At 42.2% G+C, this 121,896-nt stretch overlaps 1 protein-coding gene across 1 annotated transcript; it reads left to right on the top strand.

Moving 5' to 3' along the window:
* Positions 1-10,772: 10,772 nt before the first annotated feature.
* On the top strand, positions 10,773-54,366 carry LOC122557376 (tumor necrosis factor ligand superfamily member 13B). The gene is made up of 6 exons (XM_043705020.2): positions 10,773-11,137; positions 13,877-14,012; positions 20,206-20,262; positions 22,827-22,939; positions 38,853-39,003; positions 51,150-54,366. The coding sequence occupies exons 1-6, from the start codon at positions 10,892-10,894 to the stop codon at positions 51,263-51,265; spliced, it is 819 nt and encodes a 272-aa protein (XP_043560955.1). The 5' UTR covers positions 10,773-10,891; the 3' UTR covers positions 51,266-54,366.
* Positions 54,367-121,896: the final 67,530 nt, after the last annotated feature.

Below are 121,896 nucleotides of genomic sequence, written 5' to 3'. Positions count from 1 at the left end.
AGGGGGAAGGTGAGCAGCCAGAAATTGTGGTACATATTGGCACCAATGATATAGCCAGGAAGGGGATTGAGGATCTGAAAAGTGACTACAGAGAGTTAGGTTGGAAGCTGAAGAGCAGAATGAGTAGAGTAGTGATCTCAGTTTTGCGACCGGTGCCACGAGACAGCGAGGTGAGGAACAGTCAGCGAATGCAGCTTAACATGTAGCTGCTAGGCTGGTGCAGGAGGGAGGGTTTCAGATACCTAGACCATTGGGATATATTCTGGAGAAGGTGGGACCTGTACATTAAGGACGGGTTGCACCTGAACTGGAGGGACACAAATGTCCTGGGTGGGAGATTTGCTAGTGTGATTCAGGAGGGTTTAAACTAGTTTGGCAGGGGGGTAGGAATCAGAGCCACATGTCTGAGAGGGGGTCAGTTGCAGAAGGGATAGTGATAGGATGTATTGAATCTATCAGGAAGGTTTCTCATGCGATGAAACAAAGGGATCAGTTAAAGTGTGTCTGCTTTAATGCAAGGAGTGTCCGAAATAAGAGTGACGAACTTAGAGCATGGATCAGTACTTGGGGCTATGATGTTGTGGACATAACGGAGATGTGGGTTTCACAGGGGCAGGAATGATTGCTTGATGTTCCAGGGTATAGAACGTTTAAAAAGAACAGGGAGGGTGGAAAAAGAGGAGGGGGTGTAGCATTGCTAATCAGAGTTGTTGAGGAAGGTTTGTCTACTGAGTCAGTATGGGTGGAAGTTAGGAACGGCAAGGGAACAGCCACCGCATTGGGGATTTTCTACAGACCACCTAATATCAGTAGAGAGATTGACAATCTCATAGGCGGGCAGATTCTGGAAAAATGCAGAAGTAGCAGGGTTGTTGTTATGGGTGATTTCAACTTTCCCAATATCGACAGGAGCCGTTTTTGTCAGGTGTGTTTAGGAGAGTTTCCTTACTCAGTATGTCGACAAACCGGCGAGGGGAGAGGCCATTTTGAATTTGGTGCTCGGCAATGAGCCAGGACATATGTCAGATCTTGCGGTGGGAGAGCACTTTGGTGATTACAACTGCCTCACATTTAGCATAGCCTTGGAGAGTGAAAGGAGCAGTTACCGAGGGAAGATATTTAATTGGCGAAAAGGAAATTATGACGCTATCAGACAGGAGTTGGAAAGTACAGACTGGGAGCAATTGTTCCACAGAAAGGGCACAGCTGATATGTGGAGACTGTTTAAGAAGCAGTTGTTGCAAGTGATGCATGAATTTGTTCCTCTGAGACAGGTAAGAAGGGGTAAGATTAAGGAACCTTGGATGACGAGAACAAAGGAACTTCTCGTCAAAAGGAAGAAGGCAGCTTACATCAGGTGGAGGAAGCAAGGATCTAGCACAGCTTTAGAGGATTACAGGCTTGCTAGAAAGGAGCTCAGAAATGGACTGAGGAGAGCCAGGAGGGAGCATGAAAAAGGCTTGGCAAGAAGGATTAGGGAGAACCCAAAGGCATTTTACTCATATGTGAGGAATAAGAGGATGATCAGGGAGAGGGTAGAGCTGATCAGGAATAGCGGAGGGAACTTGTGCGTGGAGTCTGAGCAGATAGGGGAAGCCCTAAATGAGTATTTGCTTCGGTTTTCACCAAGGAAAGGGAACTTGTTGTAAATGGAAACTTAGAGGAGCTGGGATACAGTCTTGACCAGATCAAGAATGATGAAGTTGATGTGCTAGAAATATTGGAAAACATTAAGATTGATATGTCCCCAGGGCCAGACCAGATTTATCCTAGGCTGCTCTGGGGAGCGAGAAAGGAGGTTGCTAAGCCGCTGGCGAGGATATTTGCCTCCTCACTCTCCATGAGAGTCGTACCGGAGGATTGTAAGGAGGCGAATGTTGTTCCTCTTTTCAAGAAGGGCAATAGGGAAATCCCTGGCAATTACAGGCCAATTACAGTCTTATGTCTGTGGTCAGCAAAGGTTTGGAAAGAATTCTGAGGGATAGGATTTATGACTATTTGGCAAAGCATAGTGTGATTTAAGGCAGTCAGCATGGCTTTGTGAGGGGCAGGTCATGCCTCACAAATCTGAGTTCTTTGAGGAGATGTCAAGACAGGTTGACGACAGTCGAGCAGTGGATGTAGTGTATATGGATTTCAGCAAGGCATTTGATAAGGTTCCCCATGGTAGGCTCATTCATAAAGTCAGGAAGTATGGGATACAGGGAGATTTGGCTATCTGGATTCAGAATTGGCTGGCTGACAGAAGGCAGAGAGTAGTTGTAGATGGAAAGTATTCTGCCTGGATTCAGAATTGGCTGGCTGACAGAAGGCAGAGAGTGGTTGTAGATGGAAAGTATTCTGCCTGGAGGTCAGTGTTGAGTGGGGTCCCGCAGGGCTCTGTTCTTGGGCCTCTGCTCTTTGTAGTTTTTATATATGACTTTGATGAGGAGGTTGAAGGGTGGGTTAGTAAATTTGCAGATGAACAGAGGTTGGAGGTGTCGTTGATAGTATAGATGGCTATTGCAGGCTGCAGCACGACATAGACAGGATGCAGACCTGGACTGAGAAATGGCAGATGGAGTTCATCCTGGATAAATGTGAAGTGATGCATTTTGGAAGGTTGAACACGAATGCTGAATATAGGATTAAAGACAGGATTCTTGGCATGTGGAGTAACAGAGGGATCTGGGTGTGGAAGTACATAGATCCCTCAAAGTTGCCATCCAAGTGGATAGGGTTGTTAAAGCATATGGTGTTTTGGCTTTCATTAACAGGGGGAATCGAGTTTAAGAGCTGTGAGGTTTTGCTGCAGCTCTACAAGTCCCTGGTGAGACCACACTTGGAATATTGTGTCCAGTTCTGGTCGCCCTACTATAGGAAAGATACAGAGGCTTTGGAGTGGGTGCAGAGAAGGTTTACCAGGATGCTGCCTGGATTGGAGGGCTTGCCATATGAAGAAAGGTTGAATAAACTCGGACTTTTCTCTCTGGAGAGAAGAAGGAAGAGAGGAGACCTGATCATGGTATACAAGGTAATGAGAGGAATGGATAGAGTCAATAGCCAGAAACTTTTCCCCCAGGGCAGGATTGACTGGTATGAGGAGTCATAGTTTGGAGATATTAGGAGGAAGGTATAAAGGAGATGTCAGAGGTAGGTTCTTTTTGCAGAGAATTGTGAATGCATGGAATGCATTGCCAGCTGTGGTGGTGGAAGCAGAGTCATTGGGGACATTTAAGCGACTGCTGGACATGCACATGGAAAGCAGTGAGTTGAGGGGTGCGTAGGTTAAGTTACTATATTTTACATTAGGATTAAACCTCGGCACAACATCGTGGGCCAAAGGGCCTGTTCTGTGCTGTACTTTTCTATGTTCTATTATTCCACATTCAACCTCACATTATATTTGTTCAGTTTCCTTTGATTTCAGCAATGATCACATGCTGTTCTCTTTCAATACATAAGAAACAAACGACAGGCAAGAGTAGACATTGGGCCACTTCAAACTGATGCTGGAAGCCTCGTGATGGGAGATAAGGAAATAGCAGGAGAACTTAATAAATACTTTGCATCAGTCTTCACAGTGGGAGACATGAGTAATATCCCAACAATTAAAGGGACTCAGGGGGCTGAGTTGAGTATGGTTGCCATTACAAAAGAGAAAGTGCTAGAAAAGCTAAAAGGTCTTAAAATTGATAAATCTCCTGGCCCTGATGGGCTACATCCTAGAGTTCTGAGGGAGGTGGCTGAGGAAATAGCGGAGGCGTTGGTTGAGATCTTTCAAAAGTCACTGGAGTCAGCGAAAGTCCCGGATGATTGGAAGATCGCTGTTGCAACCCCCTTGTTCAAGAAAGGATCAAGGCAAAAGATGGAAAATTATAGGCCAATTAGCCTAACCTCGGTTGTTGGTAAAATTCTAGAATCCATCATTAAGGATTAGGTTTCTAAATTCTTGGAAGAGCAGGGTCGGATTAGAACAAGTCAACATGGATTTAGTAAGGGGAGGTCGTGCCTGACAAACCTGTTGGAGTTCTTTGAAGAGGTGACAAGTAGGTTAGACCAGGGAAACCCAGTGGACGTGGTCTACCTAGACTTCCAAAAGGCCTTTGATAAGGTGCCACACGGGAGGCTGCTGAGCAAGGTGAGGGCCCATGGTGTTCGAGGTGAGCTACTGGTATGGATTGAGGATTGGCTGTCTGACAGAAGTTGGGATAAAAGGTTCTTTTTTGGAATGGCAGCCGTTGACAAGCGGTGTCCCGCAGGGTTCAGCGTTGGGGCCGCAGCTGTTCACATTATATATTAATGATCTGGATGAAGGGACTGGGGGCATTCTAGCAAAGTTTGCCAATGATACAAAGTTAGGTGGACAGGCAGGTAGTACTGAGGAATTGGGAAGGCTGCAGAAGGATCTAGACAGTTTGGAAGAGAGGTCCAGGAAATGGCTGATGGAATTCAATGTGAGCAAATGCGAGGTCTTGCACTTTGGAAAAAAGAATACAAGCATGGACTACTTTTTAAACGGTGAGAAAATTCATAAAGCCAAAGGACAGAGGGATCTGGGAGTGCTAGTTGAGGATTCTCTAAAGGTTAACATGCAGGTTAAGTCAGTGATTAAGAAAGCGAATGCAATGTTGTCAATTATCTCAAGAGGGTTGGAATAGAAAAGCACTGTTGTGCTACTGAGACTTTATAAAGCTCTGGTTAGGCCCCATTTGGAGTACTGTGTCCAGTTTTGTTCCCCACACCTCAGGAAGGACATACTGGCACTGGAAAGTGTCCAGCGGAGATTCACACGGATGATCCCTGGAATGGTAGGCTTAACATATAATGGGCGGCACGGTGGCGCAGTGGTTAGCACTGCTGCCTCACAGCGCCAGAGACCCGGGTTCAATTCCCGACTCAGGCGACTGACTGTGTGGAGTTTGCACGTTCTCCCCGTGTCTGCGTGGGTTTCCTCCGGGTGCTCCGGTTTCCTCCCACAGTCACAAAGATGTGCGGGTCAGGTGAATTGGCCATGCTAAATTGCCCGTAGTGTTAGGTTAAAGGGGTAAATATAGGGGTATGGGTGGGTTGCGCTTCGGCGGGGCGGTGTGGACTTGTTGGGCCGAAGGGCCTGTTTCCACACTGTAAGTAATCTAATAATGAACGGCTGAGGATCCTAGGATTGTATTCATTGGAGTTTAGAAGATTAAGGGGAGATCTAATAGAAACTTACAAGATAATACATGGCTTGGAGAGGGTGGATGCTAGGAAATTGTTTCCATTAGGCGAGGAGACTAGGACCCGTGGACACAGCCTTAGAATTAGAGGGGGTAAATTCAGAACAGAAATACGGAGACATTTCTTCAGCCAGCGGGTGGTGGGCCTGTGGAATTCATTGCCGCAGAGTGCAGCGGAGGCTGGGACGCTAAATGTCTTCAAGGCAGAAATTGATAAATTCTTGATGTCACAAGGAATTAAGGGCTACGGGGAGAATATGGGTAAGTGGAGTTAAAATGCCCATCAGCCATGATTAAATGGCGGAGTGGACTCAATGGGCCGAATGGCTTTACTTCCACTCCTATGTCTTATGGTCTTATTCTTAACTGCAATAGTTGATCCGGTGGACCTAGGTCTTTTAAACTTTCCTAGTTTCTTTATCTTTTCACCCAGATGGAAAGAGATAGAGAGGGAAAGAAATATTCATTTCATAAGTTTTGGATGCCTCTGGCTGCCTTGTACCAACACAGATGTATCAAACTGCAGCTCAACTAATCTGAGGGCTGTCATCAAGCAGTCTTCCCTTACCTGGACTTAAATAAACAATCTCACGGCTGTAAAAAGTAACATTGCCTTGCACAGCTAAAAATGTTACTTGATTTGTACAAGTTGCAAAACTTTCCTGGTATTTAGCTGTACAGCAGCCTAACTTACTTTTCAGTTTATAGTCCCAAAAGGAAAAAGTATGAGGTTCCTAACATGCAGTTTTCTTATATTTTTCCCTTTTTAAAATATTGTTGGATATTGAATGCACTGAACCTTTAATTGCAGCAAGCATTTTCTTTTGAATAAAAAAATCAGAGATATAGCCAATGATGACTGCAGATGTAAATTCAGTGACTATCTGGGGAGAAACCCTGGAATGTCACACATGAAGGATGTGACTTGTAGACACAATCACCTGATGAAGGAGCAGCACTCTGAAAGTCAGTGCTTCCAAATAAACCTGTTGGACTATAGCCTGTTGTCGTGTGATTTTTAACTTTATACAAATGAAGGAATCAAAGAACCACAAAGAAACAAATGCAACCCAAATTGGACTTCAGTCTCCTATAAATATCTGAGACTGTGAATATACTGGGAGGAAAGCCTGAGTGAGAGACACTTTGTGTTTGTATCTTTCCATAATACATATGGACAGGGCTTAAAAGCCAGTCTCACCCCTTGGCTGTGCGTGTTAGTGTGCCAAAGTGCTTTTGTCTGAAGTGCTCATGTATTACCAGTCTGTACTTAAGTGATTGTGTGCTGTGAAAATTATTATTGAACAACCATCCATGAGTTATCCCCATGTTGAGGTAAAGGACACTTGCTCTGAATGCTAGAAGCCAGTCAGTTTCTAGGGAAACAGGACAAAATAATTTGAGCTAACTTGCAAAGTCAAGAATCTCAAACTCAATTGCTCAACTATCAATGTCACATTATACACTCTTCACTAATGACACAGCAACTGACCTGTATATCTTTTAACTTTTATCTTTTTTTTGGACTGCCCTCTCATTTCTAATCAGTAATGAGGTTAGGGCATATGTGTGTTGTGTTCCTATTTCTTCTCCTGTTTAGTAACTAATAAACTCATTCTTTCAGACTTTAGGCTGGGTTAAGACTGCCTTTGGTCTTAACCTCTTCAAAACCATGTTTCCAGAAGAAACCTTATTCCCCCTGGAATAGGGCACATCTACCTGAAACCTTTGTGCTTTTCATCATTTAAACAAATTCAGAAAATTCAGCCAACTACACCCACATGAATTCAAACGCCCACGGAAAGGACCTTCACTGGATACTGACCTTCTGGACTCAGCCAAAACAAATCATGTGGACAAATGTCCATATTCTTTTAACTTATTCCTAGTTGTAAATTTTGACTTAGTTTGTTTTCAGTTCCTTGTGCGTGTGGCTGCATCCATGTTGGGACCTTCATTCCCTGGGTTTGAATGCATGAATGAACCATATTTCTGTTTTACTCAGAAGTTTGCTGTACAGCATTTAATAATTAGACTTTCCAACCAGAGGATTTGGGCAGAACACACCAGAACCTATTATAGGGCAGAGGTTCCCCAATTTATTACGTTTTCAGACTTGATACCTACAAATTATCAGTTCCCAGGTGAGAAGAGGTAACTCCCCTCCTTTATTCATGTACCCCTTGATGGGTCACAACAAGGTTACTTACTTTTAAAAGAATCCCTCCCTTGTGGATTCCTTTACCCCAGACCAAATGAATTTATGTGATAAAAAGGGCCAATTTAATCAGGTTTTTAATCATTTTTATTTTGTATTCCTGATAAGATATGTCTCTTGTTTAGACTGACAATTTTTCTCCCATCATAGTAAGAGTCAGAGATAAATCACAGTTACAGTTTGTATTGCATTTCTCCCTTTTAAGTCCATAAGGACCATAAGACCATAAGACATAGGAGCAGAAATTAGGCCATTCAGCCCATCGAGTCTGCTCCACCACTCAATCATCGCTTATAAGTTTCTCAACCCCATTCTCCTGCTTTCTCCCTGTAACCCTTGATCCCGTTGATATTGAAGAACCTATCTATCTCTGTCTTTAATATACTTAATGACCTAGGCTCCACAGTCTTCTCTGGCAATGAATTCCATAGATTCACCACTCTCTGGCTGAAGATGTTTCTCCTTATCTCTGTTCTAAAAGGTCCTCCCTCGACTTTAAGGCTGTGCCCTTGGCTCCTAGTCCCTCCTTCCAATGGAAACATCTTCCAGCATCTAATCTATCCAGACCTTTCAGTATGTTTCAGTTAGATCCCCCCTCATCCTTCTAAACTCCGAGAATGGACACAGAGTCCTCAAACATTCATCACATGTTAAGCTTTTCATTCCTGGAACTATTTTCGTGAACCTCCTCTGAACACGCTGCAGGGCCAGCACATCCTTCATGGGATATGAGGCCTCAGAAGTACATCCCTGTTTTTATATTCAAATCCGCTCAAAATAAATGCCATCATTGCATTTGCTTTCTTAACTACTGACTCAATCTGCAAGTTTACCTTGAGAGAATCATAGACTAGAATTCCCATTCTGTTTGAAGTTTCCTTGACACATCATGAAGTGTGACATTCCACACATTGGAGTTAAAAGTTCATTATGTCCACAGATGATCCAGATTTGTAATTCATGGTCATGACAGACATTCCTTTAGTTTCTGCCAGCGCCATTTAGCTCGTAACCTCTTTACAGACTTATATCAAACATGGAGATAAGGGCTAAATACCTGGGGGAAAGTGAAAGTGATTGTCCTTGACATCAAAGGTACATTTGCCTGAGTGTGGTATTAAAAAACACTAAACTGGTCAATGGGAATTTAGGAAAACTCAGGGGAAAGTAGTTGCAGTTATTGGAACTGAATCATCTTAGTCCTAGGACATCTGTGCAGGAGTTCCTCAGATTGGTGCTCTAGGCCCAACTGGAATATGCTTCTTAACAGCGTACAAAAATGATTGACCACATTACCTATGACTTGATCATCAGAATTAAACAATTCTTCCTCCCTTACATTCCTTATACCATCACTCCCCTACCCTATTCTCACTTCACACTCAGCATTTTCACCTAAGAGAGACAAAAGAACAGAGGCAAAAATACAACAATAGGACTAAAAATAGCCTTTAAAATTCCTCTCCAAACTGCTAAGGTGATCAAAACAAGCCTAGGACCAATTGTTACTTGTCTTCCATACAATGCTACCTCCCCCAAATTCAAGCACATTAGCTCCCTTTTACAGGCATACAGACAGGCAGCACCCACTATCCTAGCTGGCAACATTTTCAGAGGCTCACTGCTCTCTAGAAAAGGAAATAACATCCAGACTCTTACATATTTTACCCATATGTGCCCCAGTCTTCCCCAATATATTCAAGGGAATAATTTGTCAGAAGAGATGCTACTCAGCCTTTTAACTAATTTGTTGCCCAATAAGTCTGCATTACTTTAAAATAAATGGGCCAAGGTCCTTCAACCTGTCTGAATGTTTCATTTAGCTCTGTAGGCCTTTTCTAAGGCCACTGAAATCACCCATCAACTGATGTGAGAACAGTCACCACAGGGATCCCAGGGTTGAAGAAGATTAATCCTTGCCAAGGATGTATTGAACTCTTTTTTTAATTCACTCTTGGGACGTGGACATCGCTGGCTGGTCAGCATTCTTTACCTGGCCATAGTTGCCCTTGAGAAGGTGGTAGAGAACTGCTTTCCTTGAACTGCTGCAATCCATATGCTGTAGGTAGACCCACAATGCCTTCAAGGAGGAAATTCCAGGTTTTTGACCCAGTGACAGTGAAGGAATGGTGATATATTTCCAAGTCAGAATGCTGGGTGGCTTGGAGATGACCTTGCAGGTGGTGGTGTTCACACATAGCTGCTGCCCTTGTCCTTCCAGATGGAAGTTGTCATGGGTTTGGAAGGTGCTGTCTCAAATTCTTTACTGGATTTCGACAGTGCATCTTGCAGATAGTACACACTGCTGCTGGAGTGTTAGTAGTGGAGAGAGTGGATGCTTGTGGATGTGATGCCAGTCAAGCTGCTTTGTCCTGGATGGTGTCAATTTCTTTGTGTGTTGTTGGAGTTGCACCCATCCAGGCAAGCAAAAAGTATTCCATCTCATTCCTAATTTGTTCCTTGTAGATGGTGGACAGGCTTTGGGAAGGCATGATGTGAGTTACTCACCATAGTATTCCTAGCTTCGGATTTGCTCCTGTAGCCATTATGTTTCTGTGGCAAGTCCAATTGAGTTCCTGATCAATGGTAACCCCCAGGATGCTGGTGGTGGGGGATTCACTGATGATAACATCATTGAATTTCAAGGGATGGAGGCTGGACTATCTCTTATTGGAGATGGTCATTGCCTGGCAATTGTATGGTGTGACTGTTACTTGCTACTTGTCAGCTTGAACCTGAATATTGCCCAGGTCTTGTTGCTTTTAGACACAGACTGCGTCAGTATCGGAGGAGTCACAAATAGTACTGAACATTGTGCAAACATCAACAAACGTCATGACTTCCGACCATATGATGGAAGGAATGTAATTGCTGAAGCAGTCTAAAGATGATTGGGCCTAGGACACTATTCTGAGGATCTCCTGCTGCTATGTCCCTGGAACTGAGATGACTGAACTCCAACAACCACAACCATCTTGCTATGAATGGACAATAATTGTCAACAACATCCAAATCCTGAGAATAAACTTTCAAAACTTTATGATCACCACTTCTGAAAGTGTAATGTCATTTTTTCAAAAAGTACGTTGCAATCTATGAAATAGTCGACAAGGAATCAAAGCTTCTTTGCTATATACTGTACATTACCTCTGAAGGAATGGCATTGAAAGGGAGGTTTAGAAATTTGAAAATTTACTTCTATTTAAAACAAACGAAAGAAAATTTTGTGGTGCAGGCGTATTGTTAAGTAACAGATTCATTATTGATTGATTGCCTATGTTTGATTTAGAACTAGAAATTATAGGCGACAATGCCCTTTTAACAAAGAAATGTAAATATGCAAATATTTATACAGCCATGCAATTTCCTGTTGCCATTTCAAAATAGCGTCTCTGGCATGTGAACTTCCTCTGTTGAGAAAAAGAATTGTATCTGAGTGACTTGGACTAAAAAAACATTATTTATTTAAGTAGCTATGCAAGCCAAATGTTGGATTAAATTACCAGACACAAAGACTAAATCTACCTCGAGAGGTCTGATTGGAACTGTTATCGTTCTCTTCTTCGCTGTGTTATGCTGTTTGTCACTGCTGGTTATTTTACTGCAGCAAATAAGAGACCTACGGAGTGAACTGGCAAAAGTCCACAAACAACTTCATGTTTTTAGCAAGAGGACAAGCGTAAATCTTGAGGATGATTCAGTGGAACATGAACAAGAAGTGGTAAGGAGACATTCCTCCTGCATTTGTCAGATTGTTTTCGTTTGCAGTAATAGAGAAGGTGTTGCAGAGGGGATAGTTCCGTCAGAAAGCAGACAGAGGAGGGTAAGATGTTTTTGGTGATGATGTCATTGCTTAGGTGGCTGAAAAGTCAGAGGCTGACCGTTTGAAAAGTGAAGACTGGTGGGGTAAAACATGAGGACAAGAGGAAGCTTATCATGGTTCTGGGAGGGAGAGGAAGGGCTAACAGCAGAGGTACAGGAAATGAGTTGGACATCATGGAGAGCACTGTCTGCCACAGATAGGGGTGACATCAGTTCTGGAAAAAGCAAGACATGTTGCAAATGTCATTTATGAAAGGTGGCATCATCCATACAGTTGTGACGGAGGAGGTAACGGAATGCAATTAAATCATTACAGAAAGCAGGGCATGTGGAGTATAGTTAAGTGGATGCAAGAACTAGTGGGCTTGTAATTTTGTGCAAAATCGCTTAAAGGCTCACCAATGTCAGAAGAACACCTTTCAAGATTGCATCAATTTATGACAGCATCTGCCAATTTAGTCCAAATATTTAGTGTATATATATCATGGACGCAAAGCATAAGGAAGTGAATTGAAACTTTTGAGTATAGATAGGATCCTAGGTCCAGTGATTTTCAGCTGCCTGAGCGATGACCTTCCCTACATCATAATATCAGAAGTAAGGACATTCGCTGATGTACAATATTATACTTATACTATTCATGATTCCTCAGATACTGAAGCAATCTACATCTGAATATGGCAATACTTGGATAATATCCAGGTTAAGGCTGACAATTAGCAAATAACAGTCACACCAAGCAAGTGCCAGGGAATAACCATCTCTAACAACAGATGATCTACCCATTGGCTTTCAATGGTATGACCATCACTTAACGTCCCACTATCAACATCCTGGGAGTTACCAGTGGCCAGAAACACAATTGGACGAGCTATTTCAATACATTGGCTACAACAGCAGGCCAGAGATGAGGACTCATACAGTCAATAAGTCATCTCCTGACTCTGCAAAGCCTGTACATCATCTACAAGGCATGAGCCAGGAGTGTGATGGAATACTCCCCGTTGCCTGGATGAATGCAGCATCAACAACACTCAAGATGCTGACAGAATACAAGACAAAGCAGCCCATTTGACTGGTATCACATCCACAAACATTCTTTCCTTCTACCATTGATGCTCAGTAGTAGAGATGTGTACTATCTACAAGATGCACAGCAAAAATTCACCCAGACTTCTCAGGCAGCAGCTTCCAAACTATGGTACTCCCACCTAGAAAGAAAAGGACAGTCACCTGCAAGCTGTCCTCCAAGCTACTTTCCATCCTGACTTGAAAAATATGTCACTGTTCCTTCAGTGTCGCTGAATCAAAATCCTGGAACTGTCTCCCTAACAGCCCTGAGGAGGGACTTATACAAAATGGACTGAACAGTTCAAGAAGGCAGTGAACACCAACTTCTCCAGAGCAATTAGGGATGGTGATAAGTATTGGCCCAGTCAGCACCTGAATCCCATGAATCAATGAAAAAAGACTATTTTTTTCCATTATTGTAGACAAGAGTGGAATCAAAATTCAAGAGATCAATATCAATGCTCCAAATACCCTGTCACCTAAAAACATGGCAGCATTAATATATTTACGGAGTAGTAAGGTAGCCCAAGAAAGGTTTGCACCATGCTGAGTAAAGATTTTTCTTTGTACTAATTGAGGAATCTCTCCAGATGACGAGAGGAAACAGTGAGCCTGTCATTTTTGTGCAACCTTCAGCATAGAACTGAAAAGGAGCATTGGCAGAGGGCTGGAAGCCTGTTCTGGAGAGCATCCGATGCTATTATAATCAGCACATCATCATTCCTTCTGAGAAAGAACATCGCGAGGTGTGGGAAAAGATGAAAAAGAGAAAGTCAAACGCATTCTTCAGAACATCCCTCCCCTCCCAAGTCTTGTTTTTACATAGCTAAGATTTAGGGTGGCATGGTGGTTCAGTGGTTAGCACTGCTGCCTCACAGCGCCAAGGACCCGGGTTTGATTCCGTCCTTGGGTGACTGTCCGTGTGGTGTTTGTATATTCTCCCCATGTCTGTGTGGATTTCCTCCAGGCGCTCCAGTTTCCTCTCACAGTCCAAAGATGAGCAGGTTTGATGGATTAGCCATACCAAATTGTCAATAGTGTCCAGTGATGTTAGGTGGATTAGCCATAGGAAATACAGGGTTCAAGGGATAAGGTAAGCAGGCTGGGTCTGGGTGGAATTCTCTTTGGAGGGTTGGTGTGAACTCGATGGACCAAATGGTCTGCTTCCCCACTGTAGGCATTCTATGAATTCAATGTAATGCCATTGTGAAACTGAGTCACATTTGATGTGCAGAATTAATAATTTGGGCTACAATTGGCCTCTGCAACCCAAAACTGCAATGGAAAATGCATGCATGTTTCCTCGATCTGTTTTTCATTGTGACTCTTTGGTAAATGCAAATGTTAGGCATTGACCAGATCAGGAGCAGCTCCAGGACTCCCATTGTAGATTAGTGTGTTAGCATTTAGTTAGTATCAATTTACCACATGTAGAATAGCTATGGGATAAGGCTTTTGAGAAATGCCATGATCTGTTCAACAACACATTAAGAATCAGAGCTTCTGGGAGATGAGAAAACAATGGGAAAAATGTTTCAAGACACATTTTGTTTATAATTGTCCATAGGAAGATCTGTCCGAAAATTTGAAAAATAGCTATAATGCCAAATCCCAAATAAAAGAGCAGTTAACTGGACTGAATGAGAAGATCTATGATCTCAGGAGCATTTCAAGGAAAAGGAGGGATGTAAGATCCTGTGGAAGTAAGTGACTGATTATAAATTATGTTCAAAATGAACTCAAAAATATTGTGGGTTTCAACACACTGGAATTCTAATACAAGGGGTAGGATTTTCTCTTTGGGTGCAGAAAACAAAGGTTTGGATTGTTTTTATGTCCCCTAGTGAAAACACTCATCGTTGCTGATTTTCACAAAAAACAAAACTATTTTAATTGCTTTGGTGAGTGGTTTGTCCCTTCACTTAAGAATGGCAGTTAAACATTCAAAGCTGGAAGGGAAAGCTGGCTTGGAAGAAACAACAGGCTGCAACAGGATGAAATAAAGGGAACGGTTGATTTGAAATGCAGGTATCCTCTCACTAACCTTTCTAAGAAACTAAAAATATGGATCTTGCAGCAACACCATCACTGTGTGGGGGAAACTCTGTAGAGGGTGGCCTGTGGCTGTTCATGTTGAGCAGTGAGGGTCTCTACACTACTATGAATCATGCCCCCACTTCTTCAACTCCTTGCTCAGTCTTTGACTGAGAGACAGGCTCCAGGCACTTAAACTGGCACTAGCCATGGTGGGGATTTGGAGGTCAACTGGAAATCTAACCCCACAGCCACCCACTGTGTCTCTCTAAGAACAGCTGAGGAGAGAGAATGAGTAGCGCTGTCATTCTGGCTGTGCAGATATAATAATCTCCTGCCTCTGACGACTGCTCCAATGGGGAATGATGCTTCAGCTCTTTGCTATGATGAAATGATTGAATATTTGCATAAATTCTACCACAGGCAAAAGTTCCTGATTCAGTTGGTACTTTCAGACACTTCCGGTGAGAGATGGCTAGGAAAGGCTGGGCACTTAGCCACAAAAAGGAAAACAGACAAGGCTGCTGTGAAGCAGCATCTTCCTATTAACTGTGAATTTTCAGTGACAAAAGTTAAAACTATTTGTCCTATGTATTTAAAAATCATCAAAACAATGCAGAAGCAAAATATAAAAATGCTAAATCTTTTCCAGCTTAATTTCCACCCTCAAAAACTGTTCTGCCTCTCTCTTGCACCTGCAAAGCTTGACCGTTCTGCATGCTGTAACCTCCTCCGGTCCTACAACTGAAGATAATCCACACTATTTGAATTCTGGACCTTTTACCATCCCTGATCTCAATTTGTCCATTAATACTAACAGAAAGTGCTGGAGAAATTCAGTTTATTTGAGATCTCCAGCATCCCCAGTGCTTTGCTTTTACTTAATTTCTCCACCATGGGAAGCCCTGTCATCAGTTGCTGAGGCTTAAACTATCGAATGATGGGCTTATGCCGATTCTCCTGTTCCCTGGATGCTGCCTGACCTGCTGCGCTTTTCCAGCAACACATTTTCAGCCTTAAACTATCGAATCCCATTCCTAATCATCTAGGACTTGTTAGCTCCATTTCCTCATTTAAAACTCTGCTTAAATCCTGTCTTCTTGAATAAACTATTTGTCTTGATATCTACTTATGCAACTTGCTGTAAAATTTTATTTGATAATGCTCCTCTGAAACATCTTAGGAGGTTTTATTGCATTACAAGTGTCATATGCATGCAAATTGTTGTTTGTGTAAATTCATTGCGTAATGTGCTATTGATCAAACTAAAAAAAACAAAGTTTTGATTGTGTGGTGATTTTAAGATGATTAACAATTAGCTTGAATGTTCCCAGACTGGAAAAAGGAAACTAAATTTCCTGCTCTCTGTTGAAGGAAACTTGTTGGGATGTGTATTCACACAGCTATCAGATGGTGTTCCTTAGATTATCTTAATAGGATAATAGGGTTGCCCTGAGACTGAGACTGGGTAAATAGACAATAGGTGCAGGAGTAGGCCTTTCTGCCCTTCGAGCCTGCACCACCATTCAATATGATCATGGCTGATCATCCTTAATCAGTATCCTGTTCCTGCCTTAAATTTGGCCTGTATTCTGGAGTTTAGAAGAATGAAAGGCAACCTCATGGAAGCATATATGATTCTGAAGAGACTTGGTGCCGTAAACACTGAGAGGTTGCTTCCCCTAGGTTCAGAAATCTGGAACATGGCTTCAGTTTAGGAGTTGATCCCTTGGGACTGAAATGAGGAAAAATTCTTCACTCAGATTGGTGAATCTTCAAATTCTCTATCTCAAAAAGTTGTGGATGCTACATCATTGAACATATTCAAGAATGTGACAGCCATCGCAGGAATTTGGGAAGTGGGCAAGAAAGCTGAGATCAGCTATGTTCAAGCTGGATGGCTGAGGAGGTTCAGAGGGGTTGGGCACATGGTCCATGCCAGCACCTGTTCCTTATATTCTTATATGTTCAGTTGTATGTCCCACAGGGAATATAATAGCAGTCACTATGCCAATATATGAGGATTAGGATATCCTATCGTTGTCCAAGCATGTTCTTTCTTAACTCCTTCAAGTTTCACTTACCTGCCAATAATACAGCAAGTCACTTTTCATGAAACTGGAAGAGTTATACTGGCATCCAGAAACACAAGCTCAAAAAGCAAAATTACAGCAAAAGCTATTCTGATGATGGAAGCTTATCCGATTCCAAACAAGTTGAGGTACACCAATACCCAAATCTCAGGTTTAGCTCTTCAGCTATCTCCACATAATAAGAAAAAGTTTAAGTCTTAAAGCCACAAAGTCCCATGAAGGTTTGGGTTGGGTAAGATGATAAAATGTTAAAAACCTGAAACGCAACTTCAATCTGCCCTCTTCCAGTTTTAACAGAGACAGGACAAAAATAAGCAGCCAATCCACTTCCAGAAGATAGGATTGGAAGTTAAATAAGCTGGTACACCTCGTATTTAACCATCATTTTAAATTTTATTCTAGCTGTTGAGTTTTCCAGTCTGCAGGAAAACTAGCAGCCAGAAGGGGCAAGGGTCTAGGTGATATCTACATACCTGCTGTATACAGTTTACTGCTCCAGCTCCCCACTATGATAAGCCAATTTCCAAGCCTTTTTCTAATCTGCTATCAACCCCCTTACTCTGGCCTTTCTGATATCCTCATAAAATGTCTGACCACCCTCAACTCTAATCCCCTATTCTATCCTCAGATCTCCATCACCATCCTGGTCTCCAATGTCACACCTGACCCATACCAAAATAATTCTTCTAATCTTACACCCCCATCCCAGACAGTCATAGGAACACAGGAAGAGGAATGGGAGTAGGCAATTCAGCCCTTTGAATCCACTTGTCCATTTAATATGATCATACCTGATCTTATCCTGGTCTCCACTCCACTTTCCTACCTGCTCTCCATAGCCATTTATTCCACTTTTCATCAGAAACTTATCTATTACTTTCTTGAACTTATTCATTGATTCTGCCTCCACTGCATTCTGAGACAGATTCATAACCCTCCAAGAGAAGAAGTTTCTCCTCATCTTAGTTTTGAACCTCCCTCATCTTGCTCTATATCAATGCTCTCTTGTTTAGGACTGTCCCATAAGGCACAATGTCCACCTTACTAATCCCCTTTAGCATTTTATATACCTCCATCAGATCCCCTTCATTCTTCTGAATTCCAGTGAGTACAAGCCGAAGGTATTCAACCACCCCTCAGACAACAGTCCTTTCATCCCTGGAATCAATCTAATGAGCCTCCTCTGCACTCCATCAGTGCCACCATAACCTTCTTCAAATAAGGAGACCAAAACTGGACACAATAATCCAGGCATGGTCACACAAACACCTTATCTAATTATAACAACACTTCTTTACTTTTATAATCCAGTCCTTTTGCAGTAAATGTCAGGATTCCATTTGCCTATCTTAGATGCTGCACCTGCATAGCCACTTTCTGTGATTCATGCACAAAGACACCCAGATCCCTCTGCACTGATGTACCTTAAATCTGCTTCCCATTTAAATAATAACTTGCCTTTTTATATTTCTGGGTAAAATGGACAACCTCACACTTCTCCAATTAAACTCCATCTCTGTTGGGTGGCAAGGTGACTCAATGCTTAGCACTGCTGTCTCACTGCGCTAGGGACCCGGGTTCAATTCCCTCCTCGGATGACTGCCTGTGTGCAGTTTGCACATTCTCCCCGTGTCTGCGTGGGTTTCCTCCAGGTGCTCCGTTTCCTCCCACAATTCAAAAGGTGCGCAGGTTAGCATGGATTGGCTAAATTGCCCGTGGTGTTAGGTTCATTAGTCAGGGGTAAATATAAGGGAGGGGAATGGGTCTGGGTGGGTTACTCTTTGGAGAGTCGTGTGGACTTGTTGGGCTGAAGGGCCTGTTTCCATACTGTAGGGAATCTAATCTGCCAGATTCTGACCCATTCTCTCAGCCTATCAATATCCATCTGTAAACTCCTTATCTCCTAATCACTGCCTCCATTCCCACCTATTTTAGTCTCATCCGCAAACCTTGCTATGTTACTCTCTATCCCTGCTTGCAGATCATTTATACAGATTGCAAATAGTTGAAATCTGAGAACTGAACCCTGCGGCACTCCACAGTTCACCATCCAAAGAAGGATCCATTTATCCTGACCCTCTGCTTTCTGTTAGTCAGCCAATCTTCTATCCAATACTCTACCTTTAAATCTCCTGGGATCTAACCTTATGGATCAGTCTTTTATGTGGCATCTTGTCAAATGCCTTCTGAATGTCAAGATATACTATATCCACCAGATCCCCATTAAATGTCTTGCTGGTTTCATCCTCAAAGAACCCCAGCAAGATTCTCAAGCACTCATGAAACTATGCTGACACTGGTGAATTGAGATTTGTTTTTCTAACTGTTCAGTTATCTCCTCCTTTATGATCGACTTCAGCAACTTCCGCATTACAGAAGGCAAACCAACTGGTCTACAATTTCCCACTTTTTTGCCTATCTTGAATAAGGGTGTACCCTCTCAAATTAGCATATACATTCCATTGGTACCTTTCCAGAATCCAGGGAATTTTGGAAAATCGTAACTAATATATCTACTATCTCTGCTGTCATCTCCTTTAATACCCTCGGGTGCAGGCCATCACACCCTGGGGACTTCTCTGCTTTTAATCCCATCAGTTTGCTTAATAACTTCACCCTAATTATAGTAATTTCATCAAGTTCCTTTCTATTAATGCAGTTTTCAGGAAGAAATTATTATCTTCCACTGTGAAAACAGAGACAAAATATTGGTTTAGTACCTCTGCCATTTTTGATTTTTCCATTATTAACACACCATTTTTATCCACTAAAGGGCCAACATTTACTTTCACTATTCTCTTCCTTTTTATATACTTATAGAAAATTTTTGGTTTCATTGCTTATGTTTTCTGCTAGTTTCGTTTTGTAGTTCATCTTAACTCTTTTGATTTCGTTTTTCATAATCCTTTGCTGACATTGAAAGTTTTCCCAATTCTCCAGAGTGCCACTAACACAATCCTGGCCTTTCCATCCTTATTTCTTTTCTCTCATCTCCACAACTACTGTCTAAAGCCAAACACTTACTTGTCCATTGTCCAACAGCCTCTCATGCACACACCTTCCCTCTCTGTTACTCCCTCAGAAGTTAATATTTCATTTTATTCTCTGCTCAATACTGCAAATCAGGCTAATAGCAATTAAGTAACCCATTTTGTACCATGTCATTATTTATTTCCAATGGTTTAGTTGAAAAGTAGATTATCAATTCACCCTCAATTCATATGTTGTAGTACTGGCAGTGGCCAATTTTATCATTGTGAGATGACACAAACCAGAAAGGAATAAACATAACGAAGAATTTAAAACATTTTATTCCTTTAGGTAAAATCCATCCTGAACATCATTTTGCCAATAAACAATGCAGATGTCGGGAGTTACTATAAAACTTTTCCAGATATGTTTTTTTCATTAATGCACATGCTTGGTCTCCAGCACACCAATATGGCACAATACTCTATCTATGCATGGCATACACAATGGAGGTCTTGTGGGGAGGGCAGATGATCCACTATGAAGATTGAGAGAGACCTGATTAAAGAAGAAAGCATTTTAGGGAAAGGTATGCAGAGAAAGACTCAGGTTCTATTGTTGGAGGGCATATTGCAAGGTTGGAATGGTTGGATCACGGCTACATTACGTAATAGTGGTTAACAAAAAGGGAAACTACAACACCCAGTTTAACTCAAAGCATTCAGAGTCATTATTTATCAGTGATGAATGTGATAATAAATTGCAAATAATGAAATATTAACCAATATTTTCTTTGCAGAACAACTATCATTCCTCCAGCTGATTCCTAATGCTAGGGAAAGCATAATTCTGCAAGGTAATTCAACAGGGCCTTTTCTGTGCTGTAAATACTGTATAATGCCCTGAAATACAATTTCTTTGGTCTCTACTTTTTTTAACTCCATTTCCTCTTTGGATCATTGGATATAATATGTGAAACCCTAATATTGTGCTTTAATCTTTAGCTTAGTTACATTCTCTAATACTTTTCCTTTAACTCATATTGTTTTCAGCATTTCAGGTGTTAATTCTTCCCTCGTGTCATTTTCTTCTGCAAACAGTGAAGCATAGGAATTCTTACGATTTTGTCAGTTTCTGTTTGTTTTCAATCTACTTACTCTCCTCCCTTCTCATAGCTGCCATTTCACACCTATCAATTAGGAATACTAAGCAAAATTTATATGAAACAATATACATAGATACATAAGATAAAATCTTGAGTCTGATCTTTGTTTTTGTGGCAAAGTGCAATCAGCATAACTTGCATTTCTCAGGCACATTTAAAATGAAAAATTTCTCACCATACTTCACCGATGCATAAGGAAAAACAACAGATTCTAAGACAAAGCAAAAACTAAGAAAGTTGACAAACCTGATGACAGAGTTTTAAGGTGCTCTAATCCTGACAAAGGGTTTAGGGAGAGATTACAGAGCATGGACTCTTTTAATGACATAGTTTTCCAAGATTTTCGAGTGTTATTAGAGTGGAAGATGCAGGCTGAGCATTTTCTACACTTGCAGCTCGTAAAGAACTATTCAGTCTAAACGTGACTAAGATTTCTCTGAACCAAGTCATATTTTATTTATTTGTTTCACATTTCTCCACCTACATTCACTCACCTTCAGCCAGTTTCATTTTTTAAATAAATACATGTTTTTTTTCCACACCAATGTGTTCAAGATCAGGAACACAAGGTGTCAAAGATAAAAGTGTGAACATACATTCCTGCCCTTGCTGACTATTCATTGACAATCTATCACGCCACCAATGATGCAGTGGCTTAAAATTATAAACATATCTTCTGTGACTTCCTCTCGTTGCAAAATTTGTTTGTCAGCTGAACACATTTGTTATTTGGATTTTACCTGTCAAATTATTCCCCAAGAATACTCTTCAATTAAAATTCTTTGATTGACAATAACAATCAGACAAAGCTATTTTCTAACCACCTTATCTGTACAAATAGTTATCTTTTATCCACATTTTTTACTTTCAGTTAACATTGCAATCATAATAAAGCTCTGAGTTATTTTGCATTTTACTGCCAGCATTGGCACACAATGATATGATGGCCTGAATTTTACTGGAAATCAGCTGTTTCAATTTTGGTGAGTTTCATGGAGAATTTCTATCCGTGAATCCTAGTAAGATTTTTCATACTATTTTAAGAAACTTAATGTCTTACCAATGTACCACACCTCTATGGTGCTCACTCTGCTCTCTTGACAGAGGTTGGAAGTATTCACCAATGCTGGTGCTTTCTTTAAAGTCCAGCTCTGCACCAGCTTAAGATCTGTCAATCTGCAACTGCCTTGCACAGCTCCTGTCAACCATCCAAGACATCTCGAACAAAGAGAAATTAGAGCCCAACTTTGCTGGCAGGTCTCTGGAGGTCCTGGAGGAAGGGAATGCATGCAATCACTGCCCATGAAGTGTGTCTTGATGATGTTGCTTCTTGTTGCTTACCAGTGAGAATCCCATCTTCCCATTCAACACTTAGTTGGAAATGGCACATTTTTCTCTCAGTGACATGGAATTTCTTCAGTGTCATACGCACATGATTTTGCCAACTTTCTCTTCAACACTCATGTTGTTCAATGGCTGGCAAAATTCAGCTTAATGCATTAATATCCTAGTACTCTCCCAATCAGAGGGTAGATTGTGAGATCTAATTATATTTCCCAAAATGTTCCAGAAAGTGATAGGGAATAGGTTTGGACAGGACAAAAGGAAATTTAAAGTTGCCAATCTCACATGTCTCACATGCCCAACAAGTCTCATATGCCCAACAAATCTTCCTCATCTCTTATTTGCATTAACAATGTTTGCCAGAGATAATATGCTTACAGTCACAGTGTCATACAGCACAGAAACAGACACTTTGGTCCAACCAGTCCATGCTGACCATAATCCCAAACTAAACTGGTCCCACTTGCCTGTGTATGGCTTATATCCCTCCAAACATTTCTTATTCATCTACTTATCTAAATGTCTTTTAAACAGTTGGAACTGGACCCACACCTATCACGTCCTCTGGAAGTCCATGTTTTCTTGTTTCATAAATAACAGCTCTATTTATTACTTAAAAATAAGATGAAAACATTAAAATGGAGTGAAATACAAATTAAAGAAGGTCAGTTACAATAATCAGATATTTCAAACTGTTTAAGTAAGCAATTAATAAGCATAAATGTAAATTCTTAGAAAATAGATTTGTATTCATGATGTACTTCCTTTTCATATTAGCATTGAATTAACTCAGACAGTATGTATTGCCTTTGGAAATCAAATTATAACAGTTTGTAATATATATGCAACTGCAATAATATCCTTGCTTTGTTGAAGTATTCTTCATTGCCACATTAATTTTATCCCAACAGAAGATTCGACCTTTATTCCTTGGATTGTGGCTTCCAGGAAGGGTGAGGCACTGAAGAAAATTTCCAATAAAATAGTTGTGAGAGAAAATGGCTATTACACTGTGTACAGTCAGGTAAGCATAACCTTATAGTAACTAGCGAGCTGTAGAGCTGGCTTCACAGTATAAATTGGGAATGTGAGGTTTCTCTTAATTGCCATATCCTGGAAGCATAAGTGTGGTTGCCAACCATAAACTGTGTTTGCCTTAGTGGAATGTTACAGTTTGGGCATTCTCCCAGTAATTTTCTGCTCAGGTCATAGTGAAAACTTGTTTCCATTAACATAACATAGATAGGAATGCCATCTCACAGGACTGCTGTGAAAATTCCAGGGAATAAACATGAACTTCTTCCTGATGAGCAATCTAAGAGAAAAATTGTAGGGTCATAAAAAAAAGTTTTTTTTCCTCTTCTTTTGAGCATATTTTTAAAAACAAGTTATAAACATTGTGCAGATAAAAATGTCTGTTTGGTTGTGCAAGATGGTTGTAGTCAGGCGATCGTATGATAAAACCTCTGGGAATATGTCCAAAAGAAGTTGGCAACCACTAGCTAGGATCTCTTTGGGATAAAAACCGAAAGCCCTGTGGATGCTGTAAATCAGAACCAAAAATAGAAGTTGCTGGAAAAGCTCAGCAGATCTGACAGCATCTGTGAGAGAAGTGAAAGTTAATGTTTCAGCTCTGGTGAACCTTCCTCAGAACTATCGAAACATTAACTTTGATTTCTCTTCACAGATGCTGCCAGATCTGCTGAGCTTTTCCAGCAACTTCTGTTTTTATATCTCTGGGATAGTTTGGCCAGGATTAATAAGTACCGCTTAATTGCAACAGCAAACACTGGAGACCATGTGAGATAGCCACAATATTGTTACTTTTCTTTTAAATGACAATAAATGTTTAATAATTTTATTTACAAAATAAACCTAATTGACGTAATTAGAGGTTAAATAATACATAATGTTAGAATGTCAGTTTTACAATGTGTTTGTTTTAACTGAAAAGTGTAGCACAGTCAAACAGCTCTGTTGAGCATTCCCAGCTGGATAGGAATGCACCATAATGAATTTTAGTGGACAGTCTATACAGTATTCTCTTCTGTCACAACATAAAACAAAGAACTGTTGATGCTGGAGCCCTGAAACTAAAATAGAAAATGCTGGAAAAACTCAGGTCTGGCAGCCTCTCTGGAGAGAAAAACAGTTAACATTTCAAGTCCACTGACCCTTCATCAGAACACATCCAGTTTTCTGCACACAGCCATGATTTGGGTTCAGGATAGACTAGGAGAAAGTGAGGACTGCAGATGCTGGAGATCAGAGCTGAAAAATGTGTTGCTGGAAAAGCGCAGCAGGTCAGGCAGCATCTAAGGAGCAGGAGAATCGCGTTTCGGGCATAAGCCCTTCTTCAGGAATGAGGAGGATGTGCCAAGCAGGCTAAGATAAAAGGTAGGGAGGAGGGACTTGGGGGAGGGGCATTGGAAATGCGATAGGTGGAAGGACGTTAAGGTGAGGGTGATAGGCCGGAGATGGGGTGGGGGCGGAGAGGTCGGGAAGAAGATTGCAGGTCAAGAAGGCGTTGCTGAGTCTGAGGGTTGGGACTGAGATAAGGTGGGGGGAGGGGAAATGAGAAAGCTGGAGAAATCTGCATTCATCCCTTGTGGTTGGAGGGTTCCTAGGCGGAAGATGAGGCGCTCTTCCTCCAGATGTCGCGTTGCCATGGTCTGGCGATGGAGGAGGCCAAGGACCTGCATGTCGTTGGCGGAGTGGGAGGGGGAGTTAAAGTGTTCAGCCACAGGGCGGTTGGGTTGGTTGGTGCGGGTGTCCCAGAGGTGTTCTCTGAAACGTTCCGCAAGTAGGCGGCCTGTCTCCCCAATGTACAGGAGGCAACATCGGGTGCAGCGGATGCAGTAAATGATGTGTGTGGAGGTGCAGGTGAGTTTGTGATGGATATGGAAGGATCCCTTGGGGCCTTGGAGGGAAGTGAGGGGGGAGATGTGGGCGCATGTTTTGCATTTCTTGCGGTTGCAGGGGAAGGTGCCGGGAGTGGAGTTTGGGTTGGTGGGGGGTATGGACCTGACGAGGGAGTCGCGGAGGGAGTGACCTTGCACCTTCAGACTTAAACTTCTTTAGAATTCTACTATTGCTTATTAATATCAAATACTCTCATACATGGTAATCTGAGATATATCAGGCTTTTATGTTACTATTACATTATGAAGAAACTACTCTCTGAGCACTATCTCTAATTTATCCAACTGACTCTACCCACATTGTGTAATTTATGCCCATTATGGAGCAGTTCTATCCTTAGCACAATTCTATAAGTTCAGTCATCAGGAGGATAAATCCCCTATGCTTTATTTATTTGTGCTGGTAGCAGATGAGGGATCTTTGTGGGTATAAAGACACAGACTGGTATGGCAATACATTTAAAAGTTAATTTATAAGGCCTTTCAAACTTTCCCAGTCCTGTATACTGACACTCTAAGATGTTTTTGCAGTGTTTGAGAGTTCCTATACTGTACATAGGAGGTTGAGGGCAAAAGATCGCTTCTTACTCATGAAAACGTTTGCAGGTCACTGATGATGTACACTTCCTTCAGATATGTGTGATCTCTGAGTGTCAGTACATTGTGCAATAACAGTTTAACTGTAGGTGTGGTGCCTCCATCTGCACACAGTCACTATAATATGTTCACTTTAACTAATGACAGTGCGTTATCTGAGATCACTGTGATGCTGGCATCAGCATCCAGCTAAAACTTGGATCACCTTTTATGTAGATGAATTTGTCAGGTTGACACCCAGTGACAGTTTAATTTCTCCTAGGGAAGGGTAATGTTAGTTTTCCAGAGACAGTTGTCACTCATATAGAGAAGTTTATTCCATTGTGTAATTGAGATGTTTTTCCAGGCTCTCGTCCAAGTCATGAGTGTACATGTCGCCTTGGTAACAATTTGGTTTGTTGCTTGCTTTGTTCTTTAGACTGTGGTGCCTCTTCAAGCAATGATCTCTTTTCCTACATTGAATACATTAATGGAATAAGATCAGCCAATATTTTCTTTGATGTGAAGATTTGAAACCATACCTGTTATAGGATACTCTAGCATTAGATTGTTTTAGAGTTCCCATTGAAGTTGTCACATGTGGTTTTATTGTTAATTGTAGGTCTGTCTTCCGTGGTTGAATGCTTTATTGTGCTTTAAGTAGTGCTATTTCGTAGGAAGAGTACAACTTTCTGTAGTGTGTTCTACATTTGCTGTATAATGCTTTTTAAACAATTATCTGAACTCTGTATCTACTGCATTTGGAATGCTTGTTCTCGAGCTGGGTCCTCTTTTGTTTGAAGATATTCAATATTGATTTGACAATAATAACATAGAAACGTAGAAGATAGGAGTAGGAGCAGACCATTTGACCTCTCAATCCTGCTCTGCCATTCATTGTGGTCATGGCTGAACAGCAAGCTCAATTCTCTAGCTTTTTTTTGGTTACTTACAGTGTGGAACCAAACAAGTCCACACCGACCCTCTGAAGAGCAACCCACCCAGACCCATTCCCCAACATTTACCCCTTCACCTAACACTAAGGGCAATTTAGCATGGCCAATTTACCCTAACCTGCACATTTTTTGGCCCTCTCGCCATATCCCTCGATCCCTTTAGCCACAAGAGTTATATCTACCTTTTTCTTGGAAACACATCATGTTTTGGCTTCAACTGCTTTCTGTGGTTGTGAATTGCCAGGCTTACCACTCTCTGGGTGAAGACATTTCTTCTCATTTCAATCCCAAAAGGTTCATTCCTTATCCTTAACCTATGACTCCTCGTTCAGGACTTTCCCACCACCAGGAATATCCTATCTAGTCCTTTTACAATTTTAGAGGTTTCTATGACATTTCCTCTTTCTTCTAAATTCCAGTGAATTAAATCCTAACCAATTCAATCTCTCCTCAATTCTACCATCCCAGGAATCAATTTGGTAAACCTTTGCTGTACTTCCTCCATAACAAGAATACACTTTCTCAGATTAAGAGACCAAAATGGCACAATATTCCAGATGTGGCCTTACCAATGCCCTGTATAATTGCAGTAGGATGTCCTTCTTCCTGGACTCGAATCCTCTCACTATGAAGGCCAACATATATTTGCCTTCTTCACTGCCTGCTGTACCTATATGGTTAGATTCAGTGAATGGTGCAGGAGGACAGCCAGGTCTCATTGAACATTCGCCTCTCTCAAATTACAGTCATCCAAACATTAATCTTCCTTCCCATTTTTGCTACCAACATGGATAATCTCACATCTACCCTGTATCTGCCATGCATTTGCCCACTTTCTCAGCCAAATCATGCAGTAGCATCTCTACATGCTCCACCCAGCTCACCCTAGTATGCTATGATACTGTCACCTAGGAGCTCCTGTTGTAAGTTTACACAGTTGCTTGTTTCTGACAGTACACACAGTTGTAAATGAACAGGTCTACAGACTTTCCTGGGAATTGATATATGCTATTGAAGCACAAGTTCACCAGTGTTTTATTTGTTCTTGAAGTGAAGTATTGATCAAAAGGCTCTTATGAGGGTATCAATGTAATTTGTTTGTCATTGATCTGTTTTCTGTATAATACATGCTCTTATGTTCTTCCCATACAGTGCAGAAGTCTGATAACCTGTTCTGCAGTTGATCTTGTGTCCAATCATTGGAAATGTTTGAAATGTTAGGGATTGTGCTTTCTACATTTGTCAAGTTGCTGACCAACAAATTAATCTAATAGCTTGATTTTTTTTTGTTAAAAAGATCAATACCTGTCAATTTTGCTGCTTTGGCTAATTTTCAAAAGCCTCTTGAAATGTTGAGCATATTCTTGATTTGGATGGTATCTGTTGGGATTCCAATGTCCTTGTATTATACTCATTTTGATGTCTTGCTGTAATCTGTGTTGGTTAAAGCTATTGTTGCTTTGTTGTTGTAAAGATTGATGTTCTAAAATTGAAAGCTATTGGTGTTTCTGCATTTTAAATGTTGTTTTCAGTGTTAGTCTAGCTTTTTTTCATGGCTGCTCATTCAGGAATTAGCCCCTTCACTGCAAGATGGCTTTTATTGCTGACACACCTTTCCTCACCCGCGCTAACTACATCCACTCCCCGCCCCCACCTCCCCACGCCCACCAAATCACTTCCCACCAATGCCTGAAAAGCTTGTTTTCCCAATTACTTGCTGCAAAATAACTTTATTCACTTACTGTTGTCTTTGATGATTTCTCTCCTGGAAATTTCTGTTCAGTGATTATTCCTTCAGTGTGGTTTTCAGCTCTGTGACCCTTCAGTTGCAAACCAGTCTTAAAACTACTTCAACAATTTCTTGAAAAAGTAATTTTCTTTTTAGTTATTCTCTTCTCCAAACAATTTCAGATGTTTTAAATATGTTCTGGGCTCCACACTACCTGAAGGATGTGGATGCTTTGGAGAGGATCCAGAAAAGGTTTACCAGGATGTTACCTGGTATGGAGGGATTTGACAGACTGTGTATGTTTTCACTGGAACACAGCAGGTTGGAGGGCGACCTGATAAAAGTTTATAAGACTGTGAGTAGCATGGATAGAGTGGAAAGTATGAAGCTTTTTCTCAGGGTGGAGGGGTCAGTTACTAGGGGACACAGGTTCAAGTTGCCGCGGCGGTGGGGGGATGTTCAAAAGAGATGTATGAGGCACGTTTTTCACACAAAGGATGGTGAGTGCCTGGAATGCGCTACCAGAGGAAGTGGTGGAAGCAGACACAACAGCAGCATTCAAGAAGCATCTGGATGAATGCATGAATAGGAAGGGAATAGAAAGGTACAGATCCTGTAAGTGAAGACAGTTTTAGAATGGAAGGTCAAAATACATCGGCACAGGCTTGGAAGGCTGAAGGGCCTTTTACTGTGCTGTTTTGTCCTTTGTTTTTTAAACATCAATGCTGCCACAATTTTCTAGGCAGTGGATCCCATCACTGGTAGTATTACGTGATGTGCCACTTGATTTTATGCTCATAATCATGAATTTAGGTTTTTGACAGATTGGTCAATGAGAAGGCAAGATCAAGAATCTCTGCTGACTTCGTCTGTGGGAACTGCACCCAACTCCAGCTCCTCGAGAACCGTGTTAGGGAACTGGAGCTGGAGCTGGATGAACTTCGGATCATTTGGGAGGCGGAGGGGGTTACTGAGAGAAGTTACAGGGAGGTAGTTATTCCACAGCCACATGAAGAAAGTAAATGGGTTACCGTCAGGGCTAGGAAAGGGAACCAGCAGGCAGTGCAGGGATCTCCTGAAGCTGTTCCCCTCAACAGCAAGTATACTGTTTTGGATACTGTTTGGGGAGATGACTTACCAGGAGTAAGCAATGGAGCACAGGTCTCTGGCGCAGAGTCTGTCCCTGTTGCTCCAAGGGGAAGGGGGAAGAGGAGCAGAGCTTTAGTCATTGGGGACTCCATTGTTAGGGGGACAGATAGGAGGTTTGATGGGAACAAGAGAGACACACAATTGGTGTGCTGCCTCCAAGGTGCCAGAGTTCATGATGTCTCTGATTGTGTTTTGGGGATCTTTGAGGGGAAGGGGGAGCAGCCCCAAAGTCATGATCCACATAGGCACCAACGACATAGATAGGAAGAAATGTGGGGATCTAAGGCAGATATTCAGGGACCTATCTTAGAGCTTAGAGCTAGAACAAATATAGTAATCATCTCTGGTTTGTTGCCTGTGCCTCATGCTAGTGAAGCGAGGAACAGGGAGAGAGCGGAGCTGACCACGGGGCTGCAGGGATGGTGCAGGAGGGAGGTTTTGGAATCTTGAATAATTGGAGCTGTTTCTGGTGAAGATGGAACCTCTACAAACAGCTGAACCAGAAGGGTACCAATATCCTGGGGGGTGAAGTTTGCTAATGTTCTTTGGGGGGATTAAACTAATGCAGCAGGGGGATGGGAACCTGAATTGTAGTTCCAGTGTAGAGGAGGTTGAGGGTCGTGAGGTCAGAGATAGGTTTACAAGGTCGCGAGATGGCACCTGCAATTAGGATGTTGGTTTAAAATGGGTGTACTTCAATGCCAGGAGCATCCAGAATTGCAGCGTGGGTTGGTACCTGGGATTTCGATGCTGTGGTCATTTCAGAGACATGGCTAGAGGAAGGACAGGAATGGTTGTTGCAGATTCCTGGATCTAGATGTTTCAGTAAGAACAGAGAAGATGGTAAAAGAGGTGGGGGGAGGGGGAGGGGAGTGTGGCATTGTTAATCAAGGGTAGTATTACAGCAGTTGAGATAATGTTTGAGGGCTCATCCACTGATGTAGTTTGGGCTGAGGTTAGAAACAGGAACGGACAGATCACCTTGTTGGGAGTTTTCTATAGGGCTCCAAATTGTTCCAGGGATGTAGAGAAAAGGATAACAAAGATGATTCTTGATAGGAGTAAGAGTAACAGTGTAGTCATTATGGAGGACTTTAACTTCCCCAATATTTACTGGGAATACTATAGTTCAAGTAGTTGAGGTGGGTCAGTTTTTGTTCAATATGTGCAGGAGGGTTTTCTGACAAAGTATGTAGACAGTTCAACAAGGAGCGATGCCATATTGGATTTGGTACTGGGGAATGAACCTGGCCAGGTGTTAGATTTGGAGGTAGGTGAGTACTTTGGGTGATAGTGACCACAATTTGGTTATGTTTACAATAACAATGGGCAAGGATAGGTATATACCACAGGGAAAGATGTATAACTGGGGGAAAGGCAATTATGATGCAATCAGGCAAGATTTAGGATGCACAGGATGGGAAAGGAAACTGCAAGGGATGGACACACTTGAAAAGTGGAGCTTATTCAAGGAACAGCTACTGCAGGTCCTTGACAAGTATACACCTATCAGGCAGGAATGTAGTTGTTGAGAGAGAGAGAGCCATGGTTTACTAAAGAAATTGAAGCTCTTGTCAAGAGAAAGAAGAAGGCTTATTTGAGGATGATGTGTGATGGCTCAGTAAGGGGGGTTGAGAATTATAAGTTAGCCAGAAAAGATCAGGAACATGGGACTGGGATATCATGGCAATAACAGAAACAAGGCTCAGGGATTGGCAGCTTAATGTTATAGGATACAAATGCTGCAGGAAGGATAGAAAGGGAGGCAAGAGAGGAGGGGGAGTGGTGTTTTTGATAAGAGACAGCATTACAGCTGCGCTGAAGGAGGATATTCCTAGAAATACATCCAGGGAAGTTATTTGGGTGGAACTGAGAAATAAGAAAGGGATGATCACCTTATTGGGATTGTATTATAGACCTCCTAATAGTCAGAGGGAAATTGAAAAACAAATTTGTAAGGAGATCTCAGCTATCTCTAAGAATAACAGGGTGGTTATGGAAGGGGATTTTAACTTTCCAAACATAGACTGGGACTGCCATAGTGTTAAGGGTTTAGATGGAGAGGAATTAGTTAAGTGCGTACAAAAACATGTTCTGATTCAGTATGTGGATGTACCTACTAGAGAAGGTACAAAACTTGACCTACTCTTGGGAAAAAAGGCAGGGCAGGTGACTGAGGTGTCAGTGGGGGAGCACTTTGGGGCCAGCGACCATAATTCTATTAGATTTAAAATAGTGATGGAAAAGGATAGAACAGATCTAAAAGTTGAAGTTCTAAATTGGAGAAAGGCCAATTTTGATGGTATTAGGCAAGAACTTTCGAAAGCTGATTAGAGGCAGATGTTCACAGGTAAAGGGATGGCTGGAAAATGGGAAGCCTTCAGAAATGAGATAATGAGAATCCAGAGAAAGTATATTCCTGTTAGGGTGAAAGGAAAGGCTGGTAGGTATAGGGAATGCTGGATGACTAAAGAAATTGAGGGTTTGGTTAAGAAAAAGAAGGAAGCATATGTCAGGTATAGACAGGATAGACCGAGTGAATCCTTTGAAGAGTATAAAGGAAGTAAGAGTATACTTAAAGGGAAATCAGGAGAGCAAAAAGGGGACATGAGATAGCTTTGGCAAATAGAATTAAGGAGAATCCAAAGGGTTTTTACAAATACATTTAGGACAAAAGGGTAACTAGGGAGAGAATAGGGCCCCTCAAAGATCAGCAAGACGGCCTTTGTGTGAAGCCGCAGAAAATGGGGGAGATACTAAACAAGTATTTTGCATCAGTATTTACTGTGGAAGAAGGTATGGAAGATATAGACTGTAGGGAAATAGATGGTGACATCTTGGAAAATATCCAAATTACAGAGGAGGATGTGCTGGATGTCTTGAAATGCATAAAGGTGGATAAATCCCCAGGACCTGATCAAGTGTACCATAGAACTCTCTGGGAAGCTAGAGAAGTGATTGCTGAGCCTCTTGCTGAGATATTTGTATCATCGATAGTTACAGGTGAGGTGCCAGAAGACTGGAGGTTGGCTAACGTGGTGCCACTGTTTAAAAAGGGTGGTAAGGACAAGCCAGGGAACTATAGACCAGTGAGCCTGACGTTGTGGTGGGCAAGTTGTTGGAGGGAATCCTGAGGGACAGGATGTACATGTATCTGGAAAGACAAGGACTGATTAGAGATAGTCAAACATGACATTATGTGGGAAATCGTGTCTCACAAACTTGATTGAGTTTTTTTAGGAAGTAACAAAGAGGATTGATGAGAGCAGAGTGGTAGATATGATCTATATGGACTTCAGTAAGGTGCTTGACAAGGTTCCCCATCGGAGTCTGATTAGCAAGATTAGATCTCATGGAATATAGAGAGAACTAGCCAGTTGGATACAGAACTGGCTCAAAGATAGAAGACAGAGGGTGGTGGTGGAGGGTTGTTTTTCAGACTGGAGACCTGTGACCAGTGGAGTGCCACAAGGATCGGTGCTGGGCCCTCTACTTTTTGTCATTTACATAAATGATTTCGATGCGAGCATAAGAGGTACAGTTAGTAAGTTTGCAGCTGACACCAAAATTGGACAGCGAAGAGGGTTACCTCAGATTGAAACAGGATCTTGACCAGATGGGCCAATAGGCTGAAAAGTGGCAGATGGAGTTTAATTCAGATAAATGCGAGGTGTTGCATTTTGGGAAAGCAAATCTTAGCAGGACTTATACACTTGATGGATAGGTCCTAGGGAGTGTTGCTGAACAAAGAGACCTTGGAGTGAAGGTTCATAGCTCCTTGAAAGTGGAGTCACAGGTAGATAGGATAGTGAAGAAGGCGTTTGGTATGCTTTCTTTTATTGGTCAGAGTATTGAGTACAGGATTTGGGAGGTCATGTTGTGGCTGTACAGGACATTGATTAGGCGACCGTTGGAATGTTGTGTGCAATTCTGGTCTCCTTCCTATTGGATAGATTTTGTGAAACTTGAAAGGGTTCAGAAAGGATTTACAAGGATGTTGCCAGGGTTGGAGGGTTTGAGCTATAGGGAGAGGCTGAACAGGCTGGGGCTGTTTTCCCTGGAGTGTCGGAGGCTGAGGGGTGGCCTTATAGAGGTTTACAAAATTATGAGGGACATGGATGGGTAAATAGACAAAGTCTTTTCCCTGGGGTCGGGGTGTCTAGAGGGCATAGGTTTAGGGTGAGAGGGGAATGATATAAAAGGGATGTGCGGGGCAACCTTTTCACACAGAGGGTGGTACAAGTATGGAATGAGCTGCCAGAGGAAGTGGTGGAGGCTGGTACAATTGCAACATTTAAGAGGCATTTGATGGGTATATGAATAGGAAGGGTTTGGAGGGATATGGGCCGGGTTCTGGCAGGTAGGACTAGATTGGGTTGGGATATCTGGTCGGCATGGACGGGTTGGACCGAAGGGTCTGTTTCCATGTTGTACATCTCTATGACTCTATCTAAAGAAAGGGCTAAGAAGAGCCAGGAGAGGACATGCAACGGTAGCAGATCCGCCAACTTTAAGTACATTTAAGTCGACATTGGACAAGCATATGGACGTACAGGGAATAGTGTAGATTAGATGGGCTTCAGATTGGTATGACAGGTCGGCGCAACATCGAGGGCCGAAGGGCCTGTACTGCGCTGTAATGTTCTATGCTCCATGTTCTATTAAGTTGTTGGCAGATAGGATCAAGGAAAACCCTAAGGCCTTCTATAGACATATCAGGAATAAAAGAATGACTAGAGTAAGATTAAGGCCAATCAAAGATAGCAGCGGAAAGTTATGTGTGGAATCTGAGGCAATGGGGAAGCGCTTAATGAATATTTTTCATCAGTATTCACAATAGAAAAGGGCAGTGTTAGTGAGAATACAGAGATACAGGCTACTAGATTAGATCAGATTGCGATTGACAAAGAGGAAGTTTTAGCAATTTTGGAAGATCTGAAAATAGATAAGACCCCCTGGGTCAGATGGAATTTATCCTTGGATTCTCTGGGGAGCCAGGGAGGAGATATCAGAGCCTTTGACTGTGATCCTTATGTCATCATTTTCATCAGGAGTAGTGCCAGAAGACTGGAGGATAGCAAATGTTGTTCCCTTGTTTAAGAAGGGGAGTCGGGACAACCCTGGTAATTATAGGCCAGTGAGCCTAACTCCGGTTGTGGGTGAGGTGTTGGGAAAGGTTATAAGAAATAGGATTTATAATCATCTGGAAAGGAATAATTTGATTAGGGATAGTCAACACAGTTACGTGAAGGGTAGGTCGTGCTTCACTAACCTCATTGAGTTCTTCGAGAAGGTGACAAAACAGGTGGATGAAGGTAAAGTAGTTGATATGGTGTATATGGATTTCAGTAAGGCGTTTGTAAAGGTTCTGCAAGGTAGGCTATTGCACAAAACACAGTTTCGGGATTGAAGGTGATTTAGTGATTTGGATTAGAAATTGGCCAGCTGAAAGAGGACAGAGGTGGTGGTTGATGGGAAATGTTCATCCTGGAGCTCAGTTACCAGTGGTGTACCGCAAGGATCTGTTTTGGGGCCACTCCTGTTTGTCATTTTTATAAATGATCTGGATATGGGCTTAGAAGGATGGGTTAGTAAATTTGCGGATGACATTAAAGTAGGCAGAGTTGTGGATAGTGCCGAAGCATGTTGTGGGTTACAGAGGGACATAAGTAAGATGCAGAACTGGGCTAAGAAGTGGCAAATGGAGTTTAATGCGGAAAAGTGTGAGGTAGTTCACTTCAGAAGAAGTAACAGGAAAGCAGAGTCCTGGGCTAATGGTAAAATTCTTGGCAGTGTACATGAACAGAGAGATCTCGATGTCCAGGTGCATAAATCCCTGAAAGTTGCCACCCAGATTGATAGGGTTGTTAAGAAGGTATATGGTGTGTTGGTGTTTATTGGTAGGGGGATTGAGTTTTAGAGCCATGAGGTCATGCTTCAACTGTTCAAGACACTGGTAAGACTGCACATCGAGTATTGCAGTTCTGGTCGCCGCATTAAAGGAAGGATGTGGAAGTTTTGGAAAGTGTTCAGAGGAGATTTACTAGGATGTTGCCTGGTACAGAAGGAAAGGCAGAGGGATCAGGCTGTTTTTGTTGGAGAGAAGAAGGCTAAGAGGTGACTTAATCGAGACATATAAGATAATCAGAGGCTTAGATAGGGTGGACAGCGAGAGCCTTTTTCCTTGGATGGTGAAGGCTAACATGAGGGGACATAGCTTCAAATTGAGGGGCGATAGATTTAGGACAGATATCAGGGGTAGTTTCTTTACTCAGAGAGTAGTAGAGGTGTGGAATGGCCTGCCTGCAACAGTAATAGACACGCTGACGTTAAGGGCATTTAAATGGGCATTGGACAGACATATGGATAATAACGGAACGGTATAGGTTAGGTGGGGATCAGATTAATTTCACAGGTCAGCACAACATTAAGGGCCGAAATGGCCTGTATTGCGCTGTAACGTTCTATGTTCTATGTCCTCAGATTCAGATTTAGGGTTTGTTAGAATTCTGTTTATTGCGTATGCATTATAATATGAAGTATGTCAGGCTCTAATCTGTTAAATTAAGACACTAATCTCTGACCGCTATCTTCCATCTTCTATCTACCAACAATACATAGATGGAATGAATGTGAGGTTACCTATTTGGTAGCAAAAACAGGAAACTGAATGGTAATAAATTGGGAAAAAGGGAGGTGCACTGAGACCAGGATGTCCCTGTACAGCAGTCACTGAAAGTTAGCATGCAGGTGCAGCAAGCAGTAAAAAAGATGAATGATATGTTAGCCTTCATAGTAAGAGGATTTGAGAATGGGAGGAGGGATGTTTTGCTGCAGATATACAGGACTTTGATGAGACAACTCCTGGAGTATGTTTTGGTCCGTTTATCTGAGGAAGGATGTTCTGGCTCTGGAGAGAGTGCAATAAAGGTTTACCAGACTGAAACCTGGGATGGCAGAGCTGATGTATGTAGGGAGACTGGATCAATTAGGACTTTATTCTTATAGTCTTATTCATTGGAGATTCAAAAGAGGGGATCTTATAGAAACCTATGAAATCCTAGCAGGATTAGACAGAGTAAATGCAGCAAGCATGTTCCTGATGACCAATGAGTCCAGAACCAGGGGTCACAGTCTAAAGTTCGGGGATGGGCAATCTAGAACTAAGATGAGGAGAAATTCTTTCATGCTGACAGAGGTGAGCTTGTGGAAGTCTCTGCTACAGAAAGTGGTTGAAGCCAAAACATTGCATGTTTCAAGAATGAGTTAGATCTAGCTCTTAAGGGGTCAAAGGACATGGGGAGAAAGTGGGAAGAGAGTACTGAGTTAAATGCCCAGCCACAATCATATTGAATGGGGAAAAAGGCTCCAAGGACTAAATGGCCTGCTTCTGTTTTCTATGTTTCTATGGGTCTGGGGGAAGAGTGGAGGATGCGCGCACATTCTGGAAGCAAGGGCATGTCAGTTCCCAGAAGGTAAGAGGTGAGGGATTGGGCCAGCAGCCAGAGAGTCAGGTCATTAGTGGGGTATTGGATCTGGGGGAGGGTTGGGAATCATGTTGGATGGGGATCTGGGCTGAGCAGTGTTTGGAGGGAGGGGGAGAGGTGTAAGAAGTTGGGGACGTTTCAATATCGAGCCAGATGTTTAATAGTTACCTGGAAGTTTCTAATCCTCTAATTTTTCCTGTATAATTACTAGCTTTACTGAGTCAGAACTGTTCGAAGATTTTGACTACAATGAACTGTTTTGGAGAATTCCAGACGTGGGAAATTGTCAATTAGAAATTCAATATCCCAGACAAGTCCAACGGAGTGTATCATGGTTAGGAGTCTTCATGGTCCTGGCATACAACTCCAGTCTGCACTTCTCCAAGTCTGACATTGGAATTGCTGGTCTGTTACCATAGCCCCCCAAAGCAGAGGATTTTCTTTTCGGATAGACTGTGAATTTTAATCAAATGGGATTGTAGTTTGGGGGAAAAGTGATAGGGAAATTGAAATTAGGTGAAAGATTTAAATAGTGTAATTAGCTAATAAAATAAATTATAACCAAAAAGAAACAAAACTGAGATGACAGATGAACCTGTTAGGTAGAAGAATGGCTGAACATCTACAGGGTATGTGATAAGTTAGTTTACAATGACAATGTAATAATCTTTATTACAATTTAAATCCCCAAAAGAAACATAAGAGCTTTACAAATGGAAGTAGACTGGCATATGGAGCTCCCATTCAGCAGTGTTTTAAACAAAAAATGTGAATTAAACTTTGTTTTCAGGTTGTCATTTTCAAAAAGGACTCACTGTTCCTATTCTAAAATGTAGTTAAGCTGTCAGAATCAGAACAGAATTACTGCGAATTAAATGCAATTTGGCTTGCTTTTTCCTTTCTGTGAATAGAGATGATATCAGCTAAATGGCTTAAGGATTGACTGAGGCCATCTGTACAACGTTAACTGGCTAACAACAATAAAGATGCAGCAACTAACAAAGAATGTAAAATGTAAAGATCAGACAGTTTGAGAAAGTATAATTATCAGTAGGTAGTTTACATCATATCATGAGCACGTGTTGAGTTTCTTCACAATGGTTCCTCCTGTGAGAGACACTGCTACGAGAAAAGGCATACCTGAACATAGCTCCCATCTACTCAGCAAAACAACTCTTGTTTTTACATTAATATGGATGTACTCTGCAATGTCAGTAACTTGATATAGTGAATTCTAATGTTCTCTTAACAAGAACTTACAGCATCTATTTAGGGAACTGTAATTACTCTAATGCACAAAGCAAACAAAAAACATACACATTCAATCATGTTAATTGTTTAGTTCAGTAATAATGACACATCGCCTATGACTTCACAGTTGCCGTAATGATACTGGTTTATATCATTTGACTGGCTCTGAATAATACCTTCAATTAATAATGTGTTCAAATAACAAATTCAGCAGCACTTACTTTAATTAACAACTCCCAACCCCCTACTCCAACCCCAATTCTCCAACTACTTTAATTAACTCTGATCTTCAGCAACTCCTCCTACACTTCCACATTCCAATCATTAACAAAACCCTTACCTTCCTTACTCTAATTAACCAACTGTAACCATGTGTATTCAAATTAATAATTCAATCAATAACATTATAGCAACCTTTCAACCACCCCAATTGTAATTAGCAATCAACAGCTCTACTTATTGCAATTAGTAATTCCTAACCCTGCCTACTGTAATTAAAAAAATATAATTACACCCATTGTAATTAGCAACCCCAACAGATCTAATTAGCAAACAGTGCCTTGAAGCATACAGCATCAGTATTGCCAGAGTTACCAACAAGAAAAAAACATGAATGCTAATTCTCCTAACATTCAATTCCGTAGGAGAATTTTTTAATCAAGTTATTTAAATTCCACATGTTACAAATTACATCAGTGATCATGCCTGACAACAGGATGTTAGTACATTTCTGTAAAGAAACATCAGTGACTATATTTATCATGTTCTAATGTCAGCCAAATGTGAGCATCCCCAAGTTTGTTACTTCACCTAACAATGCATATTTAGTATTTGTATTCTGATTCTGTCATGGCTGTTCATTTCACAGGTTCTGTACTATGATAACTGCATGGCCATGGGTCATGTAGTCCAGAGAAGGAAGGCTAATGTGGTTGGGAATGAACGACCTGTATTGACGCTATTTCGCTGCATTCAAAACATGCCAAACAGCTCACCCAGTAATACCTGTTTCACCGCTGGTAAGACTAGAACCATACACAGTATATCATAAAATGTATCCATCAAAGCTAAATATTATTTTTTGGAATGCTGAGTACATAAGAATATAAGCGAGGGGAAAGATTTAAAAGGAACCTAAGGGGCAACTTTTTCATGCAGAGGGTGGTACATGTATAGAATGAACTGCCAGAGGAAGTGGTGGAGGCTGGTACAATTACAACATTTAAGTTGGGTATATTAATAGGCAGGGTTTAGAGGGATATGGGCCAAGTGTTGGCAAATGGGATTAGATTAATTTAGGATGTCTGGTTGACATGGACCAGTTGGACGAAAGGTCTGTTTTCATGCTGTACATCTCTACGACTCTGTGACTCTAAGTCAGAGCAAAAGTAAAGCATGTGGAGCCTCAAGCCTGCTCCACTGTTCAACAATATCATGGCTGATCTGCCCAGACTTTGATCCTCTTTCTTGCCAGATCATCATAACCCTCAAAACCTCAATATTTCACAATTCTATCTACAATGTCTTTCAGTGACCTAGCCTCCACAATTCTCTGAGGTAGAGAATTCAGACTTTTATTACACTCTGGGAGATGAAATCCATTTGCATCAATTTAACATGAGCATCCTTGCCTCCTAGTTTGCGTGATAGTCAAGGAGGTGAATAGGCAAATGAAAACAAAATGCTAGAAATACTCAGGAGGTCATGCATTATCTGTGGTGAGAGAAATAGAATTAATGTTACATGCCAATGAACGTAGAGGCTATTGCATGAGGAGGTATAGGATGAAAGTGTGGAAAATAGAACAGATACAGTCAAAGATCCTAGCTATCAACCGTGTTGGAGAACCCTCAGTTTGTGAAAAAGGAAGACATTTGGAAGCACTGGTGAAGAAGGTAGCATAGTCAGAATAGATATGACAGAAGAAGAGAAACTGGGTGAATGGAATAAAGTCTTTACAGGAGGATAGGAGAAAGTGCATGATAGCTGTGGCGGTTAGAGTGCATATTGTGAATAAGCACTTTGCAGAAATGTCTGTTTAGCTCATAAGTATGATCCCAAACTTCTGAATGTCTGTCATTTTAATTCTGTGCCTCAACTGTGTTCTGAACACTCTGTCCACAGCTTCATACAAAAGGTCCAGTGAAGCTCAACATAAACTTAAGGAACAGTTTACAGGCAGTTCACAGCTCGTCACTGAATTCAACAACTTCAGATTGTAACTTCCACGCAAATTCATTTGACTAAATTTTGTTGATGGTGATTCAGCTTTTCCAGTTTACATTTCCGCTTGTCTGTCTCTCTTGTTATTTTATTTTGCCTTCCACCCTTATCCCTTTGTCATTTCATTTTTTCTCCTTCTACATTATCACAGACTTTCCTTTTTGTACTTATCTCCTGCCTTTCTTTCCCAGCCTCTTTACTTGCTTGACTCCTGGTACATCTCTAACATTACCAATTGCGAGAAAAATGGTTTGGTTTGAAATATTAACTGTTCCTCTCTCTACAGATGCTGCCTGACCTTTTTAAAGATTTTAGATTAGATTAGATTACTTTACAGTGTGGAAACAGGCCCTTCGGCCCAACAAGTCCACACCGACCCGCCGAAGCACAACCCACCCATAACCCTACATTTACCCCTTACCTAACACTACGGGCAATTTAGCATGGCCAATTCACCTGACCCTGCACATCTTTGGACTGTGGGAGGAAACCGGAACACCTGGGGGAAACCCACGCAGACACGGGGAGAATGTGCAAACTCCACACAGTCAGTCGCCTGAGGCGGGAATTGAACCCGGATCTCTGGTGCTGTGAGGCAGCAGTGCTAACCACTGTGCCACCGTGAGATTTCCAGCATTTTTAGATTCTGCAATATGTTGCTTTTGCTGGTAGGCAAGGAATTGAATTGGTAAGATTTCCACTTTTTTGAGGATAGGACATGCCTACGCATTTGAAAAATTTTTTAGCTTTACTAGGAGAGGAGCTTAGATCTGAGAAACAGGTATTCAATACAACAGCCTAAACGATGTCAAGGTCCACTGTATAGTGCATGAAAAGTAAAGAGCTTTGACTAGACTTTAGGAGAATGGAGGCTTTGGGAGGAGGCAAGTGGATTACTCATCTCACATTTTCAGCTGAAGACGCTTGCACACACCCTAGCTTATCTTAGGCATTCACGTATTGCAATTAATGTTGAAGATGTAATGTTTATAGAAACTCTTGTCTAAATACACACCTTCATTCTGAAGTAAATGTGGAGTAGGTTGCAGAACTTTGGATTGTTCCATTAGTTGTGAGACCACTATCAGTAGTCTGCTGCTTTTTACTGTTTGCAGATTGATAGTCTTGCACTGAATTTCACAAATTGTCTTGTTAAAGAGCTGGTGTTGCTGCTGGAATATCATTCTACTTTCCACTTTTCCATATTCAACAATACTTCCATCTCCAAACTTAATTGCTGTGAAGGTGCGAGGGAATTGGTATGCCATAGTGTTACAGATTGTGATACAAATCAAGTTGCCACAGTCTTACGAGACCATAGAGCTGCTCTCTCACTAGAGAGAGACAACTGGTGGTGATTTAACCTGAGGGCCACCATAGGGAAACAGATTCTTTTAACAATTATCGATGTGTCAACAAGATTCCTTAAAATAGTGGCTTTGGAAAACATTACTACAAAAATTGTAGTAGAGATGTTAGTTCAACTACTTACAAGTAACGGATTACCAAAAGAAATACAATCAGATCAAGGTTCACATGTTATGTCAATAATTGTTACCATTGACTAGATGCTGAACTAAATTTGCCATAATATTCTTGCTGGAACAGCAGATCAGAGGCAAGAAAACCTGCAACAAGTAACTCACCTCCTAACTCAAAAAGCCTGTCCACTATCTACAAGAAACAAGTCAGAAGTATGATGAAATACTTCACACTTGTTTAGATAAGTGCAACTCCAAAAGCATTCCAGAATCTTGACTCTATCCAGGACATAGCAGCCCACTTAATTAGCAGCACATCTTTAACCATTCTCTCTCGCCACCATCAATACTCAGTAGCAGTGTGTACCATCTATAAGATGCAGTGCGGAAATTCACCAAGGCTTCATAGACAGCATCATCCAAACCAATGGCCACTCTCATCAAGAAGGACAAAAGCTGCAGACACGTGGGAATACCCAGCACCTGCAGGTTTTCCATGAAGTTACTTACCATTCTGACTTGTAACTATATCACTGTTCCTTCAGTACTGCTAGATCAAACTCCTGTTCTGGGTCAACAGAAAATAGATTGCAGTGGTTCAAGAAGACAGCATACCACCACCTTCTCAAAGGCAACTAGGAATGGGCAATTAATGCTAGCCCAGACAGCAGCAAAAGAATTCAGAGAATCAATGACTGGTTTAGGAATAAAACAATTCATATCTTTTGGTTACTTGCCCACAATCTCAAGAAACAATGAAAAGATGGCATCAAATTTTGAAGCTCATGATTAGGTCAGAAAGGTTCTACTTGGGATAAACAAATTTCTTTGTTATTGTTTGCCATTTGAAATGTTCCTAATGAGCCCACCGCATTCAGTGTTTTTGATCTGATTATACTGATATGAGGTGGAAGGACCATTTAAATGATTGAAAAATAATATAAAAATCAGTCTCAAAGACTCTGCTTCAAACTTATGTTTTTTGAGTTTCAGAGAGAATGTGGAACTTGCCAACACAGGGAGCTTTTTTATGCTTTTATAGGACCTGGGTGTTACTGGTGAGGTCATCATTTGTTGTCCATTCTTATTTTCCTTAAAGTGAGCTGCCTATTAGACAATCTCAAAGGGAAGTTAACAGTCAGTCACATTAGTGTAGATTGGATTTGAGCACAGGTAAGGATGACAGACTTTACTTCTTAGAGGATATTTGTTAACCAAGTGGGGTTTTATAATAATCAATGATACCTCCATGGTCACGATTATTAAAAGTAGCTTTACATTCCAGACTTACTAATTGAACGTAAATTCCACATTCTGGTGTGGTGGGAATTGTGTACAAGCTCAGAGCATTGGCCTGTGCCGGTGGATTCCAGCCCGAGTAAGTGATTTAATCGGGATGTGTTTACAGGGTAGTTAGGTAATTATATCAGGGAAAGGGGAATAGAGGGTTACGCTGATAGGGTTAGAAGAAGAAAAGGAGTACTCCATTGCCATTGTACAGGGGACCAGAAGAGTTAAAGGTTTAATTAACTTACTCAAAGCCCCAAGATTACATTTATGGTGGACTCAGCATAACATAAAATTCTGTCCAGGTTTGTGGAATAAGCAAGAAACTATTATTTATTACAAAGAAATCAATTTTAAACACAGAAAATGAAAGTATGACTTATTAACTGATAATTGCCTCTTAAGTACTATCCCCATCACAAACCCTAATGTTGAAATACACAAACAAATAAATCAACATAGATATTCTGGATGGGGAGATAAGTATTAGGGAAACATTTTGCTTCTTTTCATCCTCCGATCTTTCTTCTGATGCTTTCAGTTCTTTGTCAAAGACACAGATGAGTCACTGGTCAGAGGCAACAGCTTATTGCAAATAATGGGAGAAATGATCAACTTTTCAGTTCTTGTTTACTTCACTGCACAGAAAGAGGAGAAGAGATGCTGTCTCTGCTATCCTGGAGACTTTCTGCCTCTGTTGTTCAAGCACAATCTGCCCACCAGCTCAGAGAGTTGTTGTCATGCTGATGACTTCTAACCATCACAACTGAAACCCAATCAACAGTCTGTCTCTGGGTGAAGCTTACCTTGAACACTCAACCACAGTGTTTTTGATGTCAAATATTATCCCCATTGCTTGAAAAAAGAAACAGGGTAAACACAACTCACAATGATTTCCAGTAATCTTTTTTTAAAATGCAGCAATTCCTTTCACAGTCCTTGATTTAAATAAGTCCTTTTCCCATTTTGGTCCACAATCCAAAATGAAGAAAAATAAAAATAAAAATAATTGGTTTCAGTGGAGCTTAAAAGCTATCCTGAACTTATTAGCTGAGAGGCCTGTTTCTTTGCTTTATATCTTATAAAAAGAAATTCAGTCAGTGTTTCTGAACTTGTTCAACTTCGTTCTTGCAAATGATGCCATTGAATCCTACAATGAGATTGGAAACATAGAAAATAGTCACAGGAGTAGGCCGTTCGGCCCTTCGAGCCTGCACCACCATTCAATATAATCATGGTTGAACATGCAATCTCAGTTTCCCACTCCCACTTCCTCTCCATACCACTTGAGCCCTTCAGCTGCAAGGACCATGTCCAACTCCCTCTTTTATATATCTAATAACCTGGCCCCAACAGCTTTCTGTTGTAGAGAATTCCACTAGTTCACAACTCTGAGTGAAAAAATCCTTCCTGAATGGCCGTTATTTTTAGAGTGTGACCCTAGTTCTGAAAGACCCCAACATCAGGAACATGCTTCCTGCATCTAACTTATCCATCCCATCAGGATTTTAATATGTTTTTATAAGATTCCACCGCCCCCCCCCCCCCATTCTTCTAAATCCCAGTGAGTACGAGCCCAGTGGATCCAATCTTTTCTTCTTGCTATTTTAGCTTTAGTCCTGACCAACTTTATCAATTAAGTTGCAAAATAAAAAAAACAGAAATTTCTGGAAATACTCAGCAGCTCTGGCAACATCTGGAGAAAGAGACAAGAGTTAACATTTCAGGTTTAGGACATATCATCAGGATTATTGTTTAACTGCCAAACTTCAGAATTTAATGACTGTTGAGAAATTCTGGCTCCAGTTTCAAATCACACAACACCAGGTTATAGTCCATCACGTTTAATTGGAAGCACTAGCTTTCGTGCGCAGCTCCTTCACCAGGTGGTTGAAGGAACGGTGCTCCGAAAGCTAGTGCTTCCAATTAAACGTGATGGACTATAACCTGGTGTTGTGTGATTTGTAACTTTGTACACCCCAGTCCAACACTGACATCTCCAAATCATGGCTTCAGTTTGCATGTCAGTGTTTTCTAATAATTATTGGGGCCCAGGCCCCTCTGTTGATATTGCCATCCACAAGCTGATAATGAGAATATAGAACACAGAACATTATAGCGCAGTACAGGCCTGTCAGTACAGGTTGCACCAACCTGTGAAACCAATCTGAAGCCCATCTATTCTACACTATTCCATTCTCATTGATATGTTTATCCAATGACCATTTAAATGCCCTTAAAGTTGGCGAGTCCATTACCTGGATGAGGGCGTAGAAGGGTGTGTTACTAAATTTGCAGACGATACTAAGGTCGGTGGAGTTGTGGATAGTGACGAAAGATGTTGTAGGTTACAGAGAGAGACATAGATAAGCTGCAGAGCTGGGCTGATAGGTGGCAAATGGAGTTTAATACGGACAAGTATGAGGTGATTCACTTTGGTCGTAGTAACCGGAATGCAAAGTACTGGGCTAATGGTAAGATTCTTGGTAGTGTAGATGAGCAGAGAGATCTCGGTGTCCAGATACACAGATCCTTGAAAGTTGCCACCCAGGTTGACAGGGTTGTTAAGAAGGCATACAGTGTTTTAGCTTTTATTAATAGAAGGATCGAGTTCCGGAACCATGAGGTTATGCTACAGCTGTACAAAACTCTAGTGCGGCTGCACTTGGAGTATTGTGTACAATTCTGGTCACCGCATTATAAGAAGGATGTGGAAGCTTTGGAAAGGGTGCAGAGGAGATTTACTAGGATGTTGCCTGGTATGGAGGGAAGGTCTTACGAGGAAAGGCTGAGGGACTTGAGTCTGTTTTCGTTAGAGAGAAGAAGGTTGAGAGATGACTTAATAGTGACATATAAGATAACCAGAGGGTTAGATAGGGTGGACAGGGAGAGCCTTTTTCCAAGTATGGTGACGGCGAGCACAAGGGGTCATAGCTTTAAATTGAGGGGTGATAGATATAGGACAGATGTCAGAGGTAGTTTCTTTACTCAGAGAGTAGTAATGGTAGGGAATGCCTTGCCTGCAACAGTTGTAGATTCACCAACTTTAAGTACATTTAAGTAGTCATTGGACAGGCATATGGACGTACATGGAATAGTGTAGGTTAGATGGGCTTCAGATTGGTATGACAGGTCAGCGCAACATCGAGGGCCGAAGGGCCTGTACTGCGCAGTAATGTTCTATGTTCTATGTACTGTTGCAGGCAGGGCATTCCATGCCTCTGCTACTCTCTGAGTAAAGAACTTACTGCTGACATCTGTCCTATATCTATCATCCTGGGCTGAAAATGTGTTGCTGGAAAAGCGCAGCAGGTCACGCAACATCCAGGGAACAGGAGAATCGACGTTTCAGGCATAAGCCCTTCTTCAGGAATGAGGAAAGTTTGTCCAGCAGGCTAAGATAAAAGGTAGGGAGGAGGGACTTGGGGGAGGGGCGTTGGAAATGTGATAGGTGGAAAGAGGTCAAGGTGAGGGTGATAGGTCAGACTGGGGTGGAGGCGGAGAGGTCAGGAAGAAGATTGCAGGTTAGGAAGGTGGTGCTGAATTCGATGGATTTGACTGAGACAAGGTGGGGGGAGGGGAAATGAGGAAACTGGTGAAATCCGAGTTCATCCCTTGTGGTTGGAGGGTTCCTAGGCGGAAGATGAAGCACTCTTCCTCCAACCATCGTGTTGTTGTGGTCTGGCGATGGAGGAGTCCAAAGTCCTGCATATCCTTGGTGGAGTGAGAGGGGGAGTTGAAGTGTTGAGCCACAGGGTGGTTGGTCCGGGTGTCCCAGAGGTGTTCTCTGAAACGCTCCGCAAGTAGGCGGCCTGTCTCCCCAATATAGAGGAGGCCACATCGGGTGCAGAGGATGCAATAGATGGTGTGTGTGGAGGTGCAGGTGAATCTGTGGCGGATATGGAAGTTTCCTTTGGGGCCTTGGAGGGAGGTAAGGGGGGAGGTGTGGGCGCAAGTCTTGCACCTCTTGCGGTTGCAGGGGAAGGTGCCGGGAGTGGAGGTTGGGTTTGTGGGGGGTGTGGATCTGACGAGGGAGTCACGGAGGGAGTGGTCTTTACGGAATGCTGATAGGGGAGGGGAGGGAAATATATCCTTGGTGGTGGGGTCCGTTTGGAGGTGGCGGAAATGACGGCGGATGATGCGCTGTACATGGAGATTGGTGGGGTGGTAGGTGAGGAGCAGTGGGGTTCTGTCCTGGTGGTGGTTGGAGTGGCGGGGCTCAAGGGCGGAGGAGCGGGAAGTGGAAGAGATGCGGTGGAGGGCATCGTCGACCACGTCGGGGGGAATTGCGGTCCTTGAAGAAGGAGGCCATCTGGGTTGTGCGTTTTTGGAACTGGTCCTCCTGGGAGCAGATGCGGCGGAGACGAAGGAATTGGGAGAATGGGATGGCGTTTTTATAGGGGGCAGGGTGGGAAGAGGTGTAGTCCAGGTAGCTGTGGGAGTCGGTCGGTTTGTAGTAGATGTCCGTGTTGATTCGGTCACCTGAGGTAGAAAAAGAAAGGTCGAGGAAGGGGAGGGAGGAATCTGAGACTGTCCAGGTGAATTTGAGGTCGGGGTGGAAGGTGTTGGTGAAGTGGATGAACTGTTCAACCTCCTCGTGGGAACACGAGGCGGCGCCGATACAGTCATCGATGCAGCGGAGGAAAAGGTGGGGGGTGGAGCCAGGGTAGTTGCGGAAGATGGACTGTTCCACATATCCTACGAAGAGGCAGGCATAGCTGGGGCCCATGCGGGTGCCCATGGCTACTCCTTTCCGACTCCCACAGCTACCTGGACTACACCTCCTCCCACCCTGCCCCCTGTAAAAGAACTCCCCACCTACGTTCGGGACACCACCCACGCCCTCCACCTGCTCCATGATTTTCACTTCCCCAGTCCCCAACGCCTTATTTTTACCATGGACATCCAGTCCCTGTACACCTCCTTCCCCCATCACGAAGGACTCAAAGCCCTCCGCTTCTTCCTTTCCCACCGTACCGATCAGTACACTTCCACTGACACCCTCCTTCGACTGACTGAACTGGTCCTCACCCTGAACAACTTATCTTTCCAATCCTCCCACTTCCTCCAAACGAAAGGAGTAGCCATGGGCACCCACATGGGCCCCAGCTATGCCTGCCTCTTCGTAGGATATGTGGAACAGTCCATCTTCCGCAACTACACTGGCCCCACCCCCCACCTTTTCCTCCGCTACATCGATGACTGTATCGGCGCCGCCTCATGCTCCCACGAGGAGGTTGAACAGTTCATCCACTTCACCAACACCTTCCACCCCGACCTCAAATTCATCTGGACAGTCTCAGATTCATCCCTCGACCTTTCTATTTCTATCACAGGCAACCGAATCAACACGGACATCTACTACAAACTGACCGACTCCCACAGCTACCTGGACTACACCTCCTCCCACCCTGCCCCCTGTAAAAACGCCATCCCATTCTCCCAATTCCTTCGTCTCCGCCGCATCTGCTCCCAGGAGGACCAGTTCCAAAAACGCACAACCCAGATGGCCTCCTTCTTCAAGGACCGCAATTTCCCCCCCGACGTGGTCGACGATGCCCTCCACCGCATCTCTTCCACTTCCTGCTCCTCCGCCCTTGAGCCCCGCCCATCCAACCACAACCAGGACAGAACCCCACTGGTCCTCACCTACCACCCCACCAACCTCCATGTACAGCGCATCATCCGCCGTCATTTCCGCCACCTTCAAACGGACCCCACCACCAAGGATATATTTCCCTCCCCTATCAGCATTCCGTAAAGACCACTCCCTCCGTGACTCCCTCGTCAGATCCACACCCCCCACAAACCCAACCTCCACTCCCGGCACCTTCCCCTGCAACCGCAGGAGGTGCAAGACTTGCGCCCACACCTCCCCCCTCACCTCCCTCCAAGGCCCCAAAGGAAACTTCCATATCCACCACAGATTCACCTGCACCTCCACACACATCACCTATTGCATCCTCTGCACCCGATGTGGCCTCCTCTATATTGGGGAGACAGGCCGCCTACTTGCGGAGCGTTTCAGAGAACACCTTGGGACACCCGGACCAACCAACCCAACCACCCTGTGGCTCAACACTTCAATTCCCCCTCCCACTCCACCAAGGATATGCAGGTCTTTGGACTCCTCCATCGGCAGACCACAACAACACGACGGTTGGAGGAAGAGCGCCTCATCTTCCGCCTAGGAACCCTCCAACCACAAGGGATGAACTCGGATTTCACCAGTTTCCTCATTTCCCCTCCCCCCACCTTGTCTCAGTCAAATCCATTGAATTCAGCACCACCTTCCTAACCTGCAATCTACTTCCTGACCTCTCCGCCTCCACCCCAGTCTGACCTATCACCCTCACCTTGACCTCTTTCCACCTATCACATTTCCAACGCCCCTCCCCCAAGTCCCTCCTCCCTACCTTTTATCTTAGCCTGCTGGACAAACTTTCCTCATTCCTGAAGAAGGGCTTATGCCCGAAACGTCGATTCTCCTGCTCCCTGGATGCTGCTTGACCTGCTGCGCTTTTCCAGCAACACATTTTCAGCTCTGATCTCCAGCATCTGCTGACCTCACTTTCTCCTATGTCTATCATCCCTCAATTTAAAGCTGTGTCCCCTTGTGCTAGTCATAAGTGGTACTGGCTTCTGCACACTGGATGGAAATTCTGAAGGTGTTCCCACATTTTCAATGTTGATCTTTTACTTGACAGCTTGACAGCTGATAGAAGGGACAATCCAGCAAACAAATTGTTTAATAAGTACTTACATCTTCCAATCATGACATTATCATAACTTGCTTTATTAGGCACATGATATATACCTGTAACAGTTCATGCTGCAGCATTTCACAATGGACTGGAAAGAAAGCAAAACCATTTTACTTACCTTTTAAACTCTCCTGCCTTCAGTCTCTGGTTCTTTCCTCCATCTTGGAAATGGTGAGGACTGCAGATGCTGGAAAATTAGAGTTGATAAAGTGTGGAGCTGTTGGTAGCTTCAGAGGAGCAGGGCAGTCAACATTTCAGGCAGAAACCTTCATCAGGTCCTGTTTGACCTGCCGTGCCTTTTCTCATTCCTCCATGCAGCTAGCATAAATCCAACAGCTGATAAAGTTTGGTGATCTCCATCAAAATGAAACATCTGAAAGGAATCAGGCTCTCAATGAGCTCACAATGCTGCCAATTGTCTTCTTAACAGCAAGGTTTCTCTTCTAGGATCTGAAAGTAACCAAGGGCAGGAATGGGGGTGGGACATCGAGTTGCCTTGCTCTGCAGCCACGTTTTTTCCAATCTTGCCTCATTGGGTCTCAATTGAGATCATGAAAATCCAGTACCTTGTTCACATTACATGTGATTTATTTTATGTACTTGATGAATGCACTTTGCCAATGTATTTATGACAACTTAGCTAAGATTAAACTATGAGAATAGTCCATCCTAAAGACCATGTTAAACCTGGAGATGCAGGAATCTGCACAGAAAACAAAAAATGCTGGAGATCACAGTGGGTCAGACAGCAACCATGGAGAGACAGCACACTAACATTTCAAGTCTACTCTTCATTAGAGCTGACGTGAAGTGTGGAGGGGGCAGCATTAATGCAATAGTATGGGGTTGGAGTGATAGGGGAGAAGGCTGCTGATAGTGCAGATTAAGCGATCAGAATGTGAGAATGGTAGAACAATGGTGTGTCCAACTGCTGAACTGGAAATAACAGACAGTCACACTGGAGTGCAGGGAAGGGAGAAAGGATATGGTGACAGAGAATACAACAAATAAAGCTAAAAGAAAGGGAAGAAATAGGAGGAAGTTCACAATCTGAAGGTGACTTCATATTACATCCAGCAAGTTGTAAAGTTCCTTATCTGAAAATGAGATGTTGTTCCTCCAGTTTGCGCTTTGATTCACTGGATAATTACTGCATAAAATGACCAGCAACTGAAGGTTGGGATCATGCTTGCATACAGACCAGAGATCTTCTACAAAACAGCCATCCAGCCTGTGTTTGGTTTCTGCAATGTAGAGTAGGCCACGTTGGATGCAGCGAATGCAATAAATCTTTTCACGTACAGTTTTCAACATTTACACCAATGATCGTTTTCACCATTTTCAATCATCTTGCTATGAACTAACTGGATTCAGTTTTGTTCTGTTGCTAACTATGTCTTTCTGGTTTAGGAATTGTGAATCTTGACCAAGGGGATGAGCTAGAACTTCTGTTACCATCCCGACCCAATGCCAACATCTCCATGGAGAAAGATTCAACATTTTTTGGTGCCATTCAATTATTATGAAGCAATATTTGAGAGTGCAATGACTGTCCAAGTATGGGATAATTTGCTTGTATGTTTCCACTGATCTCAAGATTAACCCTATAATCAAAAGACATTAGCCTCATTAATCAAGCAGTTGGATTTATCTGCTATCATCACAGGTTGTAATATATTTGTGGTACTAGGATCTGCCATTGTCCTTCACTCTGTAAGTCATTTCACAATCAATTTAATTGCATATGCTTTGGACGGAATCTAATGCAGTTCAGGCCCTCTTGTTTTATATGCAACAATCTTCTATTTTCACTGTCTGAAAAATACATAGTTACTTGCTTTCATAAACCTAGCTTCCCAATGCCACCATTTTTTTTTTGCATGTGATTTCTTGTGGGGCCTTTGTAAAGTCAAGGCAAAATTGCTCTAATGAACAACAAATCAAGTACATCATGAACAAAGCAGGTGATCATCCTGGGATTTCTCCAATTTGTCAAATGGCTGTGAGGCCCCAGAGAGTTAATGGGATCTTTGAGGAGACACAGAGTGTTCCTTAGGTTAAACATTTCAGTGGCTCTCTTTTACAGCGCTCTGAGAAAACTTAGTGTACATTTTGCTTGGGTAAAATGGTGCTTTGGTAAAATGGGAAAATTTGTAAATATTTTAGGCATGGCAAGAGTGAGGATCCAGAAAAAAGTGCATTATGTGAACCACAAAACAGTCTGTCATACACAATATGACAATACATTTTGATACAATTTACATCAATAACATCACTCAGCTGTGCATCCAATATCGAGTACAGGATGAACAGAATTACCAACTAAGGATAGGGTAGACAAAAGTCATTGCTAAACTCTTTTTCCGGGCCACTGACTTTTTGCCTGTCCAGTTGTCTGTACCAGATTTGTCACATTGAATCTGAGTATGAACTTCTCATCAAATTTCTGAACCATCACCAAGGCTAATATAAAATCAAATACTGCTACTGCCGGAGATCTGAAATAAAACCTGAACATTCTGGAGAAATTCATCAGATCTGGCAGCATCTTTGGAAGGAAAAATAGAGTTAATGTTTTGAGTTCAATGTTTCTTCTTCAGACCCCAGACAACCCACTTCCATCTTCATAACATTTCAAAAATCTGCTATTGCCTCATCTTATCTACTACTGAAACCTTCATCTATGACACTGTTACTCTTCATTCTATTTATACCAATAATTTTATGGCTGACCTCTCATTTCGCACCTTTAATTAACATTGAGCTCATCCAAAAGTCTGTTGTTCATGACCTTACACCATGTTCAATTCATCACATCTCTGCTTGAAAACCAATATTGACTCCTAGTTAATGTCTCAAATTTAAACTTTCCACCTTGTTTTCAAATTCCTTCATGTTCCTTCCTATGTATTTAATCTCCTCCAAACCCTACCAGTCTCCACAATATCTACGTTCTTCCAATTGTGCCACTAATGCGCTCATAATTGTAGTCAGTCCATCGTTGTTGATCATCCTCTACGATCTGCAAATTTGCACTAGGTATTGTTCTATCTCTCTCTCTCCTCTTTAAGATGGTCTACTATATGCATATAAATAGTAAAAGGGTAGTAAGAGCAGGAGTGGAACCAATTAGGGACTAACCATGGGATTTATGGATGGAGGTGGGAGGTAACACTGAAGTATTAAGTGAATATTTGATACCTATTTTTAGCAAAGATGAAGATTCACCCAGCTGATAGTGAATGAGGAGGTAGCTCAGATCATGAAGGTTTTAAATTTGATAAAGAAGTGATATTGGATAGGCTGTTTGTACCTGAAGTTGATAAGGTTTAAAGACCGGTAACATTGCATCCAAGGAAACTGCTGGAAGGAAAAGTGAAAGTTAACCCTAAACCTAACTCTAACTTTAACCATAATCTTCAGAATTGTAAGCAAGGGGAGGAGTCATGCAATAAAAGGGACAGCAGCAACATAGGATACAAAATGTTAGTAAACAAACAGCAGTGAGAATAGTTTTTTTGGAGTGGAGGAAAATTTATTGTGGAGTTCTATAGGTATCAGTGTTAGATCTTGGCTCTTTCTGATGTATACTTATGCCAGACCTTAGTGTACTAGCACTATGATAAAATGTGCAGATGACAACAATCTGTAAGCATTATGAACTGGGAATATAGCATAGAATTTCAAAGGGATGTGGACAGGTTGGTGGAATAGGCAGACAAGTTGCAGATAAAATTCAATGCAGAGAAACGTGAAGTAATTCATTTTTGTAAGAAGATAGCAAACAAACAGCATAAAAGGGGGTACAGGATCAGGGGTACCTTAATGTATGTGCACATAGATCATTGAAAATGGTAAAGCAAGTTGAAAGAGTAGTTGATGAAGCACTTGGGAACCTGGGCTTTATCAATAGGGCTATAGAGTACAAATACAAGGTAGTTATGTTAAGCAGTGGGTTGACATCAGCTGGAATATTGACTCTACTCCAGGTACCATGCTTCTGAAAGGATGTGAAGGCATTAGAGAGAATGCAGGAAAGAACATGAGGATGGTTGTAGAGATGATGTTACATAGAAAAGATGGCAAAGTAGAGATTGCTTATCTTGGAAAAGAGCAGTTAAGAGGAGATTCAACAGAGGTATTCAAAATCATGTAGGGTCTGGATAAAATCAGTAGAGAGAAATTGTTCCCACTGACCGAAGAATTGAAAACCACAGGGCAGAGACATGAGGTAATTACCAAAGAAGCATTGGTGATATGAGGAAATATTTTCCATGCAGCTAATGGTTAGGATCTTATTTTCCAAAGGAATTTGGAAAATTATCCAAACGGAAAAACATAATTTGGCTACAGGGAAAAGGCAGGGGAATGACTCGAGGTGAATTGCACACACTTGACAGGGTGAATGGCTTTCTTCTGTGTTGGAACCATTCTTCAATTATACCTACTGCTTTAACAAAGCTTTTAAGCAACTGTCCTAATTGCTCCTATGTGGCTCAGTATCAAACCTCATTTGTGATACTTCTGTGAAGATTGTGCATTTTACAACATTCAGGTGTTAAATAAATGCAAACATTAGTCATTCTTGTAGCTGGTAAATAAATTATTTTTCTGCTTTTTTATGAAACCTTTTCAACATGAGTTTTGTATCTTTATTATACAATGGATATAAATTCATGACATTGCAAAATGTTTTCAATATAGCCAATTCTTTACCCTCTGTGTCATTTTGTAATCAGATACAGTGAATCTATATTGCTACTCTATACATCATCAGGTCAAAGGGACTATTGTTTTGCAAAGAAACATGAAACATGATTGTCAGTATAGTTTGGTCAATAATAGAAAGTGTATTAAACCACAGAGTCACAGAATCATGCTGGTGCAGATGGAAGCCATTTGGTTCATCATATCTGCAGTGTCTCTTTGAGCATTTTAATTTTGTGACAATCTTTTATCTGTTCCCTTTAACCCTGCATATTGTTTCTACTTAAATAGTAGGGCGGCATGGTGGCTCAGTGGTTAGCACTGCTGCCTCACAGCGCCAGGGACCCTGGTCCGATTCCAGCCTCGGGCGGCTGTCTGTGTGGAGTTTGCACATTCTCCCCGTGTCTGCGTGGGTTTCCACCGGGTGCTCCGGTTTCCTCCCATAGTCCAAAGATGTGCAGGTCAGGTGAACTGGCCATGGTAAATCGTCCATAGTATTAGGTGCATTAGTCAGCGGGAAATGGGTTTGGGTGGATTACTCTTCGCAGGGTAGGTGTGGACATGTTGGGCTGAAGGGCCTGTTCCCACACTAGGGAATCTAATCTAATCATAATCATTCAATGTCCTCTTGAATACCTCAACTGAACCTGCCTCCACACCCCTTATTCAGACCCTAACTTCTCACTGGGTGAGAAAGGTCTTTTCTCACCATGATTCTGCTTCTTCTGCAAAACACCAACACTGTGCTTTCTGTTTCCCATATATGAGTGGGAACAGTTCTTCCAACACATTCTGTCCAAACCCGTTATGATTTTGAAAACTTTTACCAAATCTCCTTTTAGTCTTCACCTCTTAAATGAAACCAGTCTCAACATCTCCACACTTGCCTCATAACTGAAGAGTCTCATCCCTGGAACAAACCATTCTCATACACCTCTCCCCGCATTCTATCCAATGCATTTGCATTTTTCCTATAGTGTGGTACCCAAAACTGTACACAATTACCCAGCTGAGGTCTAACAAGTGCCTTATAAAAGTTCAAAATCACCATTGCTCTTGTACTTTATGCCGTATTAATAACACTGTATGCTTTATTAATTAGCTTTAATAACCTACATACATACAAACGGGTCTCTCTACTCCTGCACACCTTTATTTTATATTTTGTTTTATTTTGGCTTTCTCTCTATGTTCTTTGTACCAAAGTGCATCACATCCATATTGAATGTTATCTGTCACCTACCCAATCACGTCACTGACTTATCAATGCTCTTCCAAAGTTCTATACTGTCCTCCTCACAGATTACAATTCTCCCAAGTTTTGTGTCATCTGCAAACTTTGAAATTATCCGTTGCATGTCAAGGTCTTGATATATAGCAGGAAACGCAGTGGTCCCAATAACAACCTCTGAGGAATTCCACTACAAACTTTCTTCCAACATGAAAACTACCCATTAGCCCTTACTTTCTGTTACATACCTCAGCTAATTTCATATCTCCATTGCTACTCCCCTTTTATACCGTGACCTATAACTTTCCCCATAAATCTGTTATGTGACACAGTATGGAACACCTTCTGGAAGTCCATGTACATCACATCAACAACCTTCTCCTCATCATTCCAATACATCACCTCTTCAATAAACCTCAGCAAGTTAGGCATGATTTTCCCTTTTCAAATCTACGCTGACTCTTCCATTTTTCCATTAACTGAATCCCATTTTTTTTTCTAGAAGCTTCCCCGCTATTAAATTTAAACTGACTATTCTGTAATTGTCGGGGTGACCTTTACAACTTTTTTGAACAAGAGCCTAATGTTTACAAATTCTCAATCCATTGGAACCAACCACAAATGCAGATAAGATTGAAAAATAATTGCAAGTGTCCCCGCTCACTGTCTTCAACACTCCTGAATTCACCTCTCTGATGCTGGTACTGAAAGCTCACCCAGCATCTCCTCCTTATAAATTATAAATGCTTCTGCTGACTGAGTTCGCTCTCTGTCATGATGGCCCGCTCAGCATCTTCCTCATAAATAAAGATAGATGCAAAGTATTAATTTAACATTTCAGCCATGGGTTTTGGCCCCGAAATGGCCCAACTTCTCCTTGTACCACCATTTTACGAATGATGTGCTTGCAGAAGATTTTGAGATTTTTTTTTACATTGGCTGACAGTCTTTTTTCATAATGCCTCTTTGTTTCCTTTCTCACCTCCCTTCTGAACCTTCTGTATTCAGCTTAGTTCTCAAAAGTATTACTACACGATACCTGACATAACCATGCTCTTTCTTCTTTAATTTCTATGTCCTTTTATAATCCAGGGAGTTCTAGAAGTCTTTATCTTACCTTTTGCTTTTGAAGGATTATACCTTGACTGTCCCTAAACCATCTCCTCTTTGAAGGTAGTCCATTGGTCAAGTACTGTTTTTACTGGTTTCAATCTATTCAGCCCAGTTCTGTTCTTGCTCCACTGAGGTTTGCTCTCCACCAGTTGATTTTTCTGACTCCAGATTGATGGATGTCAGTTTCTACTATCATCCGAAACCTTATCCTACAATGCTCTTGGACCCTAAATGCTCCTCTACTCTCATTTGATTTACCACCTCATTCCCAATTACCAAGTTTAGTTGTGCCTTCTTTCTTGTTGAACTGGACACATGCTCCTATATACAAAACTTTCTTGAAGACAATTTAGGAATACTTGTCCCTCACTGCCCCTTATGCTACCACTATCTAAGTCTGATATATAGATAATTAAAGTCCCTCATAAATACTCTATGATATTTAAATCTTCCTGTAATTTGTTTGCAGATTTGATCATTGACATTCTTCCCACCAGCTGGTGGTCTATATATTCTACTGAACAATGTAATTGAAGTGGTCATGGTCTTTAACTTTAGCCAAATTGATCTGTCTTTGAACACACTGAAACATCCTTTTTCATAGCACTGCAATGCTCTCTGTAAATAAAAATGCCACACCTTCACCTTTAATTCTTCCTTAACTGTTCTGAACACATTGCAATCAGGAAACGTTTACAGCCAGATCTGCCTAAGTTAGTTTAAACCCTCCCCAATAGCAATACCAAAACAATCCAAAAGGAAATCAATTCTGGCTCTGTTCAGATGCAATCTGTCAGCTTGTACAGGTACCATCTCCCCCAAATGCAACCCCCGGGACCAAGAACCTAAAGCCCACCCTTCGGTAATGTCTTTCCAGCCACACATCTAGAAAGTACAACTTTAGAGGTGTTAGTTACTAATTTAACTAGCATTCTAAATTGTGATTGCAGGATGTCATTAGTACCTGTATGGACCACAACCTCGAGTTGTGCACCCTACCTCAGTTGGATTTCCTGAATTGATCTATAGCATCCTTAACCCTAGCACCAAGGAGGCAAAAAGCTATCCTGGAGTCACACTGATGGCCACAGGAATGCCTGTTTGTTGCCCAAATTAAATAATTCCCTTCCAGTACTGTTCTTCCGTTGTTGTTTCCCCCTTCCTATAAGGCTTGGTTACAGTGGGGCCATGGGGCTGGGCACTTGCTGCAGTCCTTCAAAGATCCATCACCCTCACCAATGTACAGAATGGGAAACTGGTCAGTGAACAGGACTTCTAGGGACTCTGAACTACCAGTCTGCTTCTCTCGGACTGTCTGGCAGTTGCCCATTCTCAATCTTACTGCTCCCCGTAAACTGCCCCTCTGGAGCTCAAGTTTGTGCAGCCTGTGACACCTTTTGCACATGGCTAGGTCACGAAAGGTCGCCAGGACTCCTTGCATGCTGCAAGACAGGCATTCCGCTTGGCTGAGCTGCCCTGAAATACCAGAGCTTTTACTTTTCACATTGTAACCTTTAATTACTTTAACTTACTTGAACCTTACTCTTGCACAAGTAACTAAAACTGGGGAATATTAGGAAGGAAAAGTTCTTCACTTTACTCACCAACTAACTCTCACCGATGAATCCTAGTTTTACTAGACTAAAATTAGACAGGTTAAAAGTTAATTGAAATATAATCATTAAAAGCAGTTGCTCAACCAACAATCAACTCACAACTTTTCTGTGATGTCACTCTTCAACATCTTCCTCTTCTCCTTGCATTGTTTTATGTGGTGTCCACTCCTCTTTACTGGGGAGCAGGAACATTCTGCTTTCAGTTCACATACATTCTTTAACATGGTAGATGACTCATGGTAGAACCATATATAAACTCGAGCACAACTATCAATATATAGTCAGGAAGTGCTGCTTCTTCAAAAATCAGTCTTACTGGGGTGCATTGAATGCCAAGGATAGACTACAGTACTGATGGAAAAGGTAAATAATGCATGCAAGTTATCAAACTATTATGCACTTCAACAGTGCAGTATGCTGTTATACAATGCCAGAGGTAAAACCGATGTATTCATCTACAATTCCATTCCATTCATCAACATATCATATCAGTCAGACAGCATGAAATAAGATGCAACCATACAACATTTAGGCCCAATCCATAAGAAGGGAAATAAAGCACCAGCGTCTCATACACAATCCTGAACATTCTGAGGCATGGACAAAGACCTGAGAACAGATGAAAAGAGGAAAAAAGAGAAACAAAAGGAATACATTCTGCAAAGATTTATATCATTTCTAAAACTGTGCCATTGAAAAATGTGGTATTCTTATTAAGGGACTTGATTTGGATTCACATTTAGAAAATAACAATTGACTTTAATCACAGTAGAATATCATTTCAGACAAAAAGTATCACTTAGATGTAGTCATCATAAACTTTCCAATAAGTGTCTTTGTTGCTAATGTCTTCACCTCAATTGAATAAAAGCTGTCCAGTCACTTTACTATCACTATAGAATATGCTGAGATCATGACTCTCACAATCCAAAACAAAATAGTGGTATATATTTCAATCCTTCCATAGAGTGCAGAAAGAGGCCATTTAGACCATCAAGTCTGCACAAACCTCTAAAGAGCATCCCACCCAGGCCTATGCCCCATTCACATAACCCCACACGCACCACAGCTAATCCAACTAATCTACACATTTTTAGACTGTGGGAGAAAATTGAAGGATCAGGAGGAAACCCACGCAGACACAGGAAGAATGTACAAACTCCACACAGTCACCCAAGACTGGAATTGAACCCAGGTCCCTGATACTGTGAGGTAGCTACTGAGCCACTGTATTGCTCACATTGCTATTTTTATTTAAAACAATTGTGACAAATGGAATTTGTATTTTTTTGAACAATATTAAAGACGTATGTTTATGGAAGATCAAAGGGATTCTCATGGAACATTCTGCTGTGTTGTACTTGACCTGGGAGCTACTTGTACTGAAATTCCTAATTTTGAAAGCCACATAAATCTGTCCTTTCCCTAATAAATTAGAATGCAAATAGAATAACATGATTATTCATTCAATAATACACACTCAAAGATTATCAACCTTTAAAGAAAATTAAAGTGTGAAGTAAAATAGTTATATTGCTTGATCATGAAGAATATCAAAGCGTTAACATCTATTTTATCACAATGTTCAGTGTGCATGAGATCTGCAAGTGACACAGTCCTACGCTGCATTGTGACTCAGAGGAGTGTGATGCAAATGTTCACACTCACATACTGACATAGCCCTCACATGGTTTACTGTCAAAGAAATAAATAGAAAAATCTATTTTTATCCTTTGAGCTTGCATACAGTGTGGCTGCATTCTGTCAGTTTATGTTTTATGTGCTATATTGAAACAGGCAGAAGTGAATCAACATCTAATTTGGCTAAAACTATGTGACCATTCCCACAACTGACCAGAAGTGAAGTTGAGGGGTACAGTGCATTTTGCAAACAATTGTTTTTTATCCCTTGTTGATATGGCAGTGTTATATAGCAAATAGTTATCTCAAACTCTAACTTTCACCCACCCATAGAGACTATCTCTTGCCCCACTTCCACTCGCTAAATCTTAATCGATTCCTACATTGATCCATCCACCCCTTCAGTCTATTTACACACTCTGTCTAACAAACATTCATACTGTTTCTACAGTTCATCTCTCCTGTCAACAAATTCAACCCTCAATTTCTCTATCCTCCCAATTCACTCAATCTGTCAATACATCCACTTGATTGATCCAGCATTCCCTTTATCTATCTACCCTCAATCTGTTCTTCACCTTGATCCATTTGTCTTTCCTGACCACTGTGATGGCAGGACATGGCTGCAGAGTGGAACAGTGTGTCTGAGTTCAATATGTCTGTGCGAGTGAGCAGCAGCTGGTTCCTATTCTCTGCAAGGTTGATACCAAGTGCAGCATCTCCTTTCAGGGTGAGAGCCATTACCAAATGTGCTCTCACTCACCATCTAATGTCCAGGAACAAGTAAATATTTGGAAAGGCATTAGAAAGTTTTCTGACACTCTTCATCCTGTGGTATTCTATACAGGACAAAAGGTTTCAGAAAATGAATCTTTAATATTTATGCTGCAATATGTAAAAATGCCAAAGTTGCAGAGTTTGAGAGCAGTTCTTGCAACTTGTTATTTTTAGGACTTTCTGACCTTTAAAAATGCTACTCTAAAGATCTCCTCCTGATACCCTGGTTAGTAAATGAATAGCATGTGTGGCACTACAACACACATGCCAAGCAAATGACAGCCTCAGATTCAGGCATCTGTTTAGTGAGCTGATCTTAATTCTGATGACAGAGCTTAGCACTCTAAGGTTAGAGAGGGAAAATGCAGATAGGATTCCTGATCTGGTAATCTTTAAGTGTCCTTTGCTGGACAAAGCTCAGTTAAGCTCAGTTATTTTCCTACCATGATAAAGCAACTCACCAACTTTACTTATGCTTAGACTTAAATGACAACTGAAGAGTTCCTAGAGAGAGCCAAGCACCCATTGAAAAACAACTGGTTTCCTTCAGGAGAAGAAAGGTAAAAATTTAAGAAACAAGATAAAACACGAGGTAGGGAATTCTTCAGAGATAGTCCAATTTTGTCACTCTTACTTCACCAGAAACTGAAAACTGCATTTATATTCATAATGTTTCCCAACCGTTGTTAATATAAATTGCAGAATTTTCAGAAAGGTCATCCCAGCCAATTGGTAGGTCCATTGGCAGCTTAGGAGCCAATGGATTTCCAGTAGAGTTTGCTGCAGCTCTTTAACTGAGGTTGCTGCAGGACTGAAGAGGGGACCTGGGAAGGCTCTCCTACGCTGGGTCTCCCACTTTTAGCTACAGGGAGATTTGAAAAACAGCAGTTTGTTGAGGATATGAGAAAGAAGCTAGCTTCTCCAATTAGGCAGGCAAGGGTGGAAATAACTGAGGAAGTTAACAACAAAAATGTAATCTCTTTGACCTGAAAACAATGTGCCAGAAGAATCCAGAACGTCAGGTGGGCTTAACAGGTGAAGGACACAGCATTTGCAAGTGTCAAGCCTCATATTTTGATTTTCCCAGGGTTCTCTTGCACCGCACTGCTCAGGGCAACACAGCTGACAGCTCTACTTATTTCTATCTTTCCAGGCACTTTACAACCCCATCTGAATAATTAGAACTTGCTCACACTTACCCTCAGCCAATGCTTTCTTGCAACCATAGCCTCATATTCACTCTCCTCAAATACTGTCCTTCCCTCCTTATCCAAACAAGCCATTTTAAACACTCACAACTCCTTACGTTCTTTCCTTAAAAACAGCACACCACCTCTTGAGACTCAGGGCGAGATGAGTGGCAAGGGGTGTTTCTCGTATTGGCACTTTGCCAATCCACGCCCACTAACCTCACTGGAAAAGTTGTCTTGTTGCTGTACATGTCAGCAACAACCTGCTGTGAAAGCTTGAGCTCCTTAGGCAGTAGTGTGCAGACATGTCAAGGGATATTACCTGCCTGGTGACCATGTATTGGAAACCATGGTTGAAAATCACACAGTGCCAGGTTGTAGTCCAACAGGTATGTTTGGAAGCACTGGCTTTTGGAGCACTGCTCCTTCATCAGGCAACCACCTGACGAAGGAGCAGCGCTCCAAAAGCTAGTGCTTCCAAATAAATCTGTTGGACTACAGCCTGGTCTTGTGTGATTTTTAACTTTGTCCAACACCAACATCTTCAAATCTTGGAAATCATATTCCCTTCCAGTTGATCCATATCCTCTGAACGTGAAGTGGCATGTGGATATGGGGAGAAGGCTGGCAGTTGGAAATGCCATGAGTGAAGTAAAAGACAGGTAGAGTGGCTCACGGGTAGTTAGGAGTAATCACTCAAGCAGTGAAAGCTCACAATGGGAAGTGCTGTGAGCAACAGCCTCTCTCAATTGACCTTGGTTGGACCTTAGATTAATTGAAGAAGCACTTCGCATTGTGCCCAGTTTGATTCTGGCAAGTGGCTGACAGCTTGGGAAATAGGTAAACTGGTTGCTAAATCCAGATTGCTTAGTTAAGATAGTACCAGATTGCCTAATAGATTTTTTTAAATGACCTACCAAACAGCTCCATGTGGTTTTGGTGCCAGCATCCAAACCAGCCTGTGAAACCCGGAGGTAGATGGGAAAGTGGAGGATGCTAACCCAATATCGCTTTTGGGGGATTGAGCATACATCCAAACATCCCTCTGCTGGCCTGTAAATAATCAACATTTACCAATGAATTCCAGATGTTACCATTAGATGGCAGTAGTACAATACTGATGGTGTAAGTTAAGTTTAATTGAAATGGACTTAAATGATGTCAGAACCAGAGACAGCATAACAAAATAGGTATCTGGTGAAACTATTGATTTCCAGAGCAGAGAAAAGTTTGAATACTTGGCAAATTGTACTGTGGTACGAACAAGTGAGTCACAAGTTTCCTGTAACAACATTAACTTATACTTGAATTGAATTTATTGTCCCATGTACCAAGGCTTTGTCTTGCAAGCATTACAGGCAGATCACAGAGTTAAGTAGTATTGATAGTAAATAATAGGTAAACAGTGTCAAAAACAAAAACACAGGTACAGGCGAATGTTAAGAGTTTGTGAGTCCCTTCAGTATTCTAACAACAGTAGGGTGGAAACTGTTTTGAAACTGGCTGGTGTGTGTGTGTGTTCATGCTTCTGTACCTTCTCCCTGTAGGTAGAGGTTGTAGAAAAGCTTTGAAAATGGTGACGGCCTTTCCTTGACAGTGGGTTTGGTAGATGGGAGGTTGACTTTTGTGATTGTCATGGCCGAGTTTACCACTCTTTGTAACCATCTCCAATCTTGAATGGTACAGTTGCCATACCAGGTAGTGACATATCCAGATAGAATGCTCTCGATGGCGCATCTATAAAAATTGGCAAGGGTATTCGCCATCATGCTAAATTTCCTCAGCTGCCTGAAGAAGAAGAGACATTGTCAGTCCTCTGTAACCAGTGCGTCGACATGAAGAGTCCAAGAAAGCTTGTTGTGAATAACCACTCCCAGGAGCTTGACACTCTCCACCTCTGTGCTGTTAATGTGTAGGGGGGCATGAGTAACATCCCACCGAAAGTTAATAATGAGTTTCTTGGTTTTGCTGGCATTGAGAGCTAGGTTGTTCTCAGTGCATCATTTTTCCAGGTCTTCCACCTCCCGTTTGTAGTCTGTTTTGTCGCCATCTGAGATTCGACCGACTATGGTGGTGTCATCAGCATTAGCATAAATGGCATCAGTCTGGTATTTGGTGATGCAGTCATGGGTCTCCAGTGATTACAGTAAGGGGCTGAGTACGCACCCCTGTGGGCTCCAGTGTTGAGTGTTAGTGACGATGAAATATTATCCCCAATCTTAACTGATTGTGGGTCAGGAAACTGAGGATCCAGTTGCAGAGAGTGGGGTTTAGTCCGAGATCACTAAGTTTAGTAATCAGTCTTGAGGGGATAATAGTGTTGAAGGCTGAATTGTAGTCAATAAGTAGGATTCTTATTTAGCTGTTCTTGGTGTCAAGATGTTCTATGGAGGAGTAAAGAGCAAGTGATATGGTATCTGATGTGGATCTGTTGGTCCGATAGGCAAATTGGAGTGGGTGAAGAGTAGTGAGGAGGCTGGAGTTGATTAATGCCATGACCAACCTTTCAAAGAGCACTTCATGACCACCGAAGTTAGGGCCACTGGGCGGTCGTCATTGAGACATATTGCATGAGCCTTCTTAGGCACAGGGATGATGTTGGCCCTCTTGAAACAGGCAGGGACTGTGGCCTGCTGCAGGGAGAGGTTGGAGATGTCCGAGAAGACCTCTGCCAGTTGATCTGTACATGCTCTGAGTGCACGGCCTGGTACTCCATCTGGTCCCATCACTTTCCTAGGATTCACATGAAGGAAAACTGATCTGACCTCTGATGCAGCAACTGTTGGGATAGGTTCGTCAGGACTTGTCGGAATAGGTGTTACCTCTTCACTGAAATTCTGCTCAAAGCGAGCACAGAAGGTGCTGAGATGATCTGGGTGCGATATGTCATCGTCTGCTATCTTGCACTGTCTCTTTTTAGAACCTGTGATGTCATTCTGCCCTTGCCATAGTCGCCAGGTGTCTATCTGGGGCTCTAGTTTGGATTGGTATTGGTCCTTGGCTGTCTAAATGGCTCTGCGAAGGTCATACTTGGATTCCTTATATTTGAGTGGGTCTCCTGATCTGAAGGCCTCACACCTGGTTTCTAGCAGATTCTGTATGTCCTGATTCATCCAGGGTTTCCTGTTGGGGAACACCCGGATTGACTTCCTCGGTATGCAGTCCTCCACACACTTGCTGATAAAGTCTGTGACGGTGGTGGCGTAATCGTCCAAGGTACCTGTTTGAACATGACCCAATCAGCTGATTCCAGACAGCACCAGAGTTGATCATCTGCCTCCTCTGACCAGCACTGGACCTGTATCCGCTTGGGAGTCTCCTGCTTGAGCTTTTGCCTGTAAGCCGGGAGAAGAAACACGGCATTGTGGTCGGATGTATGTCTACTTCTAGACTTACAGAGATCTTGAAAACAAATATTGAACACAAGTGGAGAAAAGGGATTACAGAGAAATTGTAGGGGCACGGGGAAGCTAAAGACAGGATTGAGAAGTCTTTAAAAGCAGGAATGGAGATGTCAAATACAGTGGCTCAGTGGTTAGCAACATCAGAGACCCAGGTTCGTTTCCAGCCTCGGGTGACTGTCTGTGTGGAGTTTGCACATGGTCTGCTTGGGATGAGGATTTTAAGTTGATTCAAAGGTATGTGATTACTTAGTGGAGACTAATAAGACAGCAGAGTAATTTCAGGACATTCACCATGGCAGTTTTAATAATTTGTAAAGCGAGAAGACTGATTAGGAAAACCAGTATTACTCTCCATTTAAATTGGATCCCCAATAACTTAAGGCAAAGTTACACTAGCAGAGCAGAAATTCCCAACTTCCCATTTTTTTTTGTGTTCATTGGATGTGGGTATTGATGGCAAGCTCAGAATTCGTTACTCATCTGCAATTGCTCTTGAGGGCAATTAAGGGTCAATCACATTGGTCTGGGCCTGGAGTCACATGTAGGTCAGAGCATTGTTTATTTTCATCCCTGAAGGACATTATGAGTCAGGTGGGTTTTCAACAATAAGTGATGACAGTTTCAAGGTCACCAAAACAGAGATCAGCTTTCAAATCCTGATTTTCAAATTAAATTTAAATTTCACCAGCTGCCATGATTGAATCCATATACTCAATGCCATAGTCTGAGCCTTTAGATCACCAGTTTAGTAACATGACCATCTCCTCTGCTTATCAGTTTCGTCATCCGCCTTCTTCCTCATGAGAATACACAACCTTTACAATAGTGTTTTCATAAAATTATTCTGATCATATTTTTATGCATTTAATAAAACTAGGGAAGGGTCAATGTAAAGGAGATTGCATTTTGCACCTTTAGGCTAATCTTCATTGCCCAAGGTACCACATATACTTTCCAGGTGACGCAGCAGGTCAATCTGCTTCTTTCATTCCAGTCTACTCTAACTGCTGCTCACAGTGTGGTCTCCATTATACTGGCAAGACCAAACGCAGAATAGGTGACCACTTCACAGAGCATGTCCGTCCTGTCCTTTGGAAAGACCTGACTTTCCAGTTGCTTGCCACTTCAATAAATCAGCTTTCACTCACGCTTCCTGGGCCTGCTGCAATGTTCCAACGAAGCACAACCTAAATGTGATGAACAATACCTCAGGTTCCACATGAGCACTTTACAGCCTCTCGGACTCAACGATGAATTCTACAACTTCACAGCCTGACGTCATGATGACTGTTCTCCATTTTTCTTACATTCTCTCACCTTCATTCCCACATCCCCACCCCCGACCACCACCATGGCCTTGACTTGTTTGTGAAAAAAAACTGAAAGAACTGTGGATGCTGGAAATCAAAAACAAAAACAGAAATTGCTGGAAAAACTGAGCAGGTCTGGCAGCATCATACACAAATCTCTTGTATATTTTCTGCACCCTTGCAACCTATGGTTTAGTATGCCTTGAAACAGAACTTGAAGAAGTAAGATTTGTTTCCTCTACATTCTGGAGACTCCTGGTTTGATTCTAAATGACCAAAGCAAACAAAGCAGCTCAGGATGTAATGAATGCGTTCAGGCCATGCATTAATGATGATTTTCTGAACTTTCTGATCCTTCTGTGCTCAGCTATGATGAGATGTATGAGATTGCTGGGACTGTTTTCCAATTCAGATTCAATAGCATCCACTCGTAGAGCTGAAAGAATACCTCTTGCTCCCGATGCGGTCTCCTCTACATGGGGGAGACTGGACACCTCCTAGCATAACGCGTTAGGGAACATCTCCAAGACACCCGCACCAATCAACCCCACCGCCTAGTGGCCCAACATTTCAACTCCCCCTCCCACTCTGCCGAGGACATGCAGCTCCTGGGCCTCCTCCACTGCCGCTCCCTCACCACCCGACGCCTGGAGGAAGAACACCTCATCTTCCACCTTGGAACACTTCAACCCCAGAGCATCAATGTGGGCTTCACCAGTTTCCTCATTTCCTCTTCCCCTACCTCACCCAAGTTCCAACCTTCCAGATCAGCACCGTCCCCATGACCTGTCCTACCTGCCTATCTTCCTTTCCACCTATCCACTCCACCCTCCTCTCTGACCTATCATCTTCATCCCCACCCCCATTCACCCATTGTACTCTATGCTACTTTCTCCCCACCCCACCCCCCTCTCATTTATCCTTCCACCCTGCAGGCACCCTCTACTCCTCATGAAGGACTTTTGCCCGAAATGTTGATTTTCCTGCTCTTTGGATGCTGCCTGACCTGCTGCGCTTTTCCAGCACCACTCTAATCTAGACTCTGAAGGAATATCTCTGTCATAGCAGGTCTTGAAAATTTGCTAAAGAGCATTCAAAATGATAATTTGGGAATCCGGCCTGTGTTGGACATTGAAATCGTAGCCAAGCACCAATCAGAATAATGCTTGATATTCCTGATGATGATATTTGCACTATGGAATTCAATTTCAGTTTAACTTTTCTTGATTGTGAATATTGCACTTACAAGGAGACTCATCAGGCACTGTCTTTTAGATGCAACACTTTATTACCTATGAAGTTGCTGATAGCTTCAAACTGATAGTCAGGTGATGGATAAATTCAATGTTGCAGTCTAGAATCTTTGGTGTAGTAATTGATGAATTTTATCACTCTATAGATCATATTCATAAGTAGATCTGGGCACATCGCAGTACAGAATTAAGCTGCTCCATCTATTTCCATTAAAAACTATACTGCAGAGAATCAGACTTTTGTTGTGACAGATGTTGTTGTGAAACTTGAAAGGGTTCAGAAAAGATTTACAAGGCTGTTGCCAGGGTTGGAGGATTTGAGCTACAGGGAGAGGCTGAACAGGCTGGGGCTGTTTTCCCTGGAGTGTCGGATGCTGAGGGGTGACCTTATAGAGGTTTATAAAATCACGAGGGGCATGGATAGGATAAATAGACAAGTTTTTTTCTCTGGGATGAGGGAGTCCAGAACTAGAGGGCATAAGTTTAGGGTTAGAGGGGAAAAATTTAAAAGGGACCTAAGGGGCAACTTTTTCACGCAGAGGGTGGTGTGTGTATGGAATGAGCTACCAGAAAAAGTGTGGAGGCTGGTACAATTACAACATTTAAAAGGCATCTGGAGGAGTATATGAATAGGAAGGATTTGGAGGGATATGGGCCATTTGCTGGCAAATGGGACTGAATTAGGTTAGAATACCTGGTCAGCATGGACAAGTTGAACCAAATGGCCTGTTTCCGTGCTGAACACATCTATGACGCTATGTCTTTAAGTTTATAAACAACACTAACCATTTACTCAACTACAATATCACAGATTTACACACATTATCTGGGCTCTGTGCTTACTGATGTTACTGTGCATTAGATATACATAGGTGATTTACTAAAGACATCACACTGACTGTATTACAGAGTGATTGAAGATGACTTTATACGGGAACATATAAAAAGAAAAACAAAATCTGAAAAGAAAAGCTATCCTAAAGGCAATCATGTGATCATTGTTGATTGAAGTAAAAGAACCATCTGGCTTACTAATGTCCTTAAAGGAAGGAAATCTGCCACTGTCATGTGATCTGGCCTACAGGTGACTCCAGATCTGCAACAATATGGTTAACATTTAACTGCCTTTTGAAATGGTCTACTGAGTCATTTAATTGTATCAAATCACCATAAGGAAAGGAATAAAATTAAACACACAACCTAGCATCAACCTAAGGACCAGAAACAACTATGACAAACAGCATCATCGATCCAACATTTGAGAGAACTGTCCCACAGACTAGTCAAGCCCCAGTCTGACATTGTAAAACATGACTCTGTGAACCTGATTATGCTCCAGACACCACTGCCGTGATCCCTGGGACATGCCCTGTTCAACCAGCAGGACAGACCCACTTGGTGTACAGTTGGGAAGGGGTTTCCCTCAAGTCCTCAACATTGACTCTGGACACTCTGGTAAGATGGCGGTGGAGTAGGACATTCCAGTCAGAGCTCCTCCGCTCTGCCTATTCCTTTTCTTTTGTTTCGTCCCTTTTTCCTTCCTTCTCTTCCTTCCCTCAGCCTCTGACGTCCCGTCTTCAAAGATAAGTTGGCATTTAGTGGCGTGAAGCGGGGACACCAGTGACCAGTGGCTGGAGCAACACAGAGCAGAGTGTGGCAGCAGCCAGCAGTCAGACCATGTGGATGCCCCCTGCATGCTCTGCTGAGGAGATCCTTTGGAGACAGACTGTGATGTTTGTCTGTTTTAATTCTTATGTTTGTTACCTATGGTTATACTGTGTATAATTGTAATGTAATTTTTTCTTTATTTCTCTATTTTGTACCTAAGGATTGTACCTAAGTGTTCTGTACCTAAGATGGGGCTATAAGTGGCGACATAAACTTTTCACTGTACTCATTTGAGCACGTGACAAGAAAGCTAATTCAATTCAGACCCTATGAATCTCATGGCACCACAATAAACAATAGCAAGGAAATCCCACACCGATTACCAACTACTGCCCCTCCCTTGTGCAATGAGTTGGTCCTTCTATTGAATGCCACTTGGATGAACCATAGGGGATGTTAATGACACAGAAAGTACTCTGAAGGGGGAACCTCAATGTCTATCACCAAGAGTGGTTTGTTAGCACCACTACTGGCTAAGCTGGCTGAGTCATAAGGGAAATAGCTGCTGGACTGGTCCTGCAGCAACAAACAGGAGGGAGAAATCTTCTTGACCCTACTCTCATCAATTTACCTGTCGCAGATGCATCTGTCCATATCAGGGTCAGCAGAAGTGACCATTGTTCAGTCCTAGTGGAGGTGAAAACTCTTCTTGAGATTAAAGATACACTCCATCATGCTGTGTAGCACTACCACCTTGCCAAATGGGACAGACTTTGAACAAATGTAGCAACTCAAAACTAGGCATCAAAGCACAGTGGACTATGAGCAACAGTAGAATTGTATTCATCACAATTTGTATCTTAGCAGATCCTGCATTCGATCATTGCAACACCACCCTGGATCAATGAAAAGTGCAGAAAGCCATGCCAGAAGCAGCACCAGACATATCTAAAGATAAAATGTTAACCTGGTGAAGCTACAACATAGGGCGACTTGCCTACCAAACAGAAAGAGTGGAGTGTAATGGATAGGTCCAAGCAATCCCACAACAACATATCAGATTAATGGCAGACAGGTAAACAATTAACATGAAGTGGAGGTTTCACAAATATCCCCATGATTAAAGATGGCACATCAGTGCAAAAGACAAGGCTGAAGTATTTGCTTCCATATTTAGCTGGAGTGCTGGATAGATGACTCATCTTCAACTTCTCCTGAGGTTTTCAGCATCACAGATGCCATCTTCAACCAACTCGATTTAGTCCATGTGCCTTTGATACCCATGGGGGAAGCAATGCCAGAGGAAACAGCAGGTAGCAAATCCTGTTGCAAAATGTTGCATAGATTAGCAACTGTTGGCCTAGTACAGATCTTCCAATGGCAGCGTCCTCTCAATCCTGTCCAAGAAAACGATGATCTACATATCCTGTGGGTGAAATACAAAACCTTTAGCAGCTAACCCTGTTACCCACTCTGGTGCTGGGGCAGTAGCAGCTGGCTGGTGTTCTTCCTCTTTCAGCTGTTCCTACATCCTAAGCAAACGAAGAAAAGTGACACCCATGAGAAACAGTGACATTTGGTTTGGAATGAGCAAGGTTAAAATACTTAATCTGTACACTTATGGATGCTTGTGAATTGTGATGTGAGTGCCCCTTTAAAAATAGCTTTCAATGCTGTCGATCCATATTGAAAGCCAATCCTGAAATGTATTACTGAGCAGGCAACATTGTAGGTCTTCTGAGTCAGTCAGTTAAAATTACTTTAGAGTTCTCATTTAACCACAAGATCCTGATTTGTCTTTAGTAATAGTGTCTTACTATCTGGGGATGTGTCTTGGAATATCTAAATGGGAACGTTTTGGAAATAAATGGGAAATGCATTGGAATTCTTTGCCTCCCACTGGATTACATTTAAATTTTTATTGCTAACCCTGTAATAGAGATTGATCCCGTCTGCAGGTCAATGAGTTAGCTTTAGCAGGAATTAATAGCTTCCTTTCTGTTTCCTGATGATAAAATTGGCCAACACTACAACTTCCTCTAATAAATTCTCCAATTACTTCAGTACCAGTGGGACTACAATAGAGAGTTATTATTTACTGCTTTCTGAGAGATTTCACTGAAACTAAAGCACTCCGCAAAAATCTTATTTGCTGGCTTTTGACTTGCAACAAACATGCCTCTTCCAGTCGAAGGAAGGCAAAAAAAAATTTCTAAAGTACATTATGGAACTCATTTAATAAAAACCAACAGAAAATCATTCTTCTTCTCCTCATCAATGATTATTGAGTCTCCTGAGTTGTATAAACATATAATACTAAAAACAAATATTGACAATGGTATCAATTTTAGATAATAATGTTCTTTGTCTATTACAATGTGAAATAGGGACAATATATTATCTAGGTAAAAACAATGATTGCAGATGCTGGAAACCAGATTCTGGATTAGTGGTACTGGAAGAGCACAGCAGTTCAGGCAGCATCCGAGGAGCATATCTAAGCCATTCAGATATCTATTGTGATGTAAAATGTATTATTTATGTGTGTGTATATATATATATATATATATATATATATATAAAATTTATTTTTGAGTTTGGATTTTTGAATTTGAACTAGTGGCATATGGATTTTCTGTGCGCGTGAAGGGATTTCATGGTTAATTTGTAAGTAGTTCTGTAGCCAAGGTGATTTAATTTAAAATAAGTGTGAAAGAAAGGCTTTCTTCAGAGTTATGGTGTTTTGTTTACATTTACAAGAGAGTTTATAAGTGAAAAAATATATAATGTAGTGCATTAAGCTTTTAGATATAAGGTTCTAGAATTTTATTTGACCTGAGTATGGACACATAACATGAAAAAAAAATTGTTTTAGTTCAGTTTGGGTGGTTTTGCAGTTTTTAGCTTAATTTGAATGCATAAAGCAATTACTCCTAAGAAAAGCAGAAGATAGTTTACATTTTTAATGGAACTCAAGGTGAGGAGTTCAGAAAAGTTTCCAGGTGGGAAGTATTAATACCCTTAATGGCATTATTTGAAGCTGAGAAAGTTTAACCTTGGTTGTATGAAGGCTATGAGAACAGATTCTCAAGACTGGGAGTTGAAGTCACAGTTAAATTAAACCCATAGTTGTGATATAGAATATAATTCTCTCTGGTGTCAGTACTGTCAGGATGTGTATTTGGGATTACTACTATTATATTTTTATTGCATGTTTTGAAATCTTTAAAAGTGTGTTTATATGTAAATAAACTTTTTGTCTATCTTAACCCTCTTTTCTTTGGTGTGATAAGGTTCTGCTTTATTGCTAAAATAAACCCTGTAACATTGCATGCTTATGTTTCAGTGAGAGACCACCTCGTTAAAACCAGTTTGTGATCTGGCTTATTCAGTAATAACATCAGCTGGGATCATAATTTTATACACAACACAGGAACATAAGCAAGGAGAGAATGCTTGTCAAAATTATGTAATGGTTAGCTTCAACTGAATTTTCATAATCTTGTCAGTATTATTGATAAAATGCAACTTAAATTAAAGCTTTATGAACGTAGCACCTTGTTTAGTTTTGTTTTTAAAGTATCTTATCTTCTTTTATAAAGTAGTTTATTTCCTGACTTATACGACATCTCCAGGTGATGGGGCAGATATGTAACCTTCTCCTGACCCTCCATCTTTTATGCTCAGAGGTTTATGAGGGAGAATTGTAATTATCAGTTCCTCAAAACTGTTATCATTTAAATTGGTGACATGCCCCAGGGTGTGATCACTACCACGCTGTATTTCCCTAACAATTTCGATTTTTAAATATACGTTGTGAAAGAACAGTACAAAGAAATAACTTCTACATTTTTCCATAAATATAAAGTTTACATTAGGTGCCTATCTCCTTAAAAACAGAAAACGATGCTGTCTCATATATCATATGACCAACAGAAGTAGTCAACAAAAAGTGGAAATTGTGTTCAACGGCTTTTCTTTCGGGCATGATAATGGAAGGGTTAACTGTATATTCTTTTTGAGATATGGTCAATGACTAGCTTTAAATTTGAACTGAGATTTTGATTTACATAGTCTTCCATAATTGTTCCTGTTGTATTTATATTTTTGTTCCATTTAGACGAAAATTCTTAAAAATCTCAATCCAAAATCATTTATCTGCATTTCTTGATATTGTTGCTATGTAATGATTACTGAAATAATTCTAGCTGCTGCCTGGTGTTGGTTGCTGGGACCAATATTTAGATGAAATCATCTGATTGAATCAGATCAACAAATCACCGGAGTTATCATTAGAGTGACACCAGTGTGTTGAAGTAGCCATTATTGTCAATAAAGTAGTTAAGCATCACCTCAACTTACTCTAGACTTTAATTTCCTTGTCAAATACATGAGGGCTTGCCAAATCAGACTGTGATCTTGCCGCAGTTTGCTGGCATTTCCACCCAAAATGTGTTGAAGTGTGAACCACAAGTGTTATAGTTGGCAGCTTCATCAACACCAAGGATCTGAAAAGGGTTTGACTGGAGGAGGTGCTGCAGGAGTCAAATGCTTAGACAGCTAAATATGGTTCAGTTGCGATGATTTCCTTAATTATTGTCATCCTGGCAACATGCAGGTGATATTACTGAAAGAGGTATGGTGACACAATTTGGGGACATTTCTGAAAGACAGTCTTTTCTGAAAACAGCTTGTCAAAATTTCCTTATTGGTCCCATTGTAAGTTCATGCTGCTGATGTTGCTTGTATCCATGTAAATGTGTGTTATTAGAAGTTTAATGTTTGCTCCTGAATTTTTTCAAAAAGAATTCTGAGATTTTAAGCCAGGATTCATGGCTTGATGTTACTGAAGAGATCATTGTGAGTTGAAACTTTCAAGATAGATTGTGGGCCAATTGAAATAATAAGTGAAAACGTGGTGTGCATTGTTTGAAGACAGAGTTGTAGTATTGGGGTGAGGTAGGGTCAGTACCATCCAATGGAATGACATTTCAAGAAGGTATCTTGATATCATGATAGCACAAAGCTACCGCCTATTGACTACTAACACAGGAAGGCTTGTGGTCTATGAGACCTTTTAGATAAAGGGAAGTTTTAATATTTACAATTTCTATGTTCTGTACTCATAATTCAGTTCAGACTTAATTGTTCAGTGGATACAAAGTTGTTCTTTCATAATCTAATTTGAAACACAGTGTTAAATGTCAACATTCAAGTTGATCATCCAATTTATAATGTCTGGTTATATAAACCAAGGGGGTCAAAAGTTAATTATAACCATTGGCTGGAAGGAGCACTGTGATGAGTGATGGGCAATTTCAATACCAGGTCCCAGTGCATTCAGACCACAGGATGACAGTCTCCTAGTGTGGTGTGAATTTGCACTGACCATGCAACCTGATCCTGAGGGTGGGGTGTTCAATGGATAGTTGCTGTGAGAAATTCACACAGTTGCCAAGAGGAATTGTTTATTGGGTGGGGTTGGGCATAGTAGACAAACCTTTAATTTGTACCTAAACTTGTGCCTAAGAATTCTTGATGCTGACTAGAGTTTGCTAAATAGTCATTTTTAAATCATTCAGTGATAATTTTCCTTAACATGATAAGGACAATATTCAATGCAAATATTTATGGATAAAGTTTTTTTCTTCATCTTTAGGTCTCTTTAATAACACAAACATTTTTCACTCAATATAAGAACTCCATTTGACTTTGTGCTAATATCTACAGTTAACTCCATGCTCTTCCCAGAATGGGCTTTAGGCTAAACATCCAAAAGACAAACATCCTCTACCAGCCTGTGTGCACACTGCAGCTCAGCCCCTAAATATCAAGATCTACAGAGAACCTCTGGATGATATGAATCAGTTCTCATTACCTGTTTTAAGATCTATATCTGAACAATAACAGCTGACAATTCCCTTCTCCTGCATGCGGCATGATCCACATATATTTCTGTGTCAATTCCTGTAAATACCAACAAAAAGTAACAGTTCTCTCATGCCTGGTGTCATATGGCTTGTGCCTGCATCAGTTTCTATTCCTGTAGATGCCATGTACACTCTGTGTAAAAATAGAAAATTACTCATTTCCAGCTGAGTAACTCCAAATAATTGCCTCAGCAATGTTACTATTTGAACAAATGCCATGAATTTAGTTGGGGATTCTCCTGATCAGCCTCTGTAAATGTGCTTACACTTCTATCCACGGATTTTACCAAATTTCCTCCAAAGTTATGGACTCTTCTTACATGTAGGATTTGTAAGATGATTGAAGTGGCAGTGAGATTTCATTTTTAATGAGATGAACTGTACCTTTGTCTCCACATATATTTATTTACAGTGGAGACTCAAATTCACAACACTTTAGGCTAAGAAAGGAAAGACCAAATAAGTCAAAAACTGAAGCTAAACTTGCCAAGGAACTGACAGATTCATCTCAAAAACATCTCAAGTTGAAGTACAAAAGGTTAGGGTTAGACCTTGAGGAGCACTTCCAATTGTGATTGCCGGATTCTGGAAGTTGTATTCAATTTGGAAGACCTTGCAATTGCCACTCTGTTACTACAATAATAGATTGATGTGACAGTTACATTGATGGAAAAGAGATCAAGTGAGGAACTTTTGTTGGTTTCCTAATCATGAGATGCAGAATAAATCAAGCAGCTTTTTTTTCAGGCCTTTCATCAGCTCTGTTTGTGATAGAACTAACATTTGCTAAATGTAAAAATCCACCGTCCAGAACTCATTGTAGGTGTTTGTGTTCAAAGCTTCTTGCAAGTGATGTCCAAGAATAAGGAGTGTGGATTCATCTGTTGGTCCACAGGAGGTTGACCTTGTTTGACTTCATTTGGCTTTCTCAGTATAACTACATTAAATTGGTAATTAACCCATTCTATTGGACAGTTCTGCTAACTTGATAGTGAGGATTATTTTGCATCAGCAACTGATCTGAGATTCCCAAAATATTTTCTTGATGTAATATCTGTGTCATTGTCTAAATATCTGTCAGATCTTCTATTACTGTTGAACTCTGCAGCAATTACTCAAAACAGAATGGTTTGGTAGAACATTTCAGAGGCATTAAGTGTCAATTGTTTAGTGGGAATACAGTAAAGTATAGAAAGATGTAGTAGACCTACCTTACTGTTGAACCAGTTGGTTACAAACAATTAAAACCCAAGACAAAAAAAAACAAAGAACTGTGGATGCTGGAAATCAGGAACAAAATCAGAAATGATAGGAAAAACTCAGCAGGTCCAGCAGCATTTGTGGAGAGAAGGAAGAGTACCATTTCAGGTTCAGTAATCCATCTTCAGAACTGGTGGAGTTTCTCCAGCAATTTCTGATTTTGGGTTACAAACTATTAGCAGTTTTCACGCTGTTTTTGGTACAAGCTTACAAAATGAAAATTTTTTGATTTCAGTTTCACGTGGTATGATTTGGAGTAAAGCTACCCACATATTATCATTTGGAGAAGTTATGAAGAAGGGTGCAGTTGGTATGGTCCAGATGAGTTTTTGCAATAATCATTATTGGCAATTGTAACATTTCTGACAGCTTTCAGTAAAGAAATATGCCCATAAAGGCTCTATAGTGCCATAACTGCAGTATCCCCATGTGATCAGTGAAATGGAGTGACAGCCAAATGTTTCAGCTGCCTTTGATATTAAGCTTTGAAGAAGTAACTGAGGTTAGTCAATAGGCCAGAATCTACAGCATAGAATATAGAACAGGACAGTACAGGCCCTTCAGCCCTCGAGGTTATGCTGGCCTTTTATCCTACTCATGGCATCACCAGAAATCCTTTGAGAATACAAACAACACTACTGGCAATTATATAATGATCCCAAATGTTCTGAAAAGGTCTGGTGATGAAGGACAAAATGTGAACCATTCTTTCTGCGCTTTTGAATTAAAACATCAACTCTGTTTCTCTCTCCACAGGATGCTGCCAGACTTTGCTGAGTAGTTCCAGCACTTTTTATGTTTATTTCTGAAAAATTCCAAGTTGGATCCTCTAGTTTTACAAGTAGGTCAGATTGGCATCTGTGCTTAAGCTCTTGATAGGCAATCTCTGCCAGTATTCTACTCCTGGCTGATATCTAGTGAATTAGCTCCGAAATCTATGCATATGATGAATAACACTTATTGGAAGGAAGGTATTAGATGATTAGTAGCACCCATAGAGTGATCCGACAGCATTATTCAGCAGAACTAGGGAAGAACCCGAGGAAGAAAATTTAACAAAGAAAATATCAGGCTTATTAGCTAATACTGAAGCACCAAAAGTTCTGCTGTTCTTCCTTAATTCACAGTATTATTGTCAGGCTTTGCTTGGCAGAATCATATCCTGAATCTGACCTTTACCAGACACAGCATGTTCCTGGAATTAAATGTTTTTTTAAAATTGTAAAGAGACAATGAAGCAGGTTCTCTGGAACAGAATGCTGAAAAGAACACAGCAGTAAGGTACAAAGTGTTCTGATTGAGACAGTGTGGAGCATCAGTCACTGAAATCACTTCACACATTTTATCGTTATTGGGAGTTCGTCTGGTCTTGTTATATAGCTTTCTCAATGTCAAAAGCTCAGTGCCAAATAGTTCACAGTGATCATCAAGTGACACTTCAAAGTGTCAATCTTTTAAGCTGTCACGTTCTTTGCATTTTACACACTATTTATTCCTCTGGGAGTTCTTGCTTTTCCTCCATTCTGTATTGCTGGATTTTACATTCCTTTCCCTATCATTTTATTCATTCCAGGATGGTGAACACATTCAGGAGTAAATTTTACACTTGTTAAACAAGTAATATTTTCAGAACCATTGCTATGTTACTTTTCTCATTAACAATGAGGAGCTAAAACAGCATTCCCCTCCATAACACAACAGCAACAAGCTGACTTGGATTTGGCTGCTGACGTTGCTGCTAAAGCAAGTTTTGCATAAAATAAACTTGAGTATCTGAGGATCCATAACATTTATTTTTATACCTATTTCAATACTTGCCCAAATGTGTCACTTATTGAATACAATATATGGAACGATTCGGATCTCTTTTATTTTGCTAATTGTGCTAATTCAGCTGTTGCCATTGAGGGGAAGTAGACACAGGCATGACAGATGAAATTTATCACAGAGAGGAGTGAAGTGATTTTGTAGGAAAAGTGAGGAGAGGCAATATAAACTAAATGGTACAATTTGAAACCAAGTGCAGGAACAGAAAGGCCTGAGGATTTATATACACGAATCTTTGAAGGTGCCAGTGCAAGGCAAGTTGAGAAGGCTGATAAAATAAAACACAAAAAAATCCATGGCCTTATAAATAGAGGCATAAAGCAAGGAAGCTATGATAAACTTTTAGAAATCACTGGCTAGGTTTCAGCTGGAGTACTGGGTTGAATTTTCCCGGCCTTGTAACAATAGGTTCAGAAGCAGGGACAAGGAAAATAGGGGAGAGCCTTTTCCGAAAGACTCCACCAACCATAGAAGATTACTGTGAATGGCGGGGACTTTGATTAAATGCCTGCATCACAGATAGCCAGTTGTGTTAACTGTGGACCAAATTAGGTTCTAGTTTTGCAGCCTTGCCAGCATTCTGCTCCTAATGGAGCAGCCTCATTAAAGAATGGCAATTCTGGCCCCATGGCGCAGTGGCTAGTACCTCTCCCTCATAGCACCAGGGATCTGTGTTTGATTCTAGCCTTGGGCACCTGTCTGTTTGGAGTTTGCACAATCCCCCGTGTCTGTGTGGGTTTTCTCTGGGTGCTCCGGTTTCTTCTCTCAGTCCAAAGATGTGCAGGTCAGGTGGATAGGATATGGGAAAATGCAGGCTTACAGGGATATGGTGGTTGGGGGGGGGGAGGTCGGCAGTGGGTCTGTGTAGAATGGACTTTACATGCCAAATAGCCTACTTCCACAATATAGGGATTCTATCATGATGAATCTATGATGATATCATTCTTGAAGCCCAAGAGGAGTAGTTTCTGTTATACTCCAATGGGCCTAACAGTGTAGGCACTAAAAAATGTAACTTTAAAAGCACACCTCCAAGCATTCTTACATGTTGAATCAATTTTGCGGTCTGCAATTTCTGAATGGGCTTGTAGCACCAAAAGCATACTCATTGCCCATAACAGGGTGACATTTTTTCCTGGAAGATTACTGAGCCAATTTCACTGCAAAGATCCAAACTTGGTCCTGACATCAGGTCCCAATCCACAGTTTTGTAAGGATTGCAAGACTTGGATATAATGGTGGAGATTTATTAAAATTGTGCCAGGAATGACTGGGACCTCAGTTGTGTGGTGAAACCAGAGAAACTAGGATTGTTCTTCTAGAAAATATGAGAGGTTTTCCTTGAATAAATAGAAATAAACTGTTTCTACTGGCAAAAAGAGTCAAATTTATGCTAATTGATGAGAAGAACATTTTTACCAGCAAGTTGTTATGAACTGGAATTCACAGCATGAAAAGAATCTGGAAGCAGTTTTAACAACTTTCAAAAGGAATTTGGATAAATACTTGTAGGGAAAAAGTTGCGAGTATATGGGGGAAAGAGCAAAGGAATGGGGCAATTGAATAGCTCTTTCCAAGAGCATGCACATTCATGATGGCTTCCTTGAGGGTCAAATGGTCTACTCCTACTCCTATCTGCTGTGTCTCTATCTATGTTTTTTGTGCTTTATGGTCCTCTGAAGCAGCCTCAACATCTATGTTCTAGAATGGAGGAGAAATAGTTGAGATTTCTGATCTTGACTACCAGACCCTCTGCCGGAATATTTGTGGACATGTTCTGATGAAACCATTAGATATCATAATGGTACTCCCACTTTTCCATGGGCAATAGAACATAAGAATAAGACTTGTCCATTCAGATCTGTATATCTGCTCTTCCATTCAACTGAATTATGGCTGATCTATTCATAAATTTAATTTATCTGTCTTGCTCACTAACTCTTGATACTCTTACTTAATAAAAATCTATCATGTTTAGTCTTTAAAATTTCAATTGACCCTGCAGTCTTTTTGGGGGAAGAATCATACAGTCACAGAGGTCTACAGAAAACTGCCTTTCGGCCCATTAAGTCAGCATGGATCAAAACCAAACACCTAACTATTGCATCTGCATTTTCCAGCTCTTGGCCCATAGCCTTGTATACCTTGGTATCTCGGTACACATCTAAAGATTTCTTAAATGTTATAAGGGTTTCTGCCTCCATCATGCTTACAGGCAGTGAATTCCAGATTCCCATCATTTTCAAGTGAAATTTCTTTTCCTCACATCCTCTGTGAACTTCCTACCTATTACCCTAATTCTGTACCCTCTAGTTATTGATACTTCTACCAGGGGGAAAGGTTTCTTCCTGTATATCATATCTGTGCCCCTCATAATTTTATACATCTCAGTCATGTCCCCCTCAGTCTCCTCTGCTCGAAGGAAAACAAGCCCAGTCCATCTAATCACTTTTCACAACTAAAACTCTCCAGCCCAGGCAGCATCCTGGTAAGTTTCCTCTTCACCCTCTCCATTGCAAACATGTCATATAATGTAACTTCCAGAACTAAACACAGTACTCTAGCTGTGACCGAACCAATGTTTTACAGAGTTCCAGCATAACTTCCTTGCTCTTAAACTTGACGTCTCAGCTAACAAAGGCATATATCCCATATACCTTCTTAATCAGTTTATTTACTTGTCTCACTACCTGAAGAGATCAGTGGACATGCACATCAAAGTCCCTCTGATTCTTGGTGCTTCCCAGGCTCCTATTATTCATCGAGTATTTCTTTGTTTTGTTTGTCCTGCCCAATTGTATCTTTGCACATTTATCTGGAGTGAACTCCATTTTCTATTGATCAACCCACTTGACAAGCCATCTATATCCTCCTGTAACCTAATGCTATCCTCCTCAGTATTTACCACACTATCAACTTTTGTATCATTCATGATCAACCCTACTATATACAAATCAAAATCATTTATATAAACCACAATCAGCAAGGGCCCCAACTAAGTCCCTGCTGAACCCAACTCAACATAGCATTCTAGTCACAAAAACATCGTTAGACTATTGCCCCTTATTTTCTGCCTCTCAACTAATCCTGGACCCTATTGGCTGAATTTCCTTGGACCCCTTGGACTCATACCTTTGTTATCAGTTCCCCATGTGGGACTTTATCAAAAGCCTTGCTGAAATCAAGTAAACAACGTCAAATGCATTACCCTCATCTAAACACCTGGTCACTTCTTCAAAAGGTTCAATCAAGTTTGTCAAATATGACCTCACCTTAAGAAAACCATGCTGACTGTTATAGAATCATAGAGTCATAGAATCTTACATCACGGAAACAGACCCTTCAGTCCAACTCATTCATGTCAACCAAGTTTCCCAAACTAAACTAGTCCCATTTGCCTGCATTTGGCCCATATCCCTCTAAGAGAAAGTGAGGACTGCAGATGCTGGAGATCGGAGCTGAAAATGTGTTGTTGGAAAAGCGCAGCAGGTCAGGCAGCATCCAAGGAGCAGGAGAATCGACATTTCTGGCATGAGCCTTCTTCAGGAATGAGGAAAGTGTGTCCAGCAGGCTAAGATAAAAGGTAGGGAGGAGGGACTTGGGGGAGGGGCGTTGGAAATGTGATAGGTGGAAGGAGGTCAAGGTGAGGGTGATAGGCCGGAGTGGGGGTGGGGGCGGAGAGGTCAGGAAGAAGATTGCAGGTTAGGAAGGTGGTGCTGAGTTTGAGGGATTTGACTAAGACAAGGTGGGGGGAGGGGAAATGAGGAAACTGGAGAAATCTGAGTTCATCCCTTGTGGTTGGAGGGTTCCTAGGCGGAAGATGAGGCACTCTTCCTCCAACCGTCGTGTTGCTATGGTCTGGCAATGGAGGAGTCCAAGGACCTGCATGTCCTTGGTGGAGTGGGAGGGGAGTTGAAGTGTTGAGCCACGGGGTGGTTGGGTTGGTTGGTCTGGGTGTCCCAGAGGTGTTCTCTGAAACGTTCCGCAAGTGTCTCAGCCTGCTCCTGCCCCACCGAACTCATTTCTGCATACCTCGACACGGTCCTGTCCCCCTTAGTCCAAGAACTCCCCACCTAGGTTCGGGACACCACCCACGCCCTCCACCTCCTCCATGATTTTCGCTTCCCTGGTCCCCAAAGCCTTATCTTCACCATGGTCATCCAGTCCCTGTACACCTCCATCCCCCATCACAAAGAACTCAAAGCCCTCTGCTTCATCCTTTCCTGCCATACCAACCAGTACCCTTCCACTGACACCCTCCTTCGACTGACTGAACTGGTCCTCACTCTGAACAATTTATCTTTCCAATCCTCCCACTTCCTCCAACCCAAAGGAGTAGCCACGGGCACCCGCATGGGCCCCAGCTATGCCTGCCTCTTCCACAGCTACACTGGCACCACCCCCCACCTTTTCCTCTGCTACATCGATGACTGTATCGGCACTGCATTTGCTCTCACGAGGAGGTTGAACAGTTCATCCACTTTACCAACACCTTCCACCCCGACCTCAAATTTACCTGGACCGTCTCAGACTCCTCCCTCCGCTTCCTAGACCTCTCCATTTCTATCTCGGGCGACCGAATCAACACAGACATTTACTATAAACCAACTGACTGACTCCCACAGCTACCTAGACTACACCTCCTCCCACCCTGCCCCCTGTAAAAACGCCATCCCATATTCCCAATTCCTTCGTCTTCGCCGCATCTGCTCCCAGGAGGACCAGTTCCAATACCAAACAACCCAGATGGCCTCCTTTTTCAAAGATCGCAATTTACCCCCAGATGTGATCGACGATGCTCTCCACCGCATCTCCTCCACTTCTCGCTCCTCCGCCCACCCCTCCAACTGCCACCAGGACAGAACCCCACTGGCTCTCACCTACTACCCCACCAACCTCCATATACATCGTATCATCCGTCGTCATTTCCCCCACCTCCAAACGGACCCCACCACCAGGGATATACTTCCCTCCCCTCCCCTATCAGTGTTCCAAAAAGACCACTCCCTCTGTGACTCCCTCATCAGGTCCACACCCCCCACCAACCCAACCTCCACTCCCGGCACCTTCCCCTGCAACCGCAAGAAATACAAAACTTGCGCCCACACCTTCCCCCTTACTTCCCTCCAAGGCCCCAAGGAATCCTTCCATATCCGCCACAAATTCACCTGCACCTCCACACACATCATTTATTGCATCCGCTGCACCCGATGTGGCCTCCTCTATATTGGGGAGACAGGCCGCCTACTTGCGGAACGTTTCAGAGAACACCTCTGGGACACCCAGACCAACCAACCCAACCACCCCATGGCTTAACACTTCAACTCCCCCTCCCACTCCACCAAGACATGCAGGTCCTTGGACTCCTCCATCGCCAGACCATAGCAACTCGATGGCTGGAGGAAGAGCGCCTCATCTTCCACCTAGGAACCCTCCAACCACAAGGGATGAACTCAGGTTTCTCCAGTTTCCTCATTTCCCCTCCCCACACCTTGTCTCAGTCCCAACCCTCGAACTCAGCACCACCTTCCTAACCTGTAATCTTCTTCCTGACCTCTCCGCCCCACCCCCACTCCGGCCTATCACCCTCACCTTGACCTCCTTCCACCTATCGCATTTCCAACACCCCTCCCCCAAGTCCCTCCTCCCTATCTTTTATCTTAGCCTGCTTGGCACACTTTCCTCATTCCTGAAGAAGGGCTCATGCTCCTTGGATGCTGCCTGACCTGCTGCGCTTTTCCAGCAACACATTTTCAGCTCTATATCCCTCTAAACCTTCCTATTCATGTACCTTTCAAATGTGCTAACTGTACCTGCATCTACCACTTCCTCTGGCAGTTCATTCCACTAACAACCACCTTCTGTTTGAAAAGGTTCATACTTTTCTCTCAGATCCCTTTTAAATCTTCCTTCTCTCACCTGAAAATAATGCCCTCTAGTTTTGAATGCCCCTATTCTGGAGAAAAGACCTTTGTTATTCACCTTATCTGTGCTCCTCATGATTTTATAAACCTCTATGAGGTCACCCCTCAACCTCCTACATTCTGGGGACAAAAGTCCCAGTCTATCCAGCCTTTCCTTATAACTCAAATGCTCCAATCCTGGTAACATGTCTGGAAATCGTTCTTCCCCCCTCTCCAATTTAATACTATCCTTCCTAGCTGGGCGACCAGAACTGCACACAGTATTCCAAAAGTGACCTCACTAACATCTTGTACAACTGCAACATTGTGCCCAACTACAAACTCAATGGTATGAGCAATGAAGGCAAGCATGCCAAAGACCTTCTTTACCACCCTGTATACCTGTGACACAACTTTCAAAGAACTCTGTACCTGAACCCTTAGGTCTTTGTGTATGTTCTGCCTTTGTTCATCTTACCAAAATGCAACAACTCGCATCTATCCAAATTAAACTCCATCTGCCACTCCTCAGCCCATTACCCAATTGATCGAGATTTCTTTGAAATCTTAGATAAACTTCTTCACTGTCCATTATACCATCAATTTTTGAATCATCTGCAAATTTACTAACAATGCTGCCTAAATTCTCATCCAAGTTGTTGATTAATCCCTGCTTCTCCAAATGTAATTTAATACTGTCCCTCAGAATTTTTTCCAATAGTTTCCTCACTGCTGAGGTTAGACTGACTGGCTTGTATTGTCTTGGTTTAATCCTTTACCCCTTCTTGAATAACAATAGTACATTGGCTGTCCTGTGGAGGAGAAAGTGAGGACTGCAGATCAGAGCTGAAAATGTGTTGCTGGAAAAGCGCAGCAGGTCAGACAGCATCCAAGGAGCAGGAGAATTCCTGAAGAAGGGCTCATGCCCGAAACGTCGATTCTCCTGCTCCTTGGATGCTGCCTGACCTGCTACGCTTTTCCAGCAACACATTTTCTGTCCTGTGGAGGAATTTAAAATTATTGCAGTGCCTCTGTTATTTCCTCCCTTGCCTCACTCAACAAACTGGGATACATTTTATCCAGCCCTGGAGACTAGTCAACTTTTAAGCCTGCCAGACCATACAGAACCTCTTCTCTCTTTCTCTATGATCATTTCTTTAAATATATCACAGTCCCATTTCTAAGGCTTCTGCTGTTTTGAGTCCTTGTAATCTTTATCCAATCCTATATATCCCTCAATATCCAGAGTTCACTGAATGTGTTGATCCCACCCTTTAAATTTTTTGGAACATGTTAGCCTGATACGCTCTCTCTTTCCCTAGTCCAAGTGTTCCTTGACACTTCATGTGTAAACCATATTCCTTGAACTCATTCCACCTTGGCCTAGCTTGAATTTCAAAATTATAACTTCTTGATCTGGATGTTTGCTGGGCAGAATCCTGTCAGGATCATGAGATTTGTTGTGAATCAAAGGAGAAATCCAGGAAGACTTATATCCATTTTGGGAGCATCTCACTCTGTCTTTTATACTTTTCAAATGCAGTGCAGCATGTTTCTCGCTAGACAGAGATGAGTTGCCAATGAAGTTGGATTATTGCTTGTTAAATGCTTGTTGTTGGCCCAACTTGCCTCATTAATATTCAGTTTTCTATCTTAACAGATTCGCCAGACAAACTAAATATCAAGAAAACTCAATATGGAAACGAGCTGATAACTAGTGGATTATTTTCCCAAAAAATTGCTTTTATTCATTCATGGGGTGTGGGCATCACTGGCTCGGCCAGTAGTTATTGCTCGTGTCTAGTTCCCTTTGAGATGGAGAGCTGCCTTCTTGGACCACTTGCAGTCCATTCGCTACAGGTAGACTTACAATGTCATTCAGGATTGAGTTCCAAGATTTTGACCCGCCTTTGCTACTGAAGGGTCTGCACTACATTTCTGAGTCAGGACAGTGTTTGGCTTGGAGAGGAACTATCAGATAGTGGATTTCCCTTGAATCAGGGAAATTCTAGAAGGGAGCGGTCATTGGTTTGAAATGGGCAGTCTAAAAAGCTTGTGAATTTCCATACCACATCTTGTAGACAGCATAGACTGCTGCTACTAAGCATCATTTGTAGAGGGAATGAATGTTTGTGGATGTGGTACCAGTCAAGTGGGTGTTTTATCTGGAATGGTGTCTAGCTTCTTGAAGGTGTCAGAGCTCACTCATCCAGACAAATGGAGAGTAATCCATTACATTGTGCCTTGTGGATGATGGACTAGCTTTTGGGGATCAGGAGGTGAGTTGCTTGCTGCAAAATTGCTAACATCTGACTTACTATTGTAACCACATGAATTATATCGTTAGTCCAGTTCAGTTTCTTTATTTTTTTATTTGTTCATGGTATGTGGGAGTTTCTGGCTGATCCAGCCATTATTCCCTGTCCCTAATTGCTGGTTGGACAGATTACCTTGTTAGGCCATTTCCTGAGAGTAGCTAAAGTCAACCAAGCAACCATAGTTGCATTGTTACCTTTAGGCTAGCTTTTAATTCCAGATTTTCATTGATTCAAATTTCACCATTCGCTGTGGTGTGATTCGAAATCTTGTCCTCGGAGATTATCCTGGGATTCTGGATTACTAATTCAATGGCATTGCTAGGGCTCCTTGATACCACACTTGATCAAATGCGGCCTTGATATCACTCTCACCTCACCTCTGAAATTCAACTATTTTGTCCAAGCTCCGTAGTGGCCAGAGATAGGTCTAATGCAGTTGGGATTATGCACAGGTATTAGTTAGAGATCTGGGCACTTCCAGTCCAGCTTTCCATTTGAATCAAGGGGATGAGTCACAGTCAGTCTGTCAGCTCTATCCACAGAAACTAACGCGAAAAAAGGTTGATGGCAGAGGGAAAGCAAGAACAATGGCTGCCATGGATATAAGACTCAGCAAGCTGAGGGAACTGGGAATGATAATTGTAAAGGATGGCCAAAGTATCTTCAAGGGAGAGATACAGTAACAGCTGGAACTGGTCATGTGGGAAGGGGTTTCATTCACAGTCAGGGGAAGGAGTGGGGGATGGCAATGAATTACCAGTCTTGGCATAGTGCCCTCATGCCAGGGGCTGAGAGAGGAAAGATGGAAGGTGTGGACTCATGTAGACACTTGGGTGGGGACTTGGGGAGATGCAAAGCGTATGAGGTTTTCAGGAAAGGTTTTGGTTGCTTGGGGGCTCACGGGCACATTGGGGTGAAGGCTGGAAGCCTCTGGTAAAGGGATTATCTCTGTCGTCTTCCATCTTCCTGAATAAAGTGTGCAATGGGGAAGAAAATGGCTGTGATCACGCTTGGAGTGGGTGTGGTAAGGGTTTCTCAATATGTAAGAGGGAGAACTACAAGAACAATGGTATTAGAGCTTTTAAAGGAAAAGAACTTTGCATAGACACCCAGGCACTGTACAGGTCCCAGACTTGCAGTGTCTTAATCCATGGCCGTTCTGAGACATTATCCATCTCTTTGGGTTGCACCTCTCTGTCACACACATTGCTGAACAAGTCATTCACTCCTATACTTTTGGATACATAGGCCATGAAAGAATAGGGATGTTGTATGAATAGGATCAAAAGGGTCAGCAGCAGCATTAACCCTGCATGGCTTGTTCCTATTGCTTCCAGATGATACTCAGTGTAGACCTCCATTCATGGAACATTGTCTGTGGCCATGAAATGATACCTCAAGCTGTAACAATGACATTTGAGGTCACACAGAGAGAGAAACATAGCATTAACATGTCAGATGAAATCAGTGACATTTATTAAAAACTACCAATCACTTCCAGTGCATTACAGTGTGTTATCATTTGTGCTACCAAAGTGCCCTGAAGATCTTTTCTTTTTCTCTCCCACCCACTATTAAATCAATGCACTTCCTGATTTTGCAGTTGGGTAGATGGAGCCTGTTCAACAGTGGAGCTCAATGGCGCCAGAGGTTTGGTTGGGTCAATTTGGGAATACCTGTGTCTGGACAAGCTAGACAGATCAAAGGTCTTCCTACCAGAGGCAACCTGACCCTCCTCAGCTAGAATGTCCAAGGGTCAGAAGGAAGTGGGGGGAAGCAATTATGGTGGATGTGGAGAGGCTGGCCACCTCTGGGGTGTCCAGACTGGGGATATCTGAGGTGTTGGGATGCTCCTCCTCTGGCTGGGTATCTCCTGGCACTGCCCTGTCACCAACTTGTTGAGAGGAAGGGGCACCTGGAATGTATGCCTAGTTCCCTGACACCTTGTTGCCACTTCTTCAGTCTTGAGGACGAATGGCTGGGGCTACAGAATGCAGATGTGTGCGCCTTTCCAACAAACTCAGTCAATAGAAACGATGTTCAAATGTTTTGCTGCAGCCTCTGGGCAATGAGGGCTGTTGTGTCACACATGCCTGCCTGCTGCACCTCTTCCTCCCTAAAAAGTCCCTGACTAGCCACACCTAAAGATCCTCACCTGCCAGGGGACTGATCAGGTACCTAGGCTCCATCAGTCTCCTGAGTCCCAGCAACCTGGAGCATTTCTTCCTTGGCCAGGTGTGGAGATATGTCAGATTCTAATCTAACTAACTTGCCTTCCAAGGTGTCACTATCTAAGCTGGTGGGATATGCAGGAGGCAGCCTTGCGAAAGCTTCCTCTAAAGCCTTGGCACTCCCATCCTCAGAGGTCAAGATGGTGAGTTTTGGGTGAGCTCACCATTTCATCATGGTGGTGATGGAGATGCTGGCATTACTTACAATACAAAAGCGACAATGGTGTTGCAATTGGTAATTGGAGGTGATGTGCAATGTAAGCAGAGTTAATGTAAAGTTTGTACTTAGTCAGTTATAGAGTCATAGAGATGTACAGCACAAAAACAGACCCTTCAGTCCAACTTGTCCATGCCAAGCAGATATCCCAACATTATCTAGTCCTATTTGCCAGCACTTGGCCCATGTCCCTCTAAACTCTTCCTATTCATATACCCATCCAGATGCCTTTTAAATGTTACAATTGTACCAGCCTCCACACTTCCTCTGCCAGCTCATTCCATACACGCATCAGCCCGTGTGAAGAAGTTACCCCGTAGGTCCCTTTTATATCTTTCCTCTCTCACCCTAAACTTATGCCCTCTAGTTCTGGACTCCCCCACTCCAGTGAAAAGACTTTGTTTATTTATCCTATCCATACCCTTCATGGTTTTATAAACCTTTATAAGGTCACCCCTCAGCCTCTGACGTTCCAGGGTAAATAGCCCCAGCCTGTTCAGCCTCTCCCTATAGCTCAAATCCTCCAAACCTGGCAACATCCTTGTAAATCTTTTCTGAACCCTTTCAAGTTTCATAACATCTTTCCAATAGGAATGAGACCAGAATTGCACACAATATTCCAACAGTGGCCTAACCAATGTCGGGTACAGCTGCAACATGACCTCCCAACTCATGTACTCAATACTCTGACCAATAAAGGAAAGCATACTAAATGCCTTCTTCACTATCCTATCTACCTGCAACTCCACTTTCAAGGAGCTATGAACTTGCACTCCAAGGTCTCTTTGTTCAGCAACACTCCCTAGGACCTTACCATTAAGTGTATAAGTCCTGCTAAGATTTGCTTTCCCAAAATGCAGCACCTCACATTTCTCTGAATTAAATTCCATCTGCCACTCCTTAGCCTATTGGCCCATTTGATCAAGATCCCATTGTAATTTGAGGTAACCTGTACTCTGGGGTAACCTTCTTCGCTGTCCAGTACACCTCCAGTTTTGGTGTTATCTGCAAACCTACTAACAATACCTCCTACGTTCATATCCAAATCATTTATATAAATGACAAAAAGTAGTGGAGCTAGCACCGATCCTTGTGGCACTCCACTGGTCATAGGCCTCTTGTCTGAAAAACAACCCTCCACCACCACCCTCTACCTTCGAGCCAGTTCCGTATCCAAATGGCTAGTTCTCCTTGCATTCCATGAGATCTAACCTTGCTAACCAGTCTCCCATGGGGAACCTTGTCAAACGCCTTACTGAAGTCCATATAGATCTTGCCCTCCACTCTGATCTCATCAATCCTCTTTGTTACTTTTTCAATGAACTTACAGTCAGGTTTGTGAGACATGATTTCCCACACACAAAGGCACAGGATTCTCTCCTTGTATGGAATGAGAGTCTAATGTCCAGTATCCCTCCACCCACTTGGGCTCTGTCTGTCCTGTTATGAACTATCTTCATTTGAAATAAGAAAAGCGGATTGAGTGAGATTAAAGAAGGTGGCATAAATTTTGTGCTGGTGGGCAAAAGTCGTTGAGATGTTCGAAGGGAATGAGGAGGCAGGAAAGAGATCATGGTGGGTTGATGGTGTGGGAAGTTGTGGGGAGCTGAGAGTGAGTGAGGGAAGATGTTGCAGGCAATAGTCACCGTGGTGGAGAATGAGCCTTCATCAGTGTAGTGCGAGGGATAGAGACAGTAAGTGTGAGGTAGTGGAGAGAGAAGAATGAGGCATTTGTTTTGGTGCAGCAGAGAAGGTCATTGCAGTGCTCTCCTTTTCTCTGCACCATGGAAACCTAACTGACTTGGCTTGCAACCTCAGACTAGGCTGGCATGGTCTCCTGTGTCAGTCTTCTGGGAAAAGGACAGCCCTCTTCACCACCATACCCTCCAGGTCCTTGTTGGAGAATCGCAATGCCATCTTGCCCTTCCCTGACATGTTTAGAATCTGTCCTTGACATAGCAGGGCAGCTTTCGAACACCTGCGCTCTTATGTATGCACAGCAGTATTTGAAGGGGCAAGGTATGTCAGATTTCAGTGAATATTCAGTGAAGTTTCTGAGAATAGCATTTGGTAAGAAGGGGCTGAAATTGGCAATTACCATAGGAGTGAGATAGGTAGTTAATATGATGCGTTTGGTAAGGTATGGCCATGGAAAATCTATAGGCCTCACAATGGAAATTCCTCCAAATACTTAGCCAAAAAGCATAAGATTTAGCCTCTGTATCTAGCACATTAAATAATGTTACCATTTTAAAGATCTAATTTAGATTAACTCTAAACTCCTTCAAAAACTGAAAGAACTGTGGATGCTATAAATCAGAAACAAAAACAGAAATTGCTGGAAACGTAGCAGGTCTGGCAGCATCTGTGGAGAGAAATCAGAGTTGATGTTTTTGGGTCAAGTGACCCTTCCTCAGTTCAGATGCTGCCAGACTTGCTAAGCTTTTCCAGCAATTTCTGAACTGCTTCAATTTACCAACATACAAACTAATTTATACAATTTGTTCAAATAGGGTATCATAATGGAGAATCAGTGCTGCATCTTTCCAAAACCAGTATAGCCTTCTGGAAGTTCAGTTTTCAAAACTGAACACAGTATTACAGATGAGATCAAATCAAAGCGCTGTAAAACTGAAACATCATGTCCTGAGTTTATTATTCCAACTTAACAAAAACAAACATCAACCTTTGTTTTGATCCATGTGGATAGCTTTCAGTGACATTGGTATTGGGCACTTAAATCCCTTTATATATCCACAGCTCCAGATCTCTCAGCATCAAGAAAGTATTTTGATTAATCTTTCTTTTGGCTAAAACTTCCTGTAATATACAGCATGTATATTTGGCTGGAATGTGTTAATTCAATCATATTTCTGACATATTAATCAGGAGAAGTAGGCCACTCAGCCCCTCAAGCCTGCTCCCCCATTCAGTTAGAAACAAAAAGCTCCAGATGCTGGAATCCAAGGTAGACAAGCAGGAGGTTAGAAGAACACAGCAAGCCAGGCAATATCATGCAGTAAGACCACATCTCATCTGCTTACTCCATATTCCCATTTACCCCTGATAACCTTTCCTTGACTATCAGAAGACACATGGAATTTCAGTGTCTATGTGTTCGCCTGCATAGAAGTAACATTACTCTTCAATCTGTTACCGTGTTTTAACAGATTTTAGGTTATCATGTATAACATATATTGGGAGAATTACTACAGACTTATTTTATTACTTTATTTTAGATGTTGCAAACTCTGGAGACTATAATTTCCATGGTAACCAGGGATTAGTGAGAGGTTTTGCTTGAATAAATCATATTGCCTAGGGGATCATATTGGGAATTACAGCTTGCACACAGAGAGTGGGAGAACAATTCCAAGTGTGTAGGAGGTGTAAGTGTGGGCACAAAAGTGGGAGCATCGTTTCACACTGGAAGTGTCATCAGGTAGTGTGTTACTTCGAGTACTGGCACCAAACTCAACACCTCTGACTGACAGCTGCTTTCAGCTTGGAAGAAATACACAGAAATTGTTGTCCCTTACAGAGGGAATGTTTCGATGTCCTGAACAAAAGTTAACAATTACAAGAGCTTTATTTGATTAAAAACAGGCAAATAGGATTGAAATATCAAATTGCAAAACTTTTTCCAATATTTATTTATTTTATCACTTCACAAGATGTGGGTAATGATGGTAAGGCCAACATTCATTATCCATACCTAAATCGACATTCTAATAGCTGAAAAATGCTCTAAATTGATTTAATTTTGGGAAAATATCACACTTGGCTCTGCACAGAATTATGGGCTCACACTGCAAAATTTCTAGCTACTGAATGAACCAATTTTTTTAATTATTTCTTTCCAGTGAGCTTCAAGGCTTATTTTAAAACAAATAATTCTGGTAATTGGAGGAAATTAATGGTAGCCATGGGAGCTTGCCAGAACTAGAAACCAGTGCTGGTCTCTCAGTCCTCTGTGCAGTAAATAAAAAGGAACTGTATGTTTAGAAAGGTTTATCGTAGCATACACCAAACATTAAAAATCTTCAATGAAAATTAATGCCAAAGCACAACCAGATGGATAAATTCTTGATCATTTAGGGAATCAAGATTTATGGGAAAAACACAGGAAAGTGGATCTGAAAATTGTCAAATCAGCCATAATCTTATTGAATGGCGCACGGGGGCAGACCTCCTCCTGTTCCTATTTCCCATTTCTATGATCTTATGGTCTTACCTCCCCTGAAAACATATTTGGAAGAGTCTGGTGTCCATTTGGCTGCTACAAAACTGGCACGTCTATTGTCACAGGCTGAGTGACTGGAGAGTCACCAGTACTGAAGGCGATTATTCTATCTCAGCTTCATAATAACAATCATATTCATGGGTTTGAACTATTGAGAGAGGCTGAATAACCTGGGGTTACTTTCTCTGGAGTGTTGGAGGCTGAGGGGTTACCTTATAGAGGTTTATAAAATAATGAGGGACATGGATAGAATGAATAGCCAAGGTAGGGGAGTTCAGCTTAGGTTTAAGGTGAAAGGGGAAAGATTTAAAAGGGATCTAAAGTGCAACTTTTTCACGCAGAGGGAATGAGCTGCCAGAGGAAGTAATGGCAGCTAGTACAATAATAACATTTAAGACATCTGGATGGGTATATGATTAGAAAGGGTTTGGAGAGATATGGGCCAAATGCTGGCAAAAGGGACTAGATTAATTTAGAATTCCTGATCCGCACAGATGAATTGGACTGAAGGGTCTGTTTCAATGCTGTACAGCTCTAAGACTCTGTGTTTGCTATGAAGAAAAGTTATACTGGACTTTGAACATTCACCCTGTTTCTTTCTCTGTAGATGCTGCCAGATCTGCTGAGTTTCTCTAGAATTCTCTGTGTTTATTAGAGGATCTTATTGACCTAAGTGATGATTCCAGGCATTAGTCTATTAGTTTTAAATTGCATCATTATACGGTAAAACCTGTTGGTCAACTATAGAGTGGCCCCTGTGTAGAACACTGCAATAGGCTGCGGTTCTAAATTTATAAATCAGTGAATAACATTGTGAATGTTTGAACTTCAAGCTTACATTACAGGAATATGACTTTTTGCTTTCAAAGACAGTGCACAGCAGTATACAATCAGGAAGATTTGGATTAGGAGTATTCAATATTGACTCCAAACACTATTATGTATCAAAGCATCAGGTTAATTATTGGCACAGAAATATCCTGTAGACTAGTTTCAAATGCCTTCCCTCAGCTGTTAACTCAAGTTGAACACCAACCATAAAAACAATTGAACATGGGACAAAGGACAAGGCTATCAGATTGAGTCTGTAGGAGGAGGTGACAGAACTTAACATGAGATTACATAAACTACCTTGGCTTTGTCGTCGTTTAGTTACCTGTTGGAGATGGATCTATCCAGAACAGTTTTGGCAGCAGTGATCACATCAGTTCTCATAGAAACAAAGTCCCATTTTCACAATGACTTTATGTGTTGTACAGTTCTGTCACTGAGATTGAAAACAGAAATAGCCACTCAAAACCAAGCTTTCATGAGGTACTGTGTACCTTCAGAAGCAGTGGAATTACATTCCATCACAATTTATAAATGCATAGTCTTGCATATTCTTCACTCTACCATTACCATCACACCAGAGGACTAATATTGCTTTAATGAGAAGTGCAGGAGAGGATGCCAACCCAATGAAATGACAACAAGGGAATATGATACAACAAAGTCTCTGGGCCTCAACAACGACCTAATGCTGAAAATATGTGCTCTAAAACTAACTCTGCCTTAGCCAAGCTGTTCTCCTACAGCTGCGATAGAAGCATTTATCCAACAGTATAGAAAATTAGTCAGGTAAGCCCTGCCCACAAAAAAAAGAATAAATATAATTTGGCAAATGATTACCCCATTGATTTACAATCTCTAATTAGATTGTTGGACCCACCTGCCCCTCACACTCACATTGCTGTTATTGAATCCCTAAACATCAAGATCTAGGGAGTCACAATTCATCAGAAACTAAGCTGAACCAGCCACATAAAAACAAACTGGAAGCTGGATATTCTGTGTCAAGGGACTTCCTGATTCCCCTATTCCTTTCAACAGTGCACAAATGCAGAATAGGATGGAATACTCAGGACTTGCTTTGGTAAACTCAAATTTCAAACACCATGAAAAAAAAAAGCTACCACATGATTGGTGATTCATACAACACCAGCACATCAAGTCTGTAGTGTGTCCCCCCATCTAAGGATATGCACGACAACAACTCTGCCTCAAGAAGGTCACTATAGAAAGGCAGGAGGCTGGAAGAGCATAGCAACCAGGCAGCATCAGGAGGTGGAGAAGTAATCATTTCAGGTGTAACCCTTCTTCAGGACTGAAGGTGGATGTGGGAGAAGCTGCAGATAAAGGGGGTGGCAGGAGCAGGCTGGTAAAGTGGGGATAGGCAAAGACAGCTAGAGGGTACGACCTGGTTGGTCAATGGGAGGAATGAATCCGGTTGGTGGCTTGGAGCAATGGAAGGGATGGGGAGGGGCTGGGAAGGGAGTCGGGGGAAGGGAAGGGAGGTTATTTGAAATTGGTGAACTCAATGCTGAGTCCTCCAGGCTGTAGGCTGCCCAGGTGAAAGATGAGGTAATGTTCCTCCAATTTGCGGTGTGGTTCGTTGTGGCAATGGAGGAGGCCAAGGATGGTCATATCGGAAAGGGAGTGGGAAGGGGAATTAAAATGGGCGGTGACTGGGAAGTCAGGTTGGCCCCTGTGGGCTCGGCTGAGATGCTCGGCAAAATGTTCCCTACGTTTATGTTCAGTCTTCTCAATCCAGAGAAGACTGCATCGGGAGCACCTGATGCAGTAAACCAGGTTGGAAGAGAGGCAGGTGAACCTCTGTCTCACCTGGAAAGACTGTTTGGGGCCCTGGATGGAGGTGAGGGGGTGGTGTACCAGCACATTTTGCGACCTTACCAGTTGCAGGGGAAGGTTTGACAGTCCTTGGTTTGTTAGGAGAACGTGAGGACTGCAGTTGCTGGAGACCAGAGTTAAAAAATGTGGTGCTGAAAAAACACAGCAGGCCAGGCAGCATCTGAGGAGCAGGAGAATCACTCTCCCCTCCACCCCCACCCATCCCACCCGTGCCCACCCCCCAAAACCTTCTGGTACCTCCCCCGCAACCGAAAATGGTACAAAACCTGCCAGTACACCACCCCCTCACCTCCATTCAGGGCCCCAAACAATCCTTCCAGATGAGACAGAGGTTCACCTGCCTCTCTTCCAACCTGGCTTACTGCATCAGGTGCTCCCGATGTGGTCTTCTCTACATCAGGGAGACCAAACGTAAACTAAGGGAACGGAGCACTGAGCATCGCAGCAAAATCAGGCAGCATGCCTTAATGACTACCACCTGCTGCCTCTGACATCCATCATTATGAAGTGCTTTGAGAGGCTAGTAATGGCACACATCAATTGCAGCCTCCTGGATTGCCTTGGTCCACTACAATTCACCTAGCATTGCATCAGGTCCTTGGCTGACACTATCTTCCTGGCCCCTACATCTGGACAACAAGGACCACTTATGTCAGATTCCTATTCATTGACTTTAGCTCTGCTTTCAGCACCATAATTCCAAACTCTGAGATTTAGGATTCTGCTCCCCCTTCTAAAATTGGATTCTTGACTTCCTGACCCACAGAAAGCAAACAGTAAGGATAGGCGACAACACCTCCTCCACCATAGTCCTCAACACTGGTGCCCTGCAAAGCTGTGTACTCAGCTCCTTACTGTACTCCTTAAACATTCATTACTATTTGACCAAATTCTGTTTTATCTCCATTTAGAAGTTTGCTGATGATACCATCTTAGTGGATTGGATTTTATAAAACGTCGAGACAGAATACAGGAAAAAGGATAGAGAGCTTAGTTGCAAAGTATAAAGACAACAATCACTCCCTCAATGTCAGAATGATGAAGAAGTTGGTCATCGACTTCAGTGAGTGGAATGGAGGACACACTCCTGTCTGTATCAACGACACTGAGGTTGAGATGGTTGAGAGCTTCAAGTTCCTAGGAGTAAATATCACCAGCAATCTGTCCTGGTCCATCCACGTTGACACCACGGTGAAGAAAGTTAATTAATAGCTCTACTCCCTCAGGAAGCTAAGGAAATTCAGCATGTTGACAATGACTCTTACCAATTTTTATATATGCACTATGGAAAGCATCCCATCCGGATGCATCATAGCTTGATATGGAAACTGCCCTGCCTGAGACCACAAGAAATTACTGATAGTTGTGAATGTAGCCCAGGCCATCACAAAAATCAGCCTTCCTTCCATTGAGGAAGAGAAAGAAAGGACTGCAGATGCTGGAGATCAGAGTCAAAAGTGGGGTGCTGGAAAAGCACATCAGGTCAGGCAGCATCTGAGGAGCAGGAGAATTGACATTTTGGGTATAAGCCTGCATTAGAATTCTTGATGAAGGGCTTATGCCCAAAATGTCAATTCTCCCGCTCCTCGTATGCTGCCTGACCTGCTGTGCTTTTCCAGCACCACACTCTTTTCCTTCTAATGACTCTGTCTATACTTCCTACTGCCTCAGGAGAGCATTCAAAATAATCAAAGACCCCTCCCACCCCGGTTATATTCTCGGCCACCCTCTTCTGTTGGGCAAAAGATATGAAAGTTTGAAAAAACATACCAACAGTTTGAAGAACAGTTTCTTCCCTGCTCTTATCAGATTTTTCAACAGACTTCTAATATATTAAAGGTAATTTTCCTCTTCACCTTCTCTGCAGCTGTGACACTATATTCTGCATTCTGTTGTCTCACCCTGATATATTTATGTAAGGTGTGATTTGTCTGGATAGCGCACAAAACAATACTTTTCACTGTATCTTGGAACGTGACAAAAATCAAACCTAAACAAATCAAATCTATTCAACAACACCTTTCAACTGTTACCAGTGGTGAAGGGCAACAGGCATTGAAGTACACTCCAATCTCAGCAAGTTCAACTCTTGATATGGAATATATTGCCATCATATTAGTTGCAGAGGCAGTTGTTCAAGAAAGCTCATCTCCACACTCACACATATAATTGGGGATGAGAAATAATTGCTGGCAGTTCTGTAGATGAGTTTTCAGTGCTGCAGGCCCAATCAGAGGTGTGAGATAGATGCTGTGGAGGCCGGTTGAAGTTTGGGGCATTTCAAGATGGAGGTGCCCTCACTTGGCTGCACTGTAGTAAAAAGATAAAAGCCTGAAAGTCTATTGGACTGGAGGGAAAACTCTTTCACGGGAGAAGATCAGCTGCAAATGTGATCTTTCATGCCCCAGGGACTATCACTGGGAAAGGAGACTCTGACTTTGATGGCCTGAGGCTTGCTGCACAGTGCATATGTACATACATAAATATGAACATGCAAGTTAAGAGCACCCTCAAGGGTGTTCTGCTGTTTAATGAGAGTATGGATGATCTAGTTGCTCCATGTTCCCACCTATCCCCAATAACCTTTCATCTGCTTTTTTTTTCAAAATCAAGAATCTATTTATCGTTGCCTCAAAAATATTCAAGGGCTGTGATTCCATCATCTTGTGGGGAAGAGAGTTCCAAAGGTTCACAGGTTCTCAAGAAAAATAAAATCATTATCTCTAACTTAAATGGGCGACTGTTAATTTTTAAACATCCTCTCCACATCAACCCTAACAGTGGTTAGCACTGCTGCCTCACAGCACCAGAGACCCGGGTTCAATTCCCGCCTCAGGCAACTCTCTGTGTGGAGTTTGCACATTCTCCCCGTGTCTGTGTGTGTTTCCTTTGGGTGCTCCGGTTTCCTCCCACAGTCCAAAAATGTGCAGGTTAGGTGAATTGGCCAAGTTAAATTGCCCGTAGTGTTAGGTGAAGGGGTAAATGTAGGGGAATGGGTCTGGGTGGGTTGCTCTTCGGCGGGTCAGTGTGAACTTGTTGGGCCAAAGGGCCTGTTTCCACACTGTAAGTAATCTAATCTAATCAATAACCCTCAGGATCTTATATGTATTAATTATGTTGTCTCTTCTAAACTCTGGCAGATACAAGCTTAACCTGTCCACTGTTCCTCATCAGACAACCTACCCATTCCAGATGTTAGGTTAGTTTCTCTGAAATACTTTCAATGCATTTACATTCTGCTCTAAATAAGGAGACCAATAGTGTACACAATACTTCAGATGTGGTCTCACCACTGCCTGGACAGCTGAAATACAACCTCCCTGTTTTTATATTCAACTCCCCTCATAATAAATTATAACATCTCACTAGTTTTCCTAATCATTTACTGTTTGTTCATAGCATTTAGTGATTCATGTACTAAGACACACAGATCCTTCAGGCATCTCAGAACTCTGTGATCTCTCACCAATTAGATAGTATGTTTATTTTTTTCTAAATTTTGTGCCAAAATGGATAACCTCACACTTTCCCACATTATTCTCCATTTACTACATCTTTACTCACTTTCATAACCTATCCATACTACTTTGTAGTCTTCTTATGTCTGCCTCTAATGGAGGCTGCCTCAACTAACCTTTGCAAGTAGTGAGGTGCCTGCTCCAGAATAGCAAGATGTCACTAAGGCCATAAAAAAACTCTTGAATGGAGATCTGAACCAGTATAATTGGCTGCTGCTTATGTGAAAACAAAATCCTAATTACTTTCCAGTCCATCCTTGGTAAAATTCCTTTGTATTGGGAATACATTAAGAAGCCAACCCAATGGAGGTCTCCCGATCTTCCTGCCTCCACAAGAGCAGAAATCTTGGCACAAATAATTCCACAAATGATCAGAGATTGTCCTCTGCACTGGGGCATAACAGTTCCAATCTCAGATGCTAAAGTATACAGTGGATCATTTTTAAATGAAATTATCCTACTGGCTGTATATCAGCTAATAACGGCACATAACCTTAACATTATGAATCAATATGTTTGGAGCATGTAGATCAATTATAGGCATTAGTTTCTCAAAATCATCCAATTCATGTGGAATGCTGAACAGCAAAGAGGGCAGTATAGATGTAGCAGGGAACCAGGAAAGACACAAAACACATTGAGATAAATGTCACCTAAGTTCTTGAGGCCTTGAGTCTAGGAGCAAAATGTTCAGAACTGAGATGAGGAAGAATTTTTCTGAGTTATGAGTCTTTAGAAATCCTTGCCACATAGAGCTGTGTCAGCAGAGTCCTTGTGCATATTTGAGGCTGAGATAGATAGATTCTTGATCAGTAGGGGACTCAAGGCTTACAGGGAAAAGGCAGGAAAGTAGATATGAGAAATGTCAAATCAGCAATGACCCTTCTGATTGGCAGAGCAGGCTCAAGGGGCTGATTGGCAGAAAGTGAGGACTGCAGATGCTGGAGATCAGAGTCAAGAGTGTGGTGCTGGAAAAGCACAGCCAGTCAGGCAGCATCCGAGGAGCAGGAGAATCGATGTTTCAGACATTAGCCCTTTCTCAGGAATGAGGCTGAATGGGCCAAGTGGCTGAATGGCCTACTCATGTTCCGATTGCTTATGGTTTTCTTCCTGTACTTCAAGAAAATGGTTATTTGTAAAATATAAGGGGACAAGTCTCTTACAGGAGTGAAAGGGGTCTATAGTCAGTCAGTGGGCGGCACGGTGGCACAGTGGTTAGCACTGCTGCCTCGCAGCGCCAGAGACCCGGGTTCAATTCCCGACTCAGGCGACTGACTGTGTGGAGTTTGCACGTTCTCCCCGTGTCTGCGTGGGTTTCCTCCGGGGGCTCCGGTTTCCTCCCACAGTCCAAAGATGTGCAAGTCAGGTGAATGCTAAATTGCCCGTAGTGTTAGGTAAAGGGGTAAATGTAGGGGTATGGGTGGGTTACGCTTCGGCGGGTCGGTGTGGACTTGTTGGGCCGAAGGGCCTGTTTCCACACTGTAAGTAATCTAATCTAATCTAATCTAATCTATATAGTCCATCCTAGGGTTTATCAGATTACGCAACAGGGAACTGGCCACACTCAGTCCTGCAGGTCAAGTAAAGCAGTCCAGGGATTGTAAGTGGTTCAGTGTGGTGCAATGAGGCAAAGGGAGAGATTAAGTACAAAGTACAAAGAACAAAGAAAATTTACAGCCCTGGAACAGGCCCTTTGGCCCTCTCAGCCTGAGCTGATCTAAATGTACCATCTAAACCTGTCGCCCAATTCCTAAGCATCTGTATAACTCTGCTCCTCACCTACTCATGCAACTGTCCACTCGCATCTTAAATAAATCTACCGTACCTGCCTCTACCACCTCTGCTGGCAACACATTCCAGACACCCACCACCCTCTGCGTAAAGTACTTGCCGTGTGTATCCCCCTTAAACTTTCCACTTCTCACCTTGAAAGCATGACCTCTCGTTATTGGATCCTTCACCCTGGGAAAAAGCTTGTCTCTATCCATCCTGTCTATACCCTTCATGATTTTGAAAACCTCAATCAGGTCCCCCTCAATCTCCTTTTTTCTAATGAAAACAAACCTCTCTTCATATATAGCACCTTCCATACCAGGCAACATCCTCGTAAACCTTCTTTGCACCCTCTCCAAAATGTCCACATCCTTTTGGTAATGTGGCAACCAGAACTGTACACAGTATTCTAAATGCGGCCGAACCGATGTCTTGCACAATTTTAACATGACATAGAGCATAGAACATTACAGCGCAGTACAGGCCCTTCGGCCCTCGATGTTGCGCTGACCTGTCATACCAATCTGAAGCCCATCTAACCTACACTATTCCATGTACGTCCATATGCTTGTCCAATGACGACTTAAATGTACTTAAAGTTGGCGAATCTACTACCATTGCAGGCAAGGCATTCCATACCATTACTACCCTCTGAGTAAAGAAACTACCTCTGACATCTGTCCTATATCTATCACCCTTCAATTTAAAGCTATGCCACCTCGTGCTCACCGTCACCATACTTGGAAAAAGGATCTCCCTGTCCACCCTATCTAACCCTCTATATGTCTCTATTAAGTCACCTCTCAACCTTCTTCTCTCTAACGAAAACAGCCTCAAATCCCTCAGCCTTTCCTCGTAAGACCTTCCCTCCGTACAGGCAACATCCTAGTAAATCCCCTCTGCACCCTTTCCAAAGCTTCCACATCCTTCTTATAATGCGGTGACCAGAACTGTACACAATACTCCAAGTGTTGCCGCACGAGAGCTTTGTACAGCTGTAGCATAACCTCATGGTTCCGGAACTCGATCTCTCTATTAATAAAAACTAAAACACTGTATGCCTTCTTAACAATCCTGGAAGAAGTGAGGACTGCAGATGCTGGAGACCAGAGTTGAAAAGTGTGGTGCTGGAAAAGCGCAGCAGGCCAGGCAGCATCTGAGGAGCAGGAAAATCGACATTTCAGGCATAAGCCCTTCTTCAGGAATGAGGCTGGTGTGCCAACTGGGCTGAGATAAAAGGGGGGGGGGGGATTTGGGGGAGGGGCGCTGGGAATACAATAGGTGGAAGGAGGTGAGGGTAAGGGTGATAGGCCGAAGAGGGGGTGGGGTGGAGAGGTCAGGAAGAAGATTTCAGGTCAAGAGTGTGGTGCTGAATCCGGGAGTTGGGACTGAGATAAGGTGGGGGGAGGGGAAATGAGGAAGCTGGAGAAATCTACATTCATCCCGTGTGGTTGGAGGGTTTCTAGGCGGAAGATGAGGTGCTCTTCCTCCAGGCGTCGTGTGGCCAGGGTCTGGCGATGGAGGAGGCCAAGGACCTGCATGTACTTGTCAGAGTAGGAGGGGGAGTTAAAGTGTTCAGCAACTGGGCGGTTGGATTGGTTGGTGCGGGTGTCCCAGAGGTGTTCCCTGAAACGTTCCGCAAGTAGGCGGCCTGTGTCCCCAATGTAGAGGAGACCACATTGGGTGCAGCGGATACAGTAAATGATGTGTGTGGAAGTGCAGGTGAGTTTGCGATGGATATGGAAGGTTCCATTGGGGCCTTGGAGGGAGGTGAGGAGGGAGGTGTGGGCGCAAGTTTTGCACTTCTTGCGGTTGTAGGGGAAGGTGCCGGGAGTGGAGGTTGGGTTGGTGCGGAGTGTGGACCTAATGAGGGAGTCGCGGAGTGAGTGGTCTCTCCGGAACGCTGATAGGGGTGGGGAGGGAAGTATATCCCTGGTAGTGGGGTCTGTTTGGAGGTGGCGGAAATGACGGAGGATGATACGATGTATTTGGAGGTTGGTGGGGTGGAAGGTGAGGACCAGTGGGGTTCTGTCCTGGTAGTGATTGGAGGGGCGGGGTTCAGGGGCGGAGGAGCGGGAAGTGGAGGAGATGCGGTGGAGAGCATCGTCGACCACGTCTGAGGGAAAATTGCGGTCTTTGAAGAAGGAGACCATTTGGGCTGCTCGGTATTGGAATTGGTCCCCTTGGGAGCAGATACGGTGGAGGCGAAGGAATTGGGAATATGGGATGGCGTTTTTACAGGGGGCAGGGTGGGAGGAGGTGTAATCTAGGTAGCTGTGGGAGTTGGTCAGTTTGTAGTAAATGTCTGTGTTGAGTTGGTTGCCCGAGATAGAAATGGAGAGGTCTAGGAAGGGGAGGGAGGTGTCTGAGACGGTCCAGGTAAATTTGAGGTCGGGGTGGAAGATGTTAGTAAAGTGGATGAAGTGTTCAACCTCCTTGTGGGAGCGCGAGGTAGCGCCAATACAGTCATCGATGTAGCTGAGGAAAAGGTGGGGGGGTGGTGCCAGTCTAGCTGCAGAAGATGGACTGTTCCACATATCCGACAAAGAGGCAGGCATAGCTGGGGCCCATGCAGGTGCCCATGGCTACTCCTTTGGTTTGAAGAAAGTGGGAAGATTGGAAGGAGAAGTTGTTAAGAGTGAGGACCAGTTCAGTCAGTAGAAGGAGGGTGTCAGTGGAAGGGTACTGGTGGGTTGGCGGGAGAGGAAAAAGCGGAGGGCTTGGAGGCCTTTGTGATGGTGGATGGAGGTGTATAGGGACTGAATGTCCATCGTGAAGATAATGGAGTTGGGTGCCGGGGAAGCGAAAATCATGGAGGAGGTGGAGAGCGTGGGTGGTGTCTCGAACGTAGGTGGGGAGTTCTTGGACTAAGGGGGACAGGACAGTGTCGAGACATGCAGAGATGAGTTCGGTGGGGCAGGAGCAGGCTGAGACAATGGGTCGGCCAGGGCAGTTCTGTTTGTGGATTTTGGGCGGGATATAGAAACATGGACATCCAGTCTCTATACACTTCCATCTGCCATCACGAAGGCCTCCAAGCCCTCCGCTTCTTCCTCTCCTGCCGACCCAACCAGTACCCTTCTACTGACACCCTCCTTCAACTGACTGAACTGGTCCTCACTCTTAACAACTTCTCCTTCCAATCCTCCCACTTCCTCCAAATAAAAGGAGTAGCCATGGGCACCCACATGGGCCCCAGCTATGCCTGCCTCTTCGTCGGATATGTGGAACAGTCCAGCTTCCGCAGCTACACTGACACCACCCCCCAACTTTTCCTCAGCTATATCGATGATTGTAATGGCGCTACCTTGTGCTCCCACGAGGAGGTTGAGCAGTTCATCCACTTTACTAACACCTTCCACCCCGACCTCAAATTTACCTGGACCATCTCAGACTTCTCCCTCCCCTTCCTAGACCTCTCCATTTCTATCTTTGGCGATCGGCTCAACACAGAATTTACTACAAACCGACCGACTCCCACAGCTACCTAGATCACACCTCCTCCCACCCTTCCCCCTGTAAAAATGTCATCCCATATTCCCAATTCTTTCGCCTCCGCCGCATCTGCTCCCAGGAGGACCAATTCCACTACCGAGCAGCTTAAATGGCCTCCATCTTCGAAGACCGCAATTTCCCCTCCAACGTCGTCGACGATGCTCTCCACCACATCTCCTCCACTTCCTGCATCTCCGCCCTTGAACCCCGCCCCACCAATCGCCATCAGGACAGAACCCCACTGGTCCTCACCTTCCACCCCACCAACCTCCATATACATCGTATCATCCTCCGCCACCTCCAAACAGACCCCACTACCAGGGATATATTTCCCTTTCCACCCCTATCAGCGATCCGGAGAGACCACTCCCTCCGCGACTCCCTCATCAGGTCCACACCCCGCACCAACCCAACCTCCACTCCCGGCACCTTTCCCAGCAACCGCAAGAAGTGCAAAACTTGCGCCCACACCTCCCTCCTCACCTCCCTCCAAGGCCCCAATGGATCCTTCCATATCCATTGCAAATTCACCAGCGCCTCCACACACATCATTTACTGTATCCGCTGCACCTGATGTGGTCTCCTCTACATTGGGGAGACAGGCTGCCTACTTGCGGAACGTTTCAGGGAACACCTCTGGGACACCCGCACCAACCAACCCAACCGCCCCGTTGCTGAACACTTTAATACCCTCTCCCACTCCACCAAGGACATGCAGGTCCTTGGCCTCCTCCATCGGCAGACCCTGGCCACACGACGCCTGGAGGAAGAGCACCTCATCTTCCACCTAGGAACCCTCCAACCACACGGGATGAATGTAGATTTCTCCAGCTTCCTCATTTCCCCTCCCTCCACCTTATCTCAGTCCCAACCCCCCAGATTCAGCACCGCCCTCTTGACCTGCAATCTTCTTCCCAACCTCTCCACCCCCACCCCCTCTCCAGCCTATCACCCTCACCCTCACCTCTTTCCACCTATTGTATTCCCAGCGCCCCTCCCCCAAATTCCACACCCCCGCCCCCACACCTTTTATCTCAGCCCGCTTGGCACACCAGCCTCATTCCTGAAGAAGGGCTTATGCCCGAAATGTCGATTCTCCTGCTCCTCGGATGCTGCCTGGACTGCCGCGCTTTTCCAGCACCACACTTTTCAACTTCTTAACAATCCTGTCAACCTGGGTGGCAGCTTTCAAGGATCTGTTTACCTGACAACCGAGATTTCTCTGCTCATCTACACTACCAAGAATCTTGCCATTAGCCCAGTACTTTGCATTCTGGTTACTCTGACCAAAGTGAATCACCTCACACTTGTCCACATTAAATTCCATTTGCCACCTCTCTGCCCAGTTCTGCAGCTTATCTATGTCTCTCTGTAACCTACAACATCCTTCGTCACTATCCACAACTCCACCAACCTTCATGTCGTCTGCAAATTTACTAACCCATCCTTCTATGCCCTCATCCAGGGCATTTATAAAAATGACGAACAGCAGTGGACCCAACACTGACCCTTGCGGTACACCATTGGTAATTGGACTCCAGGCTGAACATGTCCCATCAACCACCAACCTCTGTCTTCTTTCAGCAAGCCAATTACTGATCCAAACTGCTATATCTCCCACAATCCCATTCTTCCACATTTTGTACAATAGCCTACTGTGGGGAAACTTATCGACCGCCTTGCTGAAATCCATATACACCACATCAACCGGTTTACTCTCATCTACCTGTTTGGTCACCCTCTCAGCTCTTATACTTAATACCCTGTCCAATGAAGGCAAGCATACCATATGCCTTCTTGACCACTCTATCCACCTGTGCAGCAACCTTCAGGGTACAATGGACCTGCACTCCCAGATCTCTCTGCTCATCAACTTTTCCCAAGGTTCTTCCGTCCACTGTATAATTCGCTCGAGAATTAGACTTGCCAAAATGTATCACCTCATATTTGTTTTTGGTTCTTTGCTCTTTCTTGAACAAGGGACTGACGTGGTTGATTCTGAGACCAGGGTCCTGAATCTAAATAGAGGAAACTATGATGGTATGAGGTGTGAGCTAACTATGGTAAATTGGAGAATATTATAACAAAGTGTGCCAGGACTTCCAGCAACAGGCCATGATAGTGATGGAGGGCACTGAGCGGGACAGCTACAGCAATTGTATTAGGACTTTCAAGAACAGTTAGTGATGGTAAGGGAGCTCACCGTGCAGGCGAGCTGTAGCAGGTACACAGACTGTTCATGGAGAAAAGTATATCTGGGGAAGGAAGCCAGATGGAGAAGGATAGGACAGATAAAGGACATGAAAGTTTGTGAGAAATTTGTAGCTCGGCTGCTTGTTGTTGTGGTTCTGTTCGCCGAGCTGGGAATTTGTGTTAAAGACGTTTCATCCCCTGTCTAGGTGACATCCTCAGTGCTTGGGAGCCTCCTGTGAAGTGCTTCACAGGAGGCTCCCAAGCAATAAGGATGTCACCTAGATAGGGGACGAAACGTCTGCAACACAAATTCCCAGCTCGGCGAACAGAGCCACAAACGATAAAGGACATTTTCAAGCAGATGTAAACAAAGGGCATGGTTGCTTGATTCTATGTAAATACTGTGTCTTTTATGTTTAAATTCAATTTCCCTTCATTTTGTAATGATCAAATATCGGTGGAGTATGGAATCCTGCTACAAGAATTTTAGGCAGTCTGTGTGTTCAAACTTTATGTTACACTTTGGCAGATGTCTGTTACAACATATGAGGACCAGCCTGATCACAGTGTAAGAAAATGCCCTAAATATTACCTTAAATTTGTCTTCAAATTGAAGCCAATAGTCAACTGAATATTAGGAAAGGGTTCATGCTGATTCAACCATGGATACTTATACAAAAACATGATTTTCAACTGATAGAAAACAAATGATCAAGATCAAAGTTGGTTCATCAAGGAGAATATGAGGTATTCTATTCTATCCAATTTTCCAAGTGACCTTATTTTTAGTAGAGTCACAGAGTCAAAGAGATGTACAGCATGGAAACAGACCCTTCGGTCCAACCTGTCCATGCCGACCAGATATCCCAACCCAATCTAGTCCCACCTGCCAGCACCCGGCCCATATCCCTCCTAACCCTTCCTATTCATATACCCATCCAAATGCCTCTTAAATGTTGCAATTGTACCAGCCTCCACCACTTCCTCTGGCAGCTCATTCCTTACTCGTACCACCCTCTGTGTGAAAACGTTGCGCCTGAGGTCCCTTTTATATCATTCCCCACTCACCCTAAACCTTTGCCCTCTAGACTCCCTGACCCCAGGGAAAAGACTTTGTCTATTTACCCTATCTATTTCCCTCATAATTTTGTAAACTTCTATAAGGTCACCCCTCAGCCTGCGACGCTCCAGGGAAAACAGCCCCAGCCTATTCAGCCTCTCCCTATAGCTCAAACCCTCCAACCCTGGCAACATCCTTGTAAATCTTTTCTGAACCCTTTCAAGTTTCACAACATCTTTCCAATAGGAAGGAGACCAGAATTGCATGCAATATTCCAACAACGGCCTAACCAATATCCTGTACAGCCGCAACATGACCTCCCAACTCCTGTGCTCAATACTCTGACCAATAAAGGAAAGCATACCAAACGCCTTCCTCACTATCCTATCTACCTGCAACTCCACTTTCAAGGAGCTATGAACCTGCACTCCAAGGTCTCTTTGTTCAGCAACACTTCCTAGGACCTTACCATTAAGTGTATAAGTCCTGCTAAGATTTGCTTTCCCAAAATGCAGTACCTCGCATTTATCTGAATTAAACTCCATCTGGCACTTATCAGCCCATTGGCCCATCTGGTCCAGATCCTAATGTAATCTGAAGTAACCCTCTTCGCTGTCCACTACACCTCCAATTTTGGTGTCATCTGCAAACTTACTAACTGTACCTCTTATGCTCACATCCAAATCATTTATATAAATGACAAAACGTAGAGGGCCCAGCACCGATCCTTGTGGCACTCCACTGGTCACAGGCCTCCAGTCTGAAATACAACCCTCCACCACCACCCTCTGTCTTCTACCTTTGAGCCAGTTCTGTATCCAAATGGATGGCTCTCCCTGTATTCCATGAGATCTAACCTTGCTAATCAGTCTCCCATGGGGAACCTTGTCGAACGCTTTACTGAGGTCCATATAGATCACATCTACAGATCTGCCCTCATCAATCCTCTTTGTTACTTCTTCAAAAAACTCAATCAAGTTTGTGAGACACAATTTCCCACGCACAAAGCCATGTTGACTATTCCTAATCAGTCCTTGCCTTTCTAAATACATGTACATCCTGTCCCTCAGGATTCCCTCCAACAACTTGCCCACTACCAAGGTCAGGCACACTGGTCTATAGTTCCCTGGTTTGTCCTTACCACCCTTCTTAAACAGTGGCACTATGTTAGCCAACCTCCAGTCTTCCGGCACCTCACCTGTGACTACCGATGATACAAATATCTCAGCATGAGGCCCAGCAATCACTTCCCTAGCTTCCCACAGATTTCTAGGGTACACCTGATCAGGTCTGCGGAATTATCCACCTTTATACGTTTTAAGACATCTAGCACTTCCTCCTCTGTAATATGGACATTTTGTGAGATGTCACCATCTATTTCCCTACAGTCTATATCTTCCATATCCTTTTAGAAAGTAAATACTGATGCAAAATACTCATTTAGTATTTCCTCCATTTTCTACGGCTCCACACAAAGGCCGCCTTGCTGATCTTTGAGGGGTCCTATTCTCTCCCTAGTTACCCTCTTATCCTTAATGTATTTGTAAAGTCCCTTTGGATTCTCCTTAATTCTATTTGCCAAAGCTATCTCATGTCCCCGTTTTGCTCTCCTGATTTCCCTCTTAAGTATACTCCTACTGCCTTTATACTCTTCTAAGTATTCACTCGATCTATCCTGTCTATACCTTATATATGCTCCCTTCTTTTTCTTAACCAAACCCGCAATTTCTTTCATCATCCAGCATTCTCTATACCTACCAGCCTTTCCTTTCACCCTAACAGGAATATACTATCTCTGGATTCTCGTTATCTCATTTCTGAAGGCTTCCCATTTTCCGGCCATCCCTTTACCTGCGAACATCTGCCCCCAGTTAGTTTACGAAAGTTCTTGCCTAATACCGTCAAAATTGGCATTTCTCCAATTTAGAACTTCAACTTTTAGATCTGGTCTATCCTTTTCCATCATTATTTTAAATCTAATAGAATTATGGTCTCTGGCCCCAATGACACCTCAGTCACCTGCCCTGCCTTATTTCCCAAGAGTAGGTCAAGTTTTGCACCTTCTCCAGTAGGTATATCCACATACTGAATCAGAAAATTATCTTGTACACACTTAAGAAATTCCTCTCCATCTAAACCCTTAACACTATGGCAGTCCCAGTCTATGTTTGGAAAGTTAAAATCCCCTACCATAACCACCCTATTATTCTTACAGATAGCTGAGATCTCCTTACAAGTTTATTTCTCAATTTCCCTCTGACTGTTAGGGGGTCTATAATACAACCCAATAAGGTGATCATCCCTTTCCTATTTCTCAGTTCCACCCAAATAACTTGCCTGGATGTATTTCCAGGAATATCCTCCCTCAGCACAGTTGTAATGCTATCCCTTATCACAAAAACACTCCCCCTCCTCTCTTGCCTCCCTTTCTATCCTTCCTGTAGCATTTGTATTCTGGAATATTAAGTTGCCAGTTTTGCCCATCCCTGAGCCATGTTTCTGTAATTGCTATGATATCCCAGTCCCATGTTCCTAACCATGCCCTGAGTTCATCTGCCTTTCCTGTTAGGCCTATTGCATTGAAATAAATGCAGTTTAATTTATTAGTCCTACCTTGTTCCTGCCTGCCCTGACTGTTTGACTCGCTTCTCTTCTCAACTGTACCAGTCTCAGATTGATCTCTTTCCTCACTATCTCCCTGGGTCCCACCCCCAACCTTACTAGTTTAAATTCTCCCAAGCAGCTCTAGCAAATTTCCCTGCCAGTATATTAGTCCCCTTTCACTTTAGTTGCAATCTGTCCTTCTTGTACAGGTCACTTCTACCCCAAAAGAGATTCCAATGATCCAAAAATGTGAATCTTTCTCCCATACACCAGCTCCTCAGCCATGCATTCATCTGCTCTATCCTCCTATTCCTGCCCTCACTAGCTCGTAGGACTGGGAGTAATCCAGATATTCCTGCTCTCGAGGACCTCCTTTTTGAATTCCTGCTTAGCTCTCTGTAATCTCCCTTCAGAATCTCAACCTTTTCCCTTCCTATGTTGATGGCTCCAATGTGGACAATGACCTCTTGCTGGCCCCTCTCCCCCGTGAGAACATTCTGCACCCTCTATGATACATCCTTGATCCCGGCACCAGGGAAGCAACACACCATTCTGGTTTTTCGCTGCTGGCCACAGAAACGTCTGTCTGTACCTCGAACTAGAGAATCCCCAAACACAATTGATCTCTTAGAACCCAACGTACCCCTCATTGCATTAGAGCCAGTCTCAATACCAGAAACTTGGCTGTTTGTGCTACATTCCCCTGAGAATCCATCACCCCCTACATTTTCCAAAATAGCATACCTGTTTGAAATGGTTATATCCACAAAAGACTCCTGCACTAGCTGCCTACCTCTCTTACTTTTCCTGGAGTTAACCCATCGCTGTGACTGTATCTGAGACTTTCTCCCCTTTCTATAACTGCCATACATCACATACTGTTGCTGTTGCAAATTCCTCATTGCTTCTAACTGTCTCTCCAACCGATTCATTCGATCTGATAAGATTCGCAACCAACAGCATTTATGGCAGATATAACCTGCAGTAACCCTTAAACTCTCTTTAAACTCACATATCTGACAAGAAGTACATATCACTCAACTAAAGGCCATTTTTGCTCCTTCACAATCTTCAGACCCAGAAATTAACACTGTCTTATTCCTCTACAAACACTGCCCAGGTTAAATGAATAGTTATGGCTTGCACTTTAAGTTTAATCAAGAGACATATCTCCAAAAACATATAATCAAGAAAAAAACCCACTCTATTCACTCCTGCAGACTTTCTATAGGCCACCCTTAAAACAATAATTAATTTATCTGATTCTGTGCTGTGGACTTTGCCCAACAGTTCCTCCAAGATCAGTTGTGAATTTCACTGCTTGTTAATTTTGCCAAATATGTCTTAAGTAATCAAGTAAACAGGAATCAAACTTGTTTAGGTGCTGGGGATTTATTGATTTGAATAGCTTGGCATTAATGTGAGTAACTTCATTTTAACTAAGCCACAGCTGATCCGATTGGTCAACAGTAGTAATGGGGAAGGGTATGTGTACACCCAGAACTATAAATTGGTCACCTTTTATTGAACCTGCCTCAATGTTATATCTGTTCATACCAGTGGCAATGAAAATTAAGCATCATTTCATGAAAGATGACTAATCTGTCATGTCAGTTTTACGTCTGAGCAAGTTAATACTTTACCAGTGTTTTGGCCCTGATGCTTTCATCCTAATCCTTGTTCTAAACTTAATTTTGTAGCATTTGGTGTATTTTCTTACTTGACTTTGTAGCCAGTGCAGTGTATATCAATTCAGAAGTCCATCTCTGGTGAAAAGTGTGAGGAGTTGGACTAAGGTTTCTGTGCGGTATACCTCTATGACTCGGTGAGAAGTTGAAGATTTTCATGATGTTCAGATATTTAGTCGTTTACATGCAATGTTAAGTTGCTTTGAAATCAAGAGAATTAAGATTTATGCCAGGCAGTCCAGCATTGAATCTGAATCTTCCTGAGCTGAGAAGCCAGAAGTTCCTGGCAACTTCTTCACAGACTAAGGCTCATCAATCTGACACGACAAGGCTAATGGCATGTGCAAATAAAGGAAATAAAGCAACCAGGGAACCACAACAATTCATAACTGATTGTGTACATTCTGAAAACATTGCTAAATGAAAGCATCTTGGTTATAACATATTTGATCAACTGTGGTGTTGCTAAATTCTTAAGAAGCCTAATCTGAAATTAATCTGAACTTTTTCAATTTTAGATAAGGGGTCAATCATGAGGGTAAGAGGCAGAGATTCAGAGGTGATTTAAGAAAGAACTTTTTCACTCAGAGAGTGATAATGAACTGTCTGGGAAGCTAGTGGAGGCCAGAAACCTTACAACCTTTAAAAGATACAAAGTGCAAAATCTTGTTCGTCATTTCTTCATTTGGGAATCATTCGATAAAATTGGCTACTTTTGTTTATGGTTTCTCCAAGGTGATCAAAATACTGTTCAAATTTCATTTGTTCAAAGGTGTTCATTTGTCTTTGTGGTTTTCACTGAGGAGAAAAAAATACAGACAGATTTATGGCACAGTAAGAAGATATTCAACCTAACATGTACAAGCCAGCTAAGAAAAGAAATTTCAAGCCTAATACAGCATTTGAACAGGTCTATAATCACACAGATATCCATTTTTAAGCAATCGGCCAATGTTAGAAGTTGCTTAATTCACATTTTTCCAGCCTTCTTAAGAACATTCACAGAATCCAAGTTATTTGCCAAACAACCAGTCAATTTTTTTTCCCTTGTCGAAGAACACATTTTCAATTTGCACACTCAGCTGTTTGGTCCTGGAATGTAGATAAAGGAGAATGACCTCTCTTTATTACAATTGTATGTTGGTTTTAAGGAGAAACAAAGATGCAAAAAAAGCTTCAATCTTTTACTATGACCTGATAAAGATGCTTCCAATCCACTATGTGAACCGTAAAGTCCATGTTTCTCTTCAAGTAGATCTTGTTCTTTTTTCTGAGTGCTATTTGTAATCTCAGCTGGAAAATATGTATGCATGGACACTACTGAGCATCAAAACCAGCAATGATCCAGTTGGTAACATTCTTGGTACTGAATCACTTGGTTCTGGGTTTAAACTCTACAACAGGACTTGAGCACAAAAATCAAAGTTAATAGTCCAGGACAGTACTGAAGGACTGTTGCCCTGCCATAGATGCCGTCATTTGGATTTAAAGTGAGGCCCCATTGGCTGACTGGGATGATGTAAAAGATCCCTGAGTACTATCTCGAAGAACAGCAGTGGAGGTCCTGGCTAATTCTTATCCCTCAACCAAATGATAAGAACGATTATCTAGTCATTATCACATTGCTGTTCATGTGCACTTTGGATTTTGTGTTTCTGACATTACAATTGTAACGACATTTCAAAATTACATCATTGGCTATGAAGTGCTTTAAGATGTCCCCTTGTCATGGGAAATGCTATATAAATACAAGCCTTCTCTTTTCCAGATGTAGAGTCTTCCAGTGCTATGTCATGTACTAATGCTCACTTTCTAAAATGATAAATTGGACAAAAAAAAAGTCAAACTCATTCATGTTTGCTCCAGGAAGTAGCATCTTGAGAAATGAAAGAGAGTAAAAGAGCAAAAAATAATCAAGTTTTACCAGCTGTGTTGTCTATAAATGTGATGAATAAATCTTGCAATTCTACTTCACAGAAAGAAACTGAGAGAAGGCATTCCATATAAGTACCTCTAAGTGCTATTAGATCTTTTTTATATAAATTGTTCCAAAAAGGAGAGTTGCCATGGAAACAGCTCATTGCCTAGTTGACAGTGTAAAATCCAGACACTTTTCTGTTCATTTAGTGTTTGAAAAGATATTCATTTTTGTTTAGGAATGTCAGGATGATTTAAGGTTGATGTGAGATAATTACACATGCTACTACTTATTTCAGTATTAGCTAAACAACATGAGAAACAGTGTATTCAAAACATCTGTACCCTGCGTCAGCTCTCTGGACTGCCTACATGCGAATCTTATCCATCACCTCTTTCAGATTAAGATACAATGGGATCTCTCACACGGTTAGCAAATCTATAGCAAAAACTTATTCTTCTGAAATTCCTCAAGATTTCATGCTCAACTTCTTAACCTACCTGTTTCTCCTTGTTGGCATATTCTGCAGGTATGAGGTTTGCTTGCTGGCACCACCCAACATATCTGCCCACTACTTCCCTTAAATGCTTTAGTAATGTTGAAATGGAGCATTTTGAATGTTTTAACCCCTTCCCCAGCTCCTCAACAGGCAACAGAGGAGTCTGGATATAAATTGAAATTACAAAAATCTGAAGGCCAATACCAACCCACCAGGAACATGGTCACTTCCCAAGTTTAAGAGATGTTCTTTGGGAATGCAGGCTATTGAACTGCTCGAGAGGTGTGTTAGTTATTTAAATAATGCCTGTGAGAATGTGTGCCTAAAATTATGATATGCATTTAGATTTACTATCTGTTGGATAGATTTAGAATACCTGACAGCTAAAGGTCACTATAGCCAGTAAAGGCACTTAATTGCTGGACCTATGAGTAAGGAGGTATAGGTATGCTTCCCCTCTAACCATTCCCACTCTGCACCTCCACTGCAATCCCCTCAACCCAGTCTGCTCAAGGAGAAAGTACTCTGCATAATGCTCTGACATACATACCATTAGTTTCTATTCAACCTCCTCCAGCAATCTGAAACCCCACTCACCACCTGAAAGAACATGATCTGGCATCATGGCCTCTACTCCTGGTCCTTGAGGATTGAGGAAAAGGACTTTATGCCTGTGCACCACCCTGTCAGGCAGAACCTCCAAATCCTAAGACACTGGTCAATTTTGGGATATCCTTGCAGTGGCCAGTTGTTATAGGATCAATACATGATTGATTGGGCCAGAATCAAGAAGGATGCCTTAGGAATGGGGTAGGCAGTTAAACAGGTGAGTTTGGTATGATATGGTAGGTTTTGTAACAGAAAAGTCCTCCATAAAACGCAACACAATGGCTCAGTGGGTAGCACTGTTGCCTCACAGCACCAGGGACCTGGTATCGATTCCTACATGGTCTGTGTGGAGTTTGCACATTCTCCCTGTGCCTGCGTGGGTTTCCTCCGGTTGCTCTGATTTCCTCCCACAGATGTGCAGGTCAGGTGAATTGGCCATTCTAAATTGCCCATAGTGTTAGGTGCATTAGTCAGGGGTAAATATAAGATAGGGCAATAGGTCTGGATGGTTTACTCTTCGGAGGGTCGGTGTGAACTTGTTGGGCTGAAGAGGCTGTTTCCATACTATAGGGAATCTAATCTAAACTAAAAATGTACACTTCATCAGAAAAACATAAGATTAAGCCTCTGGTATATCAATCCTGTAAGTCATCTAATGGTACGTATAAATGTTGTCTTTGGTTGCTCATTTGGCATCTGTTTATTCTTAGGGTAATGTTCCTTCTCTGGGGAATATTGTTCCCATGGCAAGTGCTATTATCGTGGCAATTATTGTTGCTGATCCATTTCCTTTTCTGAGGAATGACAGACCTTTGCGACTGGTCTTTTTGTACACCATGCTGGTGTAAGTTCATATCTTCTTGATCAGCTGTCTACACTGAAGGAATAGCTTCTCTACTTTTATGTAGATGCTTTCAATTGTAAGGATAGAGCTGATTGTTCACATTCACCACATATAATTAAGGTGACAATTGCTCCCAAGTTGTTGATGTTACCACTTAGTCTGACTTTTGTTGAAAACATTGAACGTCCATACCCTGACTGACTCTTCAATGGCCAGCTCTGGCAATAACTTGGCAGTTTTGGAAAGTGAAGTTTGGCTTTCTGTCACTTTATTTTATCACTCACACTTGGCATGAAGAGCATGATATTGTGGTACTTAACTATTAGACCTCAGAGGTCTGTGTGGACAAAAACAAACTAGCAGAATGGTGTTATTACTTTATTACTTTATTCTCTGTGAATAAAGGACAACATACCGTGGAACCGCATAGATATGTAATGCAACAGATGCTAAAGAAGAATGCTTGGATGAAATTTGTCTTTTAACTTTGTTGCATTTTTTCCTATTAATTAATGTTTCATTTGCATTGGTTCTTATTAATGTTAAAACAAATGTTATTCACTATCAGCCAAGTTTGGTAGCCTCAACAGGACCTTGGATTCATGTCGAACCACCACACACACACACACACACACACACACACACACACACACACACACACACACACACACACACACACACACACACACACACACACACACACACACACACACACACACACACACACACACACACACACACACACACACATCCCCCAAACGCATACCTCATAGGCTTATACTCCATCACACTCACAGACATACTTTACCAAGATTGCACACATGCAAGCACACACTCTCTCACATGCACTCACACTCACACCACTCATGTACACAGACTCACTCTGTCTCTCACTCTCTCCTGCATGCACACACACATGTAGCTTTATGGGGTGAATTTATAATTGCATAATTATATTTGCATATACATTCTATTTTGCTCAAAAAATGCATAACCTACAGCCAGTCAATCCATGTAATATCTTGTAAATTCCACTTTAGAAATAGAACCAGTCTGACTAAAGATTGGGATACAGACGTTAACCTCACACCTTCAATGCATTGTCTGAGCACCTTGTGTTCTAAAACCTGAAGTTATCTTGAGAATGTGACTTAAAACAAGTTCTGGGATTTACATGTTAAAGAACCAAAACTAGCAAATCCATTCTAAAAGATGAAAGACTGAATCTCGGTTTGTTGAATCTATCATTTCAGCTGCATGACATTGTAATCCTTTGTTATAAATTCTGTGTCTTATGATCCTGCTTCACAAACACCTGATGAAGGAGCAGCGCTCCGAAAGATAGTGCCTCCAAATAAATCCGTTGGACTATAACCTGTTGTCAGCTCATATTCTATTGGAAGAATATTTCATGCATGACATACATTAATCATTTAATTGGACTACTTTCTATGCCTTGAGTCAGTGTATTTCTTCACTCCATGATTGCCTTGTATAAGTATGTAGTGGATTTGCTCAATTTATTTCTGAATCCTTGACAATTTTCATTGTTGTCTTAGCCTTTGATTTGACTGGGGATGGTGTGGAGATGATTTGCGGTGTTGAATTTTCCAATCCTTTATGAATTAGTTGAGTTATTCACTCATGAATTGAGGGTCATTGTTACTCATCATAATGTCTGAAGTGCTGTGCTGACTGAAGAGTATTTTCAGGCACTCTACAACCTCACTAGTTGTTGATGCCAGCTGGTCTATATCTCAGCAGTCAGACTTTTAAAACCAGCTGTTTGGATGTGTTATGACTGACTTCTGTGGGTGGAACTTGTACCAGAATTTGATGACCCAGTGGGAGGAACATTACCACTGTGACACCAACCTGAATCATTAGAATGTTAATCAATGGTGACAACAGAATAAGTTTCTGCATGAGTGAAGAGGTCTACTCGAAGCTTAAACTGTGGTCTGAGATGTCATGTGACATACGTAGCTCTTTGGTTTGCTTAGTTTCTTATTCATTCTAAGTACTGCACTGGCTGATTTTTCTTTAATTTCATTGCTCATGTTTGACCACTCAAACACTTTGTCTGCCTTCTTCAGACTAGACTCAATTTCTTAATGGATGTGCTTCAGCATCTATTTTCTCATCTGCTTATGGATAATGATGCTGCAAACAAAATAGTATTTGCAGGCATTTGGTAGCAGAAAGAAGTGGTCTGAAGAAGATAATGTGAATTGGTTTGCAGTCGACTCCACTGTGTTATGATCAGATAAGGAGGGATGGATTACTACCCCTCCTTTAATACACTCAGTTGGCAGCAACAAAGAATTTTAATTATTTTTAACATAGTTATAGTACACCAATTGGAATGTAGTACCATCAAAATTTAGAAAACTACTTAAGTGTAAGAAAAAGGAATTTTGTTGTTCAATAACCACAAGAAAAATACACATTCTTCAAACACCCACGAACAATGGTATAAAGTTTTAAAAGGGAAGAGTATCTATTATTATGGGAAGATAAAGAATATTCAATGTACAAGTTCTTACAATCCTGTGTCCTTACAGATAAAGCTAAGATGATAGTTATTTAGTTGATGTCTTGTTTCTTCAGCAGTAACAAAATTTGTAAAATTCTTGAGATCTCAGCAAAGGGGTATTTCCATAACTTGCTTAATCACTAATGCTAGCTTTGAGATGCTGAAATGAGAAACAGTGAGATAGACAGTCTTCCAGTCCTTGCTCTTATCAGATCACTTTCTTCCTCTCTGTTTGCTGCTCTGCCAAGCAGCTTATGAAATATCATTCATTTTGGCTTCACTGTCTTTTCAAGCTGAATAGTTGCAAACAGCCATTCACATCCAATGTCTGAAAATTCTTGGACAAGTGGAAATTGAAACAGGAGGTGCAAATTTCTTCATGACTGACTTAATTGACTGGTTTCATTGTCTTGAGATAAAATGGTAGCTTCAGTTCACATGATTTCATTCATTTATCAGTTTCTTTAACTTATCTCAATCTGTGGTCAGCTGGTTGCTGCAGCCATTTTTGATCCATGTTTCTTCCTTTTTAAAAATTATACTGGTCCAAAATTGCAGGGAATTTACTAGCATGGATAGTAGACTGGTTAACCAATAGAAAGCAGAGAGTTGAGATAAATGGGTGTTTCTTTGGTTGGAGATTAGTGGTGAGCCGGGTGCCACAGGGGTTGGTGTTGGGGCCGCAACTGTTCATGAAATATATAAATGATTTGGAAGAGGAGATGGAGGGTAACAATTCCAAGCTTGCTGATGACACTAAATTGAATGGAAAGGCAAACTGTGCAGAGGATGTAGAGGATCAGCAAAGATATTTAGATAGGTTAAGTGAGTGGGTAAGGGTCTGGCAGATGGGGTACAATGTTGGTAAATGTGAGGTTATCCACTTTGGAAGTAAGAATAGTAGGTCAGAGTATTATTTAAATTGTGACAGATTGCAGCATGCTGTTGTGCAGATGGACTTAGGAGTGCTCATACATGAATCATTAAAAGTTAATTTGCAGATGCAATAGGCAAGCAGGAAGGAAAACGGAATATTGGCGTTCATTGCTAGAGGAATTGAATTCAGGAGCAGGGAAGTCCTGCTGCAATTGTACAAGGTGTTGCTGAGGCCGCACCTGGAGTACTGTGCCTAGTTCTGGTCTCCTTACGTGAGGAAGGATATACTGGCTTTGGAGGCAATGCAGAGAGATTCATCACGTTGATTCCAGAGATATAGGGGTTACCCTTTGAGAACAGGTTGAGCCACCTGGAACTGTACTCATTAGAATTCAGAAGAATGAGAGGGGATCTTATAGAAACATATAAAAATATTAAAGGAATAGATAAGACAGAGGCAGGCAAGTTGTTTCTGCTGGTGGGTGAGACCAGGACTAGCAGACTTGGTCTCAAGATTAGGCGAAGTAGATTTAGGGCAGAGATGAGGAGGAACTGCTTTTCCGAGAGAGTAGTGAATCTATGGAATTCTCTCCCCAAGGAAGTAATGCAGGTTGTTTCATTAAATATATTCAAGACAGAGTTGGATGGATTTTTGCATGGTAAGGGAATTAAGGGTTTTGGGGATAATGCAGGTAGCTGGAGCTGAGATGATGGATAATTCAGCCATGATCTTAATGAATGGCGGCACAGGCTCAATGGGCCAAATGGCCTACTCCTCCTCCTATTACTAGGAAACTATGGAAAAACATTAAAATCAGATGATGGAATTTGAAAATAGATAGTCCATAATTTATCATTTTGCTACACTGTCACTTTGTCTCTCTCAAACAGGTAGACTAAAATTATCACAAGCAAAGATAACACCCATCTTTTTCTATATCTGAGCTTCACTTTGTTCAGTTTGACTTAATGCCCTGAATTTAAATGCAACTGGCTGTCATTGCTGCATACAGTGCTCCAAGTCTCATCCTACCAGTGTCACACTGCAAACTAACTTCGTAATACACATTGATCTATCATAACACTGGCATCTCTAGTCATTTCATTCTAGCGACAGTTACTTCTTGCTCTGTGTCCCAATTACACTTATATTCTTTGCACTGAACTTACACAAGAAGGAGCTTTGAATTAGAAAAACAATTAGATCGTGTAGCCTAAAAAAGCTTAGATTGCTGTTTTATTACACAAGCATTGTTATAATCATTTAAAGTTGTCAGAAAAAGTTGTGAAAAATCTTTCTTAAAGAATACTTGTTAAGAAATTTCTTAAACCAGCCATACAATTCACATAGAGTGAAGAAGAGTTTATTAAATATCACCAAATTTATGTTTAAAAAATTGTAAACATAACTAATGTGAAAACATCTAATGTTTATTCAAAAAGAAGAGAAAAACCAGGTAACTATAGTTCAGTAAGCTCACTATTTGTCATTGGGAAAGTGTTAACATATGTTGTAAAGTATTTAATAGCAGAACATTTAGCTATACAAAAATAATTAAGTTGAGTCAACATAGTTTCATGAAGGGGAAAGCATGCATGACAATATATCAGAATTCTTTGGGGGGACAACAAGCAAGATAGATAATGGGAAACTAGGCAATGTAATATATTTGGATTTTCAAAAGAATTTGATAAGGAACCATCCTTAGGAAGACAAGAGCCCACGATGTTGAGGCAGAATATTAGCATTGATGGAGTTATGACTGACATTTAGAAGACAAAGAGCATTAAGAGAGGCATTTTCAGGATGGCAAACTTTAACTAATGTGCTGAGGCAACAATTATTTACAATATACAGTAATGGGTTTGGATGAGGGAAGTGATTGTACTATCGCCAAGTTTGTGGATGACAGAAAAATAGGTTGCAAGGCAAATGGTGAGGATAGCACACAGAGTCTGCAAACAGATATGAAGAGGTTAACTGATGTGCAAAAACTTGACAGGTGGGAAGGGTATAAGAAGTGAATATTATTTAAGTAGAGAAAGATGGCAGAAAGCTAAGGGATTTGGGGAT

Source organism: Chiloscyllium plagiosum, unplaced genomic scaffold, assembly GCF_037043375.1.
Source record: "Chiloscyllium plagiosum isolate Xiang-an unplaced genomic scaffold, Cpla_swu_hap1 HiC_scaffold_11, whole genome shotgun sequence".
In the NCBI taxonomy this organism is placed as follows: domain Eukaryota; kingdom Metazoa; phylum Chordata; class Chondrichthyes; order Orectolobiformes; family Hemiscylliidae; genus Chiloscyllium; species Chiloscyllium plagiosum.
The sequence above is the reverse complement of the archived record's forward strand: the minus strand, read 5'-3'. Positions and strand labels throughout refer to the sequence as shown.

What these genes read in the sequence shown, in the direction of transcription:
- LOC122557376 (XM_043705020.2), top strand. Translation starts at nt 10,892, where the DNA reads ATGCAAGCCAAATGTTGGATTAAATTACCAGACACAAAGACTAAATCT. An exon ending in TGGAACATGAACAAGAAGTG is followed by an intron (nt 11,138 to 13,876) that starts GTAAGGAGACAT and finishes AATTGTCCATAG; the next exon opens with GAAGATCTGTCCGAAAATTT. An exon ending in ATTACACTGTGTACAGTCAG is followed by an intron (nt 22,940 to 38,852) that starts GTAAGCATAACC and finishes TTCATTTCACAG; the next exon opens with GTTCTGTACTATGATAACTG.